We start from the raw sequence: 143,352 nt of genomic DNA on the forward strand, positions 1-143,352 counted from the left end.
TTTACAAAAATAATAATATAGGCGATTTGTTCTCCATAATACCCGGGAAGAATACTAGAGCAATACAATTCGTACGCGTTTAAAACAAACAAAACCGCAACTGCTACTCCGTCAGTTTCCCTGCCCGTATGTACAACGCAACAATAGCCGAACGACCATACGTAGCCAACAACACGTAATAAATGGCACGTAAAACTGTGTTAAACGTCATCACGTTCTGTGCGTGTCCCACGTGCAGATGTTTACGCATCTTTGGCAGGGCTACGTCAGCAGCAGCAGCTCGGATGAAAACATTGTTATGAAGAGAAGAGTAGCGTCGGCGGTGAACGCGGGTGCATCAGGATGTGCGGCGATGTTGCGCGAGAGAATACGACAGTTTCTGGCTGGTATCTGGTTCGCAACCCTGTAGTGCTTTCCGAACGACTCTGACGCCTGGATCTTTCTTCCAACTGGGGAAACCAGCTTAGATAGTGCAGTCGAATCGAGAGGGAACGACACATTGTGACCGCGGAGCTTTTCTCGACTCGAGTCAGTCGCCGCACAACGCGTTCCCTCCTGCGGAGCTGCAAACAGATGCCCGCATGTGACGATGTGAGCGAGCGAGCGAGCGCGCGACAGACAATGCACGCGCAGGGCCCCGGGTCCTTGCGCTCGCGGGTCAGGTACTCTCGCGGTAGCAGGTGGAGTGGAGCGGCGGCGCGGGGCGAGTTTTGGAAAAGAAATGTCACACTTTTTGGTAATAAGTTGAGCGGTGCGTCTGGGCGGCTGTTTTTAAGGAAGTTATGGCCTGTCGGCTTTTGGTGGAGTTAGACTTGCCGGACAGTTTTATTGAAGAATTTATCCGCGGTCAGTTAGTTGGTTAGACGACGGTCGGTTCGGTCAACTTCAAGTGTGTCGTTTTGGCGAGAACTTAAGACGAAGAAACTGATTCTGAAGAGAAGCGCTCGGCTGTCCCGGTCCGGTCCGGTCCGGCCCGGATATATAATAAGCGTTTTAAATTAAGCACACAGCTGACGACGACGGTGTAAAAAAAAAAAAAAAAAAAAAAAAAATCATCATGTCTTTCACGATGGAGGACACCCTGGAATCGGGTTGGGTGGCCGTCCGGCCCAACGTCTTCGACGAAAAAGAGAAGCACAAGTTTGTCTTTATAGTGGCGTGGAACGAGGTGGAGAGCAAGTTCGCCGTGACCTGCCACGACCGCACCGTGCAGAGACGCGCGGCCGAGGGGCTCGCGCTCTGCGGCGGGGCAGACGCCGGGCACGCGGCGGGGAGTCCGGCCAGCAGGAACGGGGAGAATAAAAGCCCCGCTCGGGCCGAGTCTCCAGGGCGACAAGGAGCGGTGGGAGCCGTTCCAGCGGCGGCGAGCGGGGGCCTCGAGTCTTTGGAGCCCACGGCGGGGAAAGAAGAAGAAGAAGAAGAAGGAGGAGGAGGAGGAGGCGGCGACGACGACGCCGCCGCCGGAGACTCGGACGACGCGGAGCCCGCTGTTCGGGAACACTCGAGCTGGGCCGGCCTCTTCTCCTTCCAGGACATGAGAGCCGTCCATCAGCAGCTGTGCTCCGTCAACTCGGACCTGGAGCCGTGCCTGCCCGCCTTCCCCGAGGAGCCCTCGGCCGTGTGGACGGTGCTGTTCGGCCTCCCGCAGGTGAGCCACAGGGACGTGGACGCGCTCTGCTACCAGCTCCAGGTGTACCTGGGCCACGCGCTCGACACGTGCGGCTGGAGGATCCTGTCCCAGGTGCTGTTCGCCGAGGGCGACGATCCGGACGAGTACTACGAGAGCCTGAGCGAGCTGCGGCACGAGGGCTACGAGGAGGCGCTGCTGCGGGCCAAGAGGCGCCTGCACGAGGTAACTAACGCGGCAGTCCCGTCCGTCGTCGTCGTCGTCATCATCATCATCATCATGTTGACTGGCTTGCGTTTCCATCTAGCACAGGCGTCACTTAACACACAGCTGTGCTTTTTTTCTTTATTAAGAAAAAAGAAATGGAGAGAGAGAGGGAAAAAAAAAAACTGGAGTCCTTCAGGGTCTTTAACCACTGTGCCACCTGTTGGCAGGTGTGACAAGGCTGACGTTTCATAACTCGAGATCCTCGGTTTGATCCAGGACAAAGTCCATATTTGGGCAACTAGTTAAGTGGAACTGAACATATGAAATAATAATAAAGCAGTGATAGAAATGGTTTTGACGAGCAGCCCAAGTGAAAATGAATAATGGGTCATGTTGAAAAAATGTTTTTATGTACAGCCTGCTTTGATCATTTATTTATTTACACACATCGAGTTTGTACGACTTTGTGTGCTCTCAAAACAAATAGTTACAGGGGTCATACATGTGTTGCACTGGGTAGAGTAATGGTGGCAGGGGGTGAGCTTAGCGTACTGCCGTCATTTATGCGATAAAACGGTTTATGTTGGCTTTCCGAACCCTCTGCCGTAAATCTGCTCTCGCCTCCCACCTAAATGTTGTGTGAAGATGGGAAAACCGTAACCGTGTCGCCGCAGCATAACTACACGAGGTGCCTTTCCATTGTTGTCTTTGTGCAGGGAAAAGCGAGGGGCCGGCAGTGTGGCTTGCCAAACACGGGAGCACGTGGTCCCCTCTGTGCTCCTTTGTTTCAGAAACAGTCCCAGGCTAGCAACGCCTGCTTTACATCGCAGAAATATGATCTGCACTAAAGAGGCCACTTCCTTAACCGTTTCGAGGAGGCGGGGGGGGGGTGGCAGAATCCACATCTCCGCTAAGAATGCGGACAGCATTGTTGAGGGCTTGGCTTTGTCCCTTGCCATTTGATGCTTTTCGTGTCGAGTGATGGGTGTGCTTGATGTCTTCTTCATCCATCCCTTCTCCTCTCTCTAGTTGTAACTATGCTCTTTTCCGATGCAGGATGTTTGTGTTTGATTTTTTTGCATTTTCACAAATTACTTCTTGAAGTTTGACATGGGGATTTAAACGTTTGTGTAATTTAATGTGATACAAGGGCAAGTGTATTTAGCCTGAACGTTTAATAGGCTGATCTAGGTCTTCCGGAAAGGATCGATGCATGTAGGTATGACATTTGTCGTGATGGCCGTGCATGTCTGGATATGTATAAAAATACAGTATTGTTGTCTGCGTACCACTTTTACTGCTTTCTTGTGTGGTTAAATGCTTGTTAGTAAATTATGGCCAGTGGCTCTTACACTTGCTGATGAGATTCTGTTGTAAAAATAATTTATGATGTCAGAAACACAGGTGGTATCGTACGACGCTCAGTTAGATTGTGCCAGGCTGTCAGAAAGGCTGCTGCTTGTCTTAGTGTTCATTAGATTCGCATTAGCAGATGCACAGTAATAACAAGAGACAAACTTTAACACACAAATGCAGACAAGCCTTATGTTAATGTTTATAGTTTGTAAATATTGTAGCATGACAGCTACAGGTGGTTGTTTTATTACTCACCGCAGAGCGACTCGGGAGTATTGCTACTTACGATAAATGGGCAGTAGGTAACACAGTTATGGTCAAAGGTTGCAAGATATTGTAACTACTATTTGCTTGCAGTTCTTAGTCCAAGTTCCCAGTCCTGCTTGGTCATGGTACTTACTTTTGAATTTCTCCAGGAGAACCCATCCATTGTCATGTTATCAATAGACACATGTCCAGTTCAGGATTGTAGTGGTCTGGACCCTATACCAGGGAGCATATGGTGTAAAGTAGGGTACTCCCAGGGTGGGATGCCAGTCTGTTGTTGGACAGTCTCACACACATGCACGCATGCATGCTTACTCACCCAGTCGTATAGAATGGGCAAGGGTGATGGGCATATTGAGATGTACAGTGTCAAAGAGGCAGAAGCCTGGCTGTTTCTTTGCTGAGTTGAAGATTCAGGTGGGTATTCTTTTGAAGCTCGATGGTCTGAAAGTACTCTACTCTGCACTTCTGCTTGATGGCTTATTTCAGCTTGCTTAGTATTGTTAACTGTAATGTAGGATCATGTTTATCCATTGATGGAGAAAAAGGCTTTGCTCCATGTATAATCACCAATTGATGAGGCATTTGACATGTATACTGTATATAACTGTAGGCTGTACTCGAGTCCTTTGGGCTACAGTTAGCCCCAGCATTCTGTGATCCATCTTTGCCATCCGGGTTCCAAGGGTCATGTTTGTCCAGAAATGTGAGGGGAGATGGAAGGCAGCCTGTGCTTCTGAGCTCTAGTTTCACGGTGAAATGTGCTTCAATTAATCGCTGCAGTCCGAGCAACTGGCCTGCTCTGCTTTATGTCTTTGCGCTCGGATGGAAAGAAGTTGTGTGCCTTGAGATGAGAAGAGAGTGTGTTTCGAGGAAAAAGCCCGTGTTCCCATGTGTGCCACATGGACTGTGGTGTACCGGGGGAAAACACTGTCATCTGCTTCTGGGAGCTGTTTGACCGAAACTTTGCTAGACAAAGCGCACCTGGCAGCTCTTACAGGAGCTCCTGCCATCACCCTGTGCTTTTACATGCTTTTGTCAGTCTGTATAGTTTAATCTACACAAATGGACAATAATGGCTTAGTTACCTCAACTAATGTAATTTACATGTTGTGAAAGTACTGATAATCCAAGTCATAACTGATGAAAATTGATTCCATTTAGTCTAGCACACAATCTAAGTGATTTCTTCCTCTAGTGTTGTTTTTAAGCTTTTTGTCTGCATAAATGACCAAAATCTGTTGCTGTTAGATATTGTAACATTTTATTTACACTCTGAAATTGTAGCTGGTGGGGAAATTGTGTGGAAAAAATTGTTAATTCTCAACATGTACAGACTATTAAACCCCATTAGTTCATGTGCAAAACATTTTGAAGAAATATTGCCATCATATGTTTTGACAAGAAACAATTGGGTTTGTATGTATCCAAAAATAGTTGGTTATTTCTTTTAAGTTACATAGCTAGTTGACTTTTCCCCAGTCATAGTTGCTTTTAAAGTCAAGGAAAAATGTAATATTTTTTTAGTTTGTGTGATTTTACAGTGTTGTAATACCTTGTTGACATTTAAATGCTTTGAGTCAACATGTTTTGGGTAAAATTAGCAGAATTATTGCCCTACTTATTATAAATATTTTGGCCTACTTTATAGAACATTTCTTGCAGCTCTTAAGAAATGGTTGGGTCCATATGAAATGTAAACTCAGATAATAAGTGATGATTTTTGTTAATGTATTATGGTCATTAAGTCAGTGTAAATGCAAGGTTTTTGAAAAACTGGTATACATCATTTATATCCAAAATATCTTTGTGTAGTAGTGTGTTGATTAGGCCAGTGAGCTTTATTATTCATTTTTCACACCTGGCAACCTTAAGAAAGGCCTTTTAATGCCTTGGTTATTTCTTTCTTTTCAGGAAAGGCTGTGCTTCCTCATCCTGATTTTTGCCATTTACTCTGGCTAGCCAGTGCTTTTTCCTGTTAGGGAAGTGTTCACTTGGTGCTGTGTTGTTAGTGGGAGGGAATTGATTCCCACATCCCAGGCCTTACATTAGAGCTGTATTGGAAAAGCACCATATAGGTCCTCAAATTTTTTTTAAATGGTTTTTTGTTTGAAATATTTATTATGCTCTTTAATGATACAGATTCATAATGTTTTCCCTTTTTTATGTTGATGGGAATGAATGCATAACATGATTGACATTCTTATGATGTCAGATTTTAGTGGGTTGGGGATACTTTAGAGCTCTACAAGTTCACATCCAACAAATATATAACTTATGACAGCCATTGCATTCACACATCTTATGTTTAAGATGATTATTAAAAGCACATTTTAATAATGTACAAGTCCCTCGTGCTAAAACTGAGGGCCCTTCTGGTTAATCCAAATGAATACATGTTAACTGCTTGTTAGGTTGCTAAACATTCTCTTAATAATGTTAATTCTTTATAAATGTGCCAGTATGTTGAATGCTTAAGGCTTTAACCTCTCCTGTGGTCACTCGGTCTAAGAACTGCAAACATGGGAATGAGAGGAATCCAGTGCGGGAGGCTGGTTAAACAGCTGCCTTTCTCAGGCGCATTGATACGGCCTTGGAGAGCAGGACTTTGACGAGAAGCCCTTGTTTTCCGCTGCTGCAGGTGCATCCCCGCAGTTTCTCTCAGTGTAGTACCACTGTTCTTCCGTGGCCTGGGTGGATTAAATGAGGAAGACTGCTTGTCTACGTCCCCCCATTTTGTTGGCCATTGACAGCTACTGTCTCCTTTCGTCTTTGACTCGCCTCATGTTTCTTCACTGCGTTAGCATGCTGTTGGGCCCCAGTGTAGCCGGGATGGCTTGGATATGTGGATAGAATCAACATGAAGACTGGGACTGTTCTACAACAATCTGGCACCCTTCTTCCCCAGGGAACTGATCCAAGCCCCGTTGGTTGTGTGGAAGTGGAAACGGCCGTTATAGGCGCCTCTCCAAGCTCTTCCGCGATTGCTGTAGGACACTGAGGTCTGGTAATTGGTAGGTTTGTGGAAGATATGCTGGTTCATCCTTTGTGCTCCTTAAACCAGCTATTGACTGCATGTCCTGTGTGGATGGGAATATTCTTGTTGTGGACATCAAGCAGGCAAGGAATCCCGCATTGTTTGGTGTATTTGATTGCCCAGCACGGTAATATGTAGAGCTGCATCTGTTGTGCTTATTCCAGTGTCCCACACTGGTGAGGAACTGCTAGACTTAAAATAATCTCTCTATGGATACATTTGTTTCACAACATGGAAAAGGATGACTTGAAAGAGTCTTAACATTTTTGACTACCAAGAAGCCCTGTGCATATGATCCTTCTACCATTGCGAAATATGATTTCCTTATGTGTGCGCAGTTTGTATACTTTTTGACTCTGGAAAGCTGTGGAGCAGTGGTACATATCCACAGTGTAACATCTCATGGAAAACACTCCTTATATTTCATATAATGTCAGACTTTAGCACTTTGTTATATGACTACCTCTTATGACAGCCTCTGCTATATCGATCTGAATAAAACTAATTATATTCCCAAGTGCTTTCTTGTACCTGACTTCACAGTATATAAAAATGTATATTTTTGCAGTTGTCAGTTTTTCCTTTTTGTATGGTATTTTTTTTTTATATTTAGCAGTTCGTGTGATTGTTACCACTGAGTACATAGAATATCAGTATGTTTGGGTATGTATTTTTATAGAAATTATAACCTTTGGTCTTTTTGGTGGTCTGATTTAATTTCTGAATAAAGGAAATGGTTAGAATTTCGTTATTTACCCTCTCAGCAGCGCTTCTGAAGTGGAAAAGGATCGTTGTTTATTAACTGTGCATTTTCCGTTTCAAGTTACATTTTAAATGAAGAGAAAATACTCCAAAAACAGGAACATCATTGCTCTGTGGTATTTGCCCATTATTTTTGGGATTTGTTAGTGCTCATCATTTTAGCATTTTTTTTAGTAGAAATATAGATTCGGGAAGTAGCATGTAATTACGTCAATATGAATGCATGATAAAAAAATGATGTAGCCTTCAGGTTTGACATATTAATTGCCATAATGGCATGAATGTGGTTTGAGGGTTATTATTCGGTCAGAAGTATTCTCTGTAGTGGTGAACATAAAGGCCAATTGCAGGATTTGAATGTTTTTGTGAGTATGTGGGCCGAAAGGAAATGATGATGAGGAAGTTTGAAATTAGTCTGGTATTGATGATCCTTTTTCAGCCTCATTATTTTTTGCTAATGTAAAAATCTCCGAGTCCAAGCTCCAAATCTTCCTCTGTTAACTTCGAAAGGGCTTTAGCAGCACTTCTTTGACTTGTCAGCCTCAGTACATTTCCTGTGGCTGTTAAGTGAGGAGGTCCAGGCTAGCTGCGTGCACTCAGTGTGCATGGAGAAAGTCCAGCTTTATTTCCATAGGTACCGTATATCTCCGCGGTTGGTTTGTTCAGGAGGGTGAGGTATTTCAATCTTGTGTTGGCTGGGAAAATATTTGTAGTGCTTCTTTCACCATATTTTATCATGGTACAAAATGGCCTAGTGAGACAGTTATTAATATACATAACTTACAGAAGATATCCAAATTTTTCTTCTGTACAGGTTTTGCTGGGTAACATTTACAAATCTATTAGTGTCATTTTGATTGGGAAGAACAGGGACTGTTGGTAGTGTAGTGCTTAGAGCTGCTGCCTTTGGATCCAAAGGTCACAGGTTCGATCCCCACCTCTCGCTGTAGTGTCCTTGAACAAGGGCGAGGTAGTTGGCATAAATTGTAAAATTACAGGGCTGTATATAATGGGTAAATAATTATCAGCTTGTAACTGTAATAACTGTAGCTTTAACATTGTAAGTTGCTTTGGAGAAAAGCATCAGATAAGTGTAAGAACGTGTGACAGTTTCTACGTGGTCATCCAGTTTTTTTATGAAGTTATTGCTGTTGTACATGTCGTAGAATTTATTAATTTACCTGATAACTTTTCTCCAGAGGAGTTTAAAAGGATTTACTGGAAGAACTTTTGCAGGAGCAATTTGGGATAAGTATCTTGCTCAGAGCTACTGTAGTTCAAGGTGGGATTCAAAACCTGGTTCAGCCTGAAGTTCAAGGCTGCAGCTCTAAATACAGCCTACTCGGTATGTCTGTATTTTACTCCTAAAAATAAAATTGCCAATACTTTGTCCAATTCCATAGGTTTTACCTGTGGTGTTTTTTTGTTAGTAATGGTTAATGATATAAAGATTTACTTACAATCCCTTTGTGTTTTTGCCATGGTTCTGTACCGCTTGGGGCTTTTTATTTAAGCAATTCAGGCCTCTAGCCTTTTCCTGCCCAAGGGATTTCCTTTCACGCTGCCTCTACTGTACCATCGATTACATGATGGTAATAGACTAATTTGTTTACCGCCCTTCCTGGGTACCTTCTGTCACAGATCAGGATTAACAAACTAGTGTGACAGTTTTGCTTTTTGTCAACAGCTTTGGAACTGTGGCCCACAGACTAAGCAGCTTTTCTTTCACACAGCAGGCATTCATTTATGCATTCTTTGGAAACAAAAATCATACATAGAGTACTAATGGTCTCCATGTGGTAATGCTCTCTCTCTTCATAATGTTCACTTTAGTACTTTTGCCTCATACAAGGTGTATACAATGCCCGAATCTCTCTCTGAGAGGTCTGACAGCAGGGTTCTTTGTAAACCTTGAATGGTCAAATATAGTTTCCTAGTCATGATCTTTGCTCTAGTTACACATTTCTCTTTGTGTACCTTTTTGGAGAAGAAATCGGAGAGATCGAGAGAACACGGAATGATAACCTTATTATTATATAGCTCCTAGTAGATTAGGATTTCAGAAAGCGTAAACGAATGAATGAATGAATTTCAGCGTGCTAGGTGGAATGTAGTGAGGTACTTTTGTCAGCTCTGGCAGTTTGCAGATTTGGTTTTTCTGACAGAATGGACCTAGGAACGTAAAAAGAACTTTAACGAAACTGTAGATGCTGATCCCATTTCAGTGACCTTGGAGTGCCTGCACGCAGCCCCTGGTAATCAATAAAGAGGGGGCATGCTGGGAGTCCTCATCATCTTGCTCTTTTGCGTGCCATGCTCAAAAGATGCAGAAAATAACTCCAAAGGGAAACAGCTGTTTGTATTTTATTGTTTCCACATCATCGTATGAATTAAGAACTGGTGTATGCATATCTTTGTGTTTTCTAAGATCGTGTCAGTGTGAACAATTTATGCGGGAGCTGTTACAGCTGAAGAATCCAATAGACCATGGGCCATTTCAGTATTAATTACTATTACCAAATTATTTTACCCTCAGAAGACAGTGAACATTACATTATATTTGATTTATTGGTGGCTGGTTCATTTATGTACATGTTTTTTCAGGCATTGCAATGTTTAAATATTTATGGTGCTTTAGCGTGCGCGCGCACACACACAGTCTGAAACTGCTTGTCCCGAGCAAGGCTGCAGCGAGCCGGAGCCTAAACCAGTCACACAGGGCGCAAGGCTGGAGGGGGAGGGAACGCACCCAGGACGGGACGTCAGTCAATCGCAAGGCACCCCAAGCAGGACTCGAATCCCAGACCCACCCGAGAGCAGGCACAGGCCAGACCCACTGTGCCACCGTGCCCCCTGTGCTTTAGCTCTTCGAGTGTAATTGATTTCCATATAGGGAATTCTTATTTTTTTCCAAGTTGTATTGTTGGCAAGGAACCCCTGGCTACCAATCACTGTTACTTTGTTTGTCCATCCAAAGTCCCCTTTAAAATCTTACAGCTCTTTGTTTTATGTAAAATGAATCCGAAGAGTGCAGTATAATTTTTCACCAGAGCCATATTTATTTTGCAGAGAGAGGAGTGTAACCCTAACTCTCTGCCAGATCTGTAACCAGACCATTGTAGTGATGCTGTAATAATGGCAGTGGCTCAGCCTGTTTTCACTTGTACAGTAGTACCGTGCCAGTCAGCCAGTTTAGAAGAAGAAAGTCACACACTGGTGAGCCACGTGGTTTACAGCCTTTGTGAAGTTTGTATGCCTTAGTTAAGATTCACATTCATGATTTTTTTAGGATCACCTTTGTATCTGAGCAGGCATCTTTTTTTTTAATAAACCCGATTCAAGAACAAGTAAGAGAGAGTCCCTGGGTCCTCTCTCAAACTTAGAGCTGTTCATAACTTGTTCCTAAATCAATCCACTACATCACAATAAATAAAATGGACGTCCCTTGATTTATTCACAGGCCGGGTTCTGTAAACACCATAGACAAAGCTGTAATGAATTATAAAAGTGAATTATAGATTTCATCAAATTTTCATCAACCATTTGTCCTATACAGAGTTGCTGCGTATCCTGAGAACATATTGCTCTAGGCAGAGTATACCGTAGGACAGGATGCTAGTTCTTTGGAGAACTTTTATTTACTGTCTTTTATTGAAAACATTTGTGACGTTTCTTAGCATCTGGCAACTTTCTGTGTGCTTCACTACCTATTGTGAATTATCTATGCCGTCCAGAAAAACCATAGTAACGGAGACGTACCTACCTTGGCCTATTGACAGTAGTGGTGAAAGGAAGATTAGAGATTAGAAATCTCTTGAACCCTTCTTTTTCACATTTGAAATGTACAGTTTTTATTTATAATTTTTCTAACACTAAGGATGAACATGTGTTGTGCTGCATGATGACAAGAGGAATGAGGAGCATGAAAGATACGACTTGTAAAATGCATAATGCTAGGATTTCTCTGAGAATTACTTTTAGTTCTCATGTGGTGATAGTCTGTCTCTGAATTCCACTGAGAACTGCAGACTTCTAAATAAACGTACACCATCTCACACCAAGTGGAATGAGCTACTATACTCTGAGACTCTTCTCCATGGGAGAATTTTCTTTAGTAGTCCACAGCTGCAGGGACAGGAGGGGCTGCGTTCGGGTTTCATGCGGGGAGCGAAAGCCAAGGTAAACAGTGGTCGCAGTGTTAAAGCTGAATCACCCAGTGTTTCCCCTGAAATGTACTGCTTTAGTTAAACGTACACATGAATGGAAGCCTTTTCTGTTCCTAGGAAATCAGAACATACAGAGCAGTGCTGCACATTCATGACCAGAAGTAAGATAATGTGGGTGAAGTAAAGCAGTTATAACAATGGAGAGCGTCAGAACAAAACTGGGTTTCTGATGGGTTTCAGTTATAACGTCAAATGTCAGAAAAGCTAACAAGTGTGTAATCGTAAATTACTATGCAGGAGTGTAAAGCAAGTTCAGTTATATGGAAATAAGTAGCTTAACAGTGATTTTTGCACCACTGTAGCCTGGAAATTTTGAGGTTATATTGGATGCAAACCATAGGCACTCGAATCTCACTCTGTAAAGGATATGTTGCTGCTGTTGCAGCATGTAGTTCTATAATTCTTTTTAATATTTTGGTTTAAAAACCACTCATTGTACTGAAATGGCGCTTGTCAAAAATGTTTCTAGTTCATGTTTCGACTTTGCTCAGCTGAGTGTTAACTTGTGTTAAACTTTTCACAGCAGACCTCTCTGAATGACACTTAAGCTGATTGAATGCTTTCAAAATTCAAATATACCATTTACTTTTTTTAGTACATCTCAGTTTAACTGGAGATTGGGAATGGTGTTTTACATCCTTTTCTCACTTAACTGACTTAAGCAATCCCTTGCAATCGTACTTGATGTTGATTTTAAACATTACATTTACATTTGTTCATTTAGCAGACGCTTTTCTCCAAAGCGACGTACATCTCACAGAAAGATAGAATGTGTGCAATTCATTAACAGAAAGAGACTTAGACGCAGACATGTGATTCAAAGCACAGTTGATTTGTTACTTTCCACCACATGAATCGATGTACATCACACGAGTAGCTGCATAAAGGTTTATCCATTAATCGATGATTTCTAATCACAAAATTGTAATAAACATTTACATCACACAAGTAGCTGCATAAAAGTGTATTCGTTATGATCACAAAGCAACACAATAAAGTAAGTGCAAAGTACAAGTAGCTTCTTATCAGCGGACACGATTGTGATGTTCTCATATTCTCCCTAGGTATTTGTTTTGTTCTTCAGTTTATTTTCATTTGCAGTTTTTACTACTAAGTGTAGCATTCAGCTGACTTCTTTGCCTAAGGCAACTTGGAGTGCTACATATGTATGCTATATTACCTACATTGCTTACATTACTACTTTGTTTATGCACACAAGGTCACTAAGGGCAATTTATAGTCACTTATTCATCAGAAACACATTTTTGGAGGGAACCCAAGCGAGCACATGGAGAACACGTGAATACCTCACAGAGAGCTATGTTCGAACCCATGTCTGAACACAGGACCTGTAAGGGTTTGGAGAAAAGCATCTGTTAAATGAAGAAATGTAACATGCTTGAGAATGTTCTTGCTTGTCCGAGAATTATCCGGTTAAAATTTTATGAAAGGGATTGTTTAGCTTCTTCGATCTCTTCCCACCTTTTAGTGTAGCCGTTTATATTATGTATTTAAAGAACTCCCAGTTGTAGGTTTTTTTCAAATAGTGGTCGGCTTGTAGGGGGTCTAAATGTAGATGCCAGTGCCACGTTCTCCTGTGAGAAAGTTCCCCTGAGATGCTTCTGTGTCTTTCAGCTCCTGGAGAAGCACAAGGCTACAGACAGCATGGTGGAGTTGCTGGAGATCTACCAGGAGGAGGATGAGGCCTACGCAGCGCTAGTGGAGGCCACCACAGAGCTGTACCAGTACCTGCTGCAGCCCTTCAGAGATATGAGGGAGCTGGCCATGCTGCGGCGGCAGCAGATCAAGGTGGAGGACGCATCGGTGCTGCTGTGGCTTGCACATATGCAACAGCTGGATCTGAGAAGCATGACTTTTATTGTGTGGTTATCTAGGATTGCAAGTTGTTTGAGATTTTAGGCCTTTGGGATAAAGAGGAGCTTTCCACTAAAAGGGAAACTTTCATATGTAAGAAGGGGGTGTGTGGTGGTTTGAATCTACTGTTTTTTTTAAGGAAGAGCATTAGTATAAAATTTCATCAATATTAGAGAGCTGAGGAAAGAGACTTCTGGAGTAGGTTCAAGACACATCTATCCGGACTTTTCAAACTTGAATTACTCAGCTGCTTTGGTGGATCAGAGAGGCACAGGAAATATTGTACAAAGTGTGGGCACCTTTAATTGCCTTTGGCCTTACAGCTTGGTAATCTTCACTTTTTAACGGAAGGTGTCTTGCGCTGCCGGCAGAATGCAGGGGCAGCCTAGCTAGTTAAACCTTTGTAGGGGTTCGGTATAGTTAGAAGCAGGAGGGGAAGAAAGTGACAGAACTTTGGAGTATTAAAGTTGGCAGAGTGTCGTGGCAGTGTGAGTGGAGGCCCAGGAAGGGAATGCCATTTCATATAGGCCTATTGTTTAAAGAAGTATGTCAAGTGGGAGTTATCGCGATCCTTTGGAATCATCTCAGGGAGATCTAAGCCATCAACACCTCCTTTTTAGCTGTGGAGTAGTAGTGCTATTAGTTTAACCTTACTTGACCAGCTATTCGTATAACCTTGGGTTTGGCCAGGACCTGCTCTCTGGCGGGCCTGGGGTTCGAGTCCTGCTTGGGGTGCCCTGTGACGGACCAGCGTCCCGTCCAGGGCGTGCTCCCTCCCCCTCCAGTCCCACGCCCTGCACTGCCAGGCTAGGCTCTGGCTTGCCGCGACCCTGCTCGGGACAGGCGGTTGTAGACAGTGTGTGTGTGTGTGTGTGTGTGTGTGTGTGTGTGTGTGTTTTGTACGGTGATGTATTTCAAATGCAAATAATATTAGGAGGAAAATTCAGAACAGGTTTTTCTTTTTTTATATATATTGGCTCTTGTGGTTGAAGCAACAAATGAACCTGTGTGTGTGTGTGTGTGTGTGTGTGTTCTCTGCATTTTATCACCCATATGTACAGCTGGGTTAATGAATGCAAAGACCCCTTTGAAGTTTGGTCTCTGATTCCTCTCTGATTTGATGTTACTTTTGATGGTGGAGCCATGATTAATTACTCAAATGTCAATGCAGTTTTGTCTGTCACAGGCCTGCTGCTATTTTCTCAGACCGATTGCTCCAGTTTGATGGGTATTTTGACCTTTATGAGTGGTATGTGCACATTGCTCTGTGTGTAACTTTGCAGTTCTGTACCGAAATGAAATTAAGTTGCTAATTACATGCCTGTGTAGCTTGTCTGGAAAGACCCTCTTAGCAGAGGGATCACTCAAGGGATTTGCTCTAGCCAGATCAGCTTAAATACAACATTAGTGTTATTGCAGTACCGCAGTACCTCTTCAGTCATACTGTCGTTGCTGCTCAGGGGTTCAGTTCCCAAAAGCTCTAACATTTACGTTTAGCTGACGCTTTTTTCCAAAGCGGTTTACACTGTTAAGCTGCTTACAATTATTTACCCATTTATGCAGCTGGGTAATTTTACTGGAGCAATTTAGGGTAAGTACCTTGTTCAAGGGTACTACAGCTAGAGGTGGGATTCAAACCTGCAACCTTTGGGTTCAAAGGCAGCAGCTCTTACCATTACACTATGAACTGCCTCTGATATTACAACGATTTTAAAACATAGACCCCAGTTTAATGACATTAAGGCATGCGATATCCTAGAATGAGTATTATCCTTACTTGTTAGTTTTCTTCCATTGCATTTATATATATATAGCCCATTCTCTATACACTGTATGTAATCTCACACACACACAAAACCAACTATGTAAGACATTAGCTATTTCACAAGTTGGTACATAGTTAGGAGGGGAGCATGGTGGCGTGGCTGTTTTGGTCGATTTGGCCGGTGCCCACTATGTGGCAGGTCTGGGGTTCAAGCCCTGCTTGGGGTACCTTGCGATGGACTGGCGTCTTGTCCGGGGTGTGTCCCTTCCTCCCTTGGCCTTACGCCCTGTGTTGCCGGGTAAGGCTCGAGCTTGCGATGACCCCGCTCGGGACAAATGGTGGTTGACATTGGTTGGTATATAGCTAGCAGTGGACAGTGTTGTAGGCCAGCACTCAGTCATCACCTCTGCAGCATTTAACCTGCAATAAAGATCTTGAGATAAAAATATCCACATAAAATACTTACAACTAAGCTGTTTCTATGTATAATGCATCCCTTGTAAAGGTTGCTGGAAGCTACAAGTCCCCATGGGAACTGCATGGGGGAAATGTTCCCAGCCCTGTATCACTGAGTCATTTCTCAGTAGTTTGCATTAAATTAAAGTCTTATGGTTTTGCAGGCGTTGCATTTATTTTGCCCACCGAATACAGCCCTGCTTTATGACTCCAGTGGGTTGGGTTTCCTTTTTCATGACATTGAGATACCTAAAGTTATTAAAGTTTACCCTGGAAGGGCCTTGTGTGCATCACCTTCCTGCTCGACAGTGTAGCTGTCTTTTTCTGTCTACAGCAAATCAGGCCAATTTAAAAATGAAGTTGTACTGTAAGCCATTATGTGAAGCTTTATCAATCAGATGGGCGCAATGAAAGGAAAAATGTCCATTTTGCTTTTCTTTTCTTTCAGTGGCCAATCTGTTACTGTGTACGACAGCCAAGTTGAAGGTAATCTATGAGCCAGTATGGCGCAGGGCAAGCTGGCGGGGGGACAACAGAGCTCCATCCAGTCACCCTGTTTGTGATGGAGTGTAACTGAGAGGGCATCTGAGAAGCTGGACAAGGGCGGGTCTTAAACACAGAATAGACGCAGCTGAAATAAGTACAAATGGAAGGAGATTACAGGTGTATTTCTAATATGTCTGTGGACATACCACACACTCATTCCCAACCCCCAGTGTGAGGAGAAAGCTGCTCCTGTGGTAGAATCAACAGACATCTGTCAGGCCCCACTCCCTCCAACCCAGCACCCAGCCCAACCCCTCCTCTAAGCTCCCAGAATCCACAGCAAAAGGAAGCTCGTCAATGTGTGCGTTAATGGCAGAATGAATGATGGAAACACTCATTGGCCTTGAACAGTGGCCATGGTGCACAAAGGTCTTTGTTTTGCCAAGTTCCAACTTCAGAGTTTTTGATGTGAACATTCTAAGTTTGGAAGCGCTAAGTGACAGACTCTTTGTCGTCTGAGGCTGCTAATCTGGAAGCACGGGGGACGAAAATATGTGCTCGCCGACTTTTTATAGGCCTCTAAGGAAATGAATGGGGTAGAGGGTATAGCAGGATATTGCTGCTTCTAAGAACATTTTAGAAGTTTAAAAATCTTCCATTGAGATGCGTTTTTGTTACAGAATACTGTATGTGAAGATGGTTTTTGCTCTTTTGCCACTGTTTATGCTTTGGAGCATGCTGTAATGTGCACTAAAGGTGCTGCAAGACCTTCTGTTATCGGAGAAAACGAAATTCAGTAGATATGGAAAAGTCTCCCCTTTTTGTAGGTTGCTAATTTTTTTGTTTTTTTTGTGGCTGTTTGTGTACCGTGGGTTGAAGATTAAGTCAAACCACCCCCTCTGTAGTGCAAGAGCCAACATTCCAAACGTTATGCAAACCAACGGTTCACATCTGCCTGGGCCTCTCAAGCAAACGGCGCAATCCGCCAGTTTTCGGCAAGGGTCGATGAGGCAGGGCCTCCGAGTTGCACCAATTCATGTCACTCAGTGAAAAGGAAAAGCAGATATTTGAATAAAATTTGCATGCTGCTGTTTTTCATGCTGCAGGGAAAACCTGTTACAAGTTACTAGGCGAGTGTGACAAAAGCAGGGTGGATAGTTCACGTAGTAAAAACTCAAGAGTATTTGTCCCCCCCCCCTTTCTCCATACTGTTTGAGTGACTGTTTTTCATATGTAGAACTTTGTTGATAAGGCAGTGGAATTGTTTTGACAAGATTGTTTACTTTTACAGGATGATTTTTTTTATTGACCACTTTTTTCACTGCAGTGCAGAACTGTGGTGCTTCTAATGTCTTGTTTGTGCACCATTCAGTTTTGACAGACTCCATGGGTCCATTCTTGGTCATATGATGTCATATGATTCACCTTTCTTTGTCCGTCACTGGACAGCTGCCAGGTGTTAGTTTCAGTACATTTATGGTCAGTTCTTACATGGTTAAGCACACTAAACTGGAGACCAAATATATAAGTGAAGAATAAAATGGTAAGACAATGAATCTGTAAATTTTAGTTACAATTTTGAGAACCAAGCACATGTTGGACAAAAGTTTCTTAATGAAAGATATATTCTGTTCCACCCTTTTTTCATTGTGTGTCCATTCTGTTTAGAGTAGAACAGCTTCCAATTGTGCACCATGATCTCACACAGTATGCAATGTTTGTTCCCTTAGTTGAGCTAAATTTGTCTTTTCTCAGCTTCCATCTGGATCCTGCATGATTCTTAATTGCCCAGTCCAAGTGTACTGAATAGTTCCTTTAGACATAAACATGTTAACTGCCAAATCCTATTTATTTATTTTGGGGGCACTTGTGCCAAGAGAGACTTGTGGAAGATATGGAAAATATATGTACAAAGTAAACGCAGATAACAAGAATGAAAGAATACTGTCAATATTGTTACAGCTAATGCCATGCAGTGTTTCAGTTCAGGTGCCCCCCCAAAAACAGCTGCTGGGTACTAGGCTGACTGGCGGGCTCGGATGTTATGTCTGCTCAATGGCAATTTTGAGGAACCACCCGGATACAAAGCTTGTTCTGTTTCTCTGCTTCTGGTCGGGACAGACAACCAGTGGTAGAGGTTGGGTACAGAATTGATCTACCAGAAAAGGTGATTATTATACATAAATGTACACTGATTGTGTAAATAAGAGCATGATGACCAATAATGTGCATAACACAGACTCTCCAAATGAGATTCTTGGATTATTTGCAGAGGATTTCTACTCTCGAGACACTGAGTCCTTACTTCTAGATGCAGGCATCCAGATTTAGACACTGCTTTGTTGTGCAGGAGAGCAAAAAAGCAGTGTCAATTACTTGGGGTCACAGTGAAATGTGCGAAAATGTTTTTACACAAAATACAAGCAAGTGCCACTTCAAGAATTGAGATGTATGTATGTCCAGTTTATTTTGAGGGTCTTGGTAGTTTTGAGGGGCATAAGAAACCACCTGGCAATATTTCTCACTTATGTAATTTAGATGCAGGACTCAATGTTGCTTGAACTTATTATTCCAGCAATTGATTGATTGAGGATTTGGTGGATAAAGATCATTTTTGGTATCTCATAAAGTTTTACAGTTTTGTACAAGAATAAAAGTTTGCAGGTTCTTCATTGCTGTTTAAAGTTAGACTTGTAGTTTGGCCTGGCACGCTGTTTTGTTAAGGCAATAACAGATAATAGCTGATTGACGAACTCTGGACTTCTTACTTAAATATCAGAGGTTTTATCAGATGATAGCTTTCAGGAGGTGGGGGAGAAAAAAGGTGAAATGGCCATCTTCTTTCAGGACATGAGTCTGATTTCTGTGTGGATTTTTATCCAGGTCTGTGTGTGAACACACTGCAGAACACCAGTGGTGTCTCTGTTTTTGCTCCCCCGACACTACAGTGTGTCATAGATAATGCTGAAGGTAGTAGGTGTAAATGAGGTTTCCCACTCATTTTAAAATGTCTTTTATCGCACGGCAGGACATCACTGCATCACCCTCATAGAGTTCCTGGTGTACAGAACCAGAGTATTGTGGGGCCTTAAGTGACATCACCTACATTCCCTGGTGTTGCTCTCCTGTTTCCAGCAGGGTTGAGGGAATCATGAATAAGTCATGTGGTTTGTTTTGCATAGCTTGATGCACAGTGCAGCTATAGGCTTACAGCTGTTCTGTACCAGTGCAGTAGACCGAGTTCCTAGTTCCCTAACCAGCCTGTTGGTAGATGGGCATCTCAACTGTGGAGTGCCTGTTTCATTCCTGGAAAGAATTGGGGCTTGTATCATCCTGAGATGCCTAGTGCAAAATAGCATTAGTTGTACAAATGGGTTGTTTGTGAATTGGGAAATAATGGATGAAATCCCCTGCTGAAGAAGCGATCAGATTACAAGCGTAAGTGTTTGATTACATGCAATTAAATTATTAATTTACCACAAATGACTGTTAAAACTGGTTTTGGTGAAGCTGAAGCAAAGGACAAGAAACTTGTTTCAGATAGCGGGAACTGCATCTGCTCAAGAGATCTGAATTGCAATACTGGGTTTTTTTTTTTTTTTTTTAAATTGTTGTAGAGAATTTATGAAAGTTTTTAATTTTCATCAAGTGGCAAAACAACCCCAGATGCTAGACATGAAAGCATACCTATGGACCCTTCTCAGGGGAAATGTTAATGGTGCAAAATGATGGTCTCAACTGAGCTTGAATGTATTTTGGTTAGACATAAATATATTTGCAAAATGTGGGGGGCACGATGGTGCAGCGGGTTTGGCTGGGTCCCGATCTCTGGCGGGTCAGGAGTTTGAGTCCTGCTTGGGGTGCCTTGCGACGGACTTGCGTCCCATCCCTGGTGTGCCGCCACCTCCCCCTCCAGCCTTGTGCCCTGTGTTGCCGGGATAGGCTCCAGCTTGCCGCGACCCCGCTTGTGTCAAGTGGTTTCAGACTGTGTGTGTGTGTATATTTGCAAAATGGATGGACCTTTAATGCTGAGAACATCAAAAGTGAAAGGTTAGTTTCCTGTTAAGTGAATTATCAAAATCTGTTTTTTAAAAAAAAAAAAAAAAAAAAACGGACATTAGGGTTCCAATAAAGTGGTGGGGAGATACTGACAACTTTTGTCCATTGGTTTATCTTAGAAAACCCATACAGGTCTACAGTAAGTACCGGAAGTAGATGTTAGTCATCCATTTCCTGCAACAGCGAATCATTAGTTGAAAGTGGATATTGCAGTGTTTTAATAATAAATAACCCCGAGGAAAGAGTGAGTTAACATGTTTACATATCATGTTCTTCAGGTCTTTTTAGTGCGATTTACCGCCCTTTTGCCCTAAGGCTTGACCTGTGTCTGATCTAATTGTAACCAATCCACATTTGTTCTCTGGGTCCAAGCTGTTTCGGTGAAACCCAGTAGTTCTGCCGACTCAACAATGGCCTGCTGGCAGCAATCTAGCAACTCATTCACGACATGCAGTGAAAAGACTTCCTTGTTGCCCACTGTCAGAAGCAGCATGTCCAGCGTTTGGTCCTGAACAGTGCTTTGTGCTGACAAAAATGACTAATGGAATACTACATCAGCCGGATCTTTACTATTCATCAGATTTTGTTACTTGCTGTACCAGCTGGGGACAGGTGGTAGCGTAATGGTTAGAGCTGCTACTTCTGGACCCAAAGGTCTCAGGTTCAGATTCCATATGCAGCTAGAGTACCGTTAACCAAAGTATTTTCCCTAAATTGCTCCAGTAAAATTACCCAGCTTCATAAATGGGTAAATAATTGTAAGTCACTTTGGAGAAAAGTGTCAGGTAACTGAATAATTGTAAATTTAAAGATTAGTCCATGAAACACTCTTTTATGGGTACGGTATTATAATTAACTGTAATTTAGTGGATATCGTCTATCGAAGCCTATAATGTTAGATTTTATATAACATACAGTGATTTACCCTTTTGTTCGGCTGGGTAAATTTCACTGGAGCAATTCAGAGTGAGTACTGTACCTTGATCAAGGCTACTGCAGCTTCAAATAACAATCAAGTTCTTTGATTGCAGCTGATGGCTGTAACCACTATACTGTATGCTGCTTCCAGTATGTATTTTCTGTTGCTTAATAAAGCAGCCAAAGAAGGTGTAGAACTAAACTTGGGATTCATTTTAATAGTATTTTTGTGAGGCTTGCCAAAATTTTTTTTTTTTTTTTTTGGAGCATGGCCTAATTGAACCATCAGCAGTCTCATCCTCCACTTGAAAAGAAGTTATAGCGTAGCCCGTTACCAGACAGAAAGCCGCATGTCTGCTTGGGTAGACGGAGATTAGAAAATTTGTCAAGGATCACGGCAGCAGCAAAGAGTGGTCCGCAAAAAATAATGACAAGAGGAGCGTCTCTGAGCTCAGAGATCCCTTTGCCTTCAGACTACTTAGTGCTGCAGGAGGTCTGTTTCGTTCTCTCGCAGATTTCTGTCATGTAGCAGAGTGCTCTGGACGGCCGTGGTCTCGGATCGCTCCTGTGCTGCTTCATACCGTAATCTGAGATCTGATCCTTGAGCTGCTGCTGCACTCAGTGTGCCCTTTTCCCACAGGTAGCCTGTATCAGTTTTCTGCTATCTTTGGTTCTCCATGCTGACCAGCATGATTCAGAGGTTGCATGCGGGTCTGGGATGCAGACGGTACCTCGACATCAGGAGTCGTATCTCGGACAATGCCTTTGACTGTTCGCTTCCGTCTTACAGGACAGTGCGGGGTATGTCTGACGTCACTGTCTCTGAACTGTAGTTGCCTGAAGACACAAAGGCAGCATTTAGCCACATTGAATGACACGCGCACACACAAGAACTTACAGTAAATGTCCTTTGTCACACTGCTGAATGCTCTAACCCATTTAACCATTTTTCTCCCACAGAAAGGGTTTCTATTTGTGGAAAGACTTGGAAGTTAATGGCAGGGATGAGGTAGTACACTTTGTTTTCTCAAACTCTCCTTGCTCTAAAAATAGCGTGCCTCACCCAGCACTAAGTTCCACCTAAGTCATCTGGAAGTTATTATCTTGCATAATTGCCATTTAGGCACAAGGGGAAAACAAACGCTGCTGGACCGACAATAGTGTCCATAGTGACAAAAGGCCACGCCACGCATACCTACGTTTCTGTGATCAACAAAGGGCAGGTGAAATGTGTTGAGGTCTTGTGTGATGTAGCTAATTATTCAGTATGTTTGAGCTCACAGTGGTTCACTACCACTTTCCCAACACTGTAACTTGTTAATCCACTGCATGTGTGCACTTTGCTAAACATAGTAATAGAGGCTTTGTAGTAACAGCAGCTCTGCTTAAAATACATTGAGGATCTTTGGAAGGTAGTAATTGAGTGTTCTATAATTTTTGACTGGCCCATTTAGTTAACTCTCTGATGACCTTGGAGTTCTGTTGTCCGCTTGGGATGAGGCCCTTGGGGGCTGGATTTTCGGTAAAGCCATAAAGCCTTAAATAAGTGACTTTCCACGTGTGCCTGGAAAGCTCTGCATCTCCTAGCTCTTAATCTAGGCTTTTGTAAATACAAACTGCTAACTAGGGTCATTTGTTCAGTCCCAAATGCTTGTTTTACAGTAAAGTAGCCTTATGGGTACTTGAATTTCATGAGTTTGTATAGTAATTTGCCAAGCTCACATCACAGGTCTGGTGAGCCTCACTGAGGGAAATGCATGGTGTGAATCCCTTCTTTGGAGAGCATCATGAATAGCCCCAGACCATAATGATGTTGCTTTTGTGTGCTGTGAACAGGTGGCCTCTCTGTGTGTTAATGGCAGCAGCAACAGTAAGGGTGAAAGTGATGTGGAGCTTTTGGAAACCAGTAGAACAAGATGACAGCTAGGGCAGCTTGTACATTTTGGAAAAGATGTTCAGCCTTCTGAAATGCATTGCCTTGTTCAAGGATTCGTTGAGATGCTGAGAGCCCAGTAAGATTGACTGAGAAAATGGTACACTCTGCAGAGAACTGGGTTTTCAGCTTTAAGCACTAAGTATTTAATTGACATTGTCTTAGTAACATCTGGGTCTCCTGTGTGACATTTCTGATATCAAAATGACAATGGACACCAGCGATGGTCTGTCCAAAGATAAAAGTGCAAATGTAACAGCTTGAGCCACTTAATTTCTTGAAAACATCCAGTTTTTATTACCTATATCAAAATCTTTTTCCTGTGTTGTCGCAGAGAATGAACATCACTGCAAGTCGTATGCTTTATTTTACGTTAAAGTTTGCGTGTTGTACAGGGTTTACTTCTAACTACAGTTTTCCTAGTACAAATGTAGGAAAAGTTAGCCTCCATGCATCACTTTTTATGAGCCAGTTTGAGAATATTTGCCATTGTCCTGGGAGGGATATTTCACTGTTGAGGCCATGTTTTACATTCGGTAATGCTGGTGATGGGTAATGGAGAAAGGATCTCCCATCTGCAGCCTGCTTCCTCAAACAATGTCTGATCAGAGAGGGAGGCCCAGTTCTGGAGCAATGGGAACATATCTTTTCTAGTTCTAAATCTGACATACGTATACCATAAGAACTAAAGAAAAAAAACCATTTTTGGTCTTTTCCCGTTGACCTGATTTCACATGTCTAAGGCTACATACGCAAGTTTTCGTAGTTTGCAGTAGCTGCACAAACAGAGTCAGCAACCTGTTTCAATATCAACAGTCAGATATTGTTCTTCCCCTTGGGTATGACTGAAGGCACCCTGTTCCTTAGATCTCCATGGAGAATGACTACCTGGGCCCCCGCAGGATCGAGGGCCTGAAGAAAGAGGATGCGGACTGGCAGAAGAAAGCACATGCTGCTGTACTGTCCATCCAGGACCTCACTGTGAAGTACTTTGAGATTATAGCTCGAGCACAAAAAGGTAAAAGGCACAAGGGCATGCCACAATTTGACCCTAGGTTACCTTATTCAGCCATCTTCAATTTGAACTTGGTTGCTTGAATTCTTCTTCCTCTTGCTAGAATTTTCTACTGCATTGCAGTGTTTGACAGTCATAAACGTGATTGTTTTTGTTATAAAGTTTTTGTTCTCAATCTTTCTCATGTCCAGACAGCTGAATAAAATTGGAGGTTAAAAATTTGTAACATTCTGTATCTTCTTGACTGATATGTCAGGTACATCAGTTTTGTTTTTTGTTGATTTGTACATTGCTTTGGAGAAAAGAGTCTGATAAATGATTAAATTTTAATGTAAAGAAAGAATAATAAGGTGCAGTAAAAGGGAAATTTTAATAGCCTTACAGGGATCTGTAGACTGGAATATAGAATGTACTGGTTTAAAATGTTCATTGTGTGAAAAGCAAAATTTTTTGACCACATTCCATAGTGACTGGAAAAACTGTTTTAAGTAAATGTCCACACAGACCTTAATAAGTCATGATGTAGTGGCCAGAGTGCATCAGTAAATGTTCCCTAGAGGCTGACATGCTGACCATGAAGATGTGGTACTTTAGGCTGTGCATCCATTCAAGGGAAGCATTGATTCGATCTGTTGACCTTGTCTTCTCTTTTCCTTTTTGCATTTGCTAGGGATGAATCTTAACGATTTAAACAAATCAAATCAACTGTTGAGGGAAACCTTATGAGTCCTAAATGCTTCTATTAGCAGTTGAGCGCAAACAGTTCGCTAGCGGTTGTCTGCTAGCGTCCTTTGACGAATAAGTCTTGTAAAAATGTGCATTCGCTCCTCTTCGTGTCTCACGTCCTCAGCGGTGTACGAGCGCATGCGCATGGACCAGAAGAAGTTTGGAAAGGCGGCGTGGGCTGTGGCGGTGGACCGCATGGAGAAGCTGCAGTATGCCGTGTCCAAAGAGTCACTGCAGCTCATGAGGGCCAAAGAGATCTGCCTGGAGCAGAAGAAGCACACATTGCGGGAGGAGGTACCCATGATGCAGCAGTCTCTGGCTGCCTCTTCTACATTCAGAAAGCTTTACTCACCTGTGTTTGATTCACTGTTCTCTCTATTCATTCATACAGCTAGGCTTTCCCCCATTTACAAGTCTATGTGTGATTTCTTACATTTTTAGGATTTGGTTTTCTGAGCTCTTTATTTCTCTCATTTCATGTTTGTGTCAGGACAGTTTTTGCAGACACCTATCTATGTTGTGTGTTCTGTAGCTGCTGGAGACAGGTTTTTTTTTTATATATATATATTTATAAAATTGATATTTACTCGCCTTTTGTACCCCCACCACTAGATGCAGGGCCTGCAGGATAGCAAGGATGCAATGGTGCGTTTGGACCAGCTCGAGGCACAGTACTACGAACTGCAGCTGCAGATCTACGAGATCCAATTTGAGATCCTCAAATATGAGGAGTTGCTGCTGACCGGGCAGCTGGAGAGCATCAAGAGGCAGATGATTGGTGAGTCGCTTTGTAGCTTGTGATGATTGTCAACGACTGTCGGCTGAAACTGTCAAATATGAATTGGCAGTTACATTTACTTCTTAGACCACTTTGCAGCCTTGAGTATGTGCATTGCTAAGCTCGAAGAAGCAGGACCATTGTCCTAATACTAGTGTAATAATTGTTTGAGTAATATATGGATGTAACGTGTCCGCCTTAAGCTTTGTTTTTAGAGTTGTGCGGTCCCAGTTCCAGATGACCCCACTGACAGATTCCATTAGTCCAGTGTCCTCAAGCCATTCTTTAACAAGTTAATGCTAATGAATTGCCAAAATTAAGTCAATTGGGCCTTCTAATGCTGCACAAATTGTTGCACTCTGAGCATTTCTAAGTTCATTTCTGTTCTCAGACAAAAAGTCTTAAATGGTTTCACAGATAAATATATGTGATCTAGATTGGAAATTTGTTTTAGCTTGCTCACACTTAGATGTCCCATGCATGCGTGAAAAGGTAATTGTGGAACATAATGCAATGTAGTATTTGTTAAAGCTGCCTTGACTGTAGATGAAATTGTCTGACACAATCATTAAGATTTAATCTCTGACAGTAAAATTAAGTGCTTTTTTTTCCCTCTGAGGCTCATTCATCGTTATTACTAGTAACTTTGAAATTTTTATTTTTTTCCTTTTAATTTGATTACTTTAATTACTTCTTTGACACGTCTGCTTCATGATTACTGTGGCTTCCAGCTGAATAAAAGCTGTGCGTTTCCTGACCCTCCCCCCCGCCATGTGCCACAGAGCGGCAGGATGAGGTGGTGTACTACGACACTTATGAGAGCACCGAGGCCATGCAGGCCACCGAAGACATGGCCACTTCGGTGCAGCCTTGCCGTGAGGAGCTGCACAGGCTGCATCAGAGGGTGCGGCAGCTGGAGGCCAGGAGGGGACGCATCACAGCGAAGAAGGCCTACCTCAGAAATAAGAAGGTGGACTTTTACATGCCCCCATAGGAAGCTGCAAAAATAGAAAATTACCTTTGAAGGATAGAGATGCTACAATGCAGAACTTTATACAAATGGCAGATAAGCGTGACCATCGATTTGTCATATTGTAAAATACCTCTGTTAAACCAGCCTTTCGTTCTTGTATGGTTGAACTCAGTTAGTTTGAGTGTATTTAAAACCCAAGTCCCACAAGTCAACGTTCTGCATAATTGCCCCAATAGTTCAGTATTTTAAAAATCATTTGTTTTTGTTGTGTCATGGATTTACCACTACTTCTCTTCTGGACTGCTGTGCTGCTTTAGTCTCAAAGACCTGGTGGTCTTGTAGAATATTCTATGTTAAATATTTTTTGCAGAATTCATTTTTTTTCTTTGTGTGTAAGCTTTATAACCATGACCTCTGTTTTTCCTGATTCTCTCTCCCCCCCGAAATATTTTTCTGACACTTTTATCCTGTTACTTGCGTATCAGGGACTGTTTTTTGCTGTACAGCCATTTTGGACAACACTTGTTTTGTGTTTTAAAGTGATGTTCTTAAGTGTGTTCTGTTCATTTTCTTCCTTGCTTATTTCTTTACAGGAATATTAGACCCATTGACATTTTTTCAATATAGACAACATATTGTTTTCTTGGAAGTGTACAAGGAACTCACATTTGTTCCACATGCTGGTATGAAGTCTGTATCTCTTTATATGAATTCCAGTGCTCTTTGTTCTTTAGGAAATTTGCATTGGTAATCACAGTGAAAAGGTACAGCACCGCCATGGAGCTCAGGAGGACAAGTCCCAACATCCCCTACAGGTATTTGCTGCTGAAATCTTATGTATGTGGTTTAAACATTCTTTGAAATAGTCTTAACAAAACTAATTTTGGAAAAAACGTAACATTTCTGTAGCTAAAGCAAACAAATGGTTTTCTGTGTTGTTAATGCAAGGAATTCTGGGGCTAGAATTCATAGCAAATCTTCGTCTGGAAACCAGATGGTGACCCGTTTCTGAACTTTAGGCCTTTTGTTTTAGTGTAAATGGATTTCATCAGTCATCTCTTTTAACAGCCATTTGCAGCACAAAGAGCAGTCTGAAATCCCAGAGACTTGAGCTTTAAGACGATACTTTGCTAGTGTTGTTCCAGTCAGTGTGTCTGTGTGACCACTATAAAAACTGTACTTAATAGTGGACTGGTCACTCTGCACCTCCCTGTCGTGTGTAACTCCCATGCAGCAGAAAGAGGAGGAGAAGCCGAGCGCTCGGGTCAGTCAGGAACGACAGATGACACTGGACAGACTGCGCAGCTTCAAGCAGGTGAAAAGCCCAGGTCCACTTGTGAAATGTGAATGTAGCCCCCTGTATGATGCGAAGGCCTCAGGCAGTAAAATACTTGTTCCCTATAATATTTTCTAGAACTTGCTCAAATAAGTTTAAGAATAGTGTGTTTCAATCCTTTTTTCAATTGCTTAATTAATGCTAATATAATTAAGGGGAAAACTGGAGCAGTGAACCATCATATTTTGTAGCATCTAGTTCTTTCTATCTAGTACATGAGGGGCATTTGAATAAGATGCATTCTGAAAGACTTGTTTTGGTTATTGTTTTTGTTTTTTTTTTCTTTTTTCAATTGGTGTCTTCTCTTCTCCTCTGCAGCGATACCCTGGTCAGGTGACACTGAAGTCTACGAGGCTCCGGTTGGCGAATGCCCGAAGGAGAACTGGTGGCGCTTCTAATACAAGTGCAGGCCCAGATCAGCCGCAGTCACTTGTCACGCCAGACAGCGTTCCTGCTCTTGAGCTGCTGGAGCACCCTGCTGATGCCAGCATGGCTCTTGAACGCGATTGCGTTTCTTTACCTCCTGGGAGCACTACCGCTCTCGAGACTAATCTAAGCCCTCCTCCTGCTCCACCCATCTCCCTGCCACCAGGAGGGAACCTAGCTTCTCCAGGGCCCCCACCTCCCCCGCCACCCCCTCCTCCGCCTCCGCCAAGTTCTGCTTCCACAGAGGCTCCTGCCGAGGTCAACAAGGAGCTACATAGCCCTTTGCGGAAGTCTGAGGGAAAGGACACTCTTGAACCAAGCATCGGCCCCATCTCGGCACGATTCTTTGACAGCAGCCAGCTGGTGACTGCCAGAAAGAAGCTTAAGAAGACTGCTGCACTAGAGGCCTCCCATAAGAGGAGAGGTGGGCATTTCCTACCTGGAATAATCTGTCTGCTTTCAGCACTGTCACTAACATTGTATGTGAACCCTAACCCTAAACCCTTTCCAACTGTTTTGGTACTCTTGTGTAGGATCTAGTGTACTTATGGCCTTTGTTGCATTCAGGCCTACATGCTTACAGTGATTTAACCTGGTATATGCTGTAGAATATAGTAGTTAATGATTCGTTTCATATGCTGCAGCTTTTCCGCCAAACCTTATTTACTGATGTATGTTATCTGTCCTCCATTTACCAACAGGTGTTTCCTCTCTCTACTCAATCATGTTTTGTCCTTTTCACTGTCTTCTGTCCTGTCTTCAGTCACCTGTCAGCTGACCCATCTTAACAAGAGCTGGGTAGACTACTGAAAACAGCTCAAAGTAGTTTTACTCTGTAAAACAATTACTGACATAATCAAAAATGTTTTTGAGTACAAATTGAAAAGTGGCAAGTTAAACTGCTCAACACTACTCAAGTTACTTTGATTTAAAGTTGACTTTTCAATGGCCTGAACCATTAGCAGTGTTAACTGTTAAATATACAGTATTAACTGACATAAATTAGATGTACATATCTTTTCAACCAACTAAATGTGCTCTGGCACAGCAGGCTTGACCAGGTCCTGCTATGTGGCGGGTCTGGGGTTTGAGTCCTGCTTGGGGTGCCTTGCAACGGATTGGTGTCTCGTCCTAGGTGTGTCCCCTCCCCCTCCAGTCTTCCTCCCTGTGTGGCCGGTTTAGACTCCGGCTCGCTGCAACCTCACTCGGGACAAGCGGTTTCAGACTCTGTGTGTGTGTGTGTGTGTGTGTGTGTGTGTGTGTGTGTGTGTGTGTGTGTGTGTGTGTGTGTGTGTGTGTCCATAAAGTTAAGTATTGTAAATTAGATCAATCAAATGATCACAGTCTGGTTTTATGTATTATAGTTGACTATTGTTCAGCTGATGCCTTTGTCCAAGGCATCTTACAATTTCAGGTTTTTGTACTTACTTAGTTATTCACCCATTTATTCAACTTGGTGACTGGAGTAATTCAGGGTTAGAACCTTGATTAAGGCTACTACAGTGGCAGTGGGGCTTTCAAACTTGTATTCTTTGATTTTAGGGGATAGCTCAAACTGCTGCTGATATTTAATTCGCTATTTTGCTGACACTATTATGCACAGTAAATAGTTTACAGCTGTTTATTCATTTATACAGCAGATTATTTATACATGACAAGTTCAAGGTAAGCAAATTGCTCAAGTGCAATATAGCATTGATAGAAGGAGCAATAGATCCAACACCCTTATCCCTAACCACCATTCTACCAACTTTTTCATAACAAGAAAATGCGGATGCAGTGTAATACTTAAAAGACTAAGGTGGGGAAAAACCACTCAGCTCTAGTTTAAAATTATGAAAATGTGTTGACATTATTCAAAAGTTACATTCAGTATTGAACCACAATGGCAAATAAATTAATAGAATTGGTGCTTAGTAGCCAATTTGTTATAACATTATCATACATGAACATTTGTCATCATAAGCTGGGTTTAGTATTTTTTGTGTTTGTGAAAGGAAATCAGTAATTGGGGGAAAAAAAAAAAAATTAAACCATCTAGAAGTACAATACACCTCTTCCTTCCTTGCATGGGTTAATTTGTTACATGAAATTTCCCTGCCAGATGACTTCCTGTTGTCAAATTTCCATTATTTCTCATGCAAAAATTAGTTCCCAAACAAAAATGGTCACCTACAATTAATTAAAATATGGGGGGGGGAAGTTATTTTTCTGCATGATGCTGGTATCAGAAACAAATTTTATTTTTTCTTAGAATAGTGTTTTTAATTTTATTATTATTATTCATTCCTTCCCTCATTCATTCATCAGTAAATTAATTTCCCATGAACTCTTATGGTGGTCTGGAGACTTTCCTGGAAAAGTAGTGTGAGAGACAGGCTATGCATTTTGATAATTTCGCTCAGAGGTTTTTAAGTTGTGGTGACACAGTGGCGTGGCAAGAAGGGCCACCACCTCATAGAGCTTAAGATGTTTGGGCGTAGGTTTGAATCTGGCTCAATCTGTGCGCATTAATAAACCTACTGTATAAAAAGGGATCTTTTATAATCTTTTGGAGCAGATTTTAGTTGTATATGTGGGTTGAGTGTATTGTTGACCAGCACATGCTCCAGTTTACAAGGCATAAACAATTCGCATATTAATCAGTCCAACCATTAATATTTAGTAACACATATATTTCTGAACTTTGTCAATGTAGAAAAATAACGTATTTACTTATTAAACATACGAGTTTGTTTCTCCACTGTTTCCTTCATCTGCTGCAAATGAACTAGGTTGTCAGTCAAGGCAGCATAAAACTCCACGCTAAACTATTGGTTTGTGCTAAACTGTGGTTGGTTTCACTGCAAAGGAGATCTGTCACTGACTGCCAGCAATGGCCAGTTGGCCAATTATATCGAGAGAAGTAGTCGGCTGACAGTGAGGACGTATTGTTAATGGGCCACTGTTAAAGTGACTGACTGCATTCTGACAGTGGCCAAAGAAATAAAGATTTCGCCTGACAGAGAGGAGATGTTGAGAATCGTTCACAGTAAAAGTTACAAGTACCAATGCTGCACGCTACTCTGAAAACTACAGTTTCCCCAGAAATTTACGTCACTACAAGACGCTACGTATAACACGTTACTATGCACGAGTGCTCTTAATTGTTAATGTCCTCTCTGTACAGACTCTTCGCTATCTTCTCTATTAACTGCTGTCCCGTGTCCTTCCTTTCCTCTGTGCGTTGTTCCACCATAACCGACTCCCGTCCTGTCCGTGCAGTGAGCTCACCAATGGACGAAGTACTGGCCTCTCTCAAGCGCGGCAGCTTTCACCTGCGCAAGGCAGAGCTGCGCGTGTTGCGGCCCGACCCAGATGAGGATGACAGCAACAACATCCTGGCACAGATCCGCAAAGGCGTGAAGCTGAAGAAGGTGCAGCAGCACGAAGAGGAGCTGCGCAACACACTGGGTGACCTGCGCCACTCGACTGACCCACTTGCTCGTAGTATCCACGAAGCTCTGCGGCGCATCAAGGAGGCCTCGCCTGAGTCCGAGTCGGAGGACGAGGGACTGCAGTGTGCGGACTGGGAAAGCTAGGCCTCCTCCATCACGTCTGCCATCCAAGCCAACCTTGTGTTGTACACTGGGCCTGCTGTTTTCCCCTTTCAGTTTGGCTTTAATAATTTAAAATATGATTTTCAGCGCCCTGCCCAAACACCCACACGGATCAGCAAACCATCGTTCCATCCAGCTCAAAACTTGCTCAGTTGCGTTGAAGGCAACCAGTGGAATGATGTTGGGAGTACATGCTCAATTTTTGCAGCTCTCTGTTTCTGGATGAAGTTTTTTTTTTTTTGGTTCCCTCCTTCCTATGTTTATTTGCCTGTGGAAATCCTATATGCAGGCTTCAGTTGAGTGTCGCTGTTGTGGGAATTGACATTTCATTGATGAAGAGCATCCTAGGGCTATTCCTCTGAAAGCCCCTCCCCCTGCACTGGATTAGTGCACTGTACTGACACGCTCATTGGCCATTATCAATGTGTTACTGTTTATTTATATGCTCAGTTTGTTTGTGTGTTTGAGTATAACATGAAGTGTCATGAGGTTGTATGCTCACAAAGTTCATGGAGACCACAGTTGCTGTCAGTGTTGTCAAAATCTGACGTCTCTACGTTCATTGACACATCTGAAGTTTTTTTGACTTACTTTCTATATTTACAGCACATTTTGTGACCTTCTTTGAAAACATGCCAGTGCGTGACATTTTTATTTTTGTCTCGCATTTCCAGTATCATCTTTTTGTCGATGCATCATGATGGGCTGATGGCCATTTGTATAAATATCAGAGCCCAAGTTCAGATGAGAACATTTTTAAGTAGCATGTGATGTGAGAGCTGTCTTCTGTTTTCACGAGTACAATCATCCATTCGACTCGGTGAAGCAGGTTTGTGTGATTGGCTCTCTTGCCTTCTGGACGTAGTCAGCGTCGCGAAGGGGCAAAATGTTGCGTCATCCAACCCCCACTGCACAAGAGACACTTGTTTTCCTTCTGCCTGCCACCTCATTGTATATATTCACCCATGTTCTGATTTAATTTGTCTTTCCATCCGTTTTGTCTTGCTGAGGATTTAAGCCCCTTGCTAGAAGTGCAGGGAGTACAGAGCACTGTAACAGTGTCCTGCCCCACACTTTAAAGTATCATTACCCGTTTTAGCAATTTCCACCTTTTCTCTTCATGAGACCTACATATACTTCAAGTTTCAGGTGTGAAGTCTTCAACTGTGGGACTTCTGCTTGACCTTTCCAGTATTAATTCTTATTTTTCTTATTTAAACGTTCTGCACTAATCAGCCCTGCCAAGGCTTGTTATCTTATGTACTTCTACTTTAAACAAGCAAAAACGGATGAAGCTCCGAAGGGGTCCTGTAGGATAACATCAGATATTTTCTTAAAGTAACAACTAGTGTGATGTAATATTTGTAGTAATCTTCCCTAATAACCAGCATAGTTTTACAAGGTTTTGCTGCCGTTTTTCCTATACAAAGAGGTCTTTTCAAGAGGCTGCTGATGCATCACATTCAGTCTCCTTACGAAAGGCGACAAATTTGTGTTATTTTTTTAAGCATCATGATGCCAGTTTTTGAAGTCATTCTGTCTTGAAACTATGCTATGGAATACAAAGCTGAGTTGTCTCCTTGTTGGGTTGGTGTATTTGCATCAGTCCAAACGCACTTTGAAGCTCCTGGCCGCTGCTGTTGGAGAGGTGTGGACGTCCTGCTGAGCCCGGCACTCGCCGTCCGCTGGAGACAAGTGACTCTCGGAAAGCCAGAGCTTGGTGGTTTCGTAATCACACTGACTCTGCTGGACTCGTACAATATTATTGTGTCTGCAGTACATGCTTTGTTGCAATTAACTGCCTCGTTGCAGTTTGCTTGTGCACAGAGACCTGGGATAGAGAGGAAAGATCGATAGGAATGCAATCGCTGCTAACATCTGGAACTGCAGCGGCACATTGATTTAGGCATGTTTACACTGTGAGTGAGCAGACCAGCCAGAGACAAACAGTGGTCTAATCAATTAGTGACACACTGCAAACTCCTGTAGCACAAACACTGACCGTCCTCTGGCGCTGGACGCCGGACTCTCGGAAACCCAGGAAACGGCGGAGCTGCGCTCTGAGGGAGCGCGGTGGCGCAACTTTGCCTGAGCCGAACGAGCAGCATTTCTTGGCCTACAGTAGGACGAGTGTGAACAGGGGTGTGTCGACTGGCTTTCTTCTCGTAACGGTGAGGCTTTTCGATTTATGCTTTCGAGTGCTCGTGTGACTTGGTGGCTCGTTTTGTTGCGACCGTGTGCTGTCGTATCCACTTGCACAGCATGCGTTTTGGACACCCTTGCTTATCCATGTGACTGACACGGAGGATCCTGGGTAGTCCAGCTGCCCCCTTAGGCAGTTAGTGATTCTGTCTTGCTTTCCTGAAGTGATGTGGGACAGTCTTATCTAAAATGTCTACTGTCATATACAGCTGCAGTGCCACCTACTGACAACATTACATATATATACTGTATATGGGGTTTTTTTTTTTCCCCCCCTCCCCTTTTTCTCCCTGCAATAGACTGGAGTCCCATCCCGGGTGTACTCCCTCAGCCTTGTGCCCACTGCTTCTGAAATAGGCTTCAGGTCTACATGTCCCTGCTCAGGACAAAGCAGTTCTTGAAATTGTATAGATACATGGATGGATGGATTTTTTTTTTTTTTTTTTTTTTTTTTTTTTTTTTTTTTTTTTTTTTTTCTCCTTCCTTCCCCTCTTCTTCTTCTCTTCTTTTACTTTTTAAGGTGGTGGTAGTTCATTTTTTTAGATGCTGAGGTTTTCTCTGTTTTGGTGGATGTGAGTTAAATGAGTTTACGGGGAGGGGGGGGGGGGATTGCTGTCAGTCACTTGACCTCTAGTGATAATAGTAATTTTTCTTTTGGATTTGCAATGTTCAAAAAATTAGCATTATTATGAACAGATCCTCGACAGGTCTGTGGTGGACAATGAAAAATGTCAGCATGAGTTCCGGCTGGTCTGGCTCGACATGGGGATTAGTGCTGAGTCTCTTGAGAAGATCTTGAAAAAGGGCCTGGATTCCCTTTAGTGCAGCTTTCAGTGGGCTCAGCACTGAACAAATTAGCCATGTTCCTCATCCATGTGCCTCTGGGCCAGGGATACAGAACGCCAGGCTTCAGCAGTGGTCTCGATACCGGTCTTTCTGTCAGTGCTCACTGCACCGCACTCCTGTCCGGTTCCTTTTATTGCGGGAAATCGGAACGCAAGTTCTGTCCTAAACCCTGGAGGAGTGCAACTCATTCCCTGCACTTTCTTCAAGATCTCTGCTAGAAGATGCTTTAGCCGCCAGCACGCTGACCGTTCGACAGTGTGTAACTGGAATGCATTCCAGTGTGGTTCTTCAAAGAATTGCTGATAACTGCTACCCTTCATATTATGCAATCACTTTCACATTATGTCTGCGAACGGAACAATTGGCACCGCTTTTTAGCTTCAGATATGTTAATCCAAGAGGATCAAAGCTCAAGAAAATTCATGAGAAGTGTTCAGTCGATGTTTTTGTATCTAGTTCTGTTGAACAGTAGGCTTTCCCTGTAGTTTTCTTTTAAATGTTCTTTTCTATGTGTTTCTTAAAATTATTAGAAGTATTTTGCTTGCTTCACATAGTAGTCCCCCCCCCCCCCAATCCCCCTGACTCACAGATGAAATGGTCACTTAGATGTTTCTGCACATTTCAGTCACGTACACTTTAACTGGGGGATTGGTGTCAGAGTGGACTTTTATTTTTAACATTTAAATGCCTCTCCATAGATTGGTGCTAAAAATCAAGATTGTCCTGTTTAGCTGAAGTCTAAGAAGTGTGGACTTTTGTTATGTATTGTTATTTTTGCAATCACTTAAGTCACGAGAAGGAACTACCTACCTGTCCATTATGTGCTGAAATCACTCATGTCAGCTGTGGAGTGTGTGTCAGTGGATGAGCAGGAGCCCGCGGCCCGGGGTGTCCGTGCAATCGGTGGCTTTCCAGCACGTGGACACAGAAGGGTAGCGAGCGGACCTGCGGCGCCCCAGGCTGCTGTCATTTTGACTTGAGGTGTAACTTCATGCTCTTCCTCTTCACTATCACGTTTTAAGAATATTGTTGGTTTTTTTTAAGGTGCAATTCAGTGCGATAACAGCCTATGCTTCAGACATAATTCATATTTATCGCAACACAGTTAACTTTCTTCCTGCAAACCTTAAAAGATCACTGAATTGTTTTTGCAGGTTTTCCTGCATTTTATTGACTGTAGTGATGAAACTAAATGATGAGAGACTGCCAGAACTGACAGCTCCAGAGCTATGTTATGCCTACACTACTTAGTCATTAAAAGCACAGGCCATCACTTGAATTAGTTACTTTACCTGCCATGGGTTTTAAGCAACGTTGGTAATATAATGTGCTTGACATACAGGTCATAATTTGGGGTCTTACTATAAATGGTTGTATTAATTTGTGTGTTTTTTTTAATTTAATTTTTTTAAAAAAAAAAAATATATAGCCTTCATTACTAAAAGTGTGACTGTTTGATTTTTACATTAGCCAATGTACGGTATTAGCGATCGCAGTTGTGTGCATAGGTCTTTCTCGGAAGAAGATAGCTATTTATTCCGTGTGTGTTCTGTCGTCTTATCTACGGTGACCTATGAGTAAGAAAGTGGACAAGAAAGTGTGGGGGAATCCTTTGCGTCTGATAATGCAGTGGCTCGTTACGTGCTCCGTTCGCAGACGGATGGAGTTGTGAAACGCGTCGGATATCGTGGTAAAACAGGCGGAGCCGTGCAATTGTTTTTAGTCGCCGTTTAATTGTGTAAGTAGCTGTGTGTTTTGAGTTTCGCTTGGTGTTCTACGAGTGCGCGAGTCCTCGGCACTCCGGAGGCTTGCGGCTCTCAGTTCACCGTGTCAGTAGAAGGAACCGGAACCGGCCCTCAGGCCCAACTTGGACAACTGCAACCCGTTTGTGTGCATGCTTTTGTTTGACGCTCATCCACGAAGGCTTTGTATGAAAAAGAAACTGAGCATCAAACACGCAGTCTGTGTTTTTGGCGGCCGGTTAGCAAGGAGCCCGAACCGTTTCCGAAAAAGTGAACTTCACAGCTCGGTTTTGTTTTCCGGTTTCCTGCGAACCGCCGCTCTGTTCCACCAGCCTTATTTTTGTTTCTCGTGCAGATGTTACTTGAGGAAATAACAACCAGTGTGTAACATGAAGTCTGAAACTTGCACTGAAAATTAGTGTCAGTAAGCAGAGGGAGGGTTTGCTGCTCCTAGATATCGTTAAATAAACAAAATGAAGCTTTGGCCAGTTAAAAATCGGTGTCTCTTGATCTGGCCACATGCGAGTCTCCATACGCAGTTAGTTTTTCTCGCTGGTTACTTTTTTACTTTTTGGTATCTCCCCCCCCCCCTCCACTTCACACATTACTTGTTGTTCCTAGGTACCATGTAGCGCGTTGATACTGTTTGAGTACTGATACACTGCACGCATTCAACGGACCCTTGTCGCAGACCTACTAGTCAATCCATCATAAACGTACTGTACTTAACTTTATTTAAATATTTTTGTCATCAGCCAGTTTCTTAACACTGTTCCACTGTATAACATTTTTTATTGTTTAATAATCTTTTTTGGTTGTTCTTGTGTGTAATCTCTTCTCTTACTTTCAGCCAACACTACCTTTTTTAAAAAGAAGATATTCGTAGCCTGTCTGGGATTCCAGTAAATCCAGCTCATGGTTTTTAAGATTAGCCAGTCACTTGATATGTGCAATATATAATATAAAAATATAGGAACAGAATAATGAACATACTTTTAAATTGTAATTATACTGTAAAATACTGTTGAATCTTGCATTCACGTTAAATTCATGTGATTGCCTAAAATGATTATGTATTTATTGAATAAGATAATGTTCAAAATGAAATATGATTTTAAATTACTACACCATTCCCATGGAAAACAATGCTTTAATTTTTTGCCTTTATTTTGCTTATTCATAAAATTGTATTCCCAGTAACTGCTTTGTATTTTCAGATTTTTCTTCCAAGGTAAATAAAACCTTGTAAACCAAATACCAAAAATGACTCTTTAAATTTTATATAAAACTTTCATTCATTTTTAGATGCAGGTTGTCAGCTTTATCTACATGAATTCAACCCATAGAGCAAATGTTTGATTACTGTACTTCTATAATGAACTTAAGACATTTTTATATGTGCCAGTTAGTTTTGAAATGGTGTATGAATAAATGGGGGTGCAGTGGTGCAGTGGGCTTGGCTGGGTGTGTCCTCTCCCCCTCCAGCCTCGCGCCCTGTGTTGCCAGGTTAGGCTCCGTTTTGCCGCGACATCGCTTGGGGCAAGCGGTTTTAAACGGGTGTGTGTGTGTGTGTGTGTGAGAGAGAGAGAGAATGTACAACAATGATATATTTTAAAAGGTGTAATTTGCAGTGTGTGAATGAAGGCTCCACACAATTAGCTTTGTCTACCATCACTGTATTTTTTTTAAAAAAAAAAAAAAAAAAAAAAAAGGAAAAATCCAGGCTGGACTCCTCAGCACACAGGACTCCCTTGACTGAACCAAATAGTGAAAACAAACTCACTGTGTTATGCTCTCTGTAAATAGAAAAGAAGTGGAAGTTGGCCCAGGCTTTTTTTTTTTTTTTTTTTTTTTTTTTTTTTTTTTTTTTTGTGTTGCCTGAATGGAAGTAAAGCATCCCTGAAGCCAAGGAAACAAACCAGGGCACTGAAACTGCTCGAGAATAAGCACAATAGCAAAAAAAAAAAAAAAAAAAAATCCTACAGGGATGGGGTGGAACTACAGCATACAATTAAACCACCTGTGTTTGAAGCATGTGGTATTGGCAACATGTAAAAATATTACTCAAACATTACTCCCATCCAAAGTTTTATGATTATGCTTACATCTGAAAGTATAATGCTAATTTTTAGCAGTACTCTTCAAAACGACCTATCCCAAATACAAGCCCTTAGATGTTCTTCATGTATGATTTCTTTTTTTAACATGATCACAGATTTTTTGGCAATAATAAACCCAACAAACAGTACCATGGTAAGATACCCATGATGCAACTTTGTGCCAAAGGCAGCTTAAGTAAATTCACTGTACAAGAAACTATACTGTATTTGGCAAACATATAATAATTAGTTGCATTACATCACTACAAAATCTTTCATCTATATTCAGTTCAAGTTGCTCTCTTACATTTCTTTATTTAGTGTTTTTTAAATAGTTCAAAAATATTGCCAGGTTTTTGCACCTATAAATAATACAATCATAATACCCACAAACCATACTTACATAGAAAATAAGAGGAAAAAACATTTGAGGTCTAGTAATAAAACTGCTTTTGATTCTTGAAGAACAATAATCATGATTACAATATTATTTGAAATAATGAGAAAATGGAGGGAGTGAAGCCTGCCATCACACTTTGAAAAGAACACATTTCTTTCTCAATTCAACAACTTTCATACAATAGTAGAGTATAAAGTTTCATTAAAAAAGTACATAGGAATCAAAGACGTATTTATAGCCACTTGGGACTGAGTCGGCACTAAGAAGCCCCTTTCTGTGTGTGTGAAAGGACCCCTGTCCCGTACGCTTTGGGAAGGCGAGCAATGGGATACCTGATTGTGGGATTCCAGTGACTGGCAGCTCCTCCCTCTTGTATTGCTCAATGTTAGCAGTCCTCCGTGTCGCTTCCCGCGGTAAAGACACATGACCTCGATGCCATGCGTTAAACCAATGGCGTGCCTTTTGGCAGTTTCCTTGAGGGATATGGTGCGCACGTTCTAGCTCGCAGCACGAAGTCCAGGACCCCGGTTCTCGTTCTCCACCGGCACCGCCCCCCCCCCACACGTACAACCCCAACCGTGTCGCTAACTGTCAAGGGTCAGCGGGGGATGCCGCTGCAGGTCCCTGCTTGAGATGAGAATTCCAGAGAGATACGGACGTGATGCTGTCTAGGTGCTCCTTGTCAACTGCCTTACCTTGGCTTGATCATGTCAACTGCCAAGAACTCGAGAGGAGTACGTTCTTAGTAAATAAACTGACTGATTTAAAAAATAATAAAAAAAAAAATTTAAAAAAAAACTGTCAACACCCTTAGGTGACACATGGCACACACATCATACCACTCCTTTGCAATGGAAGGAAAAAAGAAAAACACTACACTTGATATTCTCTTAATATCGTGTACAACCCAACACAAGAAAAATTAAAAAAAAAAAAAAGTTCCGCTAGTATTGAAAAAATAATTGTCCTCTGGATAAATGAAGGAGAAATGAAGGTAGACAGCCCGCCCTGGTGGCTACCTTAACTTTGACTACTGAGTGTTTCTGCACGTTGCTGGTGTGCTATTCACCCAGACAGAGGTAGGGGGTTGGGGAAGTTGTGGAGACAGGTGGGGAAGAGAGGAGGGGCTTTAGCTGCCCTCGATCAGCTTGGCCAGGTTGTCCCGCAGCTCTGTCAGCTCGAAGATCTTCCCATCCAGGATCTCCAGCAGGGTCTTGAGATTCCTGCGGAAGGCCTCCTGCTCCAGCTGGCTGCTCTCCAACCGCTGCTCTAGCTCTGCCAGCTGGCTCTCCAGGTCCTTGTTCCTGGTTTCTGTCTCCTGTGGATGAGCGAGAAGGTACATGGAACAGACGCTTCGATGCGCTCCTTCACAAGGGTTACAAACCTCGGCTTCATTGTTTTTTCCAAAGCAGCTCACAATTTCACCTATTTGCATTGCGGGGCTTTTTATCGGACATTTGGTTTAAGTTCTTTGCTAAAGGGTACGATAGCAGGACCCATAGAAGGATGTGAAAAGGTGGTAGTTAAAGGCAAGTCCATATTAGTCAGTGCAAAACACGGTACCTTCCATTCTTCTTCCACTCACAAGGTCATTAACCATTTTGACCTTGTCTTTAACAGGAACTGTAGCTGTCCAACCCTCACTGTTACCTTGTGTTTCTGATCACTTCATCTTCTCTCACCCTTGAATCACCATGCTTACTGTACCTCTGCACCCTTTGCCACGTTCTGCTGGAACATATGCTGCCTTTTCTCCCCCGTCTCCTCTGCTGTTCTGACCTTCATCACATCCATCAGAAATTTCTCAAATCTGTTCACTCATGGCACCACTCAGTCCCCACAAAGTTTTCATCACTTTTTCATCCCTTCTCCACCACCTACTTGCTCTACACCCAATGTTACAATTCTGCCTCATTCTTAAGAGACATAATTGATCACCAGCTGATCACCATCACCAACATTTTCTTCACATCCACTTTGATTCATGGCAGAACTCCCAACAAGAACTTTCTCCCTACATTTCGACCACTTTCTTAAACTGCGACCTGCTGCAGTCACACCAAAGCAACACCTGAACTTCTGATCCCATTCCTTTTCCTCTTCTACATTCCAACTCATTACATACTCCATTACAACTTATTTTATCTGTCCCCTTGTTTATTTTATTAATTCCTTGCTCTCTTCCCGGTGGTGTCTATAAGCCTGCAAAATAGCCCACATTTGACTACTGTTGAAGAAACCCCTAGAACCAAACTTAGTCCGCAATTACAGACGTGTCTCTTTCCACCCTTTTCTTTCTAAAATCCCGTGAGCTTGCAGTCTACAGTCATATCTCTGCATTCCTCACTGAGTGTAGCCTCAGGACTGGGCCATCACTATTGAGGAGAATAGCGGTGACAATTCTAGGGACCCACACCTGGAGAGGGCCACACAAACATCCCAAGTCTCCCTGAAGTTCCAGGAATCTTCAAGAAATAACCACCTGATCCCTGAGTACCACAAGCGATCCATAATCTTCTGAAAATTGTCTCCAGGTATGAGAAACCACCAGTAACCATTATTATTTATAGGTGCAATTTCTTGAATGGGCTCCTCCCAGTTCCAAAGTTTTTCACTGGAGGGACATCCCCCCAGAATCAACCTTTCAAAGTTGGGATGTTCGCAAAGGTATTTAGGGGGAGCAGAATTCTAAACTAAAGCCCTGCCTCCAGATATCAGTCCAGATTCTAGATCAGTTATTTCACCACGACTGCCCTCCTTGTGTCGTGATAAGTGCTCCTGTGTGCTAGAGATGTTTCCGTCTCCTAGGTTCTCATTCTTCTTAACCTGTTGACAGCATTCGACACAGCATTGGACAGCTGGTAGCGTAGTGGTTAGCGCTCCTGCCTCTGGCTCCAAAGGTTGTAGGGTTGCTCTCCACTTCTGATTGAAGTACCCTTGAGAAAGGTGCTTGCCCTACATTGCTCCAGTAAAACCAGCCAGCTATATGAATGTGTAACCTTAATGTTGTAAGTTGCTTTGCAGAAAAGCATCAGCTAAAGGAATAAATATAAATACTGCTATGCAGACAACACACAAGTCTTCCTTTCCAAAAATATATAGAGGAGGGCTTTAGGGCTGACTAGGAAGCTTACCCCAGGTGCACCCCTACCCACAATGAAAGCTGGTGGTGTAGTGGTTAGTGCTGTTGCCTTTGGATCCAAAGGTTGCAGCTTCAAGTTTTGCTTCCTGCTGTAGTATCCTTGAGCATGGTACTAGCCCTGAAATTACCCAGCTGTATAAATGGTAAAATAATTATAAGTTGTTCTGGGGAAGAAAGTGTCAGCTAAATGAATTAAATGTAAGACAAGTAAGGATTCTTCTAGGGGTACTGTTTTGCTAAGCTGAGCAGGATTTCCCCATAAATGAACTTTCCAGAGCATTCAACATGCTTCCGTCATGCACTTCAGACTCTCTTTTAAAATGTGACCGGAAGTTCTTGAGTGACCACCACAAACATGACTTAGTTTCTTAGATGCTGAACCAACTCGGTGGGCAACATGGTGGCTCACAGCGCCTGGGTGGTGCAAGAGAACATCGGTTTGATCCCCGCTCAGTCTGTGTGGAGTTTGCATGTTCTCTCTGTGTCTGTGTGGGTTTCCTCCCAAAGACATGCTGTTCAGGTTCCCCCATAGTATGTGAGTGTCATGGAGTGAGTATGTTTCACTGATGCATGGATGAGTAACCCCTTGTAAGTAGTGTATCTAGCAGTGTAAGTCACCTTGGTGAATAAGGTATGTGGGCTGATAACACTACATAGAGTTCATTGGAAGTTGCTTTGGAGAAAAGCATCTGCTAAGTGAATAAATGTAACTTGCACTAGAGTCCTCATTACCTGCAGTTTTTCTGTGAGAGCATCTCGCTGAGCTTGCAGCTGGTTAGCGTTGTCTACTTCCTCTTTCAAACGCTCAAGTTCCTGTCAAGATGTGACAGGAGAATTTTTCAGTGACATACCTTGACTTTTCAGGCAAGTTTCTTTAGCTCAGTAACTCACCTCCTCCTTTGCTTTCAGAGTGGACTCCAGTTCCTCTATTGTCTGGTTGAGCTCCGTCTTGTGGGATTTGATCACGTTGGCCTGGCCGCTTAGGCACTCCAGTTCTGTGACCTGAGGAAACAAGCAAACGGGAACGGCGGCTGTCTGCACGATCTAAAATGAACCGATCGCGATTTTGCATTAGTGAAAAATCACCTCTTTTTTAAAATCACAGTAATAATTCAGCAGTGCGTTCCAGCTTACAGACTGAACAAAAAACAAGACAAGCCAGCATACAAAGGCCTGGGATTTAAGATGCTTGCTTTCTATGGCAAAAAACTCAGGGATGAACATAGCACCGGTGCACCGCCTTGATTCTGTCCTGAATTCTTCCTTCCTGTTCAAATGAAGCTCTGGTACATTTAGAGCCCCCTTGTGGATGTAGTACTACATTTACACCGTTTACGCGCTTTAATTCTCGACACTTGTAAACTCAGCAGGGGAAAAAAAAACAAAAAAAAAAACACCTTGATCTATAAATGATCACTCACTAATTTTTTTCTTAAAGCTATTCTCAGTCACAATATACAATTCACTATCTGGTGTAAAGTTAGGCCACATAAAAATACTCATACAACCTGGTAATGACAAGTCACACCCTTCAGGTTACAGCGTTCTGCCTCGAGAAAAGCGTATTTCGAGTAGTGCTCAATATCTTGTCCATCAATAAACCTGAACGTATGGCCAAATTAATGACGTTGCAAATATTTTCATGGAAATCATTCTGATTTACATTTTGGTACGAAATCAATAGAACATTGAATAAATGCAGCATCTGAAATAGCATCTGTAGGTTACATTATTGGCATAAAAATTATTTCATCCCTGTAAGGATTGTGTGTAGCTTCTTTTTTCTCTACCTTCGCCTTTAGCTGACCAAGCGTGACCTCTGACCCCTCACCCGTTTGTGTAGCCTCTCGGCCTCTTCCTGGTACGCCGCCAGCTGCTGCTTCCACTGCTTGACATTGGCGGTGGACTCCAGGAGAGCAGCTGTCAGCTTGGCGTTGTTTCCTTTCAGTGCCGCCAGCTCCGCCTCCCAGTGCTTGTTGATGGCAGAGCTACTGAAGATGGTCAACGACAAAACACAGCAAAATACGCTCGTCGATAAGCAGACTAAACTGTGCCACAAGAACACGGGGATGGAACCGACGATAACTTCGAAAGACTGCTCCGACTTCCGAGCGCGAAGACGCGCGCACGCAAACACACCATTGTTTCCATGGTTTGCGTAGGCAAACACACACACACACACACACACACACACACACACACACACACACACACACACGCAAGACGCATCCATAAACCAGGGCAGCATCGTATCAAATTCCCACTCCTGTGAGTGCCAAGGGAGAGACTGGAAACCACATCAGGAGCCACGCACTAATCCACCCCAATCTCCCACCCGCTCCACAATCTCTGTGGTGCCGTAGGATTCACCCCCATCCTTGGCGTGTTACCAAACGCTGCTGGAGGCGTGAAAGCAGCGCTCGGCGCCAGGAACGCCACTGCGGGCTGGGAAAGAGGTCAGAGCACACAGTGAAACCTGGTACCGATCAGCCAGCCGCCTCCCGGTGTCTCCATCATGCCAAAGGAGGGAGGGTGAATAAGGCATGCCGGGACGGGTCCTTGTACCGGCACTTTCATTTACCAAGGCCGCTCTACCGACTGGGGGGCGACTGGCGACAGAACCTCAACAGAACCACGGTCAAGTGCAACCACAACACACGCGCTGCTGGACAAGAACACCACAATGGTAGGATGGCAGTGCAGAAGGTGGGCTCTGACCCTGCAATACCTTTTCCTTACAAAAACAATACTTTCAGACGCATCATTACATACTGTTCATACCGCCGGAACACCTCCGAAAGGAGATGAGTAGCTAAAGCAGTGATTCTTAACCAGGGGTTCATGGATGGGCTTGCTTTGGAAACAATACTCAAATAAAAGGTAAAACAAGCACATTTTACTACACCTTTTTTTCTCAGTGTCATACTTGTATGTGAGCGCAATCAGGTTTCGGCGCAATAAACCGGCCACAACACACACACACATTTTCAGAACCGCTTGTCCCACACGGGGTCGCGGGGGAACCGGAGCCTACCCGGCAACACAGCGCGTAAGGCCGGAGGGGGAGGGGACGCACCCAGGACGGGACGCCAGTCCGTCGCAAGGCACCCCAAGAGGGACTCAAACCCCAGACCCACTAGAAAGCAGAACCGTGGTCCAACCCACTGCGCCACCGCACCGGCCACAATATTTTCTTTGAATTTATTTATGTACATTTTTCTAGGAGGGGGTCCTTAACTTCCTTTACATTCTTAAAGGGGTCTGTGGCCTAGAAAAGGTCAAGAAGCTCCAACCCAACGGAAGGCTCTCTTAACGTAGTGAAATAAGTCTTTGAAAGCCTGCGTGACAATCCTAATGCAGTCGCTGCTTTCTGAACCTGGCGTTAATATAAAACTTGTTCTGTCGATGTAGCGCGCTCATGTATTTTTCTCTGAGATGTACGTCGCTTTGGCGAAAAGCGTTGGCCAAATGGATAAATGTAAATGTAAGTTGATCCCTCTATAGAGAGAGGCCTTCTGCTCAATTTAAACTATGTATATCTGTTAATTTTCGTGTTACTTCAACTATTTAAACAGTATGGAGCGTGGTCTTTTCACGCAAGTGCAACATTTGTGATAAGAGTTAAAAGATGCGCGCAAATAAATCTTTCAAAAAAAAAAATCAAACAATTCGAGCTGATAGAACCGGTGCTAAAAATAGCTCCGCAAAGTTATGCAAATGTGTTTGGCGACAATTTCGAGAGGAGAAACGCAGACAAATCATCAAGCGATGAGTAACGAGGCAGCTGCGAAGAGCAAACCCACAGGGCGCTGATCACGTGGACTGCGGCGTCCGTTCGCGAGACAGCGACGGAGAGGGAGCGGCACACGCCGCAGACGCCGCAGGGCCCGTCGCAGGCACGCTGCCGGTGCTCGGGTACGAGCCATCTAGGGCGAGCTGTGTTACGGGTTCTCGCTCGGACTGGGTACGGCAAACTTGCGCACAGTTGTCAGAAGATGATAACTGGAGGATTATCACCCACATTTCCCGGCTCTTACGTCGCTCTCTGCCTGCGTAAGGGAAAAAGTTCCCCATAATCCTCCCCTGGGGAGGGCGGCGATAGGTGGGCGCCGGCCCCCTCGCCGCGTGTGCGCCCCGGTCCCGCGCTGTGAGACGCTCATTCGCTGAGCTCGCTGCTCCCCTGGCGTTCTCCCCCCCACCCCGCTCCCCTTATGCAACACCGCGCACCCATCCCGCCCCACCCCCCCACCGCCTTCCTCCCGCGCCCCTGCGACGTGACGCACGTCGGTGACAGCTCCTCCGCCCACGCCGGCGTGCCCACGATGAAGCCGAGGCGCCTGACGCGGCCCGTGGACCGCCGTCCGCGCCACTTTAAAAAGCCCGGCTTGCGGGAGAGAGAGCGCAGAGGAGTGGGGCGCGCTGGGCCGCTGCCTCCAACAGCTCACCCGGCACGAGAGGAAAGGAAAGGAGAGGACAGGACAGGACAGGACAGGACAGGACAGGACAGGCTGTGCGTTGTTCATGCCGTCTGTCAGGAGTCCATCCAAAGGGCCATTAACTGGCGGCTCGAGACATAGGGGATCTCATTTCGGTAAGTGAACCCTAATTACATTTGCAAACTTTTGCTGCCTTGCCCTGAATAATGGAGCCTAAGTTCTGAGCGCCGTTCCGCTGCGCTGTGATTTACTGCGTCTCCGTACCCAAGTGCTCAATTTAAACTGATGTACACTTTATTTTCAGCTTGAGGTACAGACGGAGGCTCTGTAATGCTTTACGAAAGTGATGCTGGTGAGAGACAGACGCAGAGGCTTCCCCTTCATACGAGCGGGAGAGGCGAGAGGTGAGCGCCCGTAAAGGCATTCCTACGAGAAGAGCTCCGCTCTCAGCTGCGAGGCACCTCATTTTAGAGGCGTAACTCACACCTCATTGTTCATGCGGTCCAAAGGTGCCGTTAAGCTGCATGCATGCGCTCTCTGAGAGCAGAATCCGTACTTTCCGGAAGTTTCCACCCTGACCGGAGGGGAAACTCTCCCGTAAAAGAAAACCAGGCGAAGCTGCATTAAGAGCGACGCAGGACAGCCTTGAAGACACTGCGCCACTTGCACTATTTAGTGGCTGATTCTGAAATGCGCTGAAAAGACGTTTAAGTCTCTGTCCAAGCACTTCTGCTGAGGTGTGATGGTTATTTCAAAATATTTAAATCTCTCCCAGTTATGTTACAAACAAATAGCTTTCTTTCATTTAGCTTTACATTCGAACAATATTCTTGCACATTAAATGAAAAAATGGATATTGTCTTAATGTAAAAACAAAGAAAAAAAAGATTTCTTTAAAAAACCTTTCCCTCACTGAATGGCTAAATAAAATGAACTTCTTCGAAACATGTGGGCTGTATTCTTTCCCAGCTTGAGTTCACCAGGCTGTTCTACAATCTGGACTCTCTGGTGGTGGTTTTCATCCCAGTGATCACTAAGGGCAACAAGTAGCCAAGTGTTTTAGGAGCAAGATTCAAGACCGAAAGACCCCACGTGGACCGGGCTCCTGCACCCGTCACCGACCGAATGACATGCAGACTGTGTCCGTAACAGCTTCTGCTGAGCAACTACATAAAAATAGTAATGAAGAGAGTTCACCCAGAAGGCGCCTACTCAGCAATCAAAAATATCCCTGGCAGGTACAAGCGCCTATGAAAACCTGCTCCAACACTACGTGAGAAATACGGGAGTCAAGTCTCCTGCAGAGGAGCGATACGTGATCCCCGCTACACGTGGACAGAATCGGGAGGAAGCACGTTGCTCCAACCGCACTTGCGCCTAACGCATGCAACGATGACCCTTGTGCTCCTCATCCCAGTTGCTTGAACACATTACAAACCCACCCACGGTAAGAAAAGTCTCGAGCCGCCCGCTGACCCCTCTCCTCGAAGTCCATTAGCGCGTTGCCCAGAAATGACACATAAGCCAGTTCCCTCGGAGCACCATAACCGTCCTTCGGAAATCGGATGCCTTTGACGGAAGAGACATTGACACGCGCTCTGCATCTGCCTGACAGCCGCGTGCATCTCTAATGTCATTATTGTGGCGGATGCGGCGGAGAAGGCTCGGAGGCGATGTCTTAATTCAATCCGCCCACCTCCTTACACCTTTCCTCTCGTACTGGGCTCCTTCCCATTTGGGAATAGGATCTAATGTTGCACGGCTGAGTGAGGAATTAAGATCGATCGAGGCATCTTTGGTTTCAACCCTTCTCTCCATCGAGACGGAAACACCAAGCGGCTGCAGATGGAGGTGAGACGCGTTGACCTCCAGGCTGCGTCTGAGGTTACGCTAAGGTTTGTGGGAGATCACACGTACGGTGCCAGCCAGGTGCCTGTCGAACAAAGCGACCACGGTTTTGAACATGCAGGAAAGTACAAGTGCTGTACATGTCCATTTGACCCAGGAAATACTCTTGTCATGGCACGAACCTTCTGGTTCAAGTCGAGATGTTACAAGGAATTACGATATAAAAAATATTACAGTCGGTCAAACTATGTTTTTGAGCTCGGAGTAAAAACACGCTTGAACGAGATGGATGTTCCAAATACACACACACACACACACACGTTTTCAGAACCGCTCGTCCCATATGGGGTCGCGGGGAACCGGAGCCTAACCCGGCAACACAGGGCGTAAGGCCGGAGGGGGAGGGGACACACCCAGGACGGGACGCCAGTCCGTCGCAAGGCACCCCAAGCGGGACTCGAACCCCAGGCCCACTGAAGAGCAGGACCCGGTCCAACCCACTGCACCACCGCACCCCCCGTGTTCCAAATATTATGTAGGAATTCGAACTGCCGCTAGACTTCGCACGTAGCCCAGTATATGATGCTGAAATAGCAGCGTTAACACGCAACGTGCATCTCCTTAGAAACGGCTACGTTTCTGTGCGAGCCGAACACGTGCTCTCCAACCGCGGCATTTCCACACATCACGTAGGCTGCCGGCCGCCCACACGGAGTGCGTTGAGACGGAGGAGAAAGGAAATCACCGCTTGCACCCACCGGTGGGACAGGAATAGGACAGGCGCATCCCTACCCGTTTCCAAATCCCACGGGCTATGGGCTGAACGGTGGATGTATGTAATCTCATTACTGGAGTGCTAGTTACCCGTTACTCTGGCTCCTGCACATTCCCGCACATGCGTAAAATGTTGCATTACAGCAGTCTCTACACGTTTTTCTTCTGGCTTTCCATATAATGATTGTTTTTATTACTACTGTTACTGTTTACTGAAAGAAAATATAAAAAATTTTTGAATAAGTTTCCTCTACTTTATAAGTACAGTTGCGTCGATATGATTACCCGTCATCCTTTTATGCTAATGATTTGCACACATTAACCAAATTGTCAATATATCACGATTACTGTTCATGTGTCTGGAGCTTGTTTAAAAGCGTTATGTTATGAAGTGAGGTATTAGAGCTGTTCTGTTTAATAAAAAGTCATATAATAATCACAGATATTCAACAGCATACTAAGTACATTTGAGCAAAGTAATATTTCTTGCAGTCTTTTTCCAATGTTGCAGTAACTGTTTTTAATATTGGTCATTTCTCTTTGTGCCAGTTTTAAAATACATTACAGAAGCAAATAAAATCCTGAAAATACACCAACACTTAAAAAAACAAAACAAAATATGTGAATCATTTGTGCTGTTACAGGCACGAAGCATTAATCAAGCAACAAACTGCAAGCATTATAACGCATAATATTTACAAACAACCCATAATAAGAGATAAAATACAGAGAAATCTGAAAATACATACTGAATTCTACATAAAAACTTCAGAAAACTAGTACAGCAGTGCATTAAGAGGAAGTTAAATGAATTTAACACAAACAGTGTTATGCCTTACCCTTTCAATAATACTGAAACAAATTGAAAATATAACATCCTAGATATTAAAAGTCTGATTTTTTTAAAAATCATTTTTTGTTACGCCTCGGATTTGATCTAAAAACAGCAATAGCAAAAGAAAACAGAAGGAACTCTAAGAATAGCTACAATGAGGTGACGTTAAAAAGCGCATTCCGTTCCGTTCCGTTCCATTCCATTCCATTCCATTCCATAACAAAATCACAACAAAAGGGCCCCGGCGGAGGATGGACTCTGAAACACGAGGCGGTCCTTGTTAGACACATCCTTGCTAGGTTCTATCGAAAAGGATGAGACTCGAAACGCGTTTAACACTAGTTCTCTGTAAAAAAAAGGACACAAGATGGAATTTAGCTAAGATTGACGAGAGGAAGAAGAGCGGATCCAGAGAGTGCACTTGATTCGCACTTCGTCTGACAGAGCGCACAAACACGGGTCATTTGCGTGCAAGTCAACAGCTACAAAATGTGGCGTGGCTCGTCTCTCCAACGGCACTGACCACAACATCGTGGGGAAGCTTTCGCTGCAATGCTCTCGAATGTCTGGAAAAAGAAGAACGGTGGGAAAGATCGATGCCCGAATCGACGGCTTTAGTTTATGCTAATTCAAGAAAGCCACAACTAGGAAGGAAACACAATTCATTATGCCGTCCGCATTTAATTAATCGTCCTCCAGCTCTTTAGAACAGTAGTGCTTTTAGCTGAGTTATCGATGCTCCACCACTGTAAAGACGCCCAGAGTGGATCAAAGACGGAGATGTTAAAAGCCCGAGGTTCATCTGAAAGGATAAATTATAATCTGCACTTCATCCAGTCAAGTATCCTTGCTTTTGTATTTGATAACGACCCACAATACTCCACCACCGGAACAAAAATGTAACCCGGACATCACAATGTTACACCATACCATGGTATTCGGTCACAGAATTACCAGACTACGTTCATAACATAGCGTAACTTTGAGACATGTTCCACCGTAAAAGTCTCTTTGAAGGACAGACTATGGCGGTAGAGGATACGCCGCTGCCACAACACACTTCTTCTTTTAAAAACTGGCAAAGATAAAGGTATCCTCTACGATTCCTTGGATGATCAGGAGGGCGGAAATACAGTAAATCCCAGGTCAGGTGACCAGCGACTCTGTCGAACCCCGTGATACCTGTGACGCTCTGCCTATACTGTTTAAATAATAATACACTAAACATCTCGCAGACATAATGTGGACTTGAGATCGATCTGTATGTTGAAATCACTGCTTTTCAGACGTGCTCTAGCGGGTCAGTAAATACAAAACGGGGCAAAATAAATACACTGCTATGATACAGTACAGTGCAGGCTGCCACAAAACCATTTCAGAAGCTCTTCTTGGAATTCTGGGAATGCAAGGGAGCATCATCTACAGTGATACCGTTCAACCTATGACTGTCAGCGCAGGACGGGTAAGTACAGCAGAGTTCGTCGTACCTCTGCAGGCTCATAAATTCAGGATTTACCGTATACATAATAAACAATTAATTTGATTCGTGCTGCTCCGTGCTTTTCGGTACAACGCGTCTCTCCAGTAGTTTGAATACGAAGAAGTCGACTGCTTTCCTCCTTCGGCCTTTCACGTAAATACACTCGAAGAACCTCGCTAACGAAAAATGATTTGTGCACGATTGGCCTCCGAGTGCTTTCTTAATGTGGCAGGCGAGACAAATATGAAAGATTTAGCGGAGCTATTTTGAGCGCGAAGTCCGCAGCGGCGAACCGAAGCGCCATCAAACCGAACAAAGTGCATTTCCGTTTATCTTAAGATTCGTGCTTGATACAGGGCGCACGTCGCATTTTTAATTTAATGCTTTTGTGGTTCAAGGAGTCGCTTTAGAAATGAAGCATGAATATGCCGTGCTAATTTTAAACCCGCTCTTTTGAAAAGAATTTTAATAAATTCCTAAGGTCTTCTGCTACTTCGCGCATTTGTAGCTATTTTGGGAGTGCGCAAAAGAATCTTTTTCTGCACGCACGTTCCAAGGCTGTCCACTACTGTATGTACTGTAAAACAAGGGTACTGCTTTCGTGGCATAACTTCCTCGATCGTTCTCGGAAACGTAAAGACGAGAGAAAACAGTGCCGTCACTGACCATGTAGGGATGTCGACTCGGCTGAATCAAACTACAGAGAGTAATGGTCCCTACTGGAATATTCTGAATAACAGCACAGTGGGTGTCCGGAAGCTCCCACTGCTGTGACAAAAAGCTTTCCAACTAGTCTTGACATTCTTCACCTGGCCGAACGAGCAAGCACGGCTGGATGGCGTGACGGGCAGGGAAACGGCTGGACCGCCGTCACAGCAGCTCTAGGCCTAGTCTGGAGGCCTCGCGCTCCTCCCCGGCCCACCGCGGCAACCCGGGCGAGGCCAAGTACCTGTGCGAGAAGGGCAGTGCATTCTGGGAAGGCTCGGCACGGGGCTCGGAGTTGGGAGTGGCATCCGGCGTGGTCCTCTCGTCGTCGGTGCCGTTGATGCTCTCCGGGGTGAGCGGTGACTGCATGTCCCCGGTGGCCGACTCCTTCTCGGCAGCGCAAAGAGGACGTGGAAAACACAGCGAACCGCTCAGCCGCACAACAGAACGACATTAACCGCACACGTACAAATAATTTCCCCCAAAAATTAATGTTACATTACTTAATTTGTCTTCTTTTTCACTGCTGTAGGATCTAATTTCCTCGATCGATATTTTCAGGAAAGCTTAAAGAATCATACGTAGGAGACAAGAAAATAATTTTGAAAGTCATCAGGAAAATACCGCCCCTCAAACTTTATTGGCTTTTCCCCCTTTTTTTTAGTTTATGAAAACTCAAGGGGCAGTTCCGCACTCAATGCTAAGCGAAACAAACACCGACGCCTCTAATACTCGGTGTGTTGTATCTGCAAAAAAATGAACCATTAGGGGTTATTAACTGTGGGCTAGGAATTCACTGCAGGCAATTTACTGCTAAATCACAGAGATTAGCGGCATTACCTCACAATCAGGAATTTGATTAATTATTCCACCGACAAGTTGTCCGAAACAAATGCATGAAAGTGGTGGAGGGTATTTGACAGTAGCAGATAAACACAGAAAAACATAATAAATTCTGCGAAGCCAGATAATTTGTATAGAACTATGACAAGAATAATTAAGCCATATTTATTTTCACATATTTTGATTTCGGCCTTGTAACTTTTCATTCCGTTATTTGGAAATACTGGACAGCAATTTGCGCAGAACAATGCATCCAGTTACAAGAAGCTCTGATTTGTCATCTTGTCTGTCGACTAAAGGCTTTTCAAAATAAATTGTCGTCCGACCACGACGGAGTCTTTAATACATGGGAAATGCTATGCGAGTTACTGCAAAAGTATTAATTTGCTTGCATTTCCTGCTTGCTTACTCACGTTTTCCAAACAGTCTGATCATACGGATTTTGACATTCGCGTTATAAATAAAAATAAACATGGCCAATACTTACGGTACTTCTTATTTACAGAACCTTTTATTATAAAATAATGAAATATGAAAATATCAAATAAAAGAACATATATTATACAGTGTAAAAATTCAGTTCCTAAAAATAAATGAGCAAAACAAAATACAATAGAAGGAAATACGTACTCGTATACCTAGATATAAAGTGGGATGACACAAAATTAAGCGACGTTATCCAAATGTGGGGTCACTTGATTTTGAATCTGATTTCTGCACTTATGTCTGTTGAACAGTGTCACAGCGGAGTGAGCCCTTAAAGGTACCCGTGATGGAGAGTGAGTATTTCGGAGCAGCTGTACGATGGTGAACGACTGTCTGAGAAGCTGCGGCGGTGCGTGCGCAGCCTGGAAGAACCTCTGACAGTGAGTGAGCATATGAGGGTACCAGTGATGACGAGTGAACGGCACTGATGATGAGTGAGCACCAGTGATGAGTGAGCAGTAGTGATGACGAGTTTGCACCAGAACACCTTTGACGGTGAGCGAGTATTCTGGAACACCTGTAAAATGGTGAATGAGTGTCTGGGTGCCTATGACGGTCAGCGAATGCCTGGAAGAATATGCAATGTAACGAACATCGGTGAGTACCTGAGACGGCGTGCTGGTCAGTTCCATCTTCTCCTGCGACTTCTCCTTGGCCAGCCGGGCCGCCTCCTTGAACTCGGCAAACTTCTCGGCAAACTGCGGGAGGAACGGAAGCGGATCCGGTCGGAGGGGCGTCCCAGACGCGGCAGCCCATCGGGACGAGAAATACTTCCTTATGGAGAACGCGAGTTACATGCACATTTACAGCTTTTTCTTTCGTTAATGGACGCCGAGTGACGTAGCGGTTAAGGAACTAGGGCTGTTACCAAAAAAACATTTCTCTCTAGGCAAGAGGCATAACCTGGTTTGCTTCAGCAGATGCTTATCCATGTAAACGACGTTACCTAAGTTACGTTGGGTGTGAAGCTACAACTTGTTCGGTGAATGAATAAAAGTGTTTGCATCCCAGGCTAATTTTATGGGTACCTAATGATACGCGTGACTTTATCACACGCTACCGGAACGGGTTCACGGCAGCTCGCCCCACTGAGCACCGTTTCCTTGTGAAAGGTTTCGCAGAATTGTACCACCTGTCCATCAGATATTGTAGGCGTTGCACAAGCAGAATAGCCGCCTGCTACTCAATCGAGTGAGCGCGTGCCCGCCCGTGTCATGAGCCAAGAGAGCAGCGAGGGTTAGGGTGAGCGCACCGCGAGGATTCGTACGCCGGGTCGACAGTACGACTGACGTCGAACATCAAGAGTATTACAGTGTTGTCGTCCCTTTGAAACGTGCTACTTATAATTGATTTTCCATCAGTTAGAGAGTATACATACAACTGTGCTCCAGACCGGCAGGACTTGTGTAAAACACTGTGGATTAGTGAGTTTTCCTGCCAAACAAAGCAATAAATAAGGCGGTGCAATGTACTTACGAAGGGTTCTCACTGTTGGGCGGAAGTTTTTATGAAATATGCCGTGAACAGAAGGCCCGTCAAATGTTGACGTCGCGCATACGACACGGTTGTAAACTTGACCGTCGGCGGCCGGCTGACCGTTCGGTGAGCCGCCTCTTTGGATTTTCTGACGGTCGGCCGGGGGAAGACCGGGAGTTACCGAAGAGCCTGGCGCAGAAGCGAAAGCCGTATCTATTTCCGCGCGGCGTTACGCGCGCCGTGTGTCGTGTACTGCTATTAAGGAGGAGGAACGAGAGAGTGGGAGACGGAGCATGGGGATTCGCGCGCGTGTGCGCGCACGCGGCCGTGGGCGCTCCGGCATGAGTTCGGGCCCCTCAGAAACGGGGAGGGAGGGCGATGCTGTGGTCAGCCGCCTCCATTCATCGCCGGGCCTGTGAATCATCACGCGGGGGGGGGGGGGCCCGTCGACGCGGCCGCCCACGCGGCTCTCTCTCGCCGGGGTGCGGGGGGGGTCTCCCCTGCCAGGCCCGTCTGCGTCAGACGCCACCCACCTTCACCAGATGATTCTCGGAGGAGAAACCCAGGCCGTACACGGTGTTGGCCCGGCTGTCCGCCCACTGGCCGAACTTCTGCGACGTCTTGGTGAAAGTCATGTTGGGGGTGATGGTGCTGTTGATTATTGCCTGCGGATTTGAACACACGCCGTCACGTTGATTCAGGAGCATCCTCCGCGGAATAGCTCTTACAGAACCTCACAAGAGGAGGATATTTATATACTTACGCTTCTTCCTATGCTCATTTCTAACGGGGAAAGGGGAACATTATGCTACACAGAACCACACTAAAGAGCCCTGCTAAATTATGCATTATCATTGCAGATATTTTAAAGAACCCTTTAAGCTATGTTGTTCGGTCAAACTCATTCATAAAACACAAGTTACTGCGGGAGGGCAATCTTCTCAGCAGCACTCAAAGTATGAGCTCTCTTTACGTTAAATATGTGAGGCGACTTGGTACAAATCCCTCCTACCACGAGCGTTTTTCACAGGGAGACACTGCAACATCCACTTTTGCGGTGTGAAACCATCGTGGGAAAGTGCCTCTCGAAGCTATGCTCGCCGAGGGGCACGTGTACACTCACATGCACCCGCGCGCATACACACACACACACGCACACACACACACACACACGCCCGCCCGCCCACGGACTCCCACGCGCACACAGGCCCCCTTACGCACGCAGAATCGTGTACTCGCACCCGTCTCCCTTGGCTCTGTCCTTCAGGGCAGAATCGCGGAGGAAAATCGACCAAAACAGACCGTTAAAAGAACGAGCTGCATGACGGCCACGGAGGGCTGCAGGGGGCCAAAGGCCACGGGCTCTTCCTCGCACCTCAGTTGCCGCTCCCCGCACGTGACGGGACGGGACGTGTCGCCTTTGACCTAAGCCCCAGTAGACCGGAGCGCCAAGAGGAGCGAAAGGATCCCGGGAGCTGCCGTTCGAACCGAAAACCGAGTCACGCTGCCTTCACGGGTCAGCCTGAATCCACGGGTCAGAGTCGGCTAGTTGGGAAGCGCTGGTTATGTAAGGACGTTCGAAATGACTCACGTCAAGGAACCCTCGAGACAGAAATAACCACAAACAGTATGCCGAATCCACCCCAGCAGCTCTTATGTGGTGCAAGCTGTCAAAGGGGCCCGATGCTTAAAACTTTCGAAGTTGCCAACTTTAGCGACACGTACAAAACGATTAACGTGAGCGTATCCCTCTGTGTGCGTATGTGTGGTTTTGCTTCTTTTCCCCTCGCACAGCGAGCGCATACAGAACGGGTGTCCAACATGCGGCCGAGGGCTGCGTGCCGTACGCCGTTTCACATAATGTTTCACTTGACCGGCTAGAAGATTTTTAATTATTTCATTATTGATACACGCTGTACCAACCAACTATTAAATCTGTTGAATCTCACGATAATACAGTCACAGTTAGACACACCTGAACACAGACCAGCCCTAAATAAAATGCAACGAGATAAATAATCATTTAAATTAGACTGAGAACGACACTGTGATTTTTACACGCTCGGTTCTCAGATGAGTTCCAAAGAATGATTGTGGCCCCGGGCAAAAAAAAAAAAAAAAGGTTGGACACCTCTGGTGTACACTGTACAGACCTTTTCTAGATGATCAGGCTAAAAGTGAAATAAAACCAGAGTGTCTTTTTTTTACTATGGCTGTCTATCGATCACAGCCACAGGGAATGATGGGAGTTCATGCCCGCTTACATCTCCGGTAGCAAACTATTTCTGCAACAGGGGCAGGTGAACAAGAGGTAAAGGGCGATAGAGCCCTAGTGTTCTGACGAGCGTCGCGCACGCCCGGCTCATACCAGTCGACAGTCCTCGCCGTTCCTGCGTTTCGGTTAAAGACAAAATAGCCGAGCGAGAGCGAGAGCAAGGAAGCGAGGGAGAAGAAGATGCTGCCGTACAGCATTTCCTGCCCACTGCGTTACACGCACCTCATCGCTGTGGCCCTCGTGGGCACGCTCGCAGAACCAGCGCCCACCCGCCACCTCAGCACTAAAGGGCTCTCATTAGATTCCCGGCGATAAGGATATGTTGCTGGCGCTCCAGCATCAGCTTTTTTCCCAGCTGCTCCTTCCATTCCCCGTGACCGGTCCACCGGTGCCCAAATACGTGCGTAAGCACGCGTCACGGCCTCCTCCGGGAGAGGGGCGGCAGGGGGCAGGGGGCCGGTAAGACCGCCACGTGTGACCCCGTAACGATGAAGGCCGACGGCGTTGAAACCAAGGGCCCATGAGGGCAACGGCGTTACAGAGGAGGTGTGGGGAGAATGAACACTCAGGGGTGTTGCACATGGGACCCTGTCCAGCTCCTCGTACCGATAGCGCTGCCTACACCATCTCAGCAGTGGTGGGAGGGCTGACACATTCAAAAAAGGAGATAAATTATCGATCAGTGCGCTTTTAAATCTCATACACTATTACATTTTCCATTCGGCAACCAGATGCACAAGTAGTGCAAGTTCCTCTCAGAAAATTGGATAATCTTGAAAAAGAAACGTGCCGGTGCAAAACGGAGTATTTCCTGGTCTCTACATCTCTACATCCCAGCTCTTGTGTAGGTAACACAAAACAAATCCATCAACACTGGCAAATAATTATAGTGACAATATACTAATTAAAAATTTTCTCAATTACTTTTTTGGCAGACTTGATTGAAGATGATTAATTTCTGTGTAGACATTAGATGAAAATTACCAGAAACCAGCAGCCTCGGTACATGACAGCTATGCTAATGTATAAAGAGGCATGTTCTCGGTTAGAAGAAGCACAATAGTCTTGTGACTGATGGACGTCAACTGTAATCAAATTCAACTCTTTCAGCAAATGAACTATTCTTGCGGAACAACTTTTGCAGAGTTTTTAATGAGGATGTTTATGACATTAAGTTGGGTCTGGTTGGCCGCTAGGTGATTTGGTTGGAACGATCCATCCATTATCCATAACCGCTCGTCCTTTAGGGTCGCTGGACTGAAGGCAATGCCAGAAGCATAGGGTGTGAGCAAGGGTACACCCTGGATGACGTGCCGGTCCGTTTCAAGGCAATCTCACACACACACGCACACACCACGAACTATTCAGAGTCACCAATTCACTTGAAGAACGCCAAAACCTCCAAGGAAACCTACGCAAACGTTTGGAGAACACGCAAACACAAGATTTTGGCTCCTCTTGTTTGCAATAGTTTGCACATCATTCACCCAGCTTACAGTTCACCTTGTTTTCATAGTAAAAGGCAGTATGTTCATCCCTGAGCAAGCAGAGTGCATTGACTGGTTTTGCCACCTCATTTCAGGAAAGCTTCAGTAAATTTGGTTGGACTCCCCCTCTGAACGTCGTGCGGGGTTCCGTTCCGCTTTCTCCGTCACCCTCATGCCGCCTTGCCTCCGCCCCCGTAAATGCAGAATCGGCCCAAAACCAAGTGAGAAGTCAATGGTGCTCCTAAAAAGCCGCCGCTTCGAAGCTCTCCTTTCGTTTGCACCGTACCCTGAGGCTGGGCGAGGTGGACGCACAGGGTCGCACTGCCGCGATCGAGCCGAAGCGGCCGAAGCCATCGCTCTCGAAAAACAGAGGGAGCATCTTCAGTCTCTCTTAGCACGGAAACCTGCTCGGCTGCATTCCGCAAAGGTGCTCCTACGAAGCCGTGCCACAGAGCAACTGCTGGGAGCTATTTTAATGCTCCATCGCCGGATATGAGGTCAGTCACCATCACAATAACAACAAGTCCAGTTATGTCTGGCTACCAGAAACGCAGGCGTTTGCATACAGGTTTCAGCCGATACAATTTAGGCTGTATGCAAAAAACAGATTTAAAAAGCCAGAACTGAAAGAGAAGTTAAAAGGGGATGAGCACTGTAGGCGCAACACATTTAATTTGGCTTTCTACAAATTTTGTGGTTTCTTTTTTCTTCGATTGCATTTAGCTCAGTTTTCTCCAAAGCAGCTTACAACGTTAAGCTATTTATAGTAATTGATCAATTTACACAGCGGGCTCGATTTTAGTGAAACAACTCAGGGTAATTTAACAGGAGGTGGGATTTAAATCTGTACCCTCCAACACCGGAGGCGGGGGCTCTGGCCACTATGCCACCTGCTGCCCCCCTACCATGTTGAGTTCATTTCTTTGTGCGTATTGTCATAGTTAGAGCCTGTCATGAATGGAAAATGATGCAAGGACTTCCCAGCATCCCCATTCTGATGGCACACGTCAGAGTGCGGAAGAGGTGTACGGATGATTCCAAGAGCAAGAGCACAGATATTAGAAGGCAGAAAGCACTCGGGGAACTTCAGCATTAGCTCGTCTTACACATCAGGATGTCTGCTGTCACAGCTTTGGCTTCTCCGAGACTGATGAATGCATCTCTTTGGAGAAGAGCTGGCAGACAGCGAATGACTCAGTCATTTTTTTTGTTGTGCAAACAGTTTTCTGAATGAACAACAGGTAATTTTTTTTTTTAATAATTTTCTCACACTTTCTCAGAAGATTATGTGAGTTCCAGCATTCGGTTACGCAAGCTGCCTCAAGAGCGATGCACGAACAAGACAAATTAAAACATCCCAAATTTAATTATGATATGAAAGTAGTGTAAGTTTTCCACTTCACAAATGGAAGTCAAGGTCCTCAAGACTTCAAGATTTTTTTTTTTTTTTTTTTTGTCAAGACTGGCAAGTACCCGCAGTATGAACTGTCACTTCTTGTACATCTCAAATATATTATGTTCAGCCGCTATTTGGAGATATTTCAGCAATAACTAAAGTATGTGCGACATAATGGCATATCAAAAATGAAAAAAATGCTACTATGTCCAGTGGAGGGGTGTGGCCGGGACCTGCTCTGTGGTGGGTCTGGGGCTCGAGTCCTGCTTGGGGTGCCTTGCGACGGACTGGCGTACCCTGAGCCCTGGGCTCCGGCTCGCCGCGACCCCGCTCAGGACAACCGGCTGTAGATATTGTGTGTGTGTGTGTGTGTGTGTGTGTGTGTGTGTGTGTGCGCGCACACTATGCCCATAGTCCATAGTGTAATTTTCAACAGGGAAAATAACTGAATTGAACATATTAAATGTATCAGCCTAAAATGTCCGCTAAAGGTGCGGCTGCTGCTCAAGAGCAAACGTGAAAATTAAAATAAAACCTTGCTTGCTTCCACTTAAGAGTCATACTTAACAGGTCTTTATCTAGACAGTGAGTGTTTCGCTTTGAGCCATAGCTCTTTAAATGAAAGAACAAATTTGAAATAAATTATAATTTATATGGTAAGATACTCTGCTAAGAAGAAGAGGTGGCTTGTGAGCATTGTCTTGACTGGTCAGAGTACATAACGATGAAAACGTAAGCTTTCGTCAAAGTCCGCGGACATGGACTTTCAGGAACGGGTCACAGTCAAGAGCTTCGGAATGAAAAAGTAGGACACGCGGGACAAAGAGACTTGGGAAGGGATGCGCACCTTGTAAGGGATGTGCGAGAACCGAAGTGCAGATAAGTGTGCCGTGCGGATAAGGGTTAGAATGAGGTGCTATTTCGGGGAAGCAGCTCATCCTCTAACACCGTGAGCCCTACCACACGTCGAGCGCGCCTCGCCGTTCCCTAATCTCTCTCCGACACCTCGCCAGCAGCTGTGGATAATAAGGTGGCGGTTCTCGCTCGGCATACTGGTGTCAGAAACACGGAAAGTGGATGAAGCGACAGATCAAAGCTCAGCAGAACCTGCCTCGTTGGTCACGCGCCAAACATCTCCTCTCAGCATTTGTGACACTGACTTGCCAGCAGGAGACAGATCGCACCGCAAAAGTGGGACTCCTAAACTTCATTCGCAACGGAAACTTTCGAAGACGGGCACGCACCTCCGGACAGTTTACGTTCCGGAGAAGGTTCGCCGGACACGTGTGGACAGACCTCAGAGGACGTGGAGAAAGACCCGCAGCGAGCAGCAGCAGCAGTTCCATACTGCCCAGTTTGCCAGGATTTCTGCGACCCTCACCTTGGAGCCATCCAAACTGATGATCCTGTAGACGTTCCTCGTGCTGTCGTAGAAGTAGGAGACAGTGACGGCGTGCTTGCTGGTGGGGACCCAGTTCTTTTTGGTGTTGGGGTCGATCTGGAAGACGTGCGCGCGGGTGCTGTAGATCGGCTGCTCTCTGGCGGGAGGACAGAGGAAATGGTCACTACAGTGTTTTCTGGCCGCGGCGACACTGGTTCAAGAAGCCAACATCGAACCTGCCGCCAGCGAGAGAAAGCGACATGTGCATGATGTAGAGGGCACAGGGTGTGTGTGTGTACTACAATATCGAGCGTACAGAAAAATGCACAACAAACACACACAGGAGGGGTAAAGGACATAAATGCCAATGTGAACAATGGATTCTAGGTCTAAACCTCATTAAATGTATCACATCATTAGCAGGACTTCTATATCAATATCACGCACACAAGACAGGGCGTAAGGCCGGAGGGGGAGTGGACGCACCCAAGACGGAACGCCAGTCCGTCGCAAGGCACCCCAAGCGGGACTCGAACCCCAGACCCACCGGAGAGCAGGACCCTGTCAATCCCGCTGCGTCACCGCGCCCCCTTCAATATCAATATTTACAGCCTAATTAAAAATAGAAAGAAGGCGGCATGCTAAAAACACGTTTTACTGTGATACGTTATTAAACTTGCTCGATGTGTGACGGACTGGTGTGTGTCCAGGGTGGTACCCTTCCCTCACTCCATATATACTTCCTGGGATTGAGACGAGACCACCACAGCCCTCAATTAGATAAGAGCTTACTGCTGGACAACGGGTGGATGGACCTGCTCGGGTTCAAAAACGTGGGAAAGCGAGGACATGGAGTTCCCCGCAGCCGAGGACACGTTGCTTGCAGGTATCGGTTGCGATCACGCGCGGACGCCACCTAATTTAAATGGCTCATTTACATACGGGGAAGCTGCCCACGAAGAGCACGTCTGCGGCTTTAAGCGCCGTATCCTCTTCCGCCTGAGTCACAAACGGGAAAGAGAAAAGAGCCGGGTCGATCCGACCCCACGATCCTCATCGCCAAAGCGAATCCGTTCAGGACCGCGGTAGCGATGACAGCAAGATGCAGCGCTTCCGCGCTTGCCGAATACGATCTTGCGCGCTTCTCCTTCACGGGTCTCTGCTCATTAACATACCCAGCTCGATTCCAGAGGCCTAATCAGCTGCCATCGCCCTGATATATGCGATGGCATGGGATGAGCAGGGGATTGCGGAATACGTGGCGAGAACCGGCGCTGCGCGGTGTGCGAGATCAAGAAAGTGCTTACGCTGCACTGGCGCCTGACGGCCTTTGAACAACTTCAAAGTCGCCCCGCATAATTGAAATTAGAATTCGACGGCGTTCGCGGCTCTCAAAGAAAAGCGACGGGCCGATCGAGGGGAAGCGCGCCGAGGAATCCGAACTTGAGCCTGCGCAAACGGAGAGAGCGCCGTCCCCGCCGCCTGCGCAATTTAGTGTCTGCGAGCTACTGCAAATCTGCAGCCCATTATTCACTCTTCTTGTGCCACTAACAATCCCTTCAACATGAATAGGGAGATATATGTCTATATAGATATATTTGCGTGTACGTAGGTATGTCTTACATCCTATATATGTGCTTCAATATAGTACACACACTGTTGCGTGCATTTTACGCTAAAATGACTGACATGACATCATCACACACACACACACACACACACACACACACACACACACACGAGCTGAAGCCGCATGTCCCGAGCAGGGTCATGGTGAGCCGCAGCCCAACCCGGCAACGCAGGGCGTAAGGCTAGAGGCCGGAGGGGAAGGTGATACACCCAGGACGGGACGCCAGTCCACCGCAAGGCACCCCAAGCGGGACTCGAACCCCAGACCCACCGGAGAGCCGGACCCAGCCAAACCCGCTGCTTCACCGTGCCCCCCTGACATCATTACAATTTCAATATTTTAATCATTGGCAGATTAACAGAACACAGACGACCTACACCTCGGCCTTCCGGCATAAGTCTCCAAAGCACTGGCTTTTGATATACAGATAGGCCTCAATTTATGACATATGTGACTTACGACAACCTGGATTCACGATGACCGTCCTGTTAACCTTATATTAATTTTGAGTGCAGATGCTGGGCTGTGACATCAAACAGCAACCGTTCGATCCGCTGTACAAAAACATCATCTGACCGCGCTGCTGCAAGGCACTCACATTTCTTATCGACTCTGTCAGCGACAGCATTTCATGTACAAAAACACTTTTTGTTTACGCATTTTCTTCGCGATTATATTAAAATTTTCATTTTAATGGATTTTTTTAAATGGCTACCAAGAGAAAACCTTACTGCAGTATTCCGGTGGCGCAGAAGAGAGAAAAACGAAAGAAGATGGATTTAAAAAAACCATCCGACCGCTTTGAGCAACGGCTTGTCTCGAGCAGGGTCGCGGTGAACCGGAGCCTCCCCGGAAGCGATGGGTAGAGCCTGAACAGGACGCCGGTCCGTAGCAGGATAGCCACGCACAAACCTGGAAGAAACCCCCACAGACACGGGGGAGAACAAGCTCCACAGAGACGGAGCGCAGACCAAACCCACGTTCTCTCGCACCATGCGCCACCGTGTCGTGAGGGTTAGACACGAAATTCAAAATCAGAGTGACGCATGAAAGTGTAACTGTATTTAAATTATTGCTCACACGTGAATAATGTGTGAAGCTGGTGAAAAAATACAACAAAGCCCTACTATACAATGTAGAATTCATGCATGTTCACTTTTATACGTGCTTCAGGTTTATATAATGCAGTATAAGAGGATTGTTGATTTACAACAAGGCTGTGGAATAGAACCACAAAATAACTCGAGGACCGCATGCACAATGGACATTTTAAAGGTATATATGCAGCGAGAACTGCGTGAAATCAATGAGAACTGTACGAATCCCTCGCGAGCATTCTGTGGAGACTGTAAAAGTTGATGAAATACGAGGTTTCTGGATTCTGCAGCTAAAGTGTTGAAAATGCGGAAGCTATTTGCGCCCTTGTAAGTTCACAACAGCGGCCTGCCTCTTTTTCTGCATCGTATGGCGCCGTGACTGCAGGCGCTTTGTAGGGAGAACTAATCGAGATGCAGAGGCGACCGATCGGGAGCATCCGGCCAGGGATTCGATACTACTTATGACACAATAAACCCTGGTTACTGTGTACAAATGCATCAATAGAACTGCTCCCGGCTATTTACGGGACTCGATCAACCGATACACCCCAGCCAGGCCCCTTCGCTCATCTACTTCTGCTCGCTTGGTGGTCCCGTGCGCGAAAGGCAAAGCTCGGAGGTTCTCGGTTTTGGCTCCGTTGTGGCGGAATGACCTTCCCTTCTCACTCAGAACCGCTGAACCTCTGTCTACATTCAAGAAGGGTCTGAAAACCCACCTTTTCCAGGTCCACTTCGCCCAAGATCTCTTCAGATCATCTATGGTGTAACTGTTCACGAATCGTAACGCCATAAGCATCCCCAGATACAACCTTTATTCAGCCACTACTCTGGCATTGTACTGCTCATTTGTGTATCTTCTAATATTTAATTTAAAAAAAAAAAAATTGGTGTGGGTATCGGGATTTGTCTATCCTGTGTCTTATGCACCTACTCGAACGATGAATCTCGGTGTAGCAAGCGGTAGGTAACGAACTACATTTGCTTGAGACTTTCATGTCTGCAGCTATGTCTCCTTCTCTCAATGTAATGCATAAATTGTGCTTTTGCTGAGATGTACGTCGATTTGGACAAAAGCGTCTGCTAAATGAATAAATGCAAATGTAAATGTACAATAAAGGTATTTAGAAGTGATTTTTAATATGATCAGTTTTGAATACGCCAATAAAGCAAAACAAAACAAATGATCACAGGTATGTTAAAACAGCTACAACCACATTTTTAGGTCCTTTTGATGATTTCATTCCCAGATCTTCTGCCCATTTCTGCTACGGGCTCCCACTGACGACGGCACCTTTTCAGCTGGGTTCTAAGTCCGTGTGGTTCAAGTGTGAAATCTCTGCGCTACGCAACTTCGGTTGTGTGAACAGACACGGTCTAGAGACCACGTCCGGCTGAGAAGAGCCTTGGATTCATGTCCGATTCACGCCCAAGAGCACGTCCGCACCCAGGTGTCCCAACACGTCAGAAGCGCCAGCGTGCATTTAATATTTGGTTTTTACAGCGGAGGTTCTTGCAAAGGCCCGACTCCACAGACTGCGGCGGTACAGCCCGTAACGGTCCGCAGCCCAATTCCGAGGTTCTTCCTGTAGCTGGAAGTGCGTGCGCTCCTCTTTTGCTCCACCGACAGCTCTGCACGGATCCTTTTGCCTTATTCATAACTCGCGTATGTTACTTTTAAGCCAAATATCCGCCACTGTGTTTGCTTGTCGCTTTTACCTGCCCCCGTCCGTTCACCTCCCATCCCAATTGCGTAAGCGGGCTAAACAGAGCTTTCGGGCGGCCAAGATGACTGCTTCCTCCTGTCACTCACAGAATGCCAGGAGAACATGCCCTTAAGTTGAAAATAACTGCCCAGTCTGCCACGGCTTCCATAAGTTCCAGACCGATGCGTCGATTTTACAGCTTTCTAATGCAGATTGCCGGTCCGACCCTCCCTCCCTCCCGGGAAGTTCTCCAAGGACACGGTTAAGTGCCCAGAGTACATCCTGCCGCTGCCTCCTTCCATCCAGGTCGCTGAGGCAGAAGGAGTGTCGCACCCCATCTAAGATACGAACCGCATCTTGTTGATTTAAATTTGACATCGCTGGGTGGCTCCGGCATCGTTCCTGCCATTGGTCACTTACTTTAGTTTAAGATGCTGAAATGATGTGCCTGATGACAATCTGAGTGGTGAACAGGAGGTGGGGGGGGGGGTGTCCTACGTAATTTTGGAAACGGGTGGTTAGCAGGCCAGCCGAACGGGATGCTTCTTCCGCTCCTCAAAGGCAGGGTGCGCTCCAGCGAGAGGGCACAGCGGCGTACGCGGGGGGGATGGAAAGACGCGGCGCTTCACCACGCCCACCTACGAACAAGTATGGAAGCCTCAGCAACGTATAAATGTATTACTCACGATTCCCCTAATGCCAAGGGCACTTGAAGTCGACTCAAGGGTCGAAGGGTCGGCAGTTCATAGGATCAGCCCTTTCCTGTGAATGACTCTCCCCGAATGTCTCTGTCCATTCATGTCTGTTACTATGGCAGCTTGTACTCAGGGGAACAATGGAATCAATGCATTTACTGTGCACTCGAGTAATACGCGTATGTTCTCTAAAATGGGCTGTCCTCATAGAGATTTAGCCACAGGACCGAAGGGATCCACTTAACACCTTGCCTGAAAGCCCTAATGGAGGAAGCCTTTTCCCGGCCGCAGTCCGAACGGAGCCGCCAGGACAAGAGGGATGCAACAGAAGCTCAATGTCAGTGCAGCGGTGGGAGATGATAACGGCTGTTTGGTTCTTCGGGAGACCACGCTAGGAGACGGAATCCAGGCACCCAGTCACGGCAACATCCCGTAAGCAGTCGGCGTCCTCGCGGAGAGCGTAAAATCAAATTTTACTCCTATGACCATCTTATTATTAATGAAAAACAAAGATTGGCAAAGCTTTCATTCTCAGGGAAATAACCCAAAGCACGCTTAATAAAAGACGCGCCGCAGAATCTCTTTTACCACCCCAAACCATCTGAAATAACTGAGCTCATAGCTCCAATACACGCACATGCTGCAGGTTGAAGGAAACTCCCATGGAAAGCCAAGTGATGAAAAATTCAGGTTATTTTTCTAACTATACGACCGCCATAGAAAGTATAAGAACGCCTGCGAGGCACCGAAGGGGAACTCGAGCCTGCCTCTACTACCGCTGTTGTTGCCGCACGGCTATACTGTATATAATAAATAATAAGAAATAATTTGTGAGCAGAACCTGTTCACACTGCTCTGTGAGATGGTATATCTATAGCTCACATCAGACAGCGAAGAAGTCTCCGGTCTTACGGTAGGGGAAAGATTGTTCACGGATAGTGTTCCTCCTCCCTTATCGGAGCTCAATTCATCATAATCTATGGAAGTACAACATGAACCGAGCTGCCAGTTACGTGTAAAGCGATACAATGCAGGAGGCTGCGATCACCATATTTAACATCATCGGCTGTCCGACATCGCCGTCCGAGTCATTTATCCTGTCTGAAGACCGCCAACGTCCTCGAGAAAATGTTTTAACGAGGCCGTCAACAGACAAAGGTGACGAGTGTCCGGGAACCGATCCGATTTGAATTCCGCTACGAAATATTTGCCTTTAAGGCTAAACATCCGACCGCTTGAGCTACAGGTGAAGCGTCTCGCTCACCGCACCTTTTTCGGTGGGGCACCCGGACTTTGCGGATAATGATAAATCTTACTTTACGTAATCTAATGTCCTGCAATTTATTGCAGGCTACCTGGGGTTTTAATGGGCTTTAATTGGGCAATTTACAGAAGTGTCTTTGCCTAATTCCTTCGTCTCGCAACCCACTTAGCGGGCTATCTGTCACCTTCATGGCGAGGATGTCGAAGCAAGTGGGAGTCGTGTGAGAGAGGAAACCAGGGGGTGCAGCCAGTGGCGGTGGTAGAAAATATATTCTGAAGATGGAGAAGCAGTGCATGGAATAGATGCTACAGCAAATACAATTCTTTATGTATTTCTACTGCCTTTCACTCAAGTGTACTAACTTAATATCAGCTCAAACTTTATGTGTAAATTTAGGACACATTATATGGCTTTTCCGGGGGGCGCATTGGCGCAGCGGGTTTGGTTGAGTCCTGCTCTCCGGCGGGTCTGGGGTTCGAGTCCTGCTTGGGGTGCCTTGCGACGGACTGGCGTCCCGTTCTGGGTGCGTCCCCTCCCCCTCCAGCCTTGTGCCCTGTGTTTCTGGTTTTGGACTCTGTGCGCGTTTTCTTCGGGGTGAGTTTGAGCCGGCCCAGGATCACGTGAAATGTTCACGCTGGACAAAGTTCAAGCCGAGCACCGGTGTTATCACCTCACAGCCAGCAGAGGGCGACACTCATCAGGCACAAAAAAGCCTTTTCTCCTCACTCTTGATGGACGTGAGGCCATGGGTGGCGTACGTATCCGGCCGCTTCTCCCGATGTTTCCTACAAGCATTTGCGTTTTTACAACATCGGCATTGCTTTGAATAGATGCCCTGAAACTAAATGGCGGTCGCAGTAATGCACGCTCTTGAGTGTCATGGTTAAAAGGAGTCTGTGCAGCACAGCGATTCTGGTACAAATGTTATGTTCACAGTCAAAGCAATTCATCAAACCGCACTTTCCCCAAAGATGATAAAAATAGGTCATTCATACGATCTAAGGAAAAAAGAGAAAATGATGAAGAATTTGTGATCTGAATTCTGATGTAGGGGGGCGTGGCGGAGCAGTGGGTTTGACCAGGGGCCACTGTGTGGCGGGTCTGGGGTTTGAGTCCTGCTTGGGGTGCCTTGTGACGGACTAACGTCCCATCCTGGGTGTGTCCCCTCCCCCTCCAGCTTTGCGCCCTGTGTTGCTGGGTTAGGCTCCGGTTTGCTGCAACCCCGCTAAGGACAAGCAGTTTCAGACTGTGTGTGATTCTGATGTATGCATGTTGAGTATCCAGACAAAAATGAAAGTGGTCTGTAGTGACAATAGAAACAGTGCAGTTATTTAAACAGCACCTCTGAAGGGTGGCAAGGCAGTGCAGTGGGCAATGCTGGTGCCACATTGCTTCTGGGCTCTGGGTTCAGCTCTGACTGCGTGTGTGGGGAGTTGGCAGGTTCTCCTGGTGTGCCTGAGGGTTCCCTCTATTACACCGGTTGCCTTCCACAGTCCAAAGGCACGTGCGTCAGTGAATTTTATATCACCCATAGCGTGTGTATGCGTTTGTGATAATCCTCTGATGGGCTGGCATTCCATCTCGGGTGGATCGTGCCTTGCACCCAGTGCTCCCCAGGAATGGTTCCAGGCCACTGGAACCCCGAACCTGATAAGTGATAAATCCAATGGAAATAGATGGATGGGTGGGTGGGTGGATGGATGGATGGATGGATGGATGGATGGATGGATGGATGGATGGATGGGTGGGTGGATGGATGAATGGAACTCTTTTCAAATTGAAGAGCAGCTCAAAGTTCAACTGAACATAAGAATAAAGAAAACAAAGACAGCGTGAAAGAGAAAAGAGCGGAAAAGCAGGGGACCACAAACCACAGAGCTTTCAGTGAGAAATACTTGGAAAAAAAACACAAAGCTTCGTTCCCCTGCAGCCCTTACACATTCTAGGCCGAGCTTAATTACATATGGTGCCAGTACATAAACAAAGAACGTTGGGCCGTAATGTTCTTGTGTCTCCAAAAATATAGGCATGTTTACTTTCCATCTCATCTGACTCATGTTCTTTCTCCAGCAACTTGTTCAAAACATCAGCAGAGCCTTTGCCAGCTTCTTATCGTAACTGTGGCTCTCAGAGACTCTTGTTCTCTAGCATATTGCCAGAATAGCGCAGCGAAATGACGAACGACATGCTTGCCTCCTTTGACCTCTGGCTGACTTAGGTAAATCCAGGTAAAACTATTACACTACTTGAGGTAGGCTGTATGGAGATGAGGACAGTACTTCATTGATCCAAATGTAGTCCGTCTCTCTCTAACACAGGTTGACCTCGATGTAAAGCAAGGTCACATAAAAAAGAACAATGGTTCCTTTACCAGGGAAATGTTTTCCTTTGTTATCTTTTTTGGAAAACGATGGTTAAAAAAAAAGAAAAATGAAACAACTTGCCAACAATCAACCCTCGGAGAACCGCTACGCTAGAAAGCGAGGCGGTAAGGAGGAAGGACGGCGAGGAGCCGAGCCGTTTGCCAGCTTCTCGTCAGCAACGGGTAAAACCGTAGGTGGTAATAAAGCGGCAAGGAGTCGGGAAAGGGGAGGATCGGGAAAGAGGGGGACGAGGGCGTCGCAGGATGAGGATGGAAACGGAGCCGTTGGCGGAAGGCATTTGCGTGATCAAGGTAAGCAGTGCCCACTTTGTGCATTCATTTCATCTCTTTCACTTTACATCTAATTTACCTGTGAAGGACTACCGCTCCGTTTTGCCAGTTGTGGCTACCTCTCGTCATTTACAAGAGGTCGCTTATGTATTCATTCAGTTGACATCTTTATCTAAAGTGACTCGCAACGTTTGATTTGCATGCTAACCTAGGAATAACTATCAGTCTATATACATTTATAGTAACTTTTACTGGACTAATTCAGGGTAAGAACCTTGATCAGAGGTGTTACAGTGGGAAGAGGGATTTGAACCCTAGTAGGGTTATATGGAAATAATTAGCAGGACAGGGTGCTAATGTAGTGGTTCATTCTGCTTATACGATGCAGTTTTTAAAAAGGTCAGTACATTGAAATATAGCTCAAAGGCAGAAAAAGTTCAATCATAACAATTTATTACACGAATCAGCATGGAAACAATGAACCAAAAGGCAAACCAATTCCCCAAGGTGGATCCTGCCCTGCACCCTGAGCTCTAGAGGACTGGCTCCAGGCCACTGGGACCCTGAATTGGATAAGTGGTCACTGGAAATGGATGGATGGATGGATCGATGGCTGGATGGATGGAGCTACTTTCAGACTGAAACATGCAAATATGAAGTATACAGACAGAAACACTAACTACAAATAACATGAAAATATGTGGTGGTATGGTGTTTGGAGTACATTGCTCCAACAACTTGACTCAGCTGTGTGACTGGGTGCATAGTTGTCACCTTGCGATGGACTGGCGTCCCGTCTAGGGTGCACCTCTCCTCCCCTTGCGCCCAGTGTTTTCGGGATAGGCTCCGGCTAACCGCAACTTCACTCGGGACAAGCGTTTATTGAAATTGGTTGGTTAAAATACTAAAAACAATGTAAATAGAGTTAGGATGGCCTAACATTACTCTTGTATTTGTTCACGTTGTACCAGTGACTTCTGATGCTCGGCTATCGGTTGTAAGTAATATTACTGAAAATTTTTGCATATTTTCACCCATATCCAAACTGACAGTAGAAATGTGGCAAGTGAAAATATTTTGAGTGGGTATTAAAATTTTCTGGAAGCATTGCTCCAACAAAAAACGTGCTGCTTAGTTATAAGTCCATTGGATTTACCAGATGGATGCATCCACGTATCAGTGCTCGTCTTTAAAGGGCACATTGTTCTGCCGTTGTTTTCTGGTTTAGAGATTTAATCAGTTAAAACAGCCGAAAATAACCGGAACACTGGCTTGCAAATTCAACAGGTTATCGCTTTGGGCTGTCATTGAGTTGCCGACGCGCTGCTCTTGCCGGAACCCTCTTCCACTGAATGTAAGAAGCGGCATGGCAGGAAAGAGACAAGGAGCCTCAGCTGAGAAGTATTCACTGCATTACAGCGATGGCGACAGGGCGTGTTAAGTGTGAACAGCGGATTTGGAAGGGCAGAACCGACAGGATGGGCAACAAAGATGGCTTGCAAAAAACTTGTAGACTCCTCCTTGAAAGTCATTTAAACCCTAATTTAAAGTCATCAGACCCTCAGATGCATGCTTGTACACTTCATTTCAGCTACTGCACCACACTACTAAAGGCTCATTGATTCAAAAGCTTAATTTTACAGATACACACAGTAAATATTACCATACTTACGATTAATGATATTTAAATATAATAGTTTTCTTGCTTCAATATATTCAAATCTGTTAGTGTGATGAGTGACCTTAAAATTGAGAATACCATGGGCAAAGAATGTTTAGACCATCTGTCTATATAATAATAATAATAATAATAATTAATAACCACTACACAGGAAGATGCTCTGGTTTCAGATTTTTAGCTAAAAAACACTGCTTAAGAAAATAAAAGCAACATAGCAGCAATGCCACAGCATGACCTGCTAGAATGGTACAAGTAGTGTGCATGTTCCAGAGGTTTGAGTAAGAGACAAGGGCAAACCAGGTGAACATAATCAGCCTAACTGGGTTTCTCAATGTCCATCTCATGTGGCCAGATGTCCTGTGACAGCGCTTTTCTACTGCAAGCAAAGCCCTGTCCTTCTGGCCCCAGGGAAAAGGGGTCAGGGAGAGCAGTGCGGCAAGAGCAGCTTGTCCTCAATAGGGACATGGAGGGAAGGTGGGAGGAGGGAGTCACCAGAGAAACCAGTCTAACTTGAGTGGGTGGGTGGGTGGGTGGGAGCTGTGAGATAAAGGTGGAATTCTGCATTTGAAACCACGAAAAAAGGAAAGATATGCAAATATGACTCGGGTGATCCTCTTTGTTCGTAGCAAAAGAACAATGGCATTAAACAAAAAAAAAATGCGGAAAAGGTATTTCATTAAAAGCACTACTTAATTTTAAAAAAAAAATATGCAGAGAGTCTATGTTTTAAGGATTGCGGCTCCAAAGGTTTTTCTCGTAACGGAAAAAGAGAAGCTGTATTTTTTCCTTTTTTAAGTGGAGAACTGTTTGTTACGGACAAAGTCCATTACCTCCCTCCCAGCCCTCCATTAATATACAGGAAGTTAAATGCGTCACTGAATACCTGCAACCCGAATTCCTGCATCCTTCCTTCCAATAATGCCATAATGTACAAAAATGATGCTGCAGATGGGTACCCAACTTTGGCTTACAGGGCATTTTTCTTCACATTTACGAGAACTGAATTTACATTTTGCATGCCTCCTGATAGCTGCGTGGCACGAGATAAAGAGCGGCCGTGGAGTCTTCGCAGTCATAATTTGGCTTCAGTAAACTCTCAGTCTCCTTGACCCTGCGTTTGCTAGTTTCACTTGTTTCAATCACAGCAACTGTGGCCAAACGATGTCAACTCGTTCGCTGGGCGCAGTTCCATTTGCATTCTTTCGTCGATGTCTTTTTCCTGTACTGTTCAGTTTTGCCAGGTTTTCCTGGATTAACAGTTGAGTTAATAAAAAAATAATAATTTCATATGCGTGGATGTTCTGTGTGTGGACCTCTGTAAAGTTTATGGTACATAATAACTATGAGAGCTATACAGTACATACACACGCATTGTCTGAAACTGCCTAGCCGGAGTCTAACCTGGCAAACACGGGGGAAAGGCTGGAGGGGGAGGGGACACACCCAGGACGGGACGCCAGTCCGTCGCAAGGCACCCCAAGCGGGACTCGAACCCCAGACCCACCAGAGAGCAGGACTGTGGTCCAACCCACTGCGCCACCGCGCCCCCGCAGCTATACAGTATTATAGAATAATTTACAAAGGAAAAGCACCATGTTATACAGTGTTACGATAGCCAGTGTTAACTATTGAAATAACTGTGTCCATTTTAATGGGATTTGGTGATATTTTTGCATAAATGGGTGCCAGTTTTGGAGCAAAGGAAGGCACAGAATTATTCACAATTCACTCTAATGTTAATTACACCTTCAAGTTAAGAGAGTTCACCTAATGCAGGGTTTTTCTTCAATGCATTACCGTCATAAGGTGGGGGAAGACTGCACACACGCTCACACACACGATTAGTGGTCCACACCGTAGCAGGATTGTGTAGATTTACCGAGCCAGCACACCACAAGGAATCGCCCTGTTCTCAACAGCTGTTCGAAAGACAACACCCTCTGCCGTGCCACTCTGACCCGGCCTCATTCAAGCAAAGCTTGTGTTGTTCCTGGCTGTGCGCCACATCTTCTCTCCCCAGCTCCCCGTCTGTCCCGCCCGCCATGCCAGACTACGGCCACCGGCTCAAGAATGTGACCCCCATCGCCCTGAAATAGCTATGGTGTAATCGCAACAAAACTACACAATTGCGCGGCATGCACGACGTTTCCAGGCCAGGGTCCAGCTAATCCTCGCAAATCACTTGCATTTCATGTGATGCCAACCGTAGTGTTCCCGTGTCTCTTTCACGCTTCAAATACGGAACAGAATGGAACGCGGCCTTTATCCATCCAAAAAGCCAGGAATGTCGAGTTTACTTGTCGGCGTAACCGCAGGTTAATGGGTGAGACTTGGGTCGGATGCGGATGAAGACCAAGTAGAATGCTGAAGAATGAAGCATCCCTCATAATTCGGAATTAATATCATGCACAGAACAAGAAATGGAAGCACGCACGATTTTTATTGTTGCCCTTAAACGCTATTATATGAGCGTATACCTCAAATATAAGCTCATCCCTTGCACTCATATCTATAAGACCGATGAGCTTTTTGTAGGGGGGGGAAGGTGGCCGTACCGCACAAACACACAACGGCCCCGTTGCACCAGACAGCGGAGGTTCAGCACTCTTGCACCGTGTTATTACACACACGGGAGACCGGGCTCCGGCACCGACGTGGCGAGACCGCGCTCCTTCGCCCGGACTAAGGGCCGCAAAGTCGGCGAATCTAAGATGTTTGATTGAAAGAAAGGTGAAAGCAGAAGACCTGGGCGTTTGCGTGCGGATAGAGCTGAAAAGACCACGTCTGCCCACACGGGCCCCGCTAATCAACAGAGGCCTTTGTACTAAGAGAGAATGAGAAACACCAAGAGATGGGATTCTACCTCATTCGCTTATGTTGATTAGGGTGCCTTAATTAGGCTGCACTCTACTGCAATGCACAAAATCTTGTAGAACATTCCGGGTCTTTTGATACAGAAGAAATCACTGTCAAGCATGAAAATGAAACAACAGGTCTGAGAGCTCCTTAATACAAAAGTATGAGTCAGTCATCAAAAGTATGAGTAAACAAGATATGTAAGATGTAGTTACACACGACCTCATTTGTTCAGAGCTATGAAAATATAAAAATGAGGATATGAGTACCGTAGGCATACGAACGTAGGCTCCGTCGTCGGTAAGGGAACAGCTCTATTAAAGCCCGGTGGAAAAACAGCTGGTGTATTTGATTTTTTAGATACGAAACCCAGTTCTACGTACATACGGTATAGTAAGGATGTAAGTATACAGGATACATATGTAATGTGCATAATAATGTACATAATGTACATATACACAGTGTATACTTATGTAAGCATACAGGAATGTCAGCCGTATCTGAAGCTATTGCAAAAGACCCAGGATTCTGAAATAATTACAGTAGAGTGACAAAAGAGAAGGAACAATTCACATCTGCTACTGGATGCATCATATGGGTTACATTTCATCATGGGAAAAAATTGCTCTTTCGAAGCACACCGTATTCATCCCTGCGCTACCAACACCTCCGTGAAGGAATCTCTTCATGGCAATCACAAACTTCTTTCTCTCCCATTCATTGTTATTCCCCCTGTGGCAATATGTGCAGATGTTGCAGAGTTCCTCAACTGCATCTGAAGCAGATGACACAGAAAATGTGGACACTTGGAGCAGACAGCCATTTACATATTCTAGGCCCCGCTCCAGTTGGACTTAGATCCTACAGATGGCAGGATTGTAAGTAATCTCAGAATTTGTAAAACATGCTTGGGAAATATGGTCTAATGAGGCATTTGGCACAGCAATTCAAAAAGTAAACGGAGAGCAAAATTCTTGGTATTCGGAAGCCGACCTCGCAGCACAGGCACCTGTACGAATACCACGGTAGAACCACAGGTCCAGTTTACGAGACTTAATTAAAAACCAGATGTCAGAGAAGAGGCTGTTCATATTGTATAAGCACAGGTGAAAGTAAAGCAGTGGCAACTGCACACACTGAACAGAACTGAACGGAAGCGGATAAGGCAGAAAAACCCTGAAACCTTATTATTGGTGCTACTGGGTGTAAATGTCATTGACGTGTAAACATAAATGTCTCACACTTGTACTGCTTTGGCAGGGGTCTCGCAGCCTGGGACAGCACATCAAATCTCAGTCGAATTACGCTTACCCCCTCCACGCTCCGCCACGTGTCGAAATCCTGTCGCACCGATGTAAAAGTGGTGCCGAACTGAGAGAGTGCTGCTTGAAAGTATGCGAACCCCCTGGGTGCCTTACTTTTACCACAAGAATTGTTATGTGATCAGAAGCAGGCTTTCTCATCCGACAAAACAGGTGTGTAATGACCGATGCCATATGTTGCTTCAGAGGAAATCATGCGTGTAGTACAGAAACGGAAGTTGTGCAGGTGCAAAAATAAGTGAACCCCAAGCTGCATCGGCTAAACCAAGTAAATAAGGTGTGTGAACCATAATAATGTACCAGTTTTATACGTTCATTTTAAGATTTCATATTTCAATTTTATAAGTTTATTTCAATGTTTGATACGAAAATAGTGACCATCCCTATAGGGTTCTGCTGTGCAGATGTTTATCACCAATTAATGGGGTGAAATATGGACTGATGCCCCCTTTCCATCACCTTTTGTACTCATGTGTGGCTCTACCGCCCTTCTAACAGGAAACTTGGCTCTATAACTAAGCTTCTAACATGTTTTGAGAGGGAGCAAGAGATGTTGTTTGACATCATCTGTTTCGTTCCTTAGAAGACACTTTCACTTAAAGTGACCTAAGCACACGCAGTCTGAAACTGCTCATCCCAAGCAGGGTCGTGGCGAACCGGAGCCTAGCCTGGCAAAACGAAGTGCAGGGCTCGAGGGGGAGGGGACACACCCAGGACGGGACGCCAGTCCATCACAAGGCACCCCAAGCAGGACTCGAACCCCAAACCCACCGGAGAGCAGGACCCGACCAAGCCCGCTGCACCACCGCGCCCCCTTGCGTGACCTCATCATATGTATATATATATATATATTTTTAAGATATCTGTTTCATTAAAGCAAGTCCCTTGCTCCAACTGTGAACCCTTCTGGGATTCTGCAATGCTTTGGACTCAAGACCAGCTACTTAATAACTACACCACCTGCTACCTGTTAATAACCATAATCACACATAAACATATTGGTGAAATCTGTTTACCCGCATAGTAAAAATGACACGGCCTTCCCAGCCCCTCTTATTTCATGTCAGATCCTACAAATACGCAGAGGCCTCTGTTTCTTTCTTCCCTTTCCAGCCATGAGAGCAAGTGCTTGCTCACAATGTTTATGTACTACATTTACAAACAGAATAAAGTGCCTTAATAATTCATCTACTTTTTAAACCTCCACAATATTTCAACGAGCAAAGTCTGACGGTGGCTTTTCAGCTCTTGGAATTGGAAACAAACAAAAAAGAACAGGATAATATTTCATACTATTTCACATAGACTAAATTAGATGTTAATAGACAATGAATGTATTCATATGTGAAGCATCTACCATTTTTCAAGTTTTCCATACTAGTCAGTTGATCTTTTTGTGAATTTGGTGTGATGTACAGCGTGGTGGGTTCGTTGAACTAAAAATGTATAAATGTAGACATTTGGCATACATGTCCTACACACTTATTGGTGTGATTTGGGGTAAATATATGTGTCCGAACACTTAATGGGAAATATCTACAGATTAAGATCCTTCGTCTTATCGGCCCGGCTTCACCTCTGCCGTTTTCAGTGAAGTTTCAGCGGGTGAACTCAACCACGACATCTTGTTTTCATAACTGAATGCAAAACATGTCTGCTTCCCCTTTTCTCAGGAAACAGAAAGCACTAACAAAGGGTAGAATATAAAACAGTGACAGGGTTTTTCCACCCGTTCAGCCACATTAACTGGGACCCATCCAGATGTGCGCATACGTGGCGGAACACATGGCCACAGCGGCTTTGGGGCTTCCAAGTCGTCACCAACCTGTTATTTTATTAGAAATTCAGTATTTGTGTATTTTGTGTCACACTTTGGCAACTGTAGAAACTGAATATCGTTATGTAATGACAATAAAGGTGAACTGAATTGCAAGGGAATAAACACAAGTTTTTTTTTTTTTTCCATCGACCTGCATTATGAGCTTGATTAAAAAAGTGGACATGACCCACAATGTTAAAAATGGATGTAGTTAAAAATAATAATGCAAGCCTACAGTTCTCCCTACATCGCTTCACTCAGCAAGCCTGCTAAAAATAGACAGTCTCTTGATTCCTTTAGATCTTCCTTGCTTCTTATGTGCTACCTGCAAGAATGGGATCTCTGAGACAGAAGTCCTTACGTTACGTGGAACTGCGTAAAATATTCAACCAGTTCTGTGCAACAACAGGTTTTTCTAAAGGAACGAAAATCATCTTCAAGCTCAAAGGCTGTCCCATTCTTGCAGTAAAGCAATAGATCATGAAAAAATAAAACTAAATTAAAAAAAGGGTGTGGAATAATCTGACCGCCAGTTTCCACACTCCAGGAGCAAAGGAAGCGCTCTAAGTGGCACTGATTAATATCGGTATAAACCGTAGGGCATGAACATGGCATGCAAATGATAAGTAAGAATATTTCATTGTCAAAAGCACAGAAGATCACATTCCACTCAACTCCTCATCTTTTCTGTAAAGATACTGGATGTGGAAATGGAAACACCAGGCATACAACAATAGTCGTATCATGTGGCATGCTTGCTGTGTGAAAAACGCAAATGTCCTCCCAGTCATTCCCTCATCATTCACACACTCACACATACCAGCATATACTGTATACCCATCCCTCACATAACCTGCACCCATGGCTGCAACAGATTGTGCAAGTATATTAACATTTACATTATAGCATATATATAAATATATATAGCATTTTCTCATACAATACTTTAATTATTTAGTGCAACTGCATTTTTGGGTGATTTCATGGAAAGAATGATCCCTGTGAGGTGCTGAATAGGTGGATGACCACAGTGAGCCATGCCTCTAGCATGGCTGACAATGCTAACCTTGGCAACTCTGAACAGGCATGAAACTGTTGAGGTTCCTATGTAACCTGTGAGGCCCCAGCATTATTTTGCATTGTGTGTTTGAGCAGAAAGTCAACTGCAGAAGCATGGATTGGAATATTCAAGGTGGGTCATCAAACTATATCAATGAAGACATTAAAAATGCTCCAAACAGAAGTGGTTTACCCTACACCAAACATTCATATAACCATTTTCGACCAGAAACAGCCCAAAGCTCCATCAGTATAAGCTCCTGGATGTTTGATACAAGGGGCTTAAGAAAGACAAGAAAGAAGTTTCTCAATTACTAGACATCAGTAACACTGTGACATTCAAAGTGACACCTATCACAGCATCTTCTGCTTCAGCAAACCATACTCAAACTGTGGAATTCCTTGTGAAGAAATGATATCAAACTCCTGCAAAGCACTTGCAGACTCAACGGTGCCTCAGCATCTTATCTCCTATTGTAGAGATCATAGCTGAACACAGCGAATTAAATGAAGCGAAAAAAATAGACTCACTGTCTCACTAATTGTTAATTATTGTTAACTGCTTGTCCAAGCGGGGGGCGCGGTGGTGCAGTGGGTTGGACCGGGGGCTGCTTTCTGGTGGGTCTGGGGTTTGTGTCCCGCTTGGGGTGCCTTGCGATGGACTGGCGCCCCATCCTGGGTGTGTCCCCTCCCCCTCCAGCCTTACTCCCTGTATTGCCGGGTTAGGCTCTGGCTCCCCGTGACCCCGAACGGGACAAGCGGTTCAGAGAATGTGTGTGTGTGCTTGTCCAAGTCAGAGTCATTGTGGTCCGGAGCCTGTCCCAGAAGCATAGGGTGCAGAGCTACTCAGTGTTCCCCGTGGGAGGGTGCCAATCCCTCGTAGGAAAAAATACAGAAATATATAAGATATTTTTTCATTTATTAAAAAAAGTTTAAAAAAAAAAAAAATCACAGCTTCATTTTATAATACAATGGTAATCAATTAAAATATACTCAACGCTATAAAATATACACAGCAGGGTGCAATGTTTAACCTTCAGCATAAATAAAAGGACAAGATGCAGTGGAACATCAGACTGATTAACATATCAATATTACATTTCCTAATTTATTTCTATTAGTCAAGTATATAAACTGAAGGTCATAATTGGAAAAATTGTTTCCCTGTGCCAAAGAATCAGCTCACGTTAAAATTAAACTGAACAGTGTAATTAAAATTATGTAGACTGCCACATCTAATAAAGTCATCTAATAGCTAATATAGGTTACTAGGTCTACAGTGACTTTTTTCATAGAGCCTTCTCAGCAAAAAAAGAATATATATTATATATGTGTGTGTGTGTGTGTGTGTGTGTGTGTTTTATATCCTGAACTGCAAATCGGACAGTGTTCATCGCTGTGGAGAAGATCACCCCTCAGTGCACTACTCCAGGAGTCTTGGTTATGTGCTTTCCCCCTCAAGATCACAACTATGCCTTCATGCTGAATTTAACCTTACATGTAACCGAGTCCTCCAAAAAGAGAGCTTTCGTAAACTGTCGACAGCTGAATTACCGGTGTGTATGTACAGAACTAGTTTGGCTACAGCTAGCAGTGTGAACCAGAGCGTTGTCAATGGCAACAAGCTCGTCTTCCACAGAGTGGCAGCGCGCCGGTTGCTGGATCCTGCCAGTTCCTCCTCAGCAGTGTCTTGTGCACGTAACCTTTCCTTGGCAACCGTTCGGTCCAGCTGCTGAACCCGACTCACGCCGACCTATCTTCTTCCAGCGACCGGGACTTGCTGCTGGCCACGTCTCCACTTCTTACCACCGAACCTCGGGTGGCGATCCACAAAGCCGATGACCATTGCGGCTCTGCGCTCCTCTGCAGACTCCCTACCAGAGCCGGTGCTACCCAACCCCCCACCCCCTGCTGCCTCTCGGTGAAATCTCAATCGGGCCACGAGCCTTTTCATCGCTCGGCCCGCCGTAGCGGAGCGAGCTCCGACACAAGGTTACAACTGCAGAATCGCTGTCCTTTTTCAATCGGTTTCTGCACTCAAAGAGTCCAGCACACCCACCTCACCTTCCCGAGATGTAATAAAAGGAACAAATGCAGAGACCACAGAGCACTGCAAGTGTCGGTTCAATTGCTTTTTCATTATTAGATCAACTGTAATAGCAATGTTACAGCCAGGTTTAGTTATTTTTTTAACGATCGCCTGTCCACTGCATGCCTGGTGTCCACCTCTTAGTATATCGCACGGTTTCCATGCGACGCCACTCATAAAATGAAAGACAAAGCAATGGATATGTGGTTCAAGGAGGGCAAAGGAATTACGGATCCCTCATACGTGTTTGCGTTAGACCTGCATTTGCATCCAGAAGATTCCGGCTGCGATATAAATGTATGGGTAAAAAACATTTTACTGTAAGCTGTGTACACTACACAGTGTAGCAGAGACTGATCTTCATAGTGTGGATGTTCGGCTTTTTTTTTGGCTACACTGGATTGAGATACATTTCCAAAACCCACAGAAGAAGCTTTGCTGCCATAAGCAAATAACTCCCTTTCACCGTGTTTCTTTGTGCCCCCAGCCACAAAACAATATTGTCGCCCTGTTGTATATGGCTCACGTCCACTGGAAAAAAAAATAGAGACGCAGCTACTATCCAAATTCCTGCTGCAGCTGTTATGAACTGTTATCCAAAGGACGGAAACTGTGCTGCTCAGGCATGCTGGTCCATAAAAACCTCATTATAAAGAATTTTACAACAAATGTACTCTGACTTAAAGCAAAAAATTACATGGTAACCCCACTTTTACAATCCAGTAACATTATAGGTAGGTAGGGTATGTTGAGGGGGCATTTCAAAACTCTTCCAAAAGACCCCCTGACCCCTCAATCCTGTCCTTATGTCTATGGGGCCCCTGCGATTCAGCTGGAACACAGAAGATTATCTCTCGTGGACAATTATTGCAAGGAGGTTAATTTAATGTGATTATTACAGGGCAATAATCAATGTTAAGGTGCAAAAAAAATAAAAATTATCTCAGTGCTGCAGCAAAACCCCACAAAGTAAACCCTCTTTGTAGTATTCACTGGAGAAAAGTACACTAGCATCACAAGGTAATTAAAAAGAAAACAGCTCTCAGCTGACTTTCCCAGTTTTAAAGAGTTTTTTAAAAAAAAAATAAATAAATAAATTAGGCATAATAGATACATTCTGCATTTCATAATCAGAAGCAATTACGACACCATGTTCGTTTTAATTAGGCTTTATTACAAATATAAAATGCTACGAAATAAATTCGGTACAGGAATGACAATTACTGCAATAATGACCAAGGGCGTTCTACACAAGGCTGATGTAACCCAAAAACGTCAGCTTCAGCTACTGTTTCAGATATGCACTCTTGATAGAAACGTAATGCAAACTGACCCGCTTCCTGTTCCTGCCCTGTTGATGGGTGCAGAAATCCGTCACGACTAAAAGCCCATCACAATTTCCCTTCCTTCAGCCAATACGATTCAGCCATAACCTCTGCCCTTCACAACCTAAGGTCGTATTGATAAACCCAGTATGTGACGCAGTGCAAGTCTGGACAACAAAACATTCTTGGATTACAAGGATGATGTTCTCTCAGTATAGGGACATGACAATTTTCCCTTGAGACCATAGTGAGAGTAATGCTTTTTCACATCCCCATTACAAATGCTGACCCTAACTACACGATGTTGAGCAATAATAAAACAACATGACGGCCCTGTATGCTTATGTCCGGATAGCCGGGAGCGTAGTGGTTGGAGTTACTTTCTTAGGATCCAAAGGTTGCAGGTTTGATCCCCACCTCTGGTTGTAGTACCCTTGAGCAAGGTACTTACCCTAAATTGCTCCAGTAAAATTACCCAGCAGTATAGACGGGTAAATAATTGTAACCTTAACACTGTAAGTTGCTTTGGAAAACACACACACTGAAGCCGCTTGTCCCCAGCGGGGTCGCGGTGAACCGGAGCCTGACCCGGCAACACAGGGCATGAGGCTGGAGGGGGAGGGGACACACCCAGGACGGGACGCCAGTCCATCTCAAGGCACCCCAAGCGGGACTTGAGCCGCTAGACAGCAGGACCCGGCCAAACCCGTTGCGCCACCGCACCCCCCCTGCTTTGGAGAAAAGTGTCAGCTAAATGGATTAATGTAAGATTCCTTGGACAATAATAATAATAATAATAGGTGGACCGTTAATATCATGGAAACTTCTGCTTGAGGGGAATATCCACACTGTGTCCAAGGAAACAGAAAGATTACCTCCTATAACAATGAGCTTGGGGTCAAATTTTTGGGAGAGCAAAATCATCCTCTGTACCTCACCATGCCTATTCAGGAACGGTTCTCTATCCTGGAGCGTTAATTAACTCAACAGAGTGGAAACTTGGCAGCTGTTACTTAATGGTCAGGAGTCAATAATTAAAGAAAGGTGATAATGTGAAGGTACACTTTAAATAAACCAGATTTAAGTGCAGGAAAAGACCAAAATTTCCAACTTAATTTTCTTGGTCAGTAAAGCAAGGAAGGGTTTCATGGTCAAGCGGAGAAATCAGGGTCATTCTGAGAACAGCACAGAGCGAAAACAAACCTATTCTGCACTGTACACTCATTCGGGAGAGCAGAATCTTTAAAAGACCGAAACCTCAAAGCAGACGCGAGGAACGAGAAACAAGGAGTTTAGCATTCACACGCTCACAGATACATCGTAAACCAGAGATAAGTGTGGACATACATTTGGAAGATGGCGGGTTTTCTAATTAAAAATGAGCATGCTTTAAATCAAAACTCTTCTGTCAAGTGCTAAGAAGCTCAATTTACATGTCACATCAGTTTGAGTCATATTCTCATCAACTCTTTAGTTCTGACAGTTCGATGTGCGACCATTACAAATACATAACAAACATGGTTATACTTTATAGAGCTATTCAGACGTTGCATAACACATTTTCCTACATACTGACAGTGAGAATACTCGCAAAATGTCACAGTACTTATATGCTGAATTTCCTCCAGTGTCTCAGTCTCTCATTGTCTCACATCCTCTTTATACCATGCACATTTAAATATATCCAAAATAGTAACCCATTCAGGGGCTATAGCCGAGAGGCTGAACAAGACCTGGCTCACTCTGAAAAAGTCAGCCAAAGTACTGAGCGCAGGTCTCCGGCCAGAAGAGTACTTCACTTTGCAAAACCCACAGTGCCCAAAAAGCACTGGCAGCGCAGGCCCAGAGAGGCCTCCGCCCTTCCCACTAACCGGAGAGCGCCCACACGATTCTGCCGCGTGGATGAGAGCGACGGCGAAAGTCATAGTAGCGCAGCGGCTGTGGCCGCTCAGCCTGGACCCCGAGCGTACGGCTCAGGGCAACGACCCAAGCGGGCGGGCGACACTCTTAGCTCTCCAATAGCTACCGTGGCTGGTTGGTTCAGCTTACATTTCATACAACTGCTTTGCCCCCAGCTTAAAAAAAAGACGTATGGTTAAGAAGGCAGGAGCACCGCTCCAGTGGGCTGCCCTTGAAAGGCACCGCTCGCTAGGCGTTCATTATCTGAGCGTGCGCTACGAGCTCGCTGTCCCTTGCCCCTTTCTTGGAAGGAAACAGGATATATTGGGTTATATCAGTGCTTTAGCGCTTTGCAGATCAGTGACTTGCTTTCGGCTTATGACAGCTTTGTCCCGCCGACATATTCGGCCTTGTGTTCTGCTTCAAACGAGAAAAAAATTAAAGACGATATAAAAGCTGTTCGTATTACTTAAACGCAGAGGCGTCTTACAGCACAAATATAACAATACAGATTATGATTGCAGTTGCTCTAAATGTATTTTGTTTACTGGTTTATTTCACATCGACTCCAGCTAATCGTAATCGTAATGGTTTTAATATATAAATAATTTGCAGAGAATTTAAGTTTTTTCGGTATTTCCCTGCGATTACAGATCTTGCGCGTCTGGAAGTTTAATTCTAATATTTTCGAAGCTGTAGCTGATGCTGAAATCTTACATTTGTGCAATTTAGAGGGAAATCTGGCATAATGGTTAAGGACAGACTCTAACCTGAAGGCTCAAGTCTCGTGAGAGGCCTCGCTTCGGTATCCTTGAGTAAGATCCTTAACTTGAACGGCTCCACCAAACCATACTGATATACACATGGGTAGAGTGTGCAAACAGCTGGAGTGTGCAACTTGCAAGCTGCTTTTCTTAAAGGTGTTGGCTATGCCATGAAATAGGAAGTAATAGGCAATAAATCCTAGAAAATAAATGAGTATTTTACAGGAAATGCAGTAATTGTTGTCTGCAGTCAAATGCATTTAAAATATAGCACTATTTGCACACTGATTTTACTGAGGGGAAAAATTTAAAGTAGTTTAAAATGTGGTTTCAAAGCCACATTTATGCAGAATTATAATTGTATAAGCCTAATCGTTCACTATATGACACAACCTGCATGGAGATCAATTTAATGGTTTCATTTATTAATGCCCAGTGGTTAAAGAGCATGAGATTTAATTCACAATCGACCCATGCTTCATGATACAGCATATTTCATACAATACATGTGGGGAATGTTTAAATAACCTAAATGTTCAAATTTCTATTGCCATATTTGTGGTCAAAAGCACCCATAGCAATTTCTGATGTTCCCTGCAACAGTACCATCAAAGAGCAGAACATACAATATTTTCTAACATTAACAAATGCAATTTTCAAATTCTTCTTGTTCTAAGCTGGAGGAAGAAGAGCCATACTGTAAAAGCAACCAAAAGGGCAGGGGTATGAGTAGATAATATCATTAAAACCCTGGCAAAATGCCAAGTAAAACAACAAAATTAGAAACACAGATCAGTTTTCAATGTGAAATGAGTTACCCAAAACTGTTTTCGGGGAAAAATCTTGAAATGTTCCCATTTCTACGTCCTTCATATGTATAGCCTGTGCAGCGACGGATTAGAACACAAGTCCCCCCTGTACAGAAGCATTCCCAGAAATGCAAGAATGCACGAAATGAACAGAATTGTACCTGGGACTATAATGCATGCACCATATTTATTGTTTACTGCTGCCGAGATACAGATCAATCAGAAATCTGGTTTCGACACGCCACCGAAATGGAATTATTTTCTCAAGTGCAGGAGTCTTTTCTACAGGAAGGCGCCGGATCCTCATCTCCCTGTGTAAGCATTCCTACAATGGGGAATAAAACATTGAAAACTTAAAAAAGGGGAAAAAAAATCAAGGAGATGGAAGGCGCCTTGGGCCAGCACTGTAGAAACAGACGTAGGCTCATACAGAGAGTAGCATGTGTATGTAAAGTCAGACAGAAAAAGAGCAAATTCTTGGCAGGAAAGCACAAGTACAGACGATACCTTCACACACACACACACACACGCACAGAGCCAGAAATCATAAAGATACGAAAAACCTTGCAGACCTCTATTTCCAGGCAGGCATGGTGGCAGAGTAAGTACAGCTGCTGCATTACAGCATCTGGGTGGTTCGAGAGAACATGGGCTCGATCCCGGCTCAGTTTGCGTGGAGTTTGCATGGCAGCCCTGTGCCCGTGTGAGTTTCCTTTGGGTACTCCAGTTTCCTCCCACAGTCCAAAGATATGGAGCCCAGGTGAATTGGTGACTCAGGGTTGCCCTTAGTGTGTGAATGTGTGTGTGAGGGTGTCCCGTCCAGGCTGTAGCTTCCTTCAGCCTTGTACCCAGTGCTTCCAGGATAGGCTATGATGACTATGACCCTGCTCAGGACAAGCAGTTGATGGATGAATATTTGTTTTCATACTTTCGGTTAGTTAAATGAGACATTTAATCACATTTGGCTGAATGTGATGTGTTGACTTTCCGAATGTCCTCCTCAGCACGCATCATGAACACGCCTGTATTAAGATAATCCAAGCCCACAATTACCAACGGTTTGTGTGAGGTTGTCTAGCACAATGGGATGTTACATATTTATTTATATGAGCACGAAAGGCCCAATGAGATTTAACACAACAGATGAAAACAGAGGAATGTGCATTGATTTCCTGCTGATCAATATAAACAGGCAATATTGGCACATCCTTTAGCAAAGATTTCTCCATTAACTTATTGCCATTTAGAAAACTATAAAAACAAACTTTTAAAACATTTGTTAGGCAGATGCCTCTGCCTAAGTGATGTCCAAAGCTAGTGACTATGGGGATTTCACTTCAGTGCTTTAAACACTGTGTTACCTGCTGAACAGTCGTCATTCTCAGTTGTTTATGAAATAGAAAAGTACCAGCAGGAAGAAAAACAGCAGTTTAAAATCTGCAGTGGCTGAATACTTCTGCAGAACTTTAAAAAAAAAAAATTTTTTTAAAAAAATCACAAAACAAGAGCTTATTGGTAAGCAACAAATTTTCATCAAGGCTAAATCAAACATTCTTGTTATATTGTTAATATGAATTATTAATGTCAGTCTGGGACATTGCCTCCCGCATAGGCTTTTTCAGTATGACTCAACATTCCACCTGTGATTCATTTTACACAGGTGTTGAGGACATTACTTTATTCTGGGTATCAGCTACAGAACGTTACTGTGGATGTTACTGTATTTAGGACATCAGCTGGAGAACCTGAGCCTTCGTGAAGGGTGTTCTGCCACCTCAGCCTATTCGAGCATGTATCGGGCCAGCTTCTGCACTATTGGGTTACAGCAGCAATGAATTGCAGGCCACAGTGTGCATGGGGAGGACGCAAAATGTTATTGTGCCTAAAATTAATCTGAGTGATGCTTAAGTCAAAATAACCATCAGCCAATGAAGTTCAGTTGGCTTGAGCACATACTGCTGTCATTTGGTACTACTGGCGTTAATTTTCATCATTCCGGCGATGCACGTGACGGAGTCTACAGCAAGGATTACCTTGTTGTCGCTGTTCTCTGTGTGCGCACGCACTGACCGAAACCATTTGTCCCAAGTGCGGTCGCGGCAAGTCGGAGCCTAACCTGGCAACACAGGGCGCAAGGCTAGAGAGGGAGGGGACACACCCAGGACGGGACGCCAGTCCGTCGCAAGGCACCCCAAGTGGGACTCGAACCCCAGACCCACCAGAGAGCAGGATCCAGCCAAACCCACTGCGCCCCCTCATCGCTGTGTGCGGCGCTATGTAATTATGAAACACCTGTTGCTAATAATGGAAAATTCATTGTAAGTGGTGTTGCATGCTACAGATAATTTTTGTAGTTTATGTATCATTTGTAAATCACAAATATTACACATAATTTATGCCCTGCGTACTCTCTAGAAAAAAAAAATTAAACATTGCTGAATTAATGAAGTATCAGTACAGAACCATATATACAGTAACATGAGAAAAATATAGCGATAATTTGATATATGTACTTTTTCGAAAGTTTTTCTGTCTGAGAAATCCTGTAAAATCACACATGGACTGTTCTTTTATTTTCAGATGAACCCTTCAGAGTATTAGATTTAAGGGAGTGGATCAAAATGACCCTTGCATATTTCAAAGTAGTGTGTAAGAAGGGAAAAATCTAGCGAAGGTCACTTAAATGTCAAAAACATCTGCCAGAAACAAAACCCTAAGGGGCAGCAGATACTGTAGCGGTTAGTGTCCTGCCCTACGAGTCTGAACTCCACCTCCTGCTGTAATATTTTGGAAAAAAGTAGCAGCTCACTAAACAAGAGCAAACAGAAATGAAATATACTGTATATATACACACATAATGAAAATCATACGACAGCAAAAAGGAATGGTATTAAAAACGAACTCCTTGCAATTAACCAATAAAATTATATATTCAGCAAAGATGACAGTTTTACCAGTTTTGTTAACCTGCACTCATGGAAACTGAAGTGTTTCATATGCGCCCTTTAATGTGTACAAATATGTTCACCAAGATATTTTTAAAAAATCTTTGTCATTTTTTTCCCGTTCCCCCCAAAAGTATAAAGATACAAATTGGACTCATGCTGAGATCAAACTGGATATTTTCTTTTGTCTTCTACATCATGCCTCCTCCAGAAACGCTTCTGTCACGTTCTAACTAACAGATTCATTACTTCCCAAAAACCAGTCTCTAACACAGATTTTAAAGAAAAAATGTCTAGAAGACTTACACACTAATACAAGAAGTTGCAGTAGAAAGAGTTATCTTTCAGGAGATAATTGTATAAGCACACATTACATGGATATACATAATATTTGTTCATTTACATTTATTTGCTCAGCAGATGCTTTTGTCCAAAGCGACTTCCAATGAACTCTATGTAGTTTTATCAGCCCACACACCTTATTCACCATGGTGACTTACACTGCTAGATACATTGCTTACAATGGGTCACTCATCCATACGTCAGTGGAACACATTCTCTCTGTGTCACTCACACACTATGGGGGAACCTGAACAGCATGTCTTTGGACTGTGGGAGGAAACCAGAGCACCCAGAGGAAGCCCACACAGACACAGGGAGAACATGCAAACTCCACACAGACTGAGCAGGGATCAAACCCACATCCTCTCACACTACCCACGTGCTGTGAGACACCAGCACTACTCACTGTGCCACCATGCCACCCCTTCAAATTACAATATTTAGTGCTGATGCTGACTGAAAACAAAAACAGGCAAATATGAAGTACAGTAAAACTTAAGGCATAATTACCTAGCTCATAAAAATGACTGACTCCAATATCACTTATTATTTAAAGCACACCAATTCTCTTCTGAAGAACACTTCACTGTGCTGTGGTTTTGGGTTGTTAAAATGTAATACCAAGACTAAAATATCTGCTTTATGGATCTTTCATGGTAGATGAATGGAAGACAGAAACTGCCAGTATCCGCAACACAGGAGCAAACGTAAAATTAACATTCCAAGACAGTGCAGGTTCACGGTGGTCCGGAGCCTAACCTGGAAACAGAGGGTGTACCCCTGAATTTGACGCTATTTTCCCTAATGTCTTTGCCATTAATATGGTCATCGGCAAACTGCATGTGATGTTCTCAATGAAGGGTGAGCATTTTTACATTAGTCAGATGAATAAAATAGGTTTACAGTGCTATAGATGGACAATAACAGTATTTTATTTCTGAGGCTGATTTTTTGCTTAAATTTTCAACATATCAGTAGGCTATAATGTATACATACTGTATGGTACAGTAATAAAAGAACTGCAATTTGGTTAAATATGAATCCTTAGATCTTACTAGAAATATTTTCATATTAAAATTAGAATATGGAAAAGTGGTTTGGAATAGTGCCCCCCCCCAACGTATGCTCAGTAGGCACACTATTGCACTTTTTTCACAAAAAAATAGAAACAGGCAACACTTCTTAACATCCGAGCACACAAAATGATTCCGCTGAAGTTATGATCCCATTTTTTAGATTAAAAGTTACGAAACTTTACACATACAGACAGAAGCATTAATTAAATCATAAAACCCACTAAAATCCAACTCACACATCTGGTTGTAAAATTGTCAATGAATAAACATTTGGTCAAAAATTAATGAGAATAACAAGTCTACATGCACACAATATAATTTAGCAGAGCCATACTGAAACAGTTAGGATCTGAAGTGTACATAAACCCATTTTGAGAGTTAAAGTTAGCTGTGTTGTACTCTCTGAAAATACATCCTAAATTTAGAATGAAAATTGTCAGAATTTAAAATTCATCGCTCAATCGGGTTGCTAAAACGACACAAACACACATTTAACAGACAGTTAAATTAAGCTAAGTTAATGCAAGTAACGCTACATGTGTACATCAGTTACTAGATCTATTCAGATGATCTGAGTAAATCCATCCAGTTCATCCCAAGAGCCACACAATGGGTCTCACACCAATGGGTTCAGTCATGGATCTTACAGCAATGGGTCTCACAGTCTTGGAATCTACAGCAATGACTCTATGATATGGATCTCAAAATAATGGGTCTCTACGATGGGTCCTACAGCCATGGATCTCCCAACAAATGGTCTCACTCAAAGCTCTGAGCGATGGGTCCAACAGAGTCATGGATCTCATAGGGATGGATCTCCCAGCAAGGGTCTCGGTCATGGTTCTCACAGACATGGACCTCATGGTGATGGGTCTCACAGTTATGGATCTCAAAGCAAGGTTCTCCCAGCAAGGGTCTCAGTCATGGTTCTCGGTCATGGTTCTCACAGCAAGGGTCTCGGTCACGGTTCTCACACACATGGACCTCATGGTGATGGGTCTCACAGTTATGGATCTCAAAGCAAGGTTCTCCCAGCAAGGGTCTCAGTCACGGTTCTCACACACATGGATCTCGCAGCGATGGGTCTCAGCTGTGGGTGTCAAAGTCCTCAGATGGTGGTACACACTCCCCATCCATCCTCATCGACACCCACACACTAATCACACCAGCAGCCTGAACACACACCAGCAAGAGAATACATTAATTTACGGCACTGATTCCCAGAGAACAATCAGAAAAGTATAGATTAATTAAAATTAAAGGTCGGGTATGTAACTCTGTATGTAGCCTAGGCGGTAAGAAGCTCAAACTCTGCCTAGAAATGAAGAAGTGTCTAAACACAGACAGACAGGGGCACGAGAGACGAGTTGAAAATGAGCAGCAGCATCTCAGCGCAGTACTGATGTGATGATCGCTGGAGCCCAGCTACTCACCCCATTTTGCTCCTCTCTCTCTCTGTGGATGGAGATGGAGATGATGATGGTCCAGCGAGAGTCGCCGAGCGAAGCCGAACGTCTCACTCCGATTTATTTATTTATTGCTGTGTGCCGTGTGTCCCCTGTGTGCGGGCAGCGAGTGACAGAGAGTGTTGGTGGCGGCGGGCTTCCGACGAGCTCCTTCTCCCGGTTCGGCTCTCCTCTTGAATCACTCACTGAAGACACATCATCGCGTGTCTCACTGCAGCTCGTGACACACAGCGGTCCTCAGAGCAGCTCCGCGAGCCCAACGCGTGTCACAGCGCGCGCATCGCATTCGAGTCGCAACTTCTCCGCTCTCGTGCAGGACCGGGCGGGCGCCGGAGGAAATACGGCACTGAGAACGAAAACACACTCAGTCTTTCGGGGGTGGGGGTTGGGGGGGTGTTTTTTAAAAAAAAAGAGTGGCTCCTCCACACAAGCGCGCGGTTTGGTCGCAGAGAAGGACGAGGGTCGTTAGGGGGAGGGCAGATGTGATGATGTCTTGTCTCCAACGGCCTTTAAATACCCAGCGGGTGCGGAACACGGACTGTGTGTGAACTGCTCGCTGTTCTGTCACAACACCCTCTGCTGCTGTGCACTTTCCGAAAACACGGACGGACGGACGGACGGACACCTCACTCAAAGCTCTCTCTCCTCCACGATGTCTCCAGCTGCGCCGCGTGTAGCTGTCCTGCCCGCCCGGGGCGAGAAAAATGCTCAACGGTCCGCTCGGGTCCCACTTCCAAGTTTAAGTGGACCGTTCGCCCATTATTCTTCGCTCCTTCCTTCGTTCCTTCATTCATTCATTCGTTCATTCACTCGGCGCCTCGGTCAGTGACATCAAAATTCCTCCATACTAGCAAATTAAGACACACACGCTGTCTTACGGATAAAAGGAAGAATATAAAAGAAAACAGAGCGAAAATAAAAACAGTGAGCAAAAATTTACCAATTTTTTACGGTTTTTCCCAGACAGGTATTTTCTGTGTATTTTTTGTCCGTTAAACCTGGTGCATTCTGCTCATGGCTCCATCACCGCGTTTTACAAGAGCACAGCAATGTGCTTCGCCTTCAAATTCGTGGGCAAAAAAAAAAAGGGCCAGCCAGAATGGGATTCGATAAGAGGTAATATTACAAAAGAAGAACCCAATCAATGTTTTCCTCCAGTGACAAATACAGCTTTTTACTGTTGTCCCATCTTGCTAAAAGCGTCCTTTCACACGTCTATGTATCTTCCTGCATCCAGTGCCATCCCATTCAGTATCTGTGTCCCCATCCACCGCTCGCTGGCAGTATTAAATGGACCGACGTCACTACGCCACCCTCCGCACTGACGTCATCACACGCTCCTACAGCTGACGTCGTTTCTGTCAAGAAGGCTGACGTACAATGGCTTCAGGAAAGGGCTGCAATACAGGATGTACAGTATACTAAACGGATACTCTGGCGTGTGCACGAATAAGTGCAATGGAACTTGTACAATAAACCTCTTATGCCTATACAGGATCCTTTGGATTAGATTTAGATCATAAACCCTTTTCCTAAAAGCATTTTATCCCTTTGTTCCACATTAAGTTTTTGCTTGCACCACCAGTACCGTTTTTATATCGACAAGACAAGATGATCCGTCAAAAAACTGTTTTAAAAATATACAGCATTTAGCAACAAGTATTAACATCTTGTCAGGTTTTGCGCTATTTTAGTTCTGTGTAATTTTCTTTTAAGTTTATTTATGTTTCAAACTTTAAAAAATACTGGCTGACTGGGAAAGGAAAACCAAGAAGGTTACGGGAAATAATTAGTTTAAGAAACTCGTCTGTTCCTGCATATGGGAAAGATTTTAATACAAGTTTGTCAGATAACTACGCCGAACTTATTCAACAGTCTGCGAAAACTAGCTAATAAATAAAACTAGAAGTTTTGTAAATTCCGCAGCGGAGTCTGGCAGACGTTTTATCAAAGCGTCACAGTGTTGGAAACTGATGATGGCTTTGAGGTTTTAGTATTATAAGGTCAAATAATGCCTTCAATTTTCAGGAAAGGTATTTTGTAAAAATAAAAATGAAGCATCAACTTAATGTGTTATTATGCATACGCACTTACTGTATAATTTAAATAACATTAAAATGGCATAATAAATTATAACGTCATAATTTTCCCGCTCAAACTCCCAGCAACGCGAGTCGTTAGTATTAAAACAATATCAGATATATTACAACATGGAAACCAGGTTCACAAATACGAAATTTAGTTAAATACTAAAAACACCGAGAGAACCCAACTTTAGGTTTCAACTTGTGAGGAATAAAGCGGATATAATTCAAGAAATACAGTAATCGAGATCAGTATCATCTTCAAAATTGTGATCATCGCGGTCTTGTTTCTAAAAGCATGGGCGCACAAAGCTGCGTGTTTACGGTAAATGCGGCGACCCGGAAGAAGACTGTGTGCGAAAGGGCTACCAGGAAGTGCGGAAAAATAAGTGTTCCTCAGTCAACACACCGGCTAAGGTGGATTACTCTCTTCTTTTTTTTTTTTTTTTTTTTTTTTTTTTTTTTTTTTTTGTTTTGCAGTTAGCCAAGAAAATGCACAGGACATCAAACGGTTGTTGTTTAAGGTTAAACCCTTAGCTCTTCTCGGATTTGGGTGAGTGGGACTAAGATTAAAAAAGCCCTCCTCAAGTTCTTCTTCTTCTTCTTCTTGTTCGGTTCCGTGGCTTCCCCGGACCCAGCCGGGTTGGTGGTGGCGTGGAGGTAGATGGAACATTTTTCTGCGCACGAAAATGGTCCTGTAAGTGTAACGTCATCGTTTCTCATTCAGGCGGCAGAATAAATGTTCGAGATCAGAAGAAGACCATGTTCCCCAGCTCTTCCATCGTGGGGTTCGCTCCGTTCCTCCCTCCTCCTCGGTGCGCGCGAGGCAACACTGTGACTGCGCACCACGCGCTGCCACTACCGTTCCCGCTGCCCGCCCTGTCGCCGCCGCCACCGCAGCTGCAGCTGCCGGCCGAGTCGCACTTCAACATGAGGAACAAGAGGCAAGAACAAGCAGGCTTCCAGGACTCGCCACTCGGAGTCTTTACACAACAGCTGAGCAGTAACCAGCCTCTTACCCGGCCGTTAGATACAGCAGAGTCTTTCTTTCTTACACTTTCCATTGATTCACGTGACCTACCTCGACCAAGGAAACTCTGCACAAGTGGGATTTAATCCTGCGACCTCTTGGCATCCATTGATTGGCTCTATGTATATATACAGTACATTGACTGATTGTTTGCTGTCCAGCCAGGTCATTATTCTCATTATATTAGTACCCGTTGCGCTTTGATAGACTGGTGTCCCGTCCAGGGTGTACCCTCTCTGACACTCTGTGTTAGATGGGTCCGTTCTAGACCACTGCGAACCTTCACCGGAGAAGCATTTATCGATAATACATCATGGATCGATATTTTATGGTGCTGACTACCGTGTCTTTAATTGAATGTAGCTTTACTGTCTCTTGCTTTTTCTAGCTTCCGTGGTGTTCCTCCAAACGCTCTTCCCCGGTTCCCTTCAAACCCTCACTGTGACTGGACTCCAGCTGTTGGCACACCTCCTCTTGCACCTGGTGGGCCACCATTGACGATGACTAGGAAGTGAGTGATGGACAATTTTGAATGACTGAATGAATGAATGATTGTGAACTTAATTTGTACTATGGAAGAAAATTTCTTTTGATACTGGATTTCAGTCTTCTTTCACCAGAACATTTCTGTATTGTATTCCAGCATGATTTCATATTACATTTGAACCAAATTCAAGTTGATCTTTAGCTAATCTCACGATTTATGCTGTCTTTTTTGTAGTGTTTAATACGGATATAGGTCTGAAAGAAGATTCTTTTTCTCATCAAAGGGAAATTTTTTATTTTTTTTTTTTCCCTCTCTGTATTTATGGCTGTGCTGCTTCACAAAATAATATATAGTTGCTCTTTCTGTTGGTCTTTTTCAGGAGACGGAATGATGAACACAGCCTATATGACGTGAAGCGACAGCGCTTCGGTTCCCCAGGCATTTATGGAAGGACCCCTCAAGTGGTCTCCCCACTGCCTGTAGCTCAGTCAGCACCACCAAAGCCACCTATTGAGGGCTGTCGGCACCCCCCAGGCATTCATAAACCTAAACAGACTGGCGGCACCCTGGTCCTCAGGAGGGAGCTTTGCCCCAGCATTCCTGAAGACCCACTCATACTGGCTGGGGACAAGGTAAACCTGAACACCTCTTTTGGCATCTTTATCTTGGTAAAGTGTCTTTATCCTGCTAGAGGATCACTGGTATACTGAGGTGGTTTTGTTTGCATGTCGTGTTCCAGTCCTGAAGTTGGAAAAAGTATTGAGGATTTCTTTGTTTCCTGAGGAGAATAGGCATAACCTTTAGAGAAGATGATTGCACGTAAGAGCTTTTGGTGGATGTAGATGTAAAACCTGTGTAACATTTTGCACTATTGTGCCTTTCAGCTCAGCCAACAGATCCTGGCCCTGTTCCAAGCATGCCAGCAGCAGAATGATGACCTGGAGAAGAAGGAGCGCTGTCGAGCACAACTTCAGAAAGAGATCCGGGCCCTTTTCCCACGTATGTTTCTATTTACTTATGTTTTAGTGTATTTTCCCTCTCTTTATGAATGTGGCCAACCTGTGGTTTCTCTGTTGCCTCTTTATAATTATCTTTCAGATTCCACAGTTTACTTGGCTGGTTCCACCCTTAATGGCTTCGGGAGCCGAAGCAGCGATGCAGACCTGTGCCTAGTTATCAAAGATGGATCTGTAAGTTTTATTATTTTTATTATGTTAACCAGTTTATACTGATGGATATTTCAAGGGTACATTTGTCGTGCTGTTTCTGGGAGTTGATCTGTATTTTGTCCTTTACCAACACACATCCAGCAGCCAGGCATATTTGGGATGTTTATATAGATATGAATGTTGAATGTTGGCTTTTTTTATAATGTTCTTTTTAGGTGGACCAGAGAACAGATGCTGTATACATACTCAGTCTTATACGCAAGTTGCTTTACAGGCTGTGTAAGTACTGTGCTCTGACTCTCTGAATGAAGCAAAATGTGGTTCTCATCTTGTTTTTCGCTTTTGCTGGATCCTGGACAGGTGTGGTTCTGTCGTGTAGACACACTTGTCTTTCAGATACAGTGACTCAGTGTAAACATGTCTGGCGATGTCTGAATATTCATTTGTCTTTCAAATATTTGCTTCCTTTTTGACACTGCTGCTATAAATACTGTATATGCACCTTGTCAATAGAAATATAAGAAGACAAAATAAATCCTTAATTAAAGTAACTGTAAAACTAAGTATTGCTTTTAAACAATTAAACTTGATGGTAATACTCTACAAGCCTTTCGGGAGCAAAAATTAAATACGTTCTCTGTTTTGTTCTTAGCGTATATTGAAAGACCGCAGCTTATCCGTGCAAAAGTGCCCATACTGAAATTCAGGGATAAAGTGAGGTAGGTGCTTCTCCTTGAACTTGTTTAGACCACACACACACACACACACACACACACACACACACACACACACACACACACACACACCCATATATATATACACAATGGGTAGAACTGCTTGTCCCAAGCAGGGTCGTGGCGAACCGGAGCCTAACCCAACAACATAGGGCGCAAGGCCAAAGGGGGAAGGGACACACCCAGGATGAGATGCCAGTCCGCCATAAGGCACCCCAAGGAGGACTCAAACCCCAGACCCACCACAGAGCAGGCCCTGGCCAAACCCGCTGCACCCCTCACTTGTTTAGACTGTTGTCAGTAAAATTAAGTTCTGTATTCTAGCAATGACAAAAAATAAACTACAAGGTAATTTTCTCAGAAATTCCTGTAAATAGATATTTTAAATATAAGTTTTGGAGAACTCATTGATATTGCGAATTTAAGAAAGCAATACCTGTTAGTTGACTGTGCAGGCAGCTGTGCTGAGATCACCAACATGTTTTCATCCCACTGATCTCTGGTCTTCGCTGCTGTCTGAAATAATTTGTTGAGTGTTTTAGCTGAATTTTCTCTAGCGTTTCTTGCTTTGCAACCAGCACATAACATGAGGTTAGAGAACTTATGTGAACTTTATTCTGTCAGCATTATAAACACAAGTAAACAAAAAACAAACTGCAACAGGTATGTTTATGGTATTGCTTTACATATTTTAATAGTGATTTTATTTGCTTAATCCATAATTGATTTTTTTTTTTTTTTTTTTTCCTTTGAAAATAGTTTAAATGCCCATTTTTAACGAATTATCATGATATACTACATTGGATCTGTAGTGATATTGTTTTGCAAGCAAATTTATATTTAGAAAAGTTTTCAGGTGTTAATGACATTGGAGTGAAATAACCAAGTGGATAAATTAAGACTTCTACTTTTCCTGTTGAAGTGACGTATGTGCTTTTGGGGCGCTCCAGACTTTGTGTAGGGTGTGATTCTGAGACACATATAACTGATATGTGTTTCATCTTTAAGATTTTGCCTTGTATGTAGTTTTGTACTGGCAACAAATAAAACTTTCAGTCCACCTGTAAAGCCCTCTCAAGAATTGTTAACGTATATGTAGGGTAGATATATTTTCTTAAATTACTGTTACATTCATTTGTTTACCTATGAACTATTGACAGTAGTCAGTTTCAATTAACACTTAAGAAATCATAGAAAAGGTTTTATTTTAGGCACTCCTGTTATTGGCTATGTGTCTGGCGTGTTGTGTGTGCTTCAGATCAGTCATGCTGAATGCCTGATCTCCTGTGCCTATTTACATTTCTACTTCAAGAAACTGAAATATGTAAAAAAATAAATAAAATAAAGGAAAAGCTTAATTGAGCCGGGATTGAATTGCTCTATGGTCGAGCCTTGAAGGTGGAACAGTGTTTCTGCAGCATTTGCTGCAGGTGTCTCCTTAGCCGTGCTATTCTGGAATGTTCCTTCAGAAGCATTGCAGCAAGATGACATCTGAAGCTGTTTTAATGGTTGCCCATGAATAAAGAGAGAGTAATTAAAGATTAAACAGGCGCTGTAATTTAATTATTTTTGGGCCAGCGATCAGGGGTTGTGTTTTCTGTGTCTTTTTGATGCATCGTAGGCCAGTGTTTCTATTTTAGTGCTGACACTTAGTCCTGTGCTGGGAGAGGGGGGAGCATGACGCATAAACAATAATATAACCGCTACAGCCAGGCTTTTTATAGCCCCGAATGACAAACTGGTGCCCTTTTTATGATGCTGAAGTTATGAAGGACATAGAGTTGGTTCCAGGTTGTTAAACCCCTAATTGTGTTGCTGCAATACAGATATTAATTAATTTTTTTTTTTTTTTCCCCCTCTCCTCCCCCCACCATCCTTTTCCCATCAGTGGTGTGGAGTTTGACTTGAATGTAAACAACATTGTTGGAATACGGAACACATTCCTTTTGAGAACCTATGCATACAGTAAGTGCAACTTGATTTTTTTTTTTTTTTCTCTCCCCTGTATACAGAAATAGCTTGCAGTTTTCACTGAATTCTTTATAAACCCAGGGTCAGGGATGATGTGTTTGCCTGTGCCGACACAATCTTCTGTATTCATCTAGCGCATTGCTTTTATTGTAAAAATGGTCTTAAATTCTAAAATAGTTGTGACCTGTCATAGTAATTTAATAGGACAAAAAAAGTGTTCTTTTTGCTTATAAACCCCATGAAGCTTGCTGAAGGGTATTAGTGTGCAATGGGTTCCTTTTACTGTCTTTGCATTACGTTTATGTTGCTCTCTTTTTCTCTGAATGATTGGTTGCGCTTGTTTCTCTGTTACAAGTTGAGAGCCGTGTTCGACCCATTATCCTCGTGATAAAGAAGTGGGCCAGGTATCGGGGAATCAACGATGCAAGTCGGGGAACTCTAAGCAGCTACTCGCTGGTGTTGATGGTCCTGCATTACCTTCAAAGTGAGTAGAGAATCTCATTCAAAACACCGACAGCTTGTGTTTTACATATTACATCAAAGAGCATAGTGGAACTTGCAGAATGTGGGAAAGTGCAAAAAGCCTTCTTTGTCCAGTGTGGAAATAGACTTGATTTTATTTTATTTTAGCCCTGCCAGAACCTGTCATTCCCTGCCTTCAAAAGGATTATCCAGTAAGTCCTTCATTATAATATTTGCGTCTGTGTACTAATGTAAACTCTTTATCCTATAGCATATTTACGATGGGATGCTTTTGTTTGGTTTCATGTAGAATTCAAATAATTGGTTCAATATGTATTTTGTAGTTCCCTGTAACTTATTATATCAGGAAAGTATTTTTTGCTGAAGATCCAGCTAAGCTTTTACCTGGCTTCAAAGACTCAACCCTTTTTGGGCTGTTTTTTAAAATTATTTCTTTAAATTTTGAATGATGGATTAATTCAAGCTACAAGGTAGTGACACATTTTGAACTTTTGTTCATATTGCTTGATTTGCAGACTTAACTGTTCATGTGGTAAACAGTTTTGAGATGTAATTACTGACAAAATGTGTTGTACGAGCACAAGGAACAAGAAAATTGTGTTAATTTTTTTTTTTTTTTTTAAATTTCTTAGAGACAGTATTGCATACTGATGTATAAATATGAATGCAGAATACCATGGCATTATTTGGATTGTTTAGATTTTTTAAATTGCTGTGTTTAAGGAGATGCTGTGTTTGACCTTCATTACTGACAGTTGAAAGCTTTGCCTTGCGATAAAACTGGTGGTTTGCTGTGTGGTTTTTGTTGTTTCTAGTTAAGTTAACTAGGTCTACTAAATCTTGTGTGGTGCTTCACCTAAAATATGGGTAGGCTTTTAGGCCTAAACCTAATATGTCCTCCTTGTGTATATATTTGTATTTAATTTAGAACAAATTTAAGACAAAAATTTGGGCGGCACAGTGGCACAGCATGTAGCCCTGCTGTCTCACAGGGCCTGCGTGGTGCGAGAGGACGTGGGTTTGATGCCCACTTTGTGGAGTTTGCATGCTCTCCCCGTGTCTGTGTGGGTTTCCTCTGGGTGCTCTGATTTCTTCTCAAAGTCCAAAGACATGCTGTTCAGGTTCACCCATAGTGTGTGAGTGACACAGAGAGAGTGTGTTCCACTGATGTATGGATGAGTGACCCATTGCAAGTAGTGTATCTAGCAGTGTAAGTCACCTTGGTAAATAAGGTGTGTTGACTGATAACACTACATAGAGTTCATTGTAAGTTGCTTTGGACAAAAGCGCCAGCTAAATAAATAAATGTAAAATGGAAATTGTGGCTATATACCTATATAATGAATTTTTAAGAATTTCAGAAATAAATTGTACTATTACTATTCAAGCCAGCAGCTATGATTAAATCCTGTTAATATCTCCTGTTAGATGCACATATTTGGCATATGCTGTGAGCTGACAAAGGAAAAACAAATATGTGAATCTTACAAGAAGGTGAAGTAATGCCACTGTGTTTAAGCAGTCATGCAGATCATATTTGACTGCTATAGCTGACTGATGGAACTATTCTGACCAGGAATGTTTCAGTGTTTCCATGGATATCCATCTTGTGCCAGAGGGACCGAAAGGTATTCCTCCTTTCATCTCCAAGAACCAGTCGACCTTGGGAGACCTGTTCCTTGGGTTTCTGAAATACTATGCCAAGGAGTTCAAGTAAGTGCACTGAATGCCCATAGTTAGTACAGCTTGTTCCTGTCTGATCTACTTTGATGTGTGTTTATCTCTTTATAAATCCTACTCTGTGGTATTTTACAATAGGTGCAAAAATCATATGAACGAATTAACAACATGGTGAGAACCATATAAAGAATCATCGGTCACATTCATGAATGTACTACCTCCTGAGTGTTCATTGCCTTTTATTTTAAGACATGCTCATTTAATTGTGCATTTTTCTGTAGTGATGTAGTTGCTGCAGCTTAGGTATGTGTCCAGATATGTTTTATATTATGCAAGATACATGGTAAAAAAAAAATTCTAGGATATATTAGAAAAACTAAGATACTATGAAGTAAGGGATTACCAGCTTTCAACTGGTTTTAACTGGGGAAAAAAATATACGTGTCCTGGCAGTACAATTCATTATTTAAACTTTGTTGTTGTCATGATAAGTTGAGACAAGACCAGTGGAAATTGCCTTGGGAACCAAATTTATTTATCATGGAGAAATATTCAGTGAAACTAATTAATGGACTTGAACAGTTGCACCAAGTGGCCATATTATTAGGGTCATCTACCTAGTTCTGTGTAGCATGAATTCTTTGAGGCATGGATTCAACAAGGTGCTGGAAACATTTCATCTTGCTTTAGGTCCATCCTGACTAAGTACCATGACACGGTTCTTGTAAATTTTTCAAGCACACACTGATGCTACGCACATTCTGTTCTACCTCGTCCCAGTGGTACATGATTGAAATAAGATCTTGGGCTGTACAGGCCATTGGAGTAAAATTCACTTACTGTCATGTTCCTGGAACAGTCTTCAGATGATGGATTCCTTGTGATGTGGTACACTATGCTGCTGGAAATATCCATTTGAAAAGGTTAAACTGTGGCCATGAAGGAACATGGTACACTGTGGCATTCAACTGATTAGTATTAAGCAGTCTAATGTGTGCCAAAAAATATTTCCCCACAGCATTACACCACCACCACCTTTGACATATAAACCTTAGTGGACCTATGGGTTCATGCTGTTGACACCAAATTCTGAACCTACTGTCAGCATGTCACAATACGTGAGAAGAGCGCTCTATAAAAATGAATTGAATTGAATTGAATTGAATCAGTCCAGGCAATGTCTTATACTCTTCAGTTGTCCTGTTTTGGTGATGAGGTGACCACTTTGCTGGCACAAGTGGAATCTGGCATAGTCATCTGCTGCTGCAGCCTGTTTGTTTCAAGGTCCAAAGAATTTCGCATTCAGAGATTCCTTTCTACAGAGCCCAAGTTGTACTGAGCTGTTTTTGCACTTTGTGTTCTTCTTACCTGCGCCAAGTCTGGCGATTTTTCTCTGACCTCTCTCCTTAACGTGATGTTTTTGCCCACAGAAGTATTCCGTGAGAGAATGTTTTTTGTTTATTGCACATTTTTGTAAACTCTGGACACTGTAGTTTCTGAAAATCACACGAGTGTGGCTGTTTCTGGCACCAACAGTCATGCAAGGTTCAAAATCGCTTAGATGTCACCTTGTATATTGCAATGTTTAGTACAACAGTAACCAAACCTCTCAAACTTGTCTGCATGCTTTTATTACACTGAGTTGCAGCCAGATAATTTTTTGTTTGGAGGGGCAGGCCATTTGTGTGAATGAGAACTTGTACCTAATTAAGTGGTCTCTGAGTACATGTCATAGTAAAACATGCTCACAATTTAAACCTGACGACAGAAGTTAATCTTGACAGCTGAGTTCGACTTTTTTCTGTGATGGTTTACTCACTACGTGCAACATGTTGTATAGTTATTAATGTATGAAGTGTTGTTTTTGTGCATAAGGAATAAGCTTAAAGAGGGTTGAGGTCTGCGCTTTGTTTTTCCCCCACTTAAAATTAAGTATGTACGTAACTGTAGATATACTAAACTAGTTTTAATTAATGTCTGCCTGCAAATGAACAAGATATTTTCAGGGATCGCAATAGTTTACCAGACCTTCTTAAGCCAAACTATACCTTTAGCTGCTCAGTTTGGTGATCTATTTGTTCTCTGAATTTTATTTTATTTTTAAAAAGAAAAAGTAACACATGCTTAAATGCTTTTTGCAAGTGCTGAATGAAAGCCATATTTCTGAGTCTTTTGCAAATGTAATGCAACTTGTCACTAGGCTATAATCTTCAAAGAAGATTCTTTCTGCAGTTAACATGAGCAGACATACCTACATTCCCTAACAGAATATGTCCAGTTTTCAGTGTCTAACATGGCTCCAGCCTTATGGAGAAAATTAAAATTCCTTATGTGACTTCTGTAATGTGAAACTGTTTACTAGCTTCTTCTAAATTATACTCTAGTATTAGGTTTAATGTGAAATACTGTTTGTATTATATGTGTTCTGCTCTTTTAAAGATAAATCTGAAACGGAAAAAACCCATATCTCAGGCAATTGTGTTACTGTAATTTTGTCGTCAACATTCCAACCGTTCCTTGTAGGTAGCTGATCCACATTCCTGTCACATGGAGCCATCCGCAGTTGCGCACTACTACTGTAGGTTGTAATTTAGTGTTCTAAGGCATGAAGGGTATAATTTGCCAACATTTGGGTTGCCAAGATGACACTATAGCAGGTTGCATTCAGCCTTTAAACTTCCTCATTTTTCTGTGGTTAATCAGTTAGTGGTTGCAGTATCTGCTGCTTCTTCTCACCCTGGACTGATCTCATCTTAGGGATCTAGCAAGGTATAGAGCCACAAATAATTAACTTAGACTTGCTGATCTGCATCTGCCAGGTAACCCTTTCGATAGGATATTTTGTTGTCCTGCATTGCAGCCTTCTAAAAAAAAAAAAAATTCAGCAATTTGTACATTTATTCTTTTATTATGTTCTCTAGATATCCTTGCTTTTACTGTGAAGTACTCCGTGAAGCAGCTTTTAAAAGTAATATGTATAGTAAAGTTAATCATTGTTCATTAACCATCTGTAGGTTAGTATATCTCGACTTAAATGTTTTGCATCCGCTCATGTATTTGTACTTCACTGAACTAAGTTTAAGATGATATTTAGAGTTGCTCTGCAATGCTGTTAAAGTGTTTCCCAGTCTATTACATTAATCCCTATTTATCCCAAACTTGAGCTCCAAGATAATCAGTGAGTCCTGGGTTGATATGCACGTGTACCTTAAAAATTAGAGGGCTTGTGCGACCCCCAGGGTTTCACTTGCCCTGCCCTGCTCCTGTTTCACATTGCTGGGGTAATGGATAGAAGCAGGTGACACACTGACATTGGGCCTCTGGCAGAGCCACTGGACTTTTGATGAACAACTTGTTTATATGCAGAGGCCCTGACTGTAAATGAACTCTGAATCCAGTGATGTCCAGTTTGGTTTTGGTTTTTTGTTTTCCCCTCAGGGCTTGCTTTTTGTCGAAGTTCCGTGGTATTTGTGTGTTCTTCTGGAATACAGATTAAGGGTTGTGCAAAACATATGCTGTGCTAGTCTTTAAAGTGGCAAGTTTGAGTAATACTATATTAAAGAATGGTACTACTGTATATATTTTATTTCAAAAGAAGAAAGTGGCTGATGTTTAAGGACATTTGCTGTGTTGTGACATATTTTCATTGGAGGTCATTTTCCTGTTTTTTTCTTTCCCCTATAGTTGGGACAAACTAATGATTTCAGTTCGTGAAGCAGATGCTCTTCCAAAGCCCAACTGCCGAGAATGGAAAAACAAGTTCATTTGTGTGGAAGGTACTATAACTTTGCAAAATCAGTAGAATTCGCAAATAGGCAATGTTTTCAGTACTTGTTAAAGGGAAGTTCAGGTATGATTATAGGTAAACTGATAAATGTTATAAATTGGTAAACCTTGATTTTAATGATTACATGTGATCTGTTTCAGAACCCTTTGACAGATCCAACACAGCAAGAGCGGTTCACGAGAAGGTGAAGTTTGATGCCATAAAAGCAGAGTTCACAGAGGTATTTTTCCCTGCTTGTACATTCTGTGGAATAATTTTATGTTTCTTAATGTGTGCACATTATTATTATTATTATTATTATTACCAAAGAGGACTTTGATTCCTTGAGGAGATGCCTTATAACTACAATAATCTTGACTGCTATAGACAACTGCAATACTAATTTTTCTATATCTAGAATAAAAAAAGTTACTGCAATTTTGCATAAGCTGCTGGAAACAAATCTCAAATGTTGATTTTACATGAATGTTAAAGGATAAGGGTTTATAAAGGACAGGTAAAATTTATTTCCTGAATGGTATAATTCTGAAAGGTTGATGTTTAAACCCTTTGTGTTAAATACCTGATGATGCTAAAGCCAGATCTACCTTATTTCTTCTATGAAGGGGGTTCTGTGTTTTTTTTGTTTGGTAATTTAGAGAGTTTTTGTCTTAAGGAAACTGTGTGATAACTTCACTGTCTAAATTGATTGTGCTGATGAATTTGTCATCAGCACAAGAATGTGAAGTAATTTTGTCCTTTTGTATGTGATTTATTTGTGCTTTGTGTCTTTTTAGTCTTTGCGGCTGCTGCAGTTGAAGAAGGACTTGAATGCTATCTTGCCAGTAAGGGCAACGATACAGGAAAGATAGTGGTCACATCCATCCTTCCCAGTGGTGAAGAACACACTTGCTGGCAATAAATGGACAGAACTGATCTCATAATTCAGGGATTTTTTTGAGAGGTTAAAGGGGAAAACACTGCTTCAAAATGTTTTATCTTTTTTCTGAAGGTCATGTTATTGCACTGACTGGGATTTAGTTGTCATCATATCCACTTTCCAATTAAAAAGAATGCAAAAACTAACTTTTTCAGCTGAAGGCCTACATATGGCTCTCTTTGTTGGACATGGTACCTTTCACGGGTGGTGTGCACCTCAAAGGCATAGCCTGAGCACAGGATGAAGAATTCAGTGTTATCCTCAAGATTTTAAAGTTTTTTTTTTTTTTTTTTTTTAAAGATAATTTTCTGTATGTTCAGAATATGTGTGAGGTCACATTTTTCTTGAATTTACTGGGGAGTACTTTGTAGGGGTGTTTTTGGTGAAGAAAGTGAGGTGTATAACAGGATATGTTTTTCCAAGTTGTCCCTTAAATGTGGATATGTATGGAACTGAATTGAGTGTTATTCGTTTTTTTTTTTAAAACCTTTATACTATTTTTAACCTCCCGAGGAAGTAATCTTAGGGAGTAAGAACATTGATCTTACTCTGAAGATAACTTTGAAGTTCACAATATTCACTCTGCACAGACTCCGTTGGTTGTTATATGGGCTTTTGTAAAGAGCAGTGAGGGTCATTCTGAGAACTCTGTTTGTGTCCGTGAGGCCGGCCAGCTTTATGGTCCCAGTGTCTTTAAGCTGAAGATGCTAAATGGCCAAAACGTCCCTTTAAAGGGGAAATTGGAGTCAGGTGGAATGATGGCTATTGCAAATGGAAAAATGGACCTTTGTAAGAATTACATTAATGAATTGTTTGAGAAAGGCCTAAGCTCAAAAGACTTGTGAACATGTCTGTCTCTGCGAGTGTGTGTGTGTGTGTGTGTGTGTGTGTGTGTGTGTGTGTGTGTGTGTGTGTGAGAGAGAGAGAGTGAGTGAGTGAGTGAGTGGATGTTATGTTGGCACATCCTGGGTTGCTTTTGTTTGAATGGGAGATGTATGTGCAGTTATACATGTTTCATTGAGATTTTTTGAGGTTAAGTAATCTTAAATTTTGTCTTGGAAATGAAACTTCTAAATATTTAAGTGCAATTTTATTTTTTTTTCCTGTTATTGTAATTAGCGATGTTGATATCATAGTATTGTTATTTTTCCTTTATTTCCTTTTTATTGCCTAACATTCATAGTCCACAGTCAAGTCCACCAACTGTCTGCTTTTCAGAAATATTCCAGTTGTTCTCTGGAATCAACATTATTTTTGTTAGTTTTATATTACTCTGAGACTAAATTCCATGCTGTAGGTGTAGGTTGTACATAATCTGAATACCTTTGTTTTGAGAGTAAAGGATTTATTTAACATTACAGAAACCGAAAAAATTGGGATGTACATTGGGATGTGAACACGATAGGAAGTAAGGAAGACTATAACCCTTGTTTGTTATCAAGTTAATAAAGTTTTTGTGAAACCTTTGTTTGTTCAGTTTTTCAGTGTGAAGTACATGTATATGAAATACATATGTTTTAATGTACATATTGTATTATGTATTTCCAGTTATTAAAATGTGTTTTAAATTTATTATTCATAAATTCTTTTGTTCCCTAAACTCTGCCAAGTTGACTCTAATACTCATATGAAGAGAAGGACAAAATGAAGTCCAAAACCAAAAAAAAAAAAAAAGTATTTGTGTACTTGGCTATTTTCTTTTCATTCATTTTCCAGGTTCTTTGGTATATTGCAGTCCTTTTGAATCTTTCCATATTTTAAGAGATTTTAAATCAAAACAGGAGCCTGTGCAGTGGGGTGATCTTGCACGTACGAACAAACTAAGGGCAGGGTTCTATTTAAGGAGTGCGCTGAGTCAAGCAAAGTCCCCTTACTTGGAGTATCACAAGGTGCTTCACTGTGCTTTGAAAAGGGTCTCACAAAACCTTGGCTGTAAAAATTAAAAAAAAAAGAAGAAAACACAGCACCACAAAACAGTAATGGATACTTGTTCAGAAGAATGTGAAGCAATCCACCCTGATTCGGAGCTGACAACACTGGATTCCACCGAGCCAGAGGCTGCTGACAATGAAGACGAAGTTGAGGCTCTTCACAACAGGTAGATCCTGAGCACCACTAACTCAGACTAAATGAGACAAAATTTTGACCAGCACGGTGCTGTCACCTTGCAGTTTGAAGGTTCCTGGTTTGAATCCTATTGTAGCGCCACTAATCAAGGTGCTTACACTAAATTGGGTAGTTTATAAATGGATAAACCTTTGTAAGGTTAGCATTACAAGCTTCTTGGAAAAAAGGTGTCAACGAATGGTTAATTGGTAAAGACAGTGGGATGTAGACTGCAAGTTCACATAGCAAGAGTCTCCCTTCAGCGGTACCCTTGGAAAAATAAATGACTGCTGTATGAATGGACAGAGCCATGGGATAAATGGCAAAACATTGAAGGTCCTTGCAATTTATGGAGTCTACTGTGGACTGCATATTTTCAAATATTGGGTCTTTAGGAGAATGCCAGTCTTAAATCTATTGCAGTTAGTCTTAACTCCTATTACCATCTTTCTTGTTTGAAATCCATTTAATCATGTAAGTGAAGAACAACTTGTCAGGGTCAGGAAAAAAGAAAGTAGCCTGTTCTTGAGAGAATTTCATTACACTGCACAAAAACAATTCTGAGATTCAGATTAATATAGAGAATGAGAAGTACTTATTGCTTTGCTCATGTACATTAAAATCACTCACTCTAAGTCCTGCAAGTACACAATGCATGAAATTAATCTATTTTCGATAGTTATCCACACCATGCTGTTCAGTCCTGGTATCCTTGATAGGCAATTTGCTTTCTTTTAAACCATGTAATTTAAGGACAGGAAAGCAAATACAGTGTCGTCTTTACCCCCAGATTGCATCCTATAATGGAAAATTAACAATGAACTTGAACTTTGACACCAAGACATTAGTTTTAGTGACAGAACACTTGTCAGCTACTGTAGTGTGAATCATTAGCAGGCAGTTTGTAGTATTCTGCTGTGATCAACAATGCTATTTATACCTTTTATCATTCTATTTGTGTAGTTATAATAACAAATGGATCTCACGACAACCGCTTCTTCCATCAATAACTCGGTATTCTTGTGGTCTTTTTCCAGTTTGAAAGAAATTGTGCACGACCAGGATGTACAGCCCAAGCTCCAGTGTATCATGATGGACCCCTCTTTCTCCATGGTGACAGTCCAGGGTGATGAGAGCTCAATTGTATGGGAGACTCCTGCAGTGGAGCTCCCTGGTGGCAGTGAATGCTCCACTCCATGGACTTCTGAGTCTGGCATCACCTCTGAGGGCTACAGCATCGAGGGCTCTGGTATGTTGGGTCAAATCACCATAGTCATTGATGAAGACAAAGCCAGAAGAGGGAAGGGAATGAGCAGTGGAGCTAAGGGCAGTGAAAAATCAGGTAGCAATACCTCCGTACCAACAATGGCAGCAAGTGGCCCAGGTGGAGCTGAAAGGCCAGCAATGACAGAGGTTTCTGTGCCTAATATCAGAGGAGAAAATACAGGTGATGAGTCAGTAGACCCCTATGAGGAAAAAGAACAACAGTTATTTAGCATTGTGTCAGAGGGCTTTGAGATTCTTAATATTGTGGTTCCATCACAACTCCTGACAGTGGATGAAGAGGAGAGCAACCAGATGGATGATAACCTGTTTTACTTAGAGGAATGTCCAAAGATCAAGTCGAAGCAGATACTAGAAGAACATGAGACAATACAATCCAGTTTTGAAATAAACATATTAGGTGAATCACAGTTACTGAGAGATGAGCAGATCTCAAAACAGAATGGAGTCCCAGAGCTGCTTCCACAACCCCTGAAGCCAGATACTTCATTTTCTTTTCAAAGTTCTAGTAGCAGACCAATGAAGACAGATGGAACCAGTGGTGTGGATTATTTTGAGAAGTTCACTTTGATGTATGAGTGTAGTCCTGAGGACTACCCTTCTGGCATAGAGGAGCACATGTCTTTAAAACCCAGTGAAACATCACAAATTCAAGAACAGGAAGAAAGTATCCGTAGTCCCTCTGAAGGTCAAGAGAATTTTGATGTCATTGATGATATTGAAATTCCAAGTGAGCGTATAGATGAAATATTTTATGGCTGCAGTTATATTGATGAACGCGAAAAGGTAGTGGAGGAGGAAGCAGAACAGCCAAAATCCCCTCTGAAGGCAAGTGGTTCGGCTTTGTTTGGTAGCGAGGAGGCTACTCTGTCTCCGATTTTCCTCTCTCCAGGACCTCCAAAAATCGTTGACCTTATCCTTCTGGAGGAGCCAGCAGCAATGTCATTTCTCTACTCAGACCTTTATGCAGAGGCATTGGGAAGCAGGAAAACGGAGGATGAGACCTTAGACGAGGTGGAGAGCATTGCCTCAACACCTCAGTCTTTTGAAGGATGGTTTTCTGATGTAGAAGATGCCAATGGATATTTAGAGAAATTTACTTTAATAGATGAGATCCCTGTGATTGCATGCGAACCATCCCCAGATATTTACAGACACAATGGACTAGGAGTTCAATCACAAAATCCATTGCAACTTTTGAGTGCCCTGACTCCAGTGCAGGAAGAGGTGGAGGAGGAAGTAACGAAGGCAGACAAGGTGAGTATGAGTATGTGTATGATGTGAAACTTAACGCAAACTAAATTATTGTATCCAAGGAAAAAAATTTCCGATTTTGGCAGATCTGGATTCTCAGCACATAGTCCTGCAGAAGGAAGCATAAATTATTCACAAAAAGAGCCATAAAAAAGTAGGGCGAGGCATTTCAAAACCAGTGGTGAATAACAGAAGGAAGAAGCTGAAGAAAGGTTACAACTGTAGTCTAAGATAATAAGAAAAATTCCCCCTAGGTAAGGTTTCAAAATCTGCCACTAACAAAATTAAAACTGCAGATACAAAGATTATAATAAGTCAGGGTCTGGTCCTTCTAATGATGCTAGCGTAGCTCTCCATGAAGCATCGTACACAGATAGAGGCGGAAATGAGTTACTATCTTCAGATGAAACCTTTACAAGGATCAGATCTTCCCTCACAGCTCACAGAAGAGGAAAGGCTTCATCAGAGATATTCTTGTGCACAGGTCTGTCATACACAGAAACATGACAATCAGATCCCTTCTTATTTGCTTCTGCTCCAAAAACAAAAATGTCAAGGATACAAAATAATACAGTTGACCCTCCCACATCACAGCTTCGATGTTTCGCGGATTGGCAGCAAACAATTAAGTGGGGATTTTGGGAGCTTTGTGGCCTTGTGCTGGAAACGGCGTAGCACTGCAGACGACATGCGTAGCAGATGAAGAGTAAAAAAAGCTTCAAGTTTAGTAAGTCATAAATGCATAAAATATATTTATAATATTAATGCATTTTATTGTTTAATAACATAAATATACAGCTTTTTTTAAGTTAAATTTTGTAAAAAGTTAGACTTTGCGAAAAAAACTGCGGCTATCCGCACTTCGGAACACCAAAATCATGGACCATGGACTCAGTGACGCGTGTACAACATCTCCCTAGCAGTGATCATCTTGTGGCCACGTTTATCTTGCAAACTTTGTGTGTTATACCTTACGTAATCATGGCTCCAAAACATAACGCTCCTAGTGTTTCAGAAAGTGATTCCAAGAACGTCCTAAAACTAGTCAAATCTCAAAAATTTTCTTCTCCAGCTGGAGGTGCTGGCTATTCTCGCTTTGCTCGCCTAGGGGGCTGAAAATTTTATGCGCTTTTTCCACATTGCAGAGGGTTGAGTCCCTAACCTCTGCTATGTGGGAGGGTCAGCTGTACAATTATAATATTTCAGAGTTACAGACAGTGACGGAATGCATATATTGAAGTTCTGAAAAAGTGATGGTAGAAATAATGGTTCCCGTACACTGAGTATGAAAACATCTGTCTTACTTGCTTACGGTAATACTGACATATGGTGTCTGCTGGAGGCCCTCTCTTGTGTTTACAAACATTCTTTGGTAACTATAACTGTTGCACTCTCCTTTGAGTGGTGCTAACATCTTCAGCGACATATGATCCAGTTCTTCTGTTGGAGCAATGGTTCCTTAAAATAGAATTACTAGTCCGCCATCAATCAGATCGCTGAGGTTTCTGAAACACCCGAAGCCCTTAGGGATCCCATTTCTCTTCAGATTAGTAAAGTTAATCAAATTAACAGTGATCATGAGTAGATGTTTTCTATCTAAACTCATGACTTTGGAAACAATGAAGTTAATTTATTGCTTGATGTTTGTTGATATTTTTATTGTATTTTACTCAGCTGATACCTTGACCCAGGCTGACTTTCATTATAAGATAACTAGCTTTACCAATGATTAATTAATGATTTACCAATTTATACAGCTGGGTATTTTTACTGGAATAATTAAGCTTAATTACAATACCTTGCTTAAGAGTACTAAAGCAGGACTTGGATCCAAACCAGGGATTTTCAGGGTACAACCCTTACCACTTTTTTGCCTGCAGCCCATTGACAATAATTAAGTAGCTTAATAGTTATATGAATACATTCACATTTAAATAATATTAATCTAAAAAGAATATTTATAAAATATTGTTTCATGTGAAGTTTTTTTGGTGTCAACCAGACTATGATTTTCAAGTCATTCACTGTATCTGTAGCAGTTGCACATTCACTATAATTAATTAAATCGACTTTATCCTCTTTGTATAGAGCTTCATTTTGCTTATTTAACAAGTTAAACATGTCAAAGATCAAACGTAACTAGTGTGGCCTTTGTTTTTAGGATAAATTGTATGAACTGATATCTGCGTTACAAGGAAAATCTGAAAACATTGCAGAATTTGCATCTGCCCTAGAATCGGCATACCATTCAGTGGAGGTGAGCAAATAAAATAACCAGTAAATTTTATGTAATTATGAATGTGATCATTTCCAATCATCTGAGCTTCTTTTCTGTACTTTGCAGGAATACTGTAAAAAAAATGCCCCGTCTCTGGAAAAAATTAATGGAGAGGTGGCAAAGAAAGTAACAGATCTTTACAAAGAGATGTCTCAATGCATAGGGGAAAACAAGAAATTCAAGCTGGAACTGATTCATCGCCAGATTGGCGCTATCAAAAAAAGGATGGAATCCGCAAGGGAGGCATTGGAGATGACCCTGAGGATGATGGAGGAGTCAGTAAGTTCTCAGTAATTCAATCTAGCGTTCCCTCTCTTCATGTGTACACTTGTGATACTTGCTCAAAGGTTCACAAATAGAACAGTAGACTTGGTCCAAGTCCAATATTACAGTAATTGACTGTTCTCAAATTCCTCTGCAGCACTGCATTTTCATGTCACACTGTTAGATTGTCAAATGAATTGACATTTAAGCCAATTCTCTATGTCCAGAAGTCAAATGAATCACGGGTAATAAGTCTTGTTGTTCAGATAGATACCACTCATTGGTAACTTAATCGTTTTAAAGTGACTGCAACTATTTTGCGTGTTCATTTTCTAAACTAGACCCACGTATAATATTGCACTGTATTGTACATAACTGCTCAACATTTATGCCCATATTTGTTGATGTCAAAGCAAATAACACTTTTGCCAACCCTTTTTCTTTCTCAAGACATCAAAAGATCCTGGCCAAAGGTAATTTTAAGTTGTGTTCTTTCCTTCTGAACAGGGTCATAGTAACACTAACTGCATAAGCGAAATACCTGTTGACTAAACTTGCAGGGTATAACCATGTCACCGATGAAAGGAGCATGAATTAAAAACACTAAACACTAACCATCAGCAACAACTAGTCTGGCACTGCATGTATAACTTATGCATCTTTTTCCATCACTGGAAAATTTCTGTTAATTGTTCTACATTAGGATCAATTGTCGAACGGCGCTCCAGCTATTAACATGCTGCTTCTAATTTAATCTCAGTGGTTACTCTGGGTCCCTGTGTTGCAAACATCAGAGTAATGAATTCTCAAATGTTTCTCAGTTTTCTTTCCGATTTGTCCTGTCACGTATATCTTCAAAAATTTGTGTGCCGCACAGCAAATGTTACCCGCGTTTCCGTGTCTCAACGTTAGCTGGAAGCAAAATGCAGTCAAATTTGGTTGTGCTGATGAATTTGTCATCAGCACAAGAATGTGAAGTAATTTTGTCCTTTTGTATGTGATTTATTTGTGCTTTGTGTCTTTTTAGTCTTTGCGGCTGCTGCAGTTGAAGAAGGACTTGAATGCTATCTTGCCAGTAAGGGCAACGATACAGGAAAGATAGTGGTCACATCCATCCTTCCCAGTGGTGAAGAACACACTTGCTGGCAATAAATGGACAGAACTGATCTCATAATTCAGGGATTTTTTTGAGAGGTTAAAGGGGAAAACACTGCTTCAAAATGTTTTATCTTTTTTCTGAAGGTCATGTTATTGCACTGACTGGGATTTAGTTGTCATCATATCCACTTTCCAATTAAAAAGAATGCAAAAACTAACTTTTTCAGCTGAAGGCCTACATATGGCTCTCTTTGTTGGACATGGTACCTTTCACGGGTGGTGTGCACCTCAAAGGCATAGCCTGAGCACAGGATGAAGAATTCAGTGTTATCCTCAAGATTTTAAAGTTTTTTTTTTTTTTTTTTTTTTAAAGATAATTTTCTGTATGTTCAGAATATGTGTGAGGTCACATTTTTCTTGAATTTACTGGGGAGAACTTTGTAGGGGTGTTTTTGGTGAAGAAAGTGAGGTGTATAACAGGATATGTTTTTCCAAGTTGTCCCTTAAATGTGGATATGTATGGAACTGAATTGAGCGTTATTCGTTTTTTTTTTTTTAAAACCTTTATACTATTTTTAACCTCCCGAGGAAGTAATCTTAGGGAGTAAGAACATTGATCTTACTCTGAAGATAACTTTGAAGTTCACAATATTCACTCTGCACAGACTCCGTTGGTTGTTATATGGGCTTTTGTAAAGAGCAGTGAGGGTCATTCTGAGAACTTTGTTTGTGTCCGTGAGGCCGGCCAGCTTTATGGTCCCAGTGTCTTTAAGCTGAAGATGCTAAATGGCCAAAACGTCCCTTTAAAGGGGAAATTGGAGTCAGGTGGAATGATGGCTATTGCAAATGGAAAAATGGACCTTTGTAAGAATTACATTAATGAATTGTTTGAGAAAGGCCTAAGCTCAAAAGACTTGTGAACATGTCTGTCTCTGCGAGTGTGTGTGTGTGTGTGTGTGTGTGAGAGAGAGAGAGAGAGAGAGTGAGTGAGTGAGTGGATGTTATGTTGGCACATCCTGGGTTGCTTTTGTTTGAGTGGGAGATGTATGTGCAGTTATACATGTTTCATTGAGATTTTTTGAGGTTAAGTAATCTTAAATTTTGTCTTGGAAATGAAACTTCTAAATACACACACACACACACACACACACACACACACACACATTTTCAGAACCGCTTGTCCCATACGGGGTCACGGGGAACCGGAGCCTACCCGGTAACACAGGGCGTAAGGCCGGAGGGGGAGGGGACACACCCAGGACGGGACGCCAGTCCGTCGCAAGGCACCCCAAGCGGGACTCGAACCCCAGACCCACCGAAGAGCAGGACTGCGGTCCAACCCACTGCGCCACTGCACCCCTAACTTCTAAATATTTAAGTGCAATTTTATTTTTTTTTTCCTGTTATTGTAATTAGCGATGTTGATATCATAGTATTGTTATTTTTCCTTTATTTCCTTTTTATTGCCTAACATTCATAATCCACAGTCAAGTCCACCAACTGTCTGCTTTTCAGAAAAATTCCAGTTGTTCTCTGGAATCAACATTATTTTGTTAGTTTTATATTACTCTGAGACTAAATTCCATGCTGTAGGTGTAGGTTGTACATAATCTGAATACCTTTGTTTTGAGAGTAAAGGTTTGGATTTATTTAACATTACAGAAACCGAAAAAATTGGGATGTACATTGGGATGTGAACACGATAGGAAGTAAGGAAGACTATAACCCTTGTTTGTTATCAAGTTAATAAAGTTTTTGTGAAACCTTTGTTTGTTCAGTTTTTCAGTGTGAAGTACATGTATATGAAATACATATGTTTTAATGTACATATTGTATTATGTATTTCCAGTTATTAAAATGTGTTTTAAATTTATTATTCATAAATTCTTTTGTTCCCTAAACTCTGCCAAGTTGACTCTAATACTCATATGAAGAGATGGACAAAATGAAGTCCAAAACCAAAAAAAAAAAAAGTATTTGTGTACTTGGCTATTTTCTTTTCATTCATTTTCCAGGTTCTTTGGTATATTGCAGTCCTTTTGAATCTTTCCATATTTTAAGAGATTTTAAATCAAAACAGGAGCCTGTGCAGTGGGGTGATCTTGCACGTACGAACAAACTAAGGGCAGGGTTCTATTTAAGGAGTGCGCTGAGTCAAGCAAAGTCCCCTTACTTGGAGTATCACAAGGTGCTTCACTGTGCTTTGAAAAGGGTCTCACAAAACCTTGGCTGTAAAAAAAAAAAAAAAAAAAAAAAGAAGAAAACACAGCACCACAAAACAATAATGGATACTTGTTCAGAAGAATGTGAAGCAATCCACCCTGATTCGGAGCTGACAACACTGGATTCCACCGAGCCAGAGGCTGCTGACAATGAAGACGAAGTTGAGGCTCTTCACAACAGGTAGATCCTGAGCACCACTAACTCAGACTAAATGAGACAAAATTTTGACCAGCACGGTGCTGTCACCTTGCAGTTTGAAGGTTCCTGGTTTGAATCCTATTGTAGCGCCACTAATCAAGGTGCTTACACTAAATTGGGTAGTTTATAAATGGATAAACCTTTGTAAGGTTAGCATTACAAGCTTCTTGGAAAAAAGGTGTCAACGAATGGTTAATTGGTAAAGACAGTGGGATGTAGACTTTCAACCTGAAGGTTGCAAGTTCACATAGCAAGAGTCTCCCTTCAGCGGTACCCCTGGAAAAATAAATGACTGCTGTATGAATGGACAGAGCCATGGGATAAATGGCAAAACGTTGAAGGTCCTTGCAATTTATGGAGTCTACTGTGGACTGCATATTTTCAAATATTGGGTCTTTAGGAGAATGCCAGTCTTAAATCTATTGCAGTTAGTCTTAACTCCTATTATCATCTTTCTTGTTTGAAATCCATTTAATCATGTAAGTGAAGAACAACTTGTCAGGGTCAGGAAAAAAGAAAGTAGCCTGTTCTTGAGAGAGTTTCATTACACTGCACAAAAACAATTCTGAGATTCAGATTAATATAGAGAATGAGAAGTACTTATTGCTTTGCTCATGTACATTAAAATCACTCACTCTAAGTCCTGCAAGTACACAATGCATGAAATTAATCTATTTTCGATAGTTATCCACACCATGCTGTTCAGTCCTGGTATCCTTGATAGGCAATTTGCTTTCTTTTAAACCATGTAATTTAAGGACAGGAAAGCAAATACAGTGTCGTCTTTACCCCCAGATTGCATCCTATAATGGAAAATTAACAATGAACTTGAACTTTGACACCAAGACATTAGTTTTAGTGACAGAACACTTGTCAGCTACTGTAGTGTGAATCATTAGCAGGCAGTTTGTAGTATTCTGCTGTGATCAACAATGCTATTTATACCTTTTATCATTCTATTTGTGTAGTTATAATAACAAATGGATCTCACGACAACCGCTTCTTCCATCAATAACTCGGTATTCTTGTGGTCTTTTTCCAGTTTGAAAGAAATTGTGCACGACCAGGATGTACAGCCCAAGCTCCAGTGTATCATGATGGACCCCTCTTTCTCCATGGTGACAGTCCAGGGTGATGAGAGCTCAATTGTATGGGAGACTCCTGCAGTGGAGCTCCCTGGTGGCAGTGAATGCTCCACTCCATGGACTTCTGAGTCTGGCATCACCTCTCAGGGCTACAGCATCGAGGGCTCTGGTATGTTGGATCAAGTCACCATAGTCATTGATGAAGACAAAGCCAGAAGAGGAAAGGGAATGAGCAGTGGAGCGAAGGACAGTGAAAAATCAGGTAGAGATTATAGCTGCACTGGTTCAATGAAAGGGATAGCCACGCCTCATACTGATGTCTTCTACCATTTATTCAGACACCGTGAAAACTACAAAAAACAAAGACATAAAAATATTCAAGCATACATCTTTCACACAGTTTAAATTTTCTCATTTTAGTGTTCGTTAACACACCAGCACGACCACGTTTTTACAGCAGAAGTATAATTAACACGATAAATACGCACAAAACAATCACATTTGTTCACATAAAGCAAATCAACAGACATTATAACACAATATAAGCTAAATTAAAGTGACAATTACTGTGTGCATCCTTTGAACCTTATGCAGAAAATGTCACTTCAGAAGTTGTGCTTCGCTGCTGCACGTCCTTCCTCTGCATCCATAGCACCTTACCAACAATTCTACATTCCCTCTCTCAATTAAACTCAGATCACATGACCCATTAAACTCTGCATTTAACAACCCAAACAGTTACATTCTTAATATCACATGGTATTTATTACATTTTAATGATTTCAAAAACTGACCAAACTCGAATGAAAGAAATTTATAACAAAAAATGAACCAGACTCTCAAACCTGTCTTTGAGACAGTTACACTCCCACCAGATTACTATGATTTATGATAACCTTTATGCAATGTTGAATAAATCTAGTAATTTCTTAAACTAAATTTCAGAACTAAATAACTCTGTTTACCCTTTCTGCAATCTCTTGAGTCAAATACTTAAATCCTTGACGTTGATAGGCATTAGAGATCATTTCTATTGAACCCACATGTTAGTTGCTCTCTATTAATACAACTAATTTATGAATAGGAGGTTCGAGAATCTCTTCCTGGATCGGGGCCTTGGCGTGGCGGAAGGGCTTGCGTGATCTAGGGATCTCACAGCTATGTCGTCGGGAGCATTAAGCTCCTGGTAGGGTCTTCCCAAGGCGAACAGGTCTGGAGTGAAGATCCAGACTAACACGATCCAAAAACCTCCATGAAAAATGGAAACAAGAGAACATTTACCCTGCCCGGAATAGGGTCACCGGGACCTACCCCTGGAGCCAGGCCTAGGGGTAGTGTTGCTAGGCGAGCGCCTGGTGGCCGGGCAGCCCACGTAGCCCGGCTGGGCTCAGCCCAAAAAGGCATTGTGGGGGGGGCCATGTGGGCCCACCACCTGCAAGGTCCAGTATGGGGGTCCGGTGCAATGTATACCTGGTGGCGGGAGGGGGCGGGGTGGCACGTAACGTCTGAGAAATACCAACTAGATATAGTTGGGCTCACCTCCACTCACAGTGTTGGCTCTGGAACCAAACTCCTCGATAAGGTGTGGTCCTTCTCCTACTCAGGAGCTGCACGAGGTGAGAGGCACCGGGCGGGTGTGGGGGTACTCACAAGTCCCCGGCTGGCTGCCATACAGTTGGAGTTTGCCCCGGTGAACGAGAGGGTCGCTTCAATGCGACTTAGGGTCGCAGAGAGGAAAACTTTGACTGTTGTGTGTGCTTATGCACCAAACAGCAGTTTGGAGTATTCGGCCTTCTTGGAGAAGGTGGGAGGGGTTCTGGACAGGGCCCCACCTACAGACTCCATAGTCCTGCTGGGGGACTTCAACGCTTGCGTTGGCAATGACTGGGAAATCTGGCGGGGGATGATTGGGAAGAACGGCCTGCCCGATCTGAACCCGAATGGTGAAATGTTATTGGACTTCTGTGCTAGTCATGGTTTGTCCATAACAAACACCATGTTCGAACACAAGGATGCTCATAAGTGTACTTGGTACCAGAGCTCCTTGGGTCAAAGGTCAGTGATCGACTTTATAGTCGTTTCTTCTGACTTGAGGCCACATGTTTTGGACACTCGGGTGAAGAGAGGTGCTGAGCTGTCAACCGATTACCATCTGGTGGTGAGTTGGATCAGATGGTGGGGAAAACTGATGGACAGACCCGGTAGGCCCAGACCTTTAATGAGGGTGTGCTGGGAACGATTGTCAGAGGACCTTGTCCGGAATGATTTTAACTCACACCTCCAGGAGAGCTTCTCCCATGTCCCGGGGGAGGTAGGGGACATGGAGTCTGAATGGACCCTGTTCAAAACCTCCATTGTGGAAGCAGCCAGGCACAGCTGTGGCCAAAAGCTTGTTGGTGCCAGCCAGGGCGGCAACCCGAGAACCCGCTGGTGGACACCGGTGGTGAGGGAAGCCGTCAAGCTGAAGAAGGAGGTTTTTAGGGCCTGGTTGGCTCTGGGGACTCCTGACTCAGCAGACAGGTACCGGCAGGTGAAAAAGGCAGCAGCGGCTGCGGTTGCAGAAACAAAATCCCAGGCATGGGAGGAGTTTGGAGAGGCCATGGAAAACAACTATCGGTCGGCTTCAAAGAGGTTCTGGAGAACCATCCGGTAGCTCAGAAGGGGTCGGAGGAGTTTTGCTCAGGCTGTGTTTAGCAGGAGTGGAAAAACTCTGACCTCTGATGAGGACATTCTCGGGAGGTGGAAGAAGCACTTTGAAGAACTCTTAAACCTGAGTAATATGCCTCACTTACAGGAGTCAGGGCCAGAGGTTTTGGGCTGTCAGAGTCCATTTTCCTGGTGGAAGTCACTGAGGTAGTTGGTAAGCTCCAGAGTGGCAAAGCACTGGCGTGGATGAGATCCGCCCGAAAATTCTTAAGGCCCTGGATGTTGCAGGGCTGTCATGGTTGACACACCTCTGCAATGTTGCATGGACCTCGGGGACAGTGCCCTTGGATTGGCAAACTGGGGTGGTGGTCCCTATTTTTAAGAAAGGGGACCGGAGAGTGTGTGCTAACTATCGGGGCATCATATTTCTCAGACTCCCTGGGAAAGTCTATGCCGGGGTGCTGGAAAGGAGGCTCCGGCCGATAGTTGAACCTCAGATTGAAGAGGAACAATGCGGATTCCGCCCTGGCCTTGGAACAGTGGACCAGCTTTTTTTACCCTCTCACAGATCATTGAAGGCGCATGGGAATTTGTTAATCCAGTCTACATGTGTTCTGTGGACTTGGAGAAGGCCTATGACCGTGTTCCCCGGGAAATTCTGTGGGAGGTGCTTAGGGAGTATGGGGTACCGGGGCCACTACTGCGGGCCATTCGGTCCTTGTACATATGGAGCGAAAGCTGTGTCTGCATACTCGGCATCAAATCAGGCCTGTTCAGTGTGGGTGTTGGACTCCGCCGAGGTTGTGCCTTGTCTCCACTCCTGTTTGTGGTTTTCATGGAAAGGATATCAAGGCGCAGTCGAGGTCAGGAGGGCATTCTGTGTGGGAGTCGGAAAGTTATGTCTCTGCTTTTTGCAGATGATGTTGTCCTTTTGGCACCGTCACATGGCTGCCTCCAGCACGCACTGGAACGGTTTGCAGCCGAGTGTGAAGCGGTGTGGATGAGGATCAGCACCTCAAAGTCTGAGTCCATGGTTCTCTCATGGAAAAGGATGGTATGCCCCCTCCAGGTAAGGGGAGAGTTTTTGCCCCAGGTGGAGGAGTTCAAGTATCTTGGGGTCTTGTTCACGAGTGAGGGAAGAAGGGAGCGTGAGGTCGGCCACAGACTGGGAGCAGCGGCAGCAGTAATGTGGTCGCTGTACCGGTCTGTAGTGGTGAAGGGGGAGCTGAGCCATAAGGTGAAGCTCTCTATTTACTGGTCAATCTACGTCCCTACCCTCACCTATGGTCATCAACTCTGGGTGATTACCGAAAGAATAAGCTCGCGGATACAAGCAGCTGAAATGAGTTTTCTCCGCAGGGTGCTGGGACTCAATCTCCGTGACAGGGTGAGGAGTTCGGACATCCGGGAGGAGATCAGAGTAGAACCGCTACTCCTTCACATTGAGAGGACCCAGCTGAGGTGGTTCGGGCATCTGATAAGGATGCCCCCTGGGCGCCTCCCTTTGGAGGTATACCAGGCACAGCCAACTTGGACGAGGCCCCGAAGTCGGCCCGGGACCCGCTGGAGGGATTATATCTCACAGTTGGCCTGGGAACGGCTGGGGATCCCCCAGGTTGAGCTGGAGGAAGTTGCGGGGGACAGAGGCGGCTGGGCCTCTCTGCTCTCCCTGCTGCCACCGCGACCCTTTTAGGACAAGCGGGACAGAATATGGATGGATGGATGGAGGTTCGAGAATTGAAGGATTGAGTTGTTGACCCTCTTTTCCTAGCTTCCTATTTCCTATTTGTATTGTGGCCTTTCTGACTAACCCATCTTCATCTTCACTGACATCAAGCACTCTTCCAAGTCTCCATTCATTACGAGGAACTCCTTCCTCTTGAACAATGACAGTGACACCAATCCTTACATTTCGTCTTGGAGAGCACCATCGTTGTCTGATGGTGAGGTTTGCAAGATATTCCTTTCTCCATCTACTCCAGAATTGCTCTGTCAGATATTGTACTCTGCGCCACCTTTTCTTAGCATACAAATCTTCTGCCACAAATTTTCCTGCTGGAGGCAGTGGAACAGAGGCATTCATTGTGAGTAAATGGTTTGGTGTAAGCGGCTCTAGGCTTTTGGGATCATTGATGGTATTAGTCGTGAGTGAGCGGCTATTTATAATTGACATGGCTTCATAAAAGAATGTTCTCAAAGAAGCATTGTCTAATCTTCCAGCACTTTGTGAAAGGACCCAGTTTAGGATGCTCCTAAGGGTCCTGATCTGCTGCTCCCAAACACCTCCCATGTGACTGGCATCAGGTACGTTCATAGTAAAGTCACACTGTTTTTGAGCTAAGTAAGCAGTCAACCTGTCCTTGTCCACTTCCTTTAAAGCCTTGATCAACTCATTCTTTGCCCCAATGAAATTTGTCCCTTGGTCCGACCTAATCTCTCTCACAGCTCCACGAATAGCTATAAAACACCGCAAGGCATTTATGAAGGCATCAGTTGTTAGATCTTCCAACATCTCTATGTGAATTGCCCTTGAGGAGAGACAGGTGAATATCAGACCATATCTCTTATGTTCCTTGCGACCCTGTTTACAGTGAAACGGTCCAAAACAATCCATTCCGCAGTAGGAGAATGGTGGAGAGGGGTTGACACGGTTGACTTGGAGATCTGCCATCTTTTGTGTTTCGGTTGGCCTACGAGCTCTCCTGCATGTTACACCTTGTTTAATGTAGTTCGCCACAACTTTGCTGCCACCAACAATCCAGTAACCATTTGCTCTCAGTTCGTTGAGGGTTTGTCCTCTCCCTTGGTGCTGTGTTCTTTCATGACAGTAATCTATAATTAGTGTGACCACTCCATCTCTCGGTAGAATTACTGGGTACTTCAAGTCAAGAGGTAAAGAAGCTCTTCTCAATCGCCCTCCTACCCTGAGAACACCATCTTGTAACACTGGGTCAAGTTGGAACAATTGATGACTATGTGGCAGTTGACCATGACTCAATATTCGAATTTCCTCTTTGAAAGCATCCTTTTGTGCCAATTTTACAAGTGTGATACTGGCCTCTTTCCTGTGTTCGACATTTACGGGTTTTGCTCCTTTGCCACTTTTTGCTAGTTGCTGGATACGAGCAACAACATTCAGTGCTGTGTGCCATTTTGAGAATCGATTACTTCTCTCCAAAAAAATTTTCCTCCTCTCTTACTTTTGTTTGCAGTACTTGTATTACTTTGACTTCAGGATCTCCCACCAGGAGCGCCGCAGTAAACTTTGGCGTTACAATCTCTCTTTCCCATAGAAACTTCGGTCCAGTAAGCCAATTTGAACTAATCAACTCTGATGCCTTGAGACCTCTTGAAGCGTGATCCGCTGGGTTTTGATCAGTGTTTACGTAGTGCCACTATGCAGGGTCTGTTGCTTCTCTGATTCTTTGAACTCTTGTCTGCTACAAAAACATGGAACCTGTGAAACACCTTCTCTACGTCACAGGTAACTGCAATTGGGTGTTTACAAAACCTACAGAGCACTCCTGTCAGCCCATTTGTGAAGTCAGGTCCAGTTAATAAGTGATCATTCAGAGCCTTGCCATCGTACTTGGCAGAACAGTCGAACACAACTCTAATTTTTTCTGGCTTTCTTGGGTGATAAACCCCTTGGTGAGGCATATACCACACTTCTCCTTCCTTAGGTTGATGTTCAGCTCTTTCTGCATCACCATCCTTGAAGACACCTTCCATAAATTTAACATAGTCATATTTGAATTTGGGATTCTTCACCAGTCTCCCTTTCAGGCGTTTGAGGCGCACCAGAGCCAGCCTCTTATTTTCTGGCAGGTGGGGGCGTCTCTTAAAGGGGAGGGGCATTTCCAGGAACCCATCTGCATTCTAGTGTATCCTTTCATTCAGAAATTGCATGAACTGTATATCATCTTATGATATGTTCTTTTCCCCTCGGTTTATATCTCTGAAATCGGATTCAAGGGCTCTAATGACAGCAGCTGGTGTCAATTGTGGAAGTTCCTTGATGGATACACGATGGAACAGACCTGTTACTTCTGTTGACCTTGCAACCCTTGATGTGCTTCCAACAATGCTCCAACCCAGGTCTGTCTTGATGGCATACGGCTCATCATCACCTCCTGTGATGACTTGTTGTGGTGCCAGTGCTCTCGAGCAATCATAACCTATTAGGAGTCCAACCTTGCAATCCATCAGCCTTGGTATTTCTTGTGCTATTCCATTCAAATGTTTCCACCTTCTGGCTGTTTCAGGGGTAGGAATGTGGGAACGTTCAAGTGGAATGAAATCTCTGGTATAGGCAGGTGGCAGATTAACAAGACTTTGAGATGAAAACCCTCTACCTCTAAGTCCACTAACTCTTTCACTCTGAACAATAGAATCTTTTCCCATCATTGTGGTGAGCTTTAATTTGACTGCCTCTAAGACTGCCCCTATTTGTTCACAAACCTCTTGGTCGACAAAGGTGTTGCTGCTCTGTGTATCTAATAGGGCAGACACTAAAGTCTCTGTTTCAGGAGTGGAGGGTGAAGAAATCCATACTGGCACTATCATAGATGTGCTCCCACCATCGCCTTTGTCTACATAACAAGAAAGGGAAGATGTGTTTTTTTCCGCTTGCTCATCATGGGATGGATCTGCTGCAGCAGAAGTACGGTCTTCATGAAGTAGTGTTGGATGTCACTTCTTACATACTCCACAAATAGCTTTCTTCTTACGGCCCTTTGAGTTGTGTCCTTTCCTAAGGCAACCAAAGCACAGGTTATTGTCCAATATGAACTTTCTTTTGTCCTTACCAGGCTTATCGGCAAACTTCTGACATTTGTGGATAGAGTGACTTTCTCCACAGCACATACATGTGACTGGGTTTGGACATGAAGATGAAGTGTTCACTTTCTTGGATCCATTTGAATTTTTCTGGCTGTTCTCCACAACTCTATGTTTCCATCTCTGAGCTTGAATTTTTTGATGCTTTCACATTTGTGATGAACGCATTAGCCCTTTGGCGCTTCACATCTCTTGAGGGCCTTTCTTCAGTAGACTTTAAGGCATGCAAGGATGTTACAGGATTGCAGGCTACTTCTGCTTCTTCTGCCAAAAATTCAGCAAACTTTGAAATTAGGGTATTCCCCTGTTTGTCTCAACTGCTTTGTGACATGACGATTCCAGCTAGAGGTCACCCAATCAGGGAGTTTTCGTAACATCTTTTGATTCTCTTCACAGTCATTCAGCACCTGAAGCCCTTTGATGTATGGCATAGCATTGCTACAGACTGTCAGAAAATCACTGAATTGCCTCAATTTAACTGGCTCTCTTGAGCCAATCTTTGGCCAGTTATTCACTTTTTCTTTAGATGCACGCTGAATTATAAAGGGGTGACCATACCTACAGTTCAAAGCTTCCCATGCTTGATTGCAAGCTTCAACATCCTTTCTGTAGAAGCTTCCTTCTAATACAGATCGTGCCTCACCACTGATACACTTTTGTAAGTAGAACAACCTATCGGCTGGATTTGTGCATCGTCGTTCTATCGATGCCTTGAAACTTGCGCTCCACTCTAAGAACTTAAGTGGGTCTCCTGAGAAGACTGAAGGCTCAGGTGCAGGAAGTCTGACATGAGCCAATGTATCTTCTAAGGCTTGTACTAGCGATGCTTCATGGTTATTGTTCTTGCATGCTTGTTCCTTTTTCATTTCTTTAAAAGGTGCTGGAGGACAATTGGCCACTTCACTGTGTGCTACCTTGCTTTCATCTCCAGACTCACCTGAGTCAATTTCAGAGTACGCTTTAAGCTTTGTTGCCATTACTTGAAGATCCCTCTGATTCTCCAGTCTTTTAAGCTCTTGTCTTTGTGCAGCAATAGCATCCTCCATTTCTGTTTTGACCTGCTTTGCAGCCAGCTGTGCGGCACACTCTACCCTCTTTGCTGTTATACATTGCTGTTCCGATGAACTGCTTGAGTGGTGACTGCGAACAGTAGATTTAGAGATTGTAGTCTCAGATATTGACTGAGCATAATCTTTGTCAAGCACCATACAAAGTCTTGCATTTTCTGCCTTTCCTTTCCTTTTTTCCTCAAGTCCCACTTCACTCATACGTACTTTCATTAGTCCCATCAAATCTGCTGTTACAGCTGTGCAAGAATCTATTTTTCTTCTAATATCATTGGAGGGTGCCGCTTGAGTCCGTATGCTTTCATACACTTCTCTCGCTCGAGTCTCCGACCCTTCAACAGCATCCATCATATCAGCTAAGTCTTGGTCGGAGCACTCAGTCTTAAGTTTCCTGTGTGTAACTCTAACTTGTTCCTTCCAGCTACCATTCAGTTTCATGAATTTGCTCTCCCTCTGAGAAGCTTCTTGTTGCTTAAGCGCCAGCATTTTGGGGGTTAATTTTCTCTCTCTGGAAGATTTCCTGGATTCAACTCTCCTTGATGTGGCAGAGGTAGACTTTTCTATTCCAGCATGTATATCACTTATGAGGGACTCTAATCTTTCCCTTTCAGCATCATCAGTTAGCAATTTTAGTTGTTCAGTTAACCTAGTCAATTCTGCTTGGAAAGACTCACTTTGTTCTCTGAGTTCACCACTTTGTGATTTTTCTCCCTGAACTGACATTGTATACATTTGCAAAAAAATGCTGTATCTTTCAAGTTATTATCAAATATGTATATAACCTGGGGGTGCGGTGGCGCAGTGGGTTGGACCACAGTCCTGCTCTCCAGTGGGTCTGGGGTTCAAGTCCCCCTTGGGGTGCCTTGCGACGGACTGGCGTCCCGTCCTGGGTGTGTCCCCTCCCCCTCCGGCCTTACGCCCTGTGTTGCCGGGTAGGCTCCGGTTCCCCGTGACCCCGTATGGGACAAGCGGTTCTGAAAATGTGTGTGTGTGTGTGTGTGTGTGTGTATATAACCTTCTGCAACGTTTCAATTGTCAGTGCAATCCCAGAACTAGTATTTTAGTAATTATTTACTCAAACTCCTAATATACTCCTTTTTACAGACACAATGGACTAGGAGTTCTCCCTGACTCAAGTGCAGGAAGAGGTGGAGGAGGAAGTAACGAAGGCAGACAAGGTGAGTATGAGTATGTGTATGATGTGAAACTTAACGCAAACTAAATTATTGCATCCAAGGAAAAAAATTTCCGATTTTGGCAGATCTGGATTCTCAGCACATAGTCCTGCAGAAGGAAGCATAAATTATTCACAAAAAGAGCCATAAAAAAGTAGGGCGAGGCATTTCAAAACCAGTGGTGAATAACAGAAGGAAGAAGCTGAAGAAAGGTTACAACTGTAGTCTAAGATAATAAGAAAAATTCCCCCTAGGTAAGGTTTCAAAATCTGCCACTAACAAAATTAAAACTGCAGATACAAAGATTATAATAAGTCAGGGTCTGGTCCTTCTAATGATGCTAGCGTAGCTCTCCATGAAGCATCGTACACAGATAGAGGCTGAAATGAGTTACTATCTTCAGATGAAACCTTTACAAGGATCAGATCTTCCCTCACAGCTCACAGAAGAGGAAAGGCTTCATCAGAGATATTCTTGTGCACAGGTCTGTCATACACAGAAACATGACAATCAGATCCCTTCTTATTTGCTTCTGCTCCAAAAACAATAATGTCAAGGATACAAAATAATACAGTTGACCCTCCCACATCACAGCTTCGATGTTTCGCGGCTCGGCAGCAAACAATTAAGTGGGGATTTTGGGAGCTTTGTGGCCTTGTGCTGGAAACTGCGTAGCACTGCAGATGACGTGATTAGCAGATGAAGAGTAAAAAAAGCTTCAAGTTTAGTAAGTCATAAATGCATAAAATATATTAACATACAAAACAAAACAATCCCTTCATAAACGCATGGCTCAACGCAGGAGAGTTAGTTCTTCGAGTCAGGACTCAGCAGTCCACCTACACCTGAAGGACAGGGGACATTCTTTTGAGGATAACAACATACACATTTTAGCCAGAGAAGGCAGATGGTTTGAAAGAGGAGTGAAGGAAGCCATCTATGTAAAATTGGGAAAAACCCTCTCTAAACAGGGGAGGTGGACTGAGACACAATTTTTTTTTTTTTTTTTTTCCAGAACCGCTTGTCCCATACGGGGTCACGGGGGAACCGGAGCCTACCCGGTAACACAGGGCGTAAGGCCGGAGGGGGAGGAGACACACCCAGGACGGGACGCCAGTCCGTCGCAAGGCACCCCAAGCGGGACTCGAACCCCAGACCCACCGGACAGCAGGACCGTGGTCCAACCCACTGCGCCACCGCACCCCCTCTGAGACACAATTTATCAACCACATATAATACAGTTTTAGCATCTGTCCCCAAAAAGTTTCCCACCCATTTACACCTTGGGTCTGGTGGTTCTGGCCATTAATGGGTCATTAAGTACTGCAAATTGTAGAAAAACAGGACACCACCCAGGTTAATTTCAATAACATACTCCAATTGGCAGGTGATTATTGGGTCGTTAACAGATCCCAGTCACGTGAGTCTCAAATGGGCTCCACCCATAGATGTTCCAAGTTTAAAACCAAAACTCCCCACCAGTCTTTTAGAACTGAAGAAGCCACTTGGATGAGTGATGAAATGTATTCAGGAAAACTCATGCAAGTCCAGTTGCCCCCCCCCCCCCCCCTTTTTTTTTTTTTTAATTTTTTTATTTTTTTTTTATTTTATTATTTTTATTAAAAGATATGCCATGACCTAGATGATTGAGAATCTTCACAGACATACGTGTGACACTGACTTACCACATACTCCTGAAAAAGATGTCCATCATCCTCATCTAAATAGATGCAAAGCACTTTGAGGACTGCTGTCCTTTTACAGTTAATGTACCGTAAGCTGTGCTTCCAACTTTTATGCAACTCGAACGTGTTGTATGCATTGGATTTGCGGCACGGTGGCACAGCAAGTAGAGCTGCTGTCTCACAGCACCTGGGTGGTGCGAGAGGACGTGGGTTCGATCCCTGCTCAGTCTGTGTGGAGTTTGCATGTTCTCCCTGTGTCTGCGTGGGTTTCCTCCCACAGTCCAAAGACATGCTGTCAGGTTCCCCCTTAGTGTGTGTGAGTATCACAGAGTGAGTGTGTTTCACTGATGCATTGATGAGTAGCTCCTTGTAAGTAGTGTATGTTGCAGTGTAGTCACCTTGGTGAATAAGGTGTGTGGACTAGTAACACTACATAATGTTTGTTGCCCTGAATTGACAAGTGTTCTCAGTACAGTGGGAAAATGAGTCTCCTCTTTCAAAAGCATCATGCTGTGATCAGTAATTGCTTTATGAAAGCCATCTGCAATGCTGCAACAAAACAGAGTCCTGAACACTTTCGCTAGGAATTCGGTTCTCTTCTTAATGTATTCAGGAACCCGGGAGTGGAGCTAGTGAGGTTTCCTAATACACATTAAAATCTGTCTTTTAATTTATTATGCATTAATTCATGTTTGCCACCTGAAGTAATAATTGTAACCAATATTACATCTCCATTAAATAAAAGTGGTACACACATTTACATTAATTTATGTAGCAGATGCTTTTCTCCAAAGCGACTTCCAATGAACTCTATGTAGTGTTACCAGCCCACACACCTTATTCACCAAGGTGACTTACACGGCTAGATACACTGCTTACAATGGGTCACTCATCCATACGTCCCGCTTTTGGAGGAAAAGCATCCGCTAAATGAATAAATGTAAACAACAGCCATATCTGCTTATTTACATTACTTTGACTCTTTTCTCCAATGCGACTTGTTAGACTGGATAATTATCCATCTGTGAAGATGAAAGTATAGCTAACAGATGATGATGATGATTATGATGAATGTGCCATCAAGTCAGCCCTAACTAATCGCGACCACTCATGTGGATTACAAAGCAAGGGAGGAATGGAACTGGTTTGTTAGCTTTTTTGGACTGGGGGGACCAGAGCAGTTGGAGGAAACTCCTGAAGTATAATTGAGAGACATTTGGCAATAGGGTCCTAATTCAGCTTTCGCTGTCCACAGTCAAGGTGCAGCTCTGCAAGATGACCACACCACAGTCTCCCAAGGTATTTCAGGTAAATGGCAACGTTTGTAAGAAATTACAATACAGCTGCGAGAACAATATTTTACATGATGTTCACTAAATTTTGACATAACCATGTGTTTTTTTTTTCCCAGCATAATAAGTGTAGCTTGGCTGTAATTGTGCTGCTACTTTTTTCGACTGTAAGATATAAATCAAATGAATTACACCTTAGCAGTTTGGTTTATTTCTACATAACCTGCAGATCTGTAGCGATGCACGAAGAAAGTAGGGCACGTGTGAAGGTAGTGCGAGTGCTGTGTATTCAGTTCCACAGAAGCCAGTCCTGCAGGCACAAGAGGCCAACTCTGCCACTTGCTCCTCCGTAACTGTCTGCTGGAAGGTGTCCGAGGGCGGCGTCATCAGCTGCGTCCACGTCTGCGGAAAGACTGAAGCGCAGGAAGGTACAGTCCCTCAGTGAGATGCAGTACTTTACCACCATGCTAGTGTCACTCAGGAGGAAATGATCCACTTTGAGAAATTGGGAATCAGTGACATGATTTTTCCTGTTATAATTATACATAAATATACACTTGTGAGCCAAAGTGACTTAGGAATGTTATTTAAAACCCCCACAACCAACACCCGCTCCCCAAATCCTTGACCCTCTGGCTTTCTTTTATGAGACTTTAATTGATTTAACTGGTCACATCTGGTGTTCATTCCTTCATAAAATGTTTTTCCCTGGTGGGGCTGCCAGTCTGAGAGATGGGTGCGTTATTTAGGCTGCTGCCTGCTGCATTTATTTGTGGAAATATGGCTGGAAAACATTCAGCGAACAGTTAAATATCGTTACAGTTAATAGGTTTAGTTAATATTATTACAGATAATCTAAAAATAGCTTCACATTAAGAATAAATACACACACACACACACACACACACACACACACACACACGTTTTCTGAACCGCTTGTCCCATATGGGGTCGCGGGGAACCGGAGCCTACCCAGTAACACAGGGCGTAAGGCCGGAGGGGGAGGGGATACACCCAGGACGGGACGCCAGTCTGCCGCAAGGCACCCCAAGCGGGACTCGAACCCCAGACCCACCGGAAAGCAGGACCGTGGTCCAACCCACTGCGCCACCGCACCCCCTTATATTAAGAATAAATATGAAATTTTAAAATAAAGCTTAACAGCAACAATAATAATACTGTAACGACTCGCTTTACTAATGAGAGTCATGTTTGAGTGGAAAAGCCGTTTATTGTAAATGGCTGGGAATTGTGGGAAAGATGTAAAATAGCTGTTCGACCACTGTGGGGCCGGAAAGGGATATTAAGGGAGTGAGTATCTGTCGGGCAGTATGAGAAGGTTAATAAAAGCTTGAAAAAGGCTAAAAAGGCTGGAAGGTTGGCTTGAGGTTCAGGTCCTTGAGGAAAAGGGGTCCTCGGAATGAGCATCATTTCCACTGGTGCGTGCTGAGACTTCTTGCTTTGTGCTGCTGTTCCAATAAACATTCATAATGAACACTGTCTGCCCATCCTTCTTTGTCACATCCAAACCCTGAGCACAGTGCACTACATTAATAATAATAATAATACACACACAATACCTACAACCGCCTGTCCCAAGCGGGCTCGCGGCAAACCAGAGCCTAACCCAGCAACACAGGGTGCAAGGCTGGAGGGGGAGGGGACACACCCAGGATGGGATACAGTCCACTGCAAGGTACCCCAAGCAGGACTCAAACCCCAGACCCGCCACACAGCGAGCCCTGGCAAAACCCGCTGTGCCCCCGTAATAATAATAATAATAATTTTGGCACAGCGGGTTTTGCCAGGGCTTGCTGTGTGGTGGGCCTGGGGTTTGAGTTATTATTATTATCATGCCCATGAACTCGCCCCTTGAACAAGCTTCCTTTGCCCTGCGCTTGGGTTCTACGCACCTGCCCCGGGGAAACACCGTGACAATTATTCTTATTATTATTATTATTATTATCATTATTATGCCCTTTTCAAAAGTAAGATGGAAGCATTTTCTCTGTATTTAAAACTTGCCATGTCCTTCCATCTGTGTGATTGTTTTTTCAAAGACAGTACAGTTTCTGCAGCTTATATCTGTAAAAAAGACCTTTTTGAATAGCCAACAAACAGATATGTCTTGTTTTTTTACTTCATATGAAGAATTCCCGGGATTGAGTTCGTTCACCACGCTACTCAGCCTGCTTGGTTGGCTGTCACAGCATCCTCTCTCTGGGTACATCCAGAGTGAGAAATAATTTTATGAAATCCCAATGCAGCCAGAAAGTGCCAGTTCTTATTTGTTACTTCGGATAACATTCGAATTGCGCTTTCTGAAGAACATAGCATAGTACAGCGCTACTTTCTTCCGTAGTCGTTGACAAAAGATGACACTTGCTGTGGGAGTGTCAGTGTGGCACCGCAACTTGTCAGGGGACCGAAACACGTGAGCAGTAGTATTCAGTGGAGTTATACGGAAGACTGGGGGGTCACGATCCAAACCATGACCGAACACTGGAGAGACACCCACTGTTACACCTAACACTGCATTCAATAGATTTGCAAGCGCAGACAGGTGAGCAGCTTTGGCCCGTGCTTGCTCTCTGGTGGGTCTGGGGTTCGAGTCCCACTTGGGGTAGCTTACAAGGGACTGGTGTCCCGTCCTGGATGCGTCCCTCCCCCCTCCAGCCTTGCGCCCTGTGTTGCCAGGTTAGGCTCCGGCTCATCGCAACCCTGCTTGGTTCAACTTGCTTCAGACTGTGTGTGTATTAACATAATCCTTAATTTCTGCATTATTATACAGAAAACACATTTAAACACATTTTTGACTTCACATTTCAACATACCGTCAGTGTGATGGGATGCCTTAGAGCATAAAATTAACTTCTTAGGTTGTACAGTAAACCTCAGTAGAATTAAATGAAGCTTAAGGACAAATAAAAACCATATATACTGATATTCACAGCACCCATGTTCTACAATTCCTGCTCATGGTGTATCCTGTGAAAAGTGCTCCATCTTTCTTCTGCTGTTTGATTGCTGTGCACAGCCACATCTGAAGAGCATAAGGTGACGACAAAGGAGAACTGCTGCACCCTCGAGGATCTGGTCCCAGACAGCAGCTACGACGTGTGGGTGACTGAGGAGAGTGAGGCAGAAGCCAGTCCACCCAGCGAGAAGATGACTTTCCTCACGGCCAGAAATTTGTCACGTTTAGGAGGTGTACGCATGGGTGAGGCTCGGAGCTTTAGCGGCTGATGGATTTCTTCTTTGTTGGGGGTATTTTGTTGAACGGCCCCATCTGCTCCAGTGATCAGCACCAAGCCATGCTCCGTACTCTGGGACTCGGCCACCATCCGCTGGACCGCCGCCTGTCCGGCTGCTGTGGAGACCTACACCTTGGAGTACTGCCAGCAGGGCGGCAGTGAGGGAGAGGGTCTCAGGTGTGTTTATAAGTGCCACCCATCTGTACTCCCCAACTGTGCAGATGATCACATCCATTTATTCCCTTAACTGAAAAATATACAAGATGCATACAGTTTCCAAGCCATGGCTGCTTGGATCAGCTGAGCTCTGACGTGTGACGATACAATTTCATGATACTTCCTGTAGCAAAGGTCTAGTAAGAATGAAGATGCACGGCACTATCGTGTTGTAAATTTTCCACTCATGTCTTATTTACCTAATGTTTTTTTGCCCATAGTGACTTACATTGTTAAATGCCCTACACTGATTTACCCACTTTTACAGCACCGTAACTTCCATTAGCGAATGGGAGGGTGAGTACTTTTGCTAAGGGGTGCTGGAGTAGAAGATGGGATTTGAACCCTGATCCCTTGCGTGTAAGGCAATAGTTCGAACCACTTTGCTTCCTAGCGCCCCGTCAGATTTTGTATTGTTTATTGTTTATTTGTTTGCTTTGACGTAGGTTCATTGCAGGTATAAAAGGCTGTGAACAGAATGTCTCCCTCCACCCAAAGAGACGTACCTGTTCTATGTCAAAGCTGTGAACTTCGCAGTGGCCAGCGAGCAGAGCGAGGGAGCCCTCATCTCCACTCGGGGTGAGCCGCTGTCTCCGAAGGCCCCCCACAGAGGACAAACATACATAGGGTGCAACACTACAAAGCTGGCCTAGAAATATTGCATCCAGACGAAAAGGAATGTCATGAAGGGGCCACTCACTTTAAGCCAGAGTTTGTGTGTGTGTGTGTGTGTGTGTGTAGACCTTGTGGCAACTGGCCTTTCGCTTCAGGTAACTCACTTTTCAGTGATGATAACAGTCTGTTTGTCTGACCTCTCTATGTCCAGCCACCAAGTTCTACTTGCTCAAGGACACTGCTAACTCCGTCCTTGACGTGTCTGAGGACAGCAATGAGGTGCAATACCCCGGAAGACTTTCAGCAGGAGGTTCTCTCTTAACACGTAAGGGAACAGTAAAAAATTATTAGAAATGACTTATTTCTGATTATTATTTTCCATCATTTGACATTTGTTCCTTTACCAGGTTTTTCCAGTGCGATTATGCAGTGCGCACTGACTTACGCAATTTCATAAAGTGGTGCAGCTTAGAGGTTTATGGTTCCGCCCATTAACACAGCCAGACATTTATTCAAGGGTCTGCGGTAAAATACCTTGCGCTAGAGTCTGTCAGCGGTTCCCTTCCAAGAATTTGTTCCACTTGCTTATTTGGAAGATGTCTTTGAAAACAGTCGAATGCCCTCGGGTGGCATTTATGAATAGTTCCAGCACATGACTGGCTTTCCGATGGCACCTCAACCCCAGCCCCAAATGCCCAGGCTTCTGGGGGGAACTCCTGCCCCCACGCTGATACTTCTACGGGGAGACGGAGGTAGGAACCTGGGAGGCCTATCGGATTGGGGTGGCCTGCCAGTCAGCCTCCCGTGACGTTGCGATGGGAGAAGACGGAAAGTTCTGGTGCTTTCGCCGTGTTTCACTCTCTCCCAGGTAAGGTCCAGTGTCCTAAACGCTCCATACTGTGTTTGTGTGTATCTGTGTCAGTGCTTGAGCACCCCCTGATACATGGGTGATTCCTTTACCCAAATACTTCCACAGCCATGGATGCTTGGATCAGCTGAGCTCTGAAGTGCGACACGTTCGTCCGCTACAAAAAACATAGAAACCGACCTTCGTTCGCACTACACATAAGACAACTTTGTCAAAGGTGGCTCATGATGTGTGGTGTACTACATTAACCTACATATAGTCATGAACCCAACTGTACCAGGCAGCAATGTAACACACTCTTTATGAGCCTTTTAGAGTCACCATTTTGTAGGAATGCATGTCTTTGGATTGTGGGAGAAAAGCCACACAAGCAAGTGGTGAACATGCAAACTCCACACAGACTGAATGGGGATTGAACCTATATCCAGTTAGCACCGCTGGTGCCGTGAAGCACCCGCTCTACCTGGTACCCCACTGTACTGCCTGGACAAGGTGTGAACACATAAATGACCTTGAATGCAACCAGGAATTTAAGTAAATTCTGGGCCTAATGGGCTGTATACATGCTGTTACTCCAGTGTGCAGTATGAACTCCTCCACAACAAAGTGCAGACGAGCATCCGTATGGCAGGGGTTCCCTCCAGGATCGGCACTTTGTTGGACTACCAGCACGGGCGGCTCTCCTTCTTCGACGGCCAGACCGGGCAGCTCCTGGGCTCTCTGCAGCATGCCTTCACTGAGGCCTGCCATCCTGCCCTGGCCCTGGAGCAGCCTGGCACCCTAGTCCTGCAGGCTGCCGTGGAGCTTCCAGCGTTCGCCGTGCAGGCCTGACACTTCTGCAAGCATTTGTACTTCTGAACTCAATGGCAGCAGGTGAGCATAATTTTCCCTTTTTTATTTTTATATTCTCATCATAGAGTCTAGTATTTCAACTGCGATTTGATGTTCCTTTGTACAAAAATGGTTTTTTATGAGTATGATGTAACTTTGCATACCAGTTTTAATGTTTCTGATATAACACATAGTGTGTAAATGTTTCCCCCCTAAAGAATTTTCAGTATGATTTTAATTCACTTTAGTGTTTCATGAGGATTTCTGTGCGTGATATTGGCAGGACTGAGAGGTCAAGATTATGAAACTGACACTGTGTTTTATTTTTATTGTTTTACTTTTTTCTTTTCTTACAAATGTTTCTTTAAAATTCTGTTTTTTTTTTTTCTTTTAAGTACTGTTGATAAATATTCACCTTCACAGTGTTTGGTTTACATGCTGAAAAGTCCATGAAATAAAGTGAGACATTACTGCAGATGCAGGTTTGAAAACGTGGGAAACGCAAGAGCCCAGACCAGTTTCGTGAAACTGTCCCAGCATGCTTGCGTCTATGCGATTTGTCACGTGGAAATGATACCGTAGGACAGCTCAGGACTGGCTCACAACACAGCTTAAAGCACATTAACATGTGACAAACATGTTACTGGTGATGAAGTTCTAGATGGTGGTGAAGCATTACTTCACGTTGCTTCGGTGTCTTGAAAACAAATGCCTTTCTGTTGATTGCACTGATTTAAAAAATTGCTGCCTGGTTACTACAAATAAACGTTATGTAATGACAGATGGATTTCAATACTCCCACTTTGTGGTTTGGTCTAAGCTGTAAATGAATGGGGCTGTGTTCATTTCCTTTGCCCGTGTTCTCCTCAGTACTTGGATAAAATTTAAATTAAATTCAAAATTAAATTTTTGAAATTGATTCTTTGCATTTATTATTGATAGAGTAAATAAGGCCAAGCCTTAGAGTGTGCTGTGCATTTTTGTTGACTGAAAGTCGCTGAAATGTAACTGAACCACCTCTGCTTTTGGACTTGACGCTGTATTAGTTACCAATAAAGGAAGATATGTTAAGTGATTCCCAGAACCCTGTCCAGAAGGAACTCATTGCAAACCCTGGAATTTTAAATCACTTTATGCAGATGGTCCAGCTTGTTTGTAAATCTAAACACTAATGTGTCAGTGCAGGAATAAAAGTTTCTGCACTTCCAAAGTACAAACTGAGAATATTCTAAAAAATTCTGTGCGCTGGCGTATGGGCACTATTTATCAAAATGCTGTTGAGTTTTTCAATATTTGAAGAGCAGTGTAAAATGTGTGTTTTTAAACTTGAAAAACTCATTCATTGTTCAGTCTTTTATATTAACACCTGGCTAGTATGGATGCTGCTTTTGTTTACAGATAGTTTATAGATGCACTGGACAAGATTCCTTATTATTCACATTTACTAAGTGTTGGAGATTTTGAGAAATATGTATAAGAGACAGACAATTTGAGAAGGTGAGTTAGTTTCAACATGCAGACTAATAGAAAATAGTTCTACGTGCATAAAAGAGCCGGGATGGTTAGGGCGGAGTTTTGTGTTATAATTCCTATGTTTCCTCACATCACTAATTTAATTTTACTTTTCAAAATTTCTTTTAAAATGAGTTTTATTTGATCTCTTTATATAAGAAGAATGTTTACTGCGATACAATAAATGTGTGCAATAAATTCACCTTTCTTACCTTTGGAAGAAAACCATGAACAGGGATTTCGTTGCCTTTACTACAACGTCCATTTACTTTTTTTTAAATAGAAATACATCATACTTTAATGTTTGGAAAAATTACAATGATTTTTTTTTTTAATAAAATTGTAGATCTTGTGTCTGACATGAGAAAACTATTCAATAATCTACACTGGGAGATAGTTTTACAACAGTCCTTTATTTCTGCATCATCATCATTTAATCCTCTCTGCTCCAGTCGGAGCAGAAGGCCTTCACTGCATGTCTCCATCGTTATTTCTGAATACTGAGGTAAATTAATATGTGGACATACTGTACTGCTATATACTGTTTCACAGAGCATAGCGGTTTTCAGCGGGTTTGTATTTCTATTTTTAACAGTTATGTACTAATTGAATGAGTGGTGTAACAAGAGAAAAATTAGTCACATATCTTACAGTCAGCTGATGCTTTTCGCCAAAGCAACTCACAATGTTAAAATTATTTCCCTGGAGCACTTTAGGATAAGTACCTTACACAAGGGTACTATAGCCAGAGGTGAGGCTTGAACCTGAGGGTCCAAAGGCAGTAGCTCTAACCACTAGACTACCAGCTGTCCTCTCTTTAATTGCTCCTTTATAGCATGATCCCTGTGATTCTTAAAACAAATCAAGGTCATCATTTTTATAGTTTCTAAGGCAATTAGTAAAACAGTTTTCACTTGTGAATTGCTGTATGGTTTTGGATGCTTGTACGTCATACTTAGTTTTAGAGGAAAGCTGTAATTTAAACAGTGCTGCTACTTTGAGCTCTGTAACTTGCTTTCATTCTCAAAAGCAATGAGGATAAAAAAATGCATAAATAAGTATTATGAAAACAGACTTATTTACTGTGGTTTTATTTGGTGAGGAAGGGTTCTCACAAGAGACACACACAGAGTCTGAAACCACTTGTCCTGAGGAGCCGGAGCCTAAGGGAACACACCCAGGACAGGACGCCAGTCCATCACAAGGCACCCCAAGAAGGAGCTGAACCCCAGACCCACCACAGAGCAGAACCCAGCCAAACCTGCTGTGCCACTGTGCCACCAGCCCTGCCTCTTTATGACAGACTGTCCACAGCACCCTAGTTCTCAAAGACTGTTATAATGGACAGTTTAAAGCACAGCCGGCAAGAAAGATGCTCATTTGCATGAGCGAATTATCAACCCACACCTATAAGAAGTGCCTTAGAACATAAAATTCAGTGCAAACTATGAGCCTTGGTGACAATGAACACCACCCCACACCACTTGTGGCTTGGCCTCTAGTGCACATCTCAGGTGCCTTGTAGTTGTGTGGCTCCTTGCAAACATCTGCCAATAATCTCATGAGATATTTTCCTAGTGTAAAACCATCTTCTGTCATAATAGTGCACACGCAATCAAAAACAGTTTTAAAAAGTGCTGAAAAAAGTTGCAAAGGCAAAAGGAAGCCTTACCTATCAGTTGAAAACATTCCAAATCCAGGAAGCAGTGTTGCAAATGCAGCAGATGGTAGTGTACTGATTAGAGCTGGTGCCCTTGGCCCTCGAGGTTGCAGGTTTGAATCCCAGATGTAGTTCCCCGAAGCAAGATACTTACCTTAAGTTCAGTTTGGGCAGCACCATGGCACAGTGAGAAGTGCCGCTGTCTTGCAGTGCCTGGGTGGTGCAAGAGGACATGGGTTTGATCCCCACTCAGTCTGTGTGGAGTCTGTATATTTTCCCTGTGTCTGTGTGGGTTTACCACAGGTGCTCTGGTTTCTTCCCACAGTCCAAAGACATACTGTTCAGGTTCACCTGTAGTGTGTGACTGACAGAGAGAGTGTGTTTCACTGATGTATGGATGAGTGACCCATTGTAAGCAGTGTATCTAGCAGGGTAAGTCACCACGGTGAATAAGGTGTGTGGGCTGGTAACACTACATAGAGCTCATTGGAAGTCACTTTAGAGAAAACACACACCTTGTCTGAAACCACTTGTCCCAAGTGGGGTTGCAGTGAACTGGAGCCTAACCTGGCAACACAGGGTGCAAGGCTGGAGGGGGAGGGGACACACCCAGGATGGGATGCCAGTCCACCACAAGGCACCCCAAGTGGGACTTGAACCCCAGACCCACTAGAGAGTGGGACCCAGCCAAGCCTGCTGCACCACCACGCTCCCCACTTTGGAGAAAAGCATCTCCTAAATAAATAAATGTAAGTTGCTCTGCTAAAATTGCCCACCTGTATAAGTAGGTGACTAATTATAAGTTGCTTTGGAGAGGAGCATCAGCAGAAGGAATGAATTAAATAAAGAGGTAGCTACTAGTGCTGTGTTGTGTGTTTAATAATTACTACCACTAGATGGCGCTCTTTAACAATTGAATCCAATTTACTTAAGCAAACAAATGTTTGCTTTCTCAAAAAGTAGCTTCACTATCACTTTCCAACATCCTAACTGGTCTATCACTGTTACAAAATTTGCATGTCTATTTAAAGAATGTGTTAGTTGCTTTTAAATCACTGATCTCTGTTTTGTGGCTGAAACAATATACATTTTGTACCCAGGTTTTTTTTTTTGTATGTGTTACATGAATGTAATGCTGCTTAGAAACCACCAGATTGTACAAAGTAAAGAGTTCAATATGAAAATCCGCTAATAATAAGACAAAAATTAAACGTGGTTCTGTGGATCTTCATCCACACCATATTAAAGTTCAGTATAGCTTTTTCGAAAAAAAAAAAAAGAACAGCAAAAGCAGAAAAACAAAAAAAGACAACATTCATTTGGAAGGTCCACCTAATGCAGATGATGTAAGACTGAACTTTTTTCACACATGATTTTAGGAATCAATTTGACTCGAAACGTAAATTACTCACATTTAGGTATTATGCCTGTGTTCAAATGGGGGTGTGGTAACGCAGCAGGTTTGACTGGGTCCTGCTTTCTGGTGGGTGTGGGGTTCAAGTCCTGCTTGGGGTGCCTTGTGATGGACTGGTGTCCTGCCCTGGGTGTGTCTCCTCCCCCTCCAGCCCTATGCCCTGTGTTGCTGCGTTAGGCTCTGGCTCCCTGTGACCGTGAATGGGACAAGTGGTTCAGACAGTGTGTGTGTGTGTTCAAGTGCTCTATAAAAATAAATTGAATTGAACTGAATATTGATCAAGGGGCAGTTTGAATGATATCTTCTTGATTAACTGAAAATCAATGACTTGTGAATCATCCGTCTCAGCTGGACTCGTCGGCTCTGAACAGGCAGCCTGTGAGTTCTCCAGCACAAGCGCCTCCAAGCAACCCTCCCGGGCAGAACAAAAAAACCCTTGGAGGTCTCTTATTGGGGCTGGGAAATTACAAAAAACATCACTGAGAACAGGTTCAGTGCCAACAACTCACTCAGAGAGACTTTGCTCTTCGTTTGTTCGTGTCACACCACTTCTGGTAAAGCACAGTGTAAAGGCCCAAAAGCAAGTGAGAGATGCTGTACATGGAAATGAGTACCAGGAGACCACAGCACCATTCCATCGATGGCAGCCTGGTCACTCTTGGCCAAGGGCTTCTGCCATTACAGACAACAGCACTGTACAGTGCATCTAGTGGATGATATGACCACCCTCATAGCGCTCCTCCTCACATTTTTGACAAAATAGTCATAAGATTTCATAATAGTTCATCATAGCAATGGAAAGACTTGCAGATTTGAATCCCACCAGCTGTAGTACCCTTGAGCAAGGTACTTACCCTAAATTGCTCCAGTAAAATTGTCCAGCTGTGTAAATGGGTACATAGTTGCAGGAAGCTTAAGGGTGAAAGTTTCTTTGGTGAAAAGCATCAGCTAAAAGAAGGGGTGTAAACCCTAGTCTATCCAGGAACTGTAGTGTGGTACTTTGCATGTGGGTCCTATGTTTTAAACAATATTCATCTGTCTCTCCATTGATCCATTGATCCATTATCAGCCACCTTTAATTCATACTTCGTCTATCTATCAATAAGCACTTGTCCAGCGAAGGGTCGCAGAGGTCCAAAGGCTATCCTGGAAGCACAGGATACGTTGGACAGGCCACAAATCTACTGCAGGCACACACACAATCATTAACTTCCAAATAAATACACTGTAGGACATTTGGAGTCACTGGTTAAGCTGAAACACATGTCTTTAGACTGCAGGAGGAAACCAGAGCACCCAGAGGAAATCCACACAAACAGTCTGAGTTGGGATCAAACCCACATGCTAGTCCAAAACCCGGGAGCTGTGAGGCACCGCGTGCTACCTGTAGTACTATGGTACCGTGCCGCCCCACTAAAAGAGTGTCTTTAATTTTTTTTGTCTGCACATATTACAGTCTAGGCACCCTTTTGCCCACTTTGTATGCAACAAGGTGATAACCTAGACCATGAGGGCTCTGCAAGGTGATTGACTCCCTGTCTTACGGGGTGTGTAAGTCATGTGTCTCGACTCCAGGAGGCTCCTTTATGGCTGGAATATATTGGCCCATTTATTCAGAGATGGGGACAGGCCTAATGATTTTCTCAGCCTTTAATGGTGCCTTTGATGCGGGGCCCTGGCTCTGGCCCCGCCCCCTACCCCCTGCCCCCCCCCTTCCCCACTGTGCCGCCACCGCCTGTTTCAAAGCCGGGGTGCTAATGACGGGCGTCGGCGCGGTACCTGCTTCCCATTCTCGGCGTGGTGCTACGTGCTTCTGTTCGATCTCCAGCAGTGCAGAGACTCAGCATGACGGCAGAAGCTTCAGCCATGTCACGATTTCACACACATTGTGCGCATTTATTCCCCCGCCCCCCTCACGCCGGCTGCAGACGGGTCTGGTTCGGTTACATCATGTCTCGTGAATTAATCAG

General features: G+C 43.5%; 6 protein-coding genes across 12 annotated transcripts; 5 read left to right on the top strand and 1 right to left on the bottom strand.

The window, feature by feature from the left end:
* The first annotated feature begins 210 nt into the window (after nt 1–210).
* jmy (junction mediating and regulatory protein, p53 cofactor) lies at nt 211–34,317 on the top strand. 3 transcript variants are annotated; one of them, XM_029252802.1, is made up of 10 exons: nt 211–1,852; nt 13,118–13,291; nt 23,842–23,992; nt 24,840–25,009; nt 25,328–25,493; nt 26,276–26,463; nt 27,201–27,281; nt 27,704–27,781; nt 28,121–28,652; nt 31,493–34,317. In XM_029252802.1, the coding sequence occupies exons 1-10, from the start codon at nt 1,058–1,060 to the stop codon at nt 31,807–31,809; spliced, it is 2,652 nt and encodes an 883-aa protein (XP_029108635.1). In that variant the 5' UTR covers nt 211–1,057; the 3' UTR covers nt 31,810–34,317. The 3 variants fall into 3 exon arrangements, with proteins under 3 accessions (XP_029108635.1, XP_029108636.1, XP_018592203.2); XM_018736687.2 differs by having other exon boundaries at nt 212–1,852; nt 27,701–27,781; XM_029252803.1 differs by lacking the exon at nt 13,118–13,291 and having other exon boundaries at nt 27,701–27,781.
* A 3,882-nt stretch (nt 34,318–38,199) lies between these two features.
* On the bottom strand, nt 38,200–93,446 carry homer1 (homer scaffold protein 1). Of its 3 annotated transcripts, none has more exons than XM_018736868.2 (9): nt 92,142–93,446; nt 61,681–61,837; nt 55,675–55,806; nt 54,271–54,363; nt 52,581–52,723; nt 44,090–44,246; nt 43,150–43,260; nt 42,991–43,071; nt 38,200–40,434 (listed from the first exon to the last, which is right to left on the bottom strand). In XM_018736868.2, exons 1-9 carry the CDS (start codon nt 92,144–92,146, stop codon nt 40,246–40,248), a joined length of 1,068 nt encoding a protein of 355 aa, XP_018592384.1. In that variant the 5' UTR covers nt 92,147–93,446; the 3' UTR covers nt 38,200–40,245. The 3 variants fall into 3 exon arrangements, with proteins under 3 accessions (XP_018592384.1, XP_018592383.1, XP_018592385.1); XM_018736867.2 differs by having other exon boundaries at nt 44,090–44,249; XM_018736869.2 differs by lacking the exons at nt 38,200–40,434; nt 42,991–43,071; nt 43,150–43,260; nt 44,090–44,246 and adding an exon at nt 50,317–50,717.
* Nucleotides 93,447–94,248: 802 nt separating this feature from the next.
* On the top strand, nt 94,249–107,910 carry tent2 (terminal nucleotidyltransferase 2). Its single transcript, XM_018736883.2, has 15 exons — nt 94,249–94,811; nt 94,986–95,202; nt 95,677–95,799; nt 96,155–96,407; nt 96,660–96,774; nt 96,874–96,965; nt 97,160–97,223; nt 97,597–97,663; nt 99,567–99,643; nt 100,005–100,133; nt 100,280–100,323; nt 101,709–101,845; nt 105,497–105,588; nt 105,740–105,819; nt 106,376–107,910. Exons 2-15 carry the CDS (start codon nt 95,021–95,023, stop codon nt 106,448–106,450), a joined length of 1,530 nt encoding a protein of 509 aa, XP_018592399.2. The 5' UTR covers nt 94,249–94,811; nt 94,986–95,020; the 3' UTR covers nt 106,451–107,910.
* A 492-nt stretch (nt 107,911–108,402) lies between these two features.
* Nucleotides 108,403–115,960, top strand: LOC108925119 (cardiomyopathy-associated protein 5-like). 2 transcript variants are annotated; one of them, XM_018736882.2, is made up of 6 exons: nt 108,403–108,616; nt 109,662–111,165; nt 113,324–113,419; nt 113,507–113,719; nt 114,155–114,177; nt 114,732–115,960. In XM_018736882.2, the coding sequence occupies exons 1-6, from the start codon at nt 108,498–108,500 to the stop codon at nt 114,751–114,753; spliced, it is 1,977 nt and encodes a 658-aa protein (XP_018592398.2). In that variant the 5' UTR covers nt 108,403–108,497; the 3' UTR covers nt 114,754–115,960. The 2 variants fall into 2 exon arrangements, with proteins under 2 accessions (XP_018592398.2, XP_029108446.1); XM_029252613.1 differs by lacking the exon at nt 113,324–113,419.
* Nucleotides 115,961–116,990: 1,030 nt separating this feature from the next.
* On the top strand, nt 116,991–129,084 carry LOC114910678 (cardiomyopathy-associated protein 5-like). Of its 2 annotated transcripts, XM_029252614.1 has the most exons (5): nt 116,991–117,205; nt 118,266–118,570; nt 123,175–123,258; nt 127,965–128,038; nt 129,051–129,084. In XM_029252614.1, exons 1-3 carry the CDS (start codon nt 117,087–117,089, stop codon nt 123,246–123,248), a joined length of 498 nt encoding a protein of 165 aa, XP_029108447.1. In that variant the 5' UTR covers nt 116,991–117,086; the 3' UTR covers nt 123,249–123,258; nt 127,965–128,038; nt 129,051–129,084. The 2 variants fall into 2 exon arrangements, with proteins under 2 accessions (XP_029108447.1, XP_029108448.1); XM_029252615.1 differs by lacking the exon at nt 123,175–123,258.
* Nucleotides 129,085–130,855: 1,771 nt separating this feature from the next.
* LOC108924994 (cardiomyopathy-associated protein 5-like) lies at nt 130,856–138,388 on the top strand. The gene is made up of 9 exons (XM_029253075.1): nt 130,856–130,864; nt 130,947–131,028; nt 131,306–131,440; nt 134,050–134,232; nt 134,311–134,443; nt 134,929–135,061; nt 135,309–135,422; nt 135,783–135,965; nt 136,544–138,388. Exons 1-6 carry the CDS (start codon nt 130,856–130,858, stop codon nt 135,008–135,010), a joined length of 624 nt encoding a protein of 207 aa, XP_029108908.1. The 3' UTR covers nt 135,011–135,061; nt 135,309–135,422; nt 135,783–135,965; nt 136,544–138,388.
* The last annotated feature ends 4,964 nt before the right edge of the window (nt 138,389–143,352 follow it).

The sequence above is a fragment of the Scleropages formosus genome, chromosome 6 (genome assembly GCF_900964775.1).
Source record: "Scleropages formosus chromosome 6, fSclFor1.1, whole genome shotgun sequence".
Taxonomy (NCBI): Eukaryota; Metazoa; Chordata; class Actinopteri; order Osteoglossiformes; family Osteoglossidae; genus Scleropages; species Scleropages formosus.

Bases quoted from the DNA above. Each gene is read 5' to 3' on its own strand.
- jmy (XM_018736687.2), top strand. From the start codon at position 1,058: ATGTCTTTCACGATGGAGGACACCCTGGAATCGGGTTGGGTGGCCGTC. The intron at 25,010-25,327 runs GTACCCATGATG...CCCCACCACTAG, and splicing joins AGCACACATTGCGGGAGGAG to ATGCAGGGCCTGCAGGATAG. The intron at 25,494-26,275 runs GTGAGTCGCTTT...CATGTGCCACAG, and splicing joins CATCAAGAGGCAGATGATTG to AGCGGCAGGATGAGGTGGTG.
- homer1 (XM_018736867.2), bottom strand. The intron at 54,364-55,674 runs GTGGGTGGCGTC...TTCCTCCCGCAG, and splicing joins CCGAGAATCATCTGGTGAAG to TTTGCCGAGAAGTTTGCCGA. The intron at 52,724-54,270 runs GTACTCACCGAT...GCTGCCGAGAAG, and splicing joins TGACCAGCACGCCGTCTCAG to GAGTCGGCCACCGGGGACAT.
- tent2 (XM_018736883.2), top strand. From the start codon at position 95,021: ATGTTCCCCAGCTCTTCCATCGTGGGGTTCGCTCCGTTCCTCCCTCCT. The intron at 96,775-96,873 runs GTATGTTTCTAT...ATTATCTTTCAG, and splicing joins GATCCGGGCCCTTTTCCCAC to ATTCCACAGTTTACTTGGCT. The intron at 97,664-99,566 runs GTAGGTGCTTCT...TTTTCCCATCAG, and splicing joins AAATTCAGGGATAAAGTGAG to TGGTGTGGAGTTTGACTTGA.
- LOC108925119 (XM_018736882.2), top strand. From the start codon at position 108,498: ATGGATACTTGTTCAGAAGAATGTGAAGCAATCCACCCTGATTCGGAG. The intron at 113,420-113,506 runs GTGAGCAAATAA...TGTACTTTGCAG, and splicing joins CGGCATACCATTCAGTGGAG to GAATACTGTAAAAAAAATGC. The intron at 114,178-114,731 runs GTAATTTTAAGT...GTGTCTTTTTAG, and splicing joins TCAAAAGATCCTGGCCAAAG to TCTTTGCGGCTGCTGCAGTT.
- LOC114910678 (XM_029252614.1), top strand. From the start codon at position 117,087: ATGGATACTTGTTCAGAAGAATGTGAAGCAATCCACCCTGATTCGGAG. The intron at 117,206-118,265 runs GTAGATCCTGAG...GTCTTTTTCCAG, and splicing joins GTTGAGGCTCTTCACAACAG to TTTGAAAGAAATTGTGCACG. The intron at 118,571-123,174 runs GTAGAGATTATA...CTAATCTTCCAG, and splicing joins GAAGGACAGTGAAAAATCAG to CACTTTGTGAAAGGACCCAG.
- LOC108924994 (XM_029253075.1), top strand. The intron at 131,029-131,305 runs GTAAATGGCAAC...CTGTGTATTCAG, and splicing joins AGTCTCCCAAGGTATTTCAG to TTCCACAGAAGCCAGTCCTG. The intron at 134,233-134,310 runs GTGAGGCTCGGA...CATCTGCTCCAG, and splicing joins TTTAGGAGGTGTACGCATGG to TGATCAGCACCAAGCCATGC.